This window comes from Pinus tabuliformis, chromosome 4_2 (genome assembly GCF_031772625.1).
Source record: "Pinus tabuliformis cultivar Carrire ecotype Pingquan chromosome 4_2, CPIR1, whole genome shotgun sequence".
NCBI classification, from domain to species: Eukaryota; Viridiplantae; Streptophyta; class Pinopsida; order Pinales; family Pinaceae; genus Pinus; species Pinus tabuliformis.
Window position 1 is genome coordinate 1,033,028,533 of NC_142304.1, and position 144,179 is coordinate 1,033,172,711.

The window sequence follows — 144,179 nt, forward strand, 5'->3', positions numbered from 1 at the left end:
CACAACTGCCATGACTCTTTCCAAGCTTATAACTACTTTATCCAATGTACAGTCACAACTTAAGATTGAAAAGTTATCATCCTTGTCTAAGGATAGCAAATTAAAATCTTTAGAAGATATCATTATCAAGATTGGATATGGTCCCCGGGACTGTAAAGAAATTGAAGAAATACTGCAAAAGAAGAATGTTGATATTACAGCCTCAAAGAAATAGTTGAAGCTACCTTCAACTGAGGATCCATAGACTAAAGAAATGGCAGAAAATGAACAGCACGGGGAGGAGATGTTAAAGCTCATTATTGAGAAAAACATACAGATCAAGAAAATGGAGGAGCATATAGAACAACTGCTCAATGAAAAAGAGATAGCACAGCTTGTTGTGACCTCAGTGACAACAATTCCAATGACAAGTGCATATTTAAGTTCATCTCCTACTGACATTGCCTCGCCTTCAGCAACAGGTGAAACAAGAAGGATATCACAGGAGCTACAAGCACAAAAACAACAAAATGAGAAATTAATCCAGAAGTTCCAAGCCCTGGAGTCACAAAAGGTAAAAAATGATACCTTGTATGTAGAAGAAATGCAGAAGTCACATAGGTTAGAGCTCAAGGTTAGATAGTTAGAAAGCAAGACTCTAATGGCAGACACTTTGGCCCAAGCCAAAGAAGATATCTGGTTAGATATTATCCACTGTATCACATAAGTATGACCATCCATACAAATCATTTTTGAGCAGCAAGAACTAATTGTTAAAAGGAGAGCAGAGATAGAGACCTAGAAGGCAGCATTAGGCACAAAACCCAAAAGAAGCATCAGGAATGATCAAGGTACTGAATTCTAAGACTAGGCAGTAGTTACAAGATATGAACATTCCAGAAAGGACAGCTACTATTTTGAAAATTAAAAAAGTCCTGGTGAAGAAGAATCTCTTAACTCAGCTAAAAACAAAGTGTGATGCTTTGAACACTACAGTCAGGAGGTTTCACTCTAAATTCAGTATATTACATAAGAAAGGTTTACCAGAGATAGTATCATCAAATGATCAGCTAGTAAAATTGGAGGATTACTGTGAAAGGCTTTATACCATTGCAGCAGACAACAGTAAATTTGCAGGGATAAAAAGGCAGATTACTGGCAAGGAGTTTATGGAAGCTTTAATCTTAGACCTCTCCATTAAATATGAAATTGGTCATCTTTTTCTCACCAAACCCAATTTTGAGAGATATACCAAAGTTGATGAGATACTTAGAAGGATGGTAAATCTCGAGATACCTAGTGAGAAAAGGTGGGATCAATTGTGTGAAACAATTGGTTAACTTTTCATTCAAACAAGAAGACAGCAACAGCAGATTTTGAAGGAATAGCCATCAACAACTTCCTATCTAATAGGGACACATCATGCAGTAGTTTTTCTTTTCCTATCTTCTTTCAAGCTATCTTGTAATCAGTTTAGGATATTTTGTTTAGAACTTGTATAAATAACTCTCTTCTATGAGTTATTAAAGGTGGTACCTTTCATGAGCAATTTTGTAAAAGCATTGATGTACAAGTTGTTTCTAGATCACTGATAATAAAGCAAAGGATTCTGAATTTGGTCTCATATAGTTTCGTTTTCTTTTGTAAGTTCTTCATGTGTTTCATTCATTATTCTTATTCTGCATATGTTTAGGTTTTACAGAGATATCAGGTGAGAATAAATGTGTTACAGTTATTCTTAAAATTCCTTTCTGAAGTTATTATCATAAAAGAGACTAAGATATTGGACTGTCTGTCTAAAAAGCTCCCTCTAAATCATAAAATTGGCGGCATCCTATGTAATCTTAAGCATAGTTTGTTCAAATTTGAAAATTGGACAAAGGTTTTCTTACTTATGATAATTTATCTTTATGTCTGAAATCTAAATTAATCATACCTCTTTACTATTCTTTCTAAACAACTTATAAATTCAAATCACTGTGTGAAGTCAAATAGCAGCCCTTTGATTGTCTATTAGTACAATCTAAAAGAGTTAATACATCATTCTTACAGTTTTTTCTATGTATTGGTCCTCCATAAAAACCAAAACCAAAACCCCTAAAGCAAATATCTTAGATGCTATGGCATGATCAATTGACCATTATCATCTCAAAGGAACAAGTTGAAGGGAGCAGCCTTATTTTCAAAGATTGATTTGGGATCATGATATCATCATTTGTGCATCAAAGAAGAATACATTTATAAGATTTCATTTTGCATGAGTTATGGACATTATGAGTTTGTGGTGATTCTTTTTGGTCTTACCAATTCTATTCTCTTTCATCTGTTTGATGAATAGTGTGTTGTGTCCTTACCTGGACAATTTTATGATAGTGTTTATTGATGATATATTGATATACTCCAAGAATGAGGAAGAGCATATAAAGCACCTAGAAACAATGTTGCGATTGTTGAGAGAGCATCAGTTCTATTCCAAGCTCAGCAAGTGCAGTTTCTTTCAGTCTCAGATTCATTACTTGGGACATGTTTCTTCCAAGTAGGGGATATCAGTGGACACGGAAAATATTAAAGCTATCATGGGGTGGCAAACTCCTAGGAATGTGGATAAGGTCAGAACATTCATGGACCTAGCAGGTTATTTCAGGTGGTTCATCAGGAACTTCTCATATTTTGGCTATCCTATTACATCCTTGAAGAGGAAAGGGAAGAAGTTTGAATGTATTGAGGAGTGTGCAACTACTTTTGAGTAGTTGAAGCATTTTCTTACAAATTATCTAGTCTTGAAGATTGTAGATCCTGATAATGAGTTCGTGTATGTACAAATGCTTGCAAGAAAGGACTTGGTGGATTCCTAATGCAAGAAGGGCAGGTGGTATCCTATGAGTCAAGGAAGTTGAATGAGAATGAGCAAAACTATGTGACTCATGATCTTGAGTTGGCAGCTATCATTCATGCATTGAATATGTGGAGACATTATCTCCTTGGCAGGAGGTTTGTTTTGATGAGTGATCATAGTTGGATGAGGTACTTGTTTGACCAACCCAATCTAAATTTCAGGCAAGCTAGATGGTTGGCTACCCTTAGTGAGTTTGACTTTGAGATCAGGTACATCAAGGGAAAGTATAACAGGGTTACGGATGCTCTCATTAGGAGAGTGTAGGTGAATCATATTTTAGTTGTGAGCTCTTATGGGACATATTTATAGGAGCAGATCTTGCATGCAAGGTAGCATGATGAGAGGTAATGGTAGTTGAAGCACGAGTCGCATCAATAGGGTGAAGGTGCTATAGATGAGGAGTATCACCTCATAGTAGATGGCTTGGGGAGATTCAGGAACAGGATTTATTTGCCAGATAACAGTGAGCTCAAGAATCTTATCTTAAGGGAGTTTCATGTCAATCCGTATTCGAGCCACCCAGGATGCCAAAAGACTTTGACAATTGATAATGATTTCTATCATTGGCTGAAATTGAAGAAATAAGTGGTTTAGTTTGTTGCTAGATGTTTGGACTGTCAACAATTGAAAGTTGAATGCGAGAATCTAGTTGGTTTATTGCAACCTATTATGATTCTAGAATGGAAATGGGAAGTAATTTCCATGGACTTCATTACAGGATTACCGAGGACATCGAAGAAGCACGATTCCATTATGATTTTGGTTGACAAGTTGAGAAAGGTAGCTCACTTCATTGTAGTGAAGTCTACAAATTTTTCTAGTGAGGTAGCTTAGATCTTCATCAGGGAGACAGTGTGATTTCATGGTGTTCCGAAGAAGATTATATCTGATAGAGATGCCAAGTTCACTTCCAATTTTTGGAAGGAGTGGTTTCTAAGCTTGGGGACAGAGCTAGCTTTCAGTACAAATTATCATCCAAAGACAGATGGACAGAAAGAGACAATTAATAGGATTCTTGAGGAGTATCCTGAGGAGTTAGATCAACAGTGGAAGTGGGAGGAGTATCGTCCACTAGTGGAGTTTGCATATAATAATGGGTATTAGGAATCCTTGAAGATGAGTCCATTTGAGGTTCTTTATGCGCGGAATTGTAACAATCCTATCAGCTAGAGTGATCTAGTGAATAGGGTGTTGATTGGACTAGATATGTTGGTTGAGATGAGAAGGATATGCAAGTTATCAAATAAATTTAAAGGAAACACAAGATAGACAGAGGAGTTATGTAAATCATCACAGAGCATTCAAGGAGTTTTTTATTGGGGAGCATGTGTACTTTCACATCAAGCCCAAGAGGATCTCCTTGAGGATTGGGTCATGTGTCAAGATAGCACCTTGGTATTGTGGGCCTTTTGAGATCCTTGAGAGGATTGGACCAGTAGCCTACATACTTGCACTACTGCCAACAGTGAAAGTCCATGATGTTTTCCATGTTTCATTTCTTAAGAGATATGTCTAGGATGTTGATCGTGTGATTGATTGGTCTGTATTGCAAGTGGAACCAAAGGGATAGATCCAGCCATAACCTCATGCCTTTTGCTACAGAAATAACTCATGCTTCGTAACTGAGAAATCGAGCAAGTTAACGTGTTTTGGAAGGACGTTGGGCTTGATGAAGCTACATGGGAGATGTCTAATCATATGTGAGCTTTGTATTCTTCTTGATTTGTTGGTTGAGAAAATGTATTTGGTATCTGTGTTTTGGTTCATATTTATATATGTATATGGGTACTGTAAATACTACAATGAGTTGTCTTATAAAGCTCCAGTAAGCAATATGTTGTAAATATTGCACCAAGTTGTGTTATAAAGCTCCAATAAGAAGAATGGTGTTCATGGTTTCAATAGTCTGGTATGGTGTAAATGTTGCATCAAGTTGTTTTATGAAGCTCCATGGGCAACATGTTTTACTAGTTATAAGCATCATTGAACACCGAGGACAGTGTTTCGCCAAGGGGGAGGGGTTTATAACAACCCCTAGTTTATTTTTCGTGTAAATAAAACAAGACCAAGTCCATGGTGTAGGTTTTAACCCCGTACAGAAATTAGCTACATACGAATTCTAACAACAGAAAATAAACAATGCGAGAGCATAACACATATACCCAGAGATTTTCCCCTGGATCCCAAAACCGGGACTACCAGCTTGATTTTTCATTATGTTCCTTTCAATGTTACAATACATATTTATACATGCCGAAGCATCCAATACCATGGACAAAAAACCATTGCGTCCAAAACCATGGACCGAAACGATTGCGTCCAAAACCATGTGTGAAAAACATGCACAAAACCATAAGTAGGTCTGCCCAACCTAATATAGGGTCCAAAAACAAAAAAATTGGGGCACTATCCGAGACCCCATAGAGTGGGGTTGCCTGCACCCCTCAAACCCCCTATGACTCCCCCTACTACGCAATCGGTGCAACGAAGGGGGGGCTCTAACCCCCTTCTAACCCCTCGGTTAACTACGTGGGCTAGTCGTGGAAAGAATATAACACAACCCAACATTATCACACTTGTTGTTTTCTTTCCATAGGGGGCCACAAGAGAGATTAGTCATTTATCCAGCCCTACAACACCCATTGTTTCTCTACACCAATAGAACTTCTCAGAGCTCATAGATTTTGTCAATGCATCTGCATTATTCTTCAAAGTGTCCACCTTTACCAGCAACACCTTTTTGTCTTCTATCATATCCCTCACAAAGTGATACTGAACACCAATGTGCTTTGTCTTTGAATGATATGCAGGGTTATTTTCCAAGAAAATTTCACTTTGGCTATCACAATCTATCCTTATAGCTCCTTGTACTAACCCCATACTTGAACACAATCTCTGCAACCAGACTACTTCCTTGCTTGCATGAGTGGTTGCCATGTATTCTGCCTCTGTAGTTGATAGTGCCACTACAGATTGTTTCTTACTCATCCAACTGACTGCACCTCGAAATAGGTTAAACACATACCCACTTGTAGATCTTCTCTGATCCAGATCTCCAGCCCAGTCTACATCAACAAAGCCACAAATATCCAACAGTCTATCCAATCCTGGTCTTCCTTGGTAGCACAAACCATAATCACTAGTGCCATGCAAATACCTAAAAACCCGCTTCATTGTTGTCTAGTGCTCCTTCCGTGGTTTTGACATAAACCTGCTCAATACTACCACTGCATGTGCAATGTCTGGTCTAGTACAGACCATCACATACATCAGGCTATCGACTGCACTTGCATATGAAACACGGGACATGTCCTCTTCCTTTTCTTGTGTCTTGGGACACTGTTCAGCAAATAACTTTACACCTACAGGAATAGGAACCTTCACCGATTTACTATCCTTCATATTAAACCTCTGCAATATTGTCTCGGCATACTTCCTCTGGTTTAACCAGATCTTCCTCTTTGCCCGGTCTCTCTTAATTTCCATGCCCAAAATATAGTTTGCAGCACCAAGATCTTCAATGTCGAATTTGGAGGACAATTGGGTCTTCAAATCCTGGATAATTTCTTTGTCATTTCCAACCAGCAACATATCATCCACATACAACACTAGATAAATAACACGGTCACCAATTAATTTAAAATACACACAGTGATCTGCTTTGCTTCTGGTGAAGCCAAGTCCCCGTATAAATGTATCAAATTTCTGATACCACATCCTTGGTGACTATTTTAACCCATACAGAGACTTCTTTAACTTGCATACCATTTATTTCTTACCCTTCACCGCAAAACCTTTAGGTTACTTCGTGTAGATCTCCTCTTCCAGATCCCCATGAAGAAATGATGTCTTCACATCCATCTGTTCTACCTCAAAATCAAAAGCAGTAGCAACAGATAAAAGTAATCTAATAGAGTTACCTTGGCAACAGGAGAAAAACTATCACCAAAATCAATTCCCGACACCTAGGAATAACCTTTTGCTACCAACCGAGCTTTGTATTTCTCCACCTTTCCTTCTACATTTGTCTTATTCTTGAACACCCATTTGCTGCCAATGGGTTTCCTTCCAACCGGCAACTCCACCAGATCCCAAGCCTCATTTTTGTGCAAAGATGCAAATTCATCAGCCATGGCCTCTTTCCAGAGTTTTCCATCCTCTGAATCTACTACTTCCTTCACAGTTCTAGGATCATCATCAGTAATTGATACAGAAAAATTTGAACAGAAAGCAGATATACTATACCTTTCTGGTTTCCTTCTTTCTCAAACTGATCTTCTCACACCTAGATTTTTTGCCTCTTCATCTTTTGATTCCTCCTATGCTGTAGAGTTTGATTCTTCCTCCTTTAGCTCAAACTCTATCTTCTTAGGTTCCTTTGTTTTAACTTCATGTTTAATAACATCTTTTACCTCTCTTAACACCACATCTCGGCTGTACACAACCTTCCTTGTTACTGGGTTCCAAAGCTTATAACCCTTTAAACCATCCTTATACCCAATAAAGATGCACTTTTCAAATTTACCATCCAACTTGGTTCGTTTCTCCTTTGGAACATGTACATATGAATCACATCCAGATACCCTCAGATGTGAAAGAGAGGATTTCTTACTAGTCCATACCTCTTGTGGAGTCTTATCGTCCAACGTTGATGAAGTTGATCTATTGACCAGGTAACATGCCACTGCCTCTACCCAGAATTCTTGTCCTTACCCGACACCATTAAGCATGCCTCTTACCCTTTCCTTCAACATCTTGTTCATTCTTTCTGCAACTCCATTTTGTTGAGGTGTATATGGAGTAGTCTCCTGCCATGCTATACCACACTTCTTACAGAATTCTTCAAACTCCTTACTGCAAAACTCTCTACCGTTATTTGTCCTCAACACCCTTATCTTCTTCTCTGTCTGGTTTTCCACCAGAGCCTTAAATTCTTTAAACCTGTCAAAGACTTCAGATTTCTTCTTAAGGAAATATATCAATGTATTCCTTGAGAAATCATCTATAAATGATACATAGTACACAGAATTACCCAGTGATGGAAACTTCACACGTCCAAACACATCACTGTGCACAAGCTCTAATATATGTTTCGCCCTCTTACCACTAGAGGGGAAACTCACCCGATTCTGCTTCCCATATAAACAATTTTCACATAAATCAAAATCCAGAGAGCTATTACTCATACCTTCTACCATACCTTTACCATGAAGTATTCGAAGGCCCTTCTCTCCAATATGTCCAAGCCTTTGATGCCACAGCATGGTCTTCTCTCCAGAGACCACTAGATTTTCTGCTTCACTTTCAGGAACCACGGAACTGTTGCACCCATCAACAACGGTGCTACCTTGTAGCTTGTACAGAGTTCCAATTCGAACTCCCCTCATCAATACCAGTGCCCCCCGAACCATCTTGTATCCTTCTCAAACACTGTTTTTAAACCTGCATCATCCAGCTTGCTTACAGAAATCAAATTTCTGACCAATGCAGGAATATGTAGAACACCTGGAAGTGTTTTAACCCTTCCACCTTGCAACTTCAACTTTACTTTTCTGCGACCAATTATTCTAGCCTTCCTATCATCCCCTAAGAATACATCACCACCATCGTATTTCTCATACTCGCAGAACCACTCTTTATGGGGAGAGAAGTGAAAGGATGCACCTGAGTCAATCAACCATGCCTCATGATCTACATGTGTACTTGAAGAAGCCAAGTACACATCCCCACCTTCATCTAAGGTGGTTTTCGCCTCTATAGAAGGAGCATCATTAGATCCCTTTCCTTTGTCAGGAGCTTTAGATTTACAATCCCTTTTGTAGTGCCCTTCCTTTCTGCATTTCCAGCACACCACTTTTATAGATTTTCCTAGAGATTTAGATCTCCCTCTAGATTTAGATCTCCCACTCGATGACTTATTTTTGTTTCTGTTCTGGGACTGTCCTCGTACAGACAAGGCATCACCATTCTGGCTCTCCATATTTTTCTGTCTCATCTCCTCCGTTAGCAAGGATGAGACTATTTCATCAAACTGCAAGGCAGTTGCATTGCTACCTATTGCAATAACTAGACTATCCCACGAATCTGGTAGAGAAAACAACAAACTAATGCACTTTCTTCATCTGAAATTTTGATATCAATAGAAAATAATTGACTTACCATAGTATTAAACGCATTCAGATGCTCTATCACCGAGTCTCCATCTTTCATCCTCATGTTATACAAGTTTTTCCATAGGAACAGAGTATTCACCAAAGACTTAGATTGGTATAAAGTCCCTAACTTGTCCCAAAGAGCCTTCATCGTAGCTTCCCCTGATACATTCAGAAATACTGAATCTGAGACACACAATCGTATTGTGCTCTTTGCCTTCCGATCCAACTTCTTCCATTCTTCATCAGCCACTCCCGTTGGTTTAGTACCCAGATCTACCGTGATCCACTAATCTTTATCCACCAACAAATCCTCCATCTTGAGTTTCCACAACCCAAAACTCTGACCATTAAATTTCTCAATCTCTATCTTTCCATTGCTCGCCATCTTCTTTCACCACCAGAATCGATCTCGCAGATCTCCCACTGAACAAGGTCTGCCACAGGCCCAAGCGAAACCCCTCAGCAACAAAGGCGTCCCCTTGAAGCCAAAACAGCTTTGATACCAAATGTAGGTTTTAACCCTGTACAAAAATTACCTGCATACGAATTCTAACAATAGAGAATAAACAATGCGAGAGCATAACACATAAAACACATATACACAGAAATTTTCCCCTGGATCCCAAAACTGGGACTACCAGCTTAATTTTTCATTATGTTCCTTTCAATGTTACAATACATATTTATACATGCCGAAGCATCCAATACCATGGACCGAAAACCATCGCGTCCAAAACAATGGACCAAAAACCATCGCGTCCAAAATCATGTGTGAAAATCATGCACAAAACCATAGGTAGGTCCACCCAACCTAATATAGGGTCCAAAAATAAAATTTTCTGGGGCGCTTCCCCGGACCCCATAGAGTGGGGTTACCTGCACCCCTCAAACCCCTTGTGACTCCCCCTGCTACGCAATCGGCGCAATGAAGTGGGGGCTCCGCCCCCCTTCTAACCCCCCGGTTAACTACGTGGGCTAGTCGTGGAAATAATATAACATAACCCAACACATGGGACACATATTTGAAGTTGAATGGTGGGTAAAAAATTATAATGGGAATCACTTGTGGTTTAATAATGGCTATGGAAATAGGAAAAGGAATTGGCAAAGCCAAAGAAGCAATAAATGGAGTTTAATTATGAAAATAAAGAAAAGTAGGAGAAAAGGTGAAGAGACGCAAATTTGCATGCAAGGGAAAATGAAGTAAAATGGAGACATCAATGATAAAAAGGCATCGAGGAAACAATTCATAGCTTTTGTCGGTTCAGTTTTGGTTTTCTCCTTTCACACTCTCATTCTCTCATACACTCTTGCGCACTTAGAGAATTCTTAGAGAACTATAGCATTCACTTGGATTTGGAGAAAGAAAGTAAAGGAAATCAAGGAAGCACAAGGAGGCAATTGGATCAATAGCTACAACAGGCTTACTTTTCATGTAACAGGTTGCATGTGTGATCTCCTTTTTGGTTTTTGGATGCATGGTATATTCATGTGGTACGTTAGTTATGTGTTAACATTATGGAGATTTTACTAGAGTGATAGTGGTTTCAACCTTGCCTTGCCATTTTTTGGATAGCCATGGTGTAGTGAATTCCCCATTTGGTTTTTCTTATTGGTTCTCATGTTTCCTATGGCTATGTGTTGGAACAAATTTTCTGGAGCCCTAAAACTTGGGTTCCCTAGAGGCTATGGGTTGAGTTACTAGTCCCTAGAACCTGTGGATTGGGACATGCACTTTGGAGCCCTAAAAAAACTCAAGTTCCCTGGAGGTTGTGGGTTGAGTTACTAGTTCTTGGAGCCCTAGACAGCTTGGGTAGAGACCAATCTAGTTGATGTTAGTGATTCTTGGACTACATAGGTGAAATCATTGTGGTTGAGGGTTGAGGTGGTTTGTCCTTTGGAAGCCATGGTTGGTTTATTTTGTTTTAACCCTTATGATCCCACATTCATGCTTGGAATATGGCATAGGGGTGATTGGCTAAAACATAGATTTAGTTCAGCCCAATCTATGGTTGGGTGGTACATGGAAGTCCCTGACTTGGTAGGAATTTTCATATGTTAATATGAGCTATTTTCCCATTTTGATCTATAAGCACTTGTATTGGTTATTATGGTGATCTTATGGCTGATTTTTCATAGTTTCTATTCTAGTTATATGTTGGTTATATGCATGGTTTTATGACATTCTCTAGCTATGACTCTTGTTCATGATTTGATAAGTTACTGGATGGTTGATGAATGCAAGGGCTAACAAGTGTTATTTTAGCTAGCTTGAGATGGTATTGAGCCTTCTTGGTGATTCTTAGATGAAATTCAGAAGTTTATGATCATATATGCATTCATGACCTATAGATTATATGTTTACTATCTATTCACTGAAATGTCTATCTTGCATTAGGCATGTGTATGTCAAGATATTTCTCCAGCTTTGATTGTTTAGCATTGTTATCATCATTGTCATGCTTTTGAAAAGTTACAGGAAGTTTTAGGATATAGTCTAGAAGCTAGCCTGAAAAAGTGACATAAATCTCATGACCGCATGCAATGAACTGAGGAAATTAGGTCATAATCGCATGGAGACGGACTTATTGGTTGATTTCAGCCTCATAACCACATGCACAGGATGTCAAGGGTGTGGTTTGGGTGTAAACCTAGTGAAAAATAGTTCCATCTTAGGGATTGATCACCTAGGATGGTTGGTAGGCTCCTGAGTGATTTGTAGTCTCTGAGGGATGTCAGTTTACTTCTAGTTTGTAGGCCCCACTTCCATAATTGCAACTTGGAGGTCGGGTCATATCATAGTGACACTCAACTCATCTTTACCTTGGAGAGCTTGTCAAACTGGGTAAATGTAGGAGGGTAGTTACACAGTCCTCAAAAATTTTTGGAGCAGCTTGTTGGAGATATTTTGAGTGGGCCTTGTAGACATTTTAGAGCATTCCTTGAAATATTTTGGATCAGCCTCTTGAAGATATCTTGGAGCAGCCTTGAATCCACTTTCGAGTTCTTGGAGACATATTGAAGCAGATTTTGGAACTATCTTGGTAAATTTTTATTCAATATTTTTGAAGTATTTGTAAAGGTTAAAGTATAATAGGATTGGTGTCCTCATATAGACAATGTTGGTGCCTTTATTTTCTTAAGAGGATTTGTGTCCTCATTCAAGGTTGGAGCCTTGTAGAATTGAAGTGTTTGTAAAGGTTGGAGCCAGAATTTCAAGATTGGTGTCCTCATCATTTGAAAAATATTTATGAGTTATTTTCATTTTCTTTCTTTTGTTCTAGCATAACTTGACCTTATAATTATAAAAATATTGACTAGCTAATAAACAATTGAAAGAAATATTGGTTCACCCCCCTCTCAGTATTTCCAACAGGAGGCACAAAATTGGTTTGAATATGTTGCTAAAGCAAGGCATGTGTCTTTACTAGTTGGTGTGGCAAGAGCAAAGTTTAAATGGGGTCATGCACATTCTTCTTATTTAGAGGATAATAATTTGATATCCCACTACAAGCAAGAAAAATGGATGAACCATGAATATATAGATCCCATCACACAGGAGATCAAATATCTGGAGGATTGAAGAGTATCCCTTGTGAAGGTTTCCTAGATGTACAAGGGAAGGTTGATGACATTCAATTGACATTGAATCTAATAATATTGTTAAGGAAATGTTAGTGTCTTCATCTAATATTGGTGAAGATGATGTTGTGCCAAGTTCATATTTGAGGGCCAATTTAGATCATGCACCTATCAAGAAAACAAAAGGCCTTAAACAACTTGTGAAATTTTCAAAATCTTCAGCTTTATAAAATATCCTTAGTAATAGGAATTTACCCAAGAGAAGAAAATGATAACAATGAGACAAGATTTCTTGATGAAATAGATCCAACTGTGAAATGGTGTAAAGTTTCTCAGATTTTGGAAAGCATTGTTGAAGAACCTAAGGATGAAAGAACGGGGACAACTATGGCCAATTTTTATTCTCGTAATTAAAAAAGGGTTGCAGTGACTATAGATGGTAAAGAATGTGCCCCCATGTTGTCTGATCAATCTAAAGGTAATGTGTTCCTATGTAGATAAAATTTTGAATCTCTTCTTTGTTTACTTGTGAATGATTTTCTATCCCTTGCATTGGATCCTTTTTATGGGATTGAAAGGTACCATCCATTAAAAGTATCATTTTTCTTCTTAAAGTTCAAATTTTTGGTTGATCAAAAAATTTTGACTTCATTGCCCTCTTTGGATGCATCTAAAAATGTTTAGTAATTACATGAGGTCAGAGATGATAAGGAAACTAAGAAAAAAAATGCTAAAAGGGAGTCTGAGCTCTTATTATCCCTGTCGGAGTCAAAGGATCCTAATGAGGATTCCTTAGCTAATGAAAATGGAAATTCATAACTAAATGAAGTTGATCCCCTAACAAATTCCAAGATGGAAAATTCTATACCTCGTGTCTTTAGAAATGGAAGAAGTAAATGAAGGTTATTGGCACTCTCGGGAGATGCATTAGTGGATATGATTGGGCATACTTGTATTGTTTATTTTGTAGTTGTGTGTTATTCAAGTTATTTCATCTGATAGTGAGTACCACTTTGAAAAGATGCAAATTTAGGTGTGACACTATAATGTACGAACCTGGGTTCTTATGACATTAAAACCAATTCTAAAAATGGATACATAGAAAAGTATAACAACTTACTTGATTCAAACACCCTTGGGAAGCAAAAACTTAGGGGGAGCACCCTTGTCTATTGATGTCAAAGGGGGAGAGAATGCAGATAGGGAAGCAGATTATAGTAAATATGGAGAGAATAAAGACCGAGAGAGTAGTTGTCAGAAGAAGTAGATATCAAAGTATATCCATCAATAACAAAGGGAATATTGTTGAAAATGGTTATTATTGATGTCAACAGTTGTCCAAATGAAAGAAGAAATTAAATAGTCAAATAGAATATTTTGATACCTTTCTAACAATATGTGGCACACCTTATAACTCCTCATATTTAAGGAGAATTTAATTTTTGAAGATATTCTTTTAATTATTTTGGCTTTGCACAAATCAACCCAACCAGTGGACAGGTTGGCCCCAGTACAATGTGCCCCCCCATATGTTTAGTATAAATAAGGTCAATTGTGTGGCTCATTTAGAAATCAACTTTTTTTTGTGATAAAATTGGTCTAAAGCATACCACAAATTTGAACTGAAGGAGAATGTTGATTTTTACACAAGATCCAAGCTAAGAAAGGAAAGGACCAAGTTGAGATAGATATGAGTTTGAGGAGCAACGACTAGAATAACTTAAAGGAAGGATGCCAAGTTTAGGAAGATTTATGTGTAAGGGTTTTTGGAATACTATTGGGAATGGTTCTCTATCCTTTTTAGGGAAATTTCTAGACCTATTTTTGGCTCAAGACCAAGCCCTGTTGAGGCCAAATTTCAGTCCTCATTAGAAGGTGAGTTGCAAACTTGAACTAGTTCCAAACCAAGCCCTGTTGAGGCTGAGTTTCAATCTTGGTTAGGAGGTGAGTTTTAAAACTACTCTAATTGAAGGTTGATCCCTATTGAGGCCGAGTTTCAAACATGGTTAGAGGCCAAGTTATAGACCAGTTCTATGTTATGGAGGTAGAGTTTTGTGTGCTAGTTCTAAGAGAGGATGAGTAAGTCTTGTGTGTTGAGGATGTCGAGCTAAGAAGCAACAAGAATACTCCTGGTTTTTTAAGAAATAGGTTATGTCATAGGTGGATATATTTATTTTGTGAAAGGTCCAACAAGTCTCAGAAAGTGTGACAAAGGGTGACCAAACCTAGTCCCTATATAAGGACAAATGAAAGAAAAAGGGAAGGAGTTGTATTGAAGCAAGGATAGACCCAAGAGTCACCCTACACTCTTATCAAGTTTGGTTGGAAGTTTTTGGCGGTCAATTTTAGTGAAGTCTATTCACAAATACCACGAGAGTGATGTTGTGAAAGTTGTTGAAATGTTTTATGGTATGCTATTAGAAGTAAGATATATCGGGACCTTATTTGCAAGGAAAATGTAGTTTTCCAAGTAGACTGCACTACAATGAAAATAGAAGAAGTAGATTGTGACCTCACAACACTGAAATTTTGTAAGTGATTTCCCAATGTGTGACTACAATAAGTTTATGGATAGTTGGAATGAGTGATCAATAAAGTGGAATATCAGTGTTGTGAAGCACTTATGAATAAATGTAAGGCTTGTTGTTGACATGTCTAAGGAACAAATTGACAAAGTAGGAACATTTTTGTAGTGCCTTGCAGGAGTAAGTTGGTGCTTACAAATTGTTGAGATGGTGCTCAATTGAGGGGATTAAAGTCTCTTGTAGGTTGGTGCCTACAAATTGTTGATATGGTGCTCAATTGAGGGGATTAGAGTCTCTTGTAGGTTGGTGCCTACAAAGTTGTTGCTTTGGTGCTCAAGTAGGGTACTAAAATCTCCTATAAGTTGGTTCCTACAAAATTTGTAAGTTGGCACTTACTTTGTACAAGGAAGTTTATAAAATATTTATGAAGAAAAATTGTATAAGTGTTTCTTATAGAGTGTGTGTTTCATGATGTATGTGCATCAAATGTTTTAAAAGCTAAAAATTCTTAATAGTAACAAACTATTGATTCACCCCCACCCCCACCTTTCCCGCTCAATATTTCCAACAAGTTGATCCTTCAATAAGATGATCCTTAAGGGATTTTATATTGACTAAAGTGTTAAACATTTTATTATTTGTGATTCAATTTTAATATTTTTGGATCATAAGTGGTATTGGAGAATTTTCTTGGGCAAAGTAGAAGATTTTATATTTATTCTATATTTTCTTGTGGTAGTTTTTTGTGTCAACTTATTTATCAAATGATATTCATACCCGTGACATTAGAAGCAGAATGATTATGTCATTATATAATTATGGTTATAATAGATATTTAGATAAGTATCAGAAAATTTATATACATTTCAAATCAGAGCCTCAAAACCCTTATGTGAAAATTATTGCAATGTGATTTTATCTCTATTTAGTAACTAGAGTGCAATAGGGCCATTATCATTAGTAGTAGTTATGCCATTTCTATATTGAAAACATATTAGAGATTCTAAGAAGTGGCACAAAAGTTTCACCTATTGCAAATTGGGACCTTAAAAACCTAATGAGAAATTCTTACAATTTGGTTATCTCTATATTTGTGAACCCAATGATAGTGTCACAATCATCATTAGAAGCAAATTGAGCATGTTATTTCCATATTTTGGTCATTATAAAGAATTTGATCAATATTAAGGAAGTTAATGTACTTTAAAATTTGTAACTATCATACGCACCATTTAATGCCTATATAGAGGACATTCTCATTATGGATGGTATCATTTATTTGGGTCCACATTATTTTGATGGGAATTCAAAGTACAATATTCAACCATGCATAGAGCTTAGGTGTCATATATTGGGATTTATCATGAAATCTAGAATACAAAACTTGAATTTATGGACAAGCTTCATGGACTAGTTCAACATGGAGACTAGCAGTTATACATGGGACCGTGATTCCTTGTTCTACTTAAGATTGTATTTGGCACCCATATGTCAAAACCTAGATTATGGTTGTACATCATCACTTCAAGAATTAAGGACAACTCTTCTCAAAGAGGGAGGAATGATGGGATCCTCCCTAGGGGTGTAATAGGAACCTATGGGTCGAGTACAATTAAGAAAATGATAAGTTTGGTAGCAATATAATGTAACGAGGACTAGGTCCATGATGTCTACTTATTAAATAATGTCACTTTTGTAGTTAGCATTGAATAAATTCAAATGTAATATAACTTCATTACGAAGATCAACTAGGTAGTTAGCATTTAGTTATGATTAGGGTTTTCTACCTACCTATAAAGAAGAATGGACTCCTTATGAATCATGTATTGGAATATATTATATCGGAACCTAGCTCGTTCGGAAGTTTCCCCTCAAAATGACAAGTGAACAAGAATTGGTTCTTGCATAAAATAATCAACGTATGGTGTTCCGGTAACTTAGGTTTTTAATATTGGAAGAAGCTTGCAAACAAGAAGTTCAAAATCTAAAAACCCATTTTTTTCTTAAATTGTTCAATTCTAGATTCACAACTAACCTTCTCCATTAAAAACGTTATCCATGGTTTTAATTAAAAATGGATTAATATCGCTAATTAATGTTGAGGAAAAATTTAGAAGCTTTTTAAGTTCTCTCGAAGACAAACCTACGTTGAGGTTCAAAAGGTTGAGAGAGACACATTTAACAAAGATTCTTGATGTTGATAAGTTGAATAAAGTGTTGAGCATTTTGATATATTATTTGTGATTTAATTTTAAAGTTATAACACCAAATGTAAGAACAACAAAATAATATAAACAACCACATCAACAAATACTGAAATTATTTTTATTATACATAAATTTAATTATTTATACATAGATGATAATTTGAATTTCATGTGTTGTTATTGCACAAAATTAAAGTAATTAATAATTTTAGCTCATTGTTGTTAATAATTTGCATTGTGGATAGTTTTAAAATTATGGTTATATTTATATGATATTTTATTCATGTATCGGATTTAATTAGTGTTATAAAATATATATTACTTTTAAAATATCTTAATTTTAAATTGATGGAATAGAAAACTTTTAAATTTAATAGGATCTTGTATTTCTCTTTGTATGGGGTTGTGTTTTTGAGTGAATAAAAATACATAATCTATATTATTAATATAATGGTGCTAAATTGCAAAAAATATTTTACATGTATTTTTGTTTAGCTTATCCAACTAACAACGAATTATAATCTAAACGTTCTTTGTATTAATAATCTCATTTAATATTTATTACTTTTAAAATATATTAACTATAAATGGATAAAAAAAAAATTAAACTCAAGTGGGCTTTTCGATTTTTATGGGGTTTGGGTTGTTTTTTTAAGTGAATAAAAACATATAATCTGAATCATTAAATATGATAGTGTGAAAACACAAAAGAGATTTTGCATTTCTATTTCAATCCTTCCAACAAGTAAAACTATCGATGATAATGTTGAATCAAAATATTATAATGTGAAAGTGGTTTGTATTAATAGCTTTGAGAGGGTTTTCAAAATGCTCAATTACTAACTTGTGAGATACCACACCAATTACTATTTGGAAGCTTAGCTTTTCTCATGTTGACTTTTGGTTGTAATAGAGCTAACCTTTTTACTTCGTAAAGCATAAATTTTGCATTTCTATTTCAGTCTATCCAACACGTAAAATTATCGATGATAATGTTGAATCAAAATATTATAATGTGAAAGTGGTTTGTTTAATGGCTTCTAGAGGGTTTTCAAGATTGCTAACTTGTGATATACCACATCAATTACTATTTGGAAGCTTAGCTTTTCTCATGTTGACTTTTGGTTGTAATAGAGCTAACTTATTTACTTCGTAAAGCACACATGATATGAAAAGTTGTATGAAAGACACTTTAAGACATCTTTATGTTCCCCTTGAAATTTATTATTTTTTAATTAGCTTAAATGTATAGCGTTGTTGTCATCTAAAAGTGTGTGTCATAAATCCCTTTATATTTTAAGATGTTCAGTAACAATTTTTAAAAAACTTGGTTGGAATCCCTTTATAATATAGGATGTAGGATGTTTGGTGATGGTGTTTAAAAATCACATAAATTTAAATCTTATTTATTAGTAATTATTATATATTATATAGAATGAGTTTAAGTGATCTCAATACCACCTTCAATGGTTGCATATGAGTTATGGTTTGTAATCATAAAGAGACATTTCACTATTAAGTAAAATGATTTCTCATTATACAAATTTTATATTTAAATCCACAAAATCTATAGTACATTCTAATAATGAGGGAGGAACATCTGATAAAGGTAAATGTGGTGGTGACACACCAATGCTCATGATACAAATTTTATATTCAAATCCACAAAATATACAATACATTCTAACAATGAGGGATGAACATTTATAAAATTAAATGTGGTGGTAACACACCAATCCCAACACATTTTAAAATTCATGGCCAACCAATATTACACCCAGCATCCTAACTTATAAGTGCATATCAAACTCAAGTTTAAATAAGTTTAGGGTTAGTATCATTCATCAATGCACTATCTACAATAGTGTCGCATGAATAAATCATCCCACAAATAGCTAATTATGAAATACACCATCTCTCTATATAATTGAATGTTCATTGTAAATAATCGTTTCATTTGATATTTTTTCCTCTCAAAATAATAATGTTTTTTACACTTACATGTCTATTTTGGAATAGGAATTTTAGAAATTTAATTTAGTTATCAATAATTATTAAATGGATGGTAGAGATTTAACATCCATGGATTATTTTAAAATATTCAATAGTAATATACACAAATCGAAGGTTGAGATTTATCTCCAAAGTAGTTATGCTCTTTTTTCCCTTTTAATTAAATTGATTAATTAAAAAGGGTCATATGAACATGTATCATATGAAGTGATTTATGGTCTATTAATGAGCCATGGTATTGGCCCATAGTATTGTAACAAAGTCCATTTACAAATTAAGAATCTCCATAGAAAAGTTGGGCTAAATCTCCATGGTTAAGAATCTTGTTCCATGTTTTTTATATGTATATATGTTTAACTTATATATTATTTTTTAATAATTAATAATAATTAAGCAGTTTTATTATTTTTTTTATTTTAGCAATGTGAGATCTATGATGAAGTAAGTGTTTTGATGCTTATTATGGATTGAAGTCTATGGGCATTTACTAGCCATTTAATTTATATGGCTTCCCTAATGACCCTAAAATCAATTTACCCTCCTCCATCCTTGGCAAAAGGTGAAACTCCCACAAGGGGTAGTATAGAGTTTTTTGTATGGACTGAGGCTAAATACTACTAGAAAGAACATGATTCAATTAAAGGTAGCCTTAACAATGACCCCAAGGGATGTTGGTTGTCTTACTTATACTATCTAGCTTGAAACCACCCTTGGTTCTTAGAGTAAAACCTAAAATTGTTTTTGATTGGATAAGAGTCCATCTTCCTTGGATGTAAGGAAATAAACTAAATACAACTAAAAAGAACATAATTCCATTAGAGGTAAATTGAGAGGGAACCCACAAGGGATGTTGGCTTTCTTGCTTGTACTATCTACGCTATAAATATCTTTTGGTCTTAAAGTAAGACCTAAAATTGTCTCTAATTGGATAAAAGTTAATCTTCCTTGAACATGAGGAAATAGGTTAACAAACCAATACCAAAAAGCATATTATAGGAGTAAAAATTTACCCCCTTACAAACCACCATAGAGTCATTGTAAGTAGTATGGTCTTCCCTATATAATGTTCAACCCACAATGATGGTAATAACCAACGATCACTATTCTCATTACCAATTAAAATTTTCCACCATAAATATATAAATAAATAACATTTTACCATCTTGAAAACATGTTCTCTTGAAAACATGCTTTGAAAAATAAAAAGATTGCACATGTAATTTATGATGAATTTCACTTGCATTTTATATCAAATTTGGTATTCATTTTTGGAAAACTAATTATTTTGTTTAGGTTAACCCAATGGATACACTAATCTTGTAAATGGGTGTGGACCTACCAACCCACCCTCAAAAAGAGGAAAAAGAGGATGTTAAGTTGACACTTCCTAAGATTCAAAATCAAAATATAAGATTCGAGAAGATAAGTTGACACTTCATTTACAGTGCCAATTTTAATTTTGGAGGGAGCCCTACAAGTACATAACAAACACAAGGAATCCATGGAAGTCTAGCAAAATTTCAAATTAAATGAAAACTAGGTGGCAAACTCTGAGGCTTCAAAGAATGCTATGACAAAAATAAAATCTGTTTGAGACAATCATGATTATGAAGCACTATTGCCATTTTAATAGGATGCATCTAAACTTTAGAAGGAAACTTCTTGGCATCTCGAGACATCACAAATTCTTAGCATCTCGAGACATCACAAAAACATTAAAAGATAACTTAAATGTTTTTAACTTTGATAGTGCGATCAACCCAGTCTCTGTCCACGAAATATTTGTACCAGACAAATCTACCCGAAGGGATTATTTCTTATAAGCTCAACCACAGAACTTGACCCTGAGAGTGTCCAGAGACCTTTAGAAAAAACATTTTAACAACAAAGACTTGATCAATTAAGTTAACCCTCAAAGATTACATTTTCTAAATTATCATATACAATTAAAGTAATTAATATTTCTAATTCAAAATTATGAATAATTTGTATCATAGATAATTTTAAAATGATAATTATATTTATATGATATTTTAATCATATTTAATTAACATTATATAATATATATTACTTTTAAAATTACAACTTAGCATTATATAATACTTTTAATATATTTTAATTTTAAATGGATGAAATAAAAAACTTTTAAACTCAAGTAGGATCTTAAATTTTTTTGGAGTTTTGGGTTGTGTTTTTTAGTGAATAAAAACATATATGATTAAATATGATGTGTGAAAACGCAAAAGAGATTTTCCATGTCTTTTTATTCGGACCATCCAACACATATAATTATTGATGATAAATCCAAATGATATAATGTATTGTTTGTATTAATGACTTGATACTATATATATATTACTTTTAAAATATATTAATCTTAAAGTGATAAAGTATAAAAAAAATTGAACTCAAGTAGAATCTTAAATTTATGTGGGTTTGGGTTGTTTTTTGGAATCATTAGGGTGGTATTAAAATATAAAAGAGATTTTGTATGTTTTTTTTGTTCAACTCAACTCAGAGATATCATTGTTTATGATAATGATGAATCTATATTTTATAACGTGAAAGTTGATTGTACTTACTAATGGCTTTTAAGGATTTTTAAGATGTTTTTGACATGCCACATCAATTATTATTTGAAGGTTGTTATGTTGGTTTTTGGTTGTAATAGAGTTAACTTCTTTAATTCGTAAAGTATACATGAAAAATACTTGTATGTTCTCCTTTGACATTTATTATTGGTTAACTAGCTTGAATGTAGAGTGTATCGTCATCTAAATGATTGTGACATGGATCTCTTTATAATCTAAAATACTTGGCAACAAAATTTAAAAATCACTTTTAGAATTAAACCTATTAATTAATTATTATTGTTTACAATACAAAATAAGTTCAAATAATCTTATTGTATACAATATAAAAGAAGTTCAAATAATCTCAGTACCTTCTTCAATGGTCGTATAAAAGTTATGATTTGTAATCATAAAGAAACCATAATTCACTATTAGAGTAAAATGATTGTTTATCATACACATTTTATGTTAGGAAGGACATTATATTTTAGTAATGAAGAACGAACATTTGATAATGGGTAAATGTTGAGGTGACATACACACTTCCAATCCCAACACATTTTAATATTTATGGCTAACCAATACCACACCTAGCATCCTAACCAATAGGTGCATATCAAGCTCGTGTTTAAAAGGTCTGGGGTTTTTGTCATCCATCAATGCACCTTCACCCAATGCACTATCTGCATTCACTCCAATCTTACATGAAGAGATCATCCCACAACCAGCGAATTATAAAATGCACCTTATTTCTCTCTATATAATAAAATGTTCATTGTACATATATTGTTTCATTAATATTTTTCCTCAAAAATAATAATAAATTTTTAACATTAATATCATTTAATCCTCCTTCCTCATAAAAAGGTAAAAATGCCATGAGGGGTAGTATATGGTGTTGTGTATGGGACTAAGGCTAAATACTACTAGAAAGAGAATGATTTTGTTAAAGGTAGCTTTAGCAATGACCACAAGGGATGTTGGCTTACTTATACTATCTAAGCTGAAACCAGCTTTTGGTCTTAGAGTAAGACGTTTGTCTTCCTTGGATGTAAGGAAATAAGTTAAATATGACTGAAAAGAACATGATTCCATTAGAGGTAACCTCAGAGATGACCACAAGGGATGTTGGTTTTCTTGCTTATACTATCTATGACAAACCACCTTTGGTCTTAGAGTAAGACCTAAATCTTTCTTGGATGTAAGGAAATAGGTTAACATCCCAATACCAAGAGGCATATCGAAGGAGTGAAAGTCTACCCCCTTACAAGCCATCACCAAGTCATTTCAAGTGATATAGTTTCCCCTAAATAATTTTCAACCCACATTGATGAATAGCAACCAACAATTACTATCCTCAAAGCAAATCAGGTTTTGCCATGATCAATTAAAAAATAAATAAAATAGATTTAAAGAAAAAACAAAACAAATAACATTTTACCCTCTGGAAACATGCTTTGCTGATATACCCTGCCACTTAATACATGCAAAGACAAATAAAAGGACTACCCAGGTAATTTATGATGAATTTCGTTGGCATTTATATCAAATTTATCATTCATCTTTTGGAAAACTAATTATTCTCTTTCAGTTAATCCAATGGATACACTAATATTGCAAATGGGTGTGGACCTACCAAACCACCGTCAGAAAGAGGATGTCTGAAGTTAAGTTTGAGCTCTGAGCTTTCCGACTGAAAATCAAAATGCAAGATTGAAGAAGATAAGCCGCACACTTCATTTACAGTGCCCATTTTAATTTTAATTTTAATTTTGGAGGAAGCCATACAAGTATATAACAAATACAGAAATCTGCAAACCACTATAAATACAGAGGTAATTCACGGAGGTTGAGTAAAATTTCAAATTAAATGAAAACAAGGCGGTAAACTATGTGAGGCTTATAAGAATGCTATGACAACAATAAAATTTGTTTGAGACAATCATGAATATGAAGCACTGTTACCATTTTAATAGGATGAATCTAAAGTTTAGAAGGAATCTTTTTGGCATCCCGAGACTTTGCAGAAATATTAGAAGACAGCCTAGATGCCATTAACTTTGATAGTGCGATCAATCCAGGCTCCGATGTTTTGGAAGAGTCTTGCTTCGGTAGATAATTGCGCGAACTCTCTGCCGCGATGAGCTTCACCTCCCAGACCTGTTTCACAACCATCAGTCCCATTAAATACAGACTAGATTTTAGTGTCCTAATATTAAAGCAAGGTTTCTGTCAAACTAAGCTACCTATACAAAGATCCAGGACAAAGAACAGAACAGTTTAACATTCAGCTACTTCTTAAGGATAAGCTGTGAGGTGCAAGACCATACAGCAAGAGCTTCTTAACCCCACATTTTGCTCCATATAGTGATCGCTAGTTTAGCAAAAGCACTTTTGGGAAAGCAATAGTCTCAGTCATATCTATAAATTTCGGAGCCTAAATTACATGTTCGTGTGTTCAAATCAAGCTTTTCATGTTTCTACATTTCCATTAGGCAGCATAGAAAAAGTCTGGGAAAGGTTCTCCTCTGCAAGAGAGAACTCGTGTGTTATCCAGAGTAATATTTTGGGAATACCAGCTTTCTTAGAGGAAGCTTCTGCTTTAGATATATTTGAGAGATGAAAATTCTTACAAGCATTCTTGCATTTCACATTATATCTGTAAAAGGAACATAGGGCCAGAATTTTCAGAAGCCTCCACCAAAGTACAATTCCTGTTTTCTGTGGATTACCACTTCTACATACAAATCCCATTTTTTGTCTAACCACTTCTACAGAGTAAGTTCACTTGTAGGACCAGTGAAGTAAACATGGAGAAGGATCAACAAAAAGCTGAGGCTTAAAACTTTCAGTGATTATTTTAGTTTATTATATATATATATATTTTACATACGATGATGAAGGATCAATGTGTTTATTTTTATTTTCTTTTTTCATCATTGACTTCGGTTTTTTCATTTTGGTTTATCCGCTTTACATGATAGTATACACAAACGTGACACATCTCATCCATACTAGGCTGCAGAGTGTGTTACCCCTCATATTGCATGCAGGTAACTCTTGTGATTTTCATCACAATATATGATTTGTCACATGATACCTGTTATCACTCCAGGAAACTCCCCTAAGTTGTAGCGCAGAGATGCCTGGTAACATATAATCTTCAATATTGTTCTCTGAACTATTGGAATAAATGAGGGTTTGGATCAAGTTAGATAACCATTTCAGCGCTATTTTCACTCAAGACATGCATGAACACTCTCACCAATACAAGGCTTTAGACCACTAATGCTCAATAATTTATAGATTCAGTAGATAGATGGAGAACACTCACTATACCAGCGGATTGCATACATAAACATAAATGAATGGCTAGCTACAGGCAGCGAAAAAAAACACTCACTGTACTGGCAGATGCATATATGACCGCACATGGATGGCTAGCTACAGGGAGCAAAGAAGCTTGCAAATCTAGTTTATCAAAGCAGAGATAAGATGACAGTTATCTAGCCTTAGACACAAAGAAAACATGAACACGCTGTTCAAGTGCAAGCATAGAACAGCAAAGAGAATGGACATTGAACATACAATGGCAAAAGAAACTTATATTGCTAGAATGAAGATGAGAAGCTTGAAGAAACAGAGGAGGAATAATCTCCAGAAGTTGAACCAGTGTTAGCCTCGCTAGCAAAAGGCCCAAAATTCGATCCATATATGCTCTTAAAGTTTCCAAAATTGCTTAAAATCATCCCATGGGATCCATATATGCTCTTGAAATCTTCAGCATTTGCTCAAAAATCATCCAAGGGTCAAAATCGGCGCAAAAGGAGAGCCCTTAAAAGAGCAGAAAAACACTATCGAAATGCTAAAACACCTTAAAACAGTCAAAAACCAACTATCGCAGGCTTGAGCATGGAAATGCACAGCAGCCGTTAGATCTGGGCGATCAACGGCCCAGATCTAACCGGCTAATCGCAATCGGCTAAGCAGAAGGGACAGTGTAAAGGTGGGCGCATGACTCCACCAATCAGCGATCGCTGATGATCAGATCGGCGGGGAGCATATGTTATGTTATATAAACGCCCGGGGAGCGAGCGACGCGCGATTGCTATTTATCGCATCGTTGATATCACATCAGCAATATACCACAGGTGGGGCCTATGCACATACATATGGCCGACCCGATGCGCCGGACCCGACGCGCCGGACCCGACGTCATTATAGTTGGGAATTCATAAATTTTGAGATCCATGCCGAAGCAATTTTCAACGTTTTTTATGTATTTTCGTTGTTTCAACGAAATACAAAGGGAAACAAGGGCAATGCGATAGCGATAGAACCCGGCCCGATCGGTTTCCTAAATAAAAATATATAATCTTTGAAGTCCGCGGAAGGCCCATTTTCAATGTTTTTTCGCAGTTTTGTGTGTTTTCGTTGTTTAAACGAAATACGAAGGGACCTTTCGCCAGTGCCGATTGCGATAAACCCTGAACACAAAAGGTTCCGGGAAGTGGAATATATGATATCTGAAGTCCGCCAAAGCCATTTTTTCATGCATTTTTCAGTATTTTCGCATATTTCATTATATAAGGGAAATACACAGGCCAGGCCAAATGCGACTTGCGATGGCGATGAGGGCGGACTTGATGGATAATTAAACCATATTTTGGGACTCTTGAAGTCCGAAATGAACAGTGATGGGCGGGATTTATCAGTGTTGCAGTGTTTGCTGTTTATAACAGAAACAGTCACTGTTTCTAATTTAAAGGGAAAAACGAAGGCCCGAAGACCCATTCCACCATGTAACAGAGCCCGGAAAGGGAAAGAGAAGGGCCACAGCACGCTGCAGCCCGAAATAGAAAGATCAGGGAGCACAAACAGCGCAACAGCCACACCAACAAACATCATGGAGCATCTCTGGCACAGGAGAACTCCCAGACAGCGCAACAAGCTACCAAAAATATCTGAAAGCGGTTACTCTGCTGTCAGAAGTAGAAAACTCCGATCCCATGCTTGCCTAGAGGGCATCAAATCAGTTAACAATGCAGATCAGACAGATTAAGACTCTGAGCCTCTTAGAGCTCAGGAGCATTGTAAACAGGCTATAAATAGTTGAGAGTAAGATGTAATAGGGGTTCAACTTCTGGAGATTATTCCTCCTCTGTTCCTTCAAGCTTCTCATCTTCATTCTAGCAATATAAGCTTCTTTTGCCATTATATGTTCAATCTATATTCTCTTTGTTGTTCTATGCTTGCACTTGAACAGTTTGTTCATGTTTTCTTTGTGTTTAAGGTCAAATCACTGTCATATTATTTCTACTTTGATAAACTAGATTTGCAAGCTTCTTTGTTGCCTGTAGCTAGCCATCCATGTGTGGTCACATATGCATCTGCCAGTACAGTCAGTATTTTCTTTTGCTGCCTGTAGCTAGCCAATCATTTATGTTTATGTATGCAATCTGCTGGTACAGTCAGTGTTCTCCATCTATCTACTGAATCTATAAATTATTGAGCATTAGTGGTTTAAAGCCTTGTATTGGAGAGAGTGTTCATGCATGTCTTCAGTGAGAATAGAGCTGAAATGGTTATCTAACTTGATCCAAACCCTCATTTATTCCAATAGTTTAGAGAACAATATTGAAGATTACATGTTACCAGGGATCTCCGAGCTACAACCTAGGAGAGTTTCCTGGAGTGATAATATAATTGGCGCCGCTGCCAGGGAGAGCAAACTGAAGCTCAGCTTCCCTGGGAAACGACATAGATCCAGCTTTGATGATAAACAAAGTCTGGGCACATTTTTTGTTGTAATCATCTATCTGGCGACTCTACTGGAGGCCGAACCTCTTGGCGACTCCACTTCATAGTTCTGGCTCAGTTTGTGAGGCATACTTGGAGAAATCCTCAGAAGCTACAAGTTGACCCAGTACCTGACCCTGAAAAAATCATCAAAGAGAGAAAGGTATGGCAGAAAGGAGCACCAGGTTCAGGTAAACCTAAACAATCTCCTATATCTCTTCCAGAATGGCCTGTAATAGAACAAATACATGTTGAGAGTATAGCATCTAATACTAGCAGTGAAGAAAAACTCTCAGAGATTCATAAAGCTCCTTATTCTTTAGGTTCTCCTTTCATTGTAAGCCCAAAGGAAACCTCACCTCCTATCCATCATACTCCTTTAGTCCTGTCAGTCACTCCTTAGCCCTCTATCATTCAAATTGCCAGTACTCTTTTAGCCACCACAGCTATGGTAGGTCCACAAGCACCTACCAAAATGGAAAGAATCATAGCTGCTAGGTATGGACCTCTAATACTGCTCACTCCTCTGAACGCCATGCCTACTGGAGAATATCAGAAATATAGGCCTAAGTTCACTGGGACTGAAGGTGTTACTACTGAAAAACATCTTGAGTCATTCTATAGCTATGCTGATAACCTGAACATTAGTGAAGATGATGTGTGGATGAGAGTCTTTGTCCAAAGCCTAGATGGAGAGGCTAGAAAATGGTTTAGAGAACTAACCCCAAGATCTATAGCAGATATTGAAGCTTTAGATGATGCATTCCTAAAGCATTGGGGGGATAAGAAGGATCTCCTCTACTACCACACTGAGTTTAGAAACTTAAAGAGGGAAAATGGTGAATTGTTGTCTGATTTTAATAAGAGGTTTAACCGTATGTACAACAAGATACTAGCTGAAGTAAAACCCACTACTACCTCTGCTAAACTCACTTATGCCAGTGCTTTTGATTCTGACTTCTGCCTACTATTGAGGGAGAGGCGATGTGCTACTTTGGCTGACATGCAGGATGCAGCCTTGGAAGTGGAATCAAACATCATGGCTGCAGAGAAGCTCAAGGGAAATGTTGATAGAAGAAGACAAAGGGGCAAGTCTTCATCATCCTCTGATCCTAAGATAGATAAAATGACCAAAATGATAGAGTCATTAGCCTCTAAAATCTCCAAATTAAAGGTTGAGCAACACCCGGGGAAAGGAAGAGTGCCTAATACCTTTACTCCTAAAAATCCAAGTCCAAATCCATATAGAAGAACTAATGAGCAGTTGCAGATTTTGCAAAAGAACAAAGATGCTAATGAAGACCAAAGGGTGAAAGCTCCTTTTCAAAATGCAGTCATGGAAGAAGAGCAGTTTGAAGAAGATGATGAGATCCATTATCTGGAAGACAAAGGCCATGCTTCCTTTTTGACCTCAGCTGCGTATGAAAAGTCATTATTCAATGACCAGATCAACCAAGACTAGGATGGTGAAGCTATTCTACAAGCTGTAGATCAGCAAAGATATAATTTGAGGTCAAAGATAAATAATGCCAAGGAAACTCTTGTTCAAAAAGCTGTTGTTCCTGCAGTACAGCAAGCTAATAGGCAAAAACAACTGGCAGTTGATCCCATCATCCTCAAAGCTCCAGCTCATGAGGTAAGAGGCCTTGACAAGTCTCATTCTCCTTTCAGTTTTGAATCAAAAATTCAAAAGCTAAGAATACCTATGCCTCTAATTGAACTAGTGAAGAATGAGTCCTTCAAAAAATCCATCATCGAGGCCCTTGAGCCTAAAGCCATCCAAGCCTCCACTGACTATGTAAATCTGCAAGATGACAAGCCAGCTGTTATTCTCAGCCCAATAATTGAAAATTGTAAAGACAACTCCCCATCATTCTATGTCTCTTTAACTATTCATGAAAAAATCCTTCACAACTGCCTCTTGGACACTAGAGCCAGCCATAATCTAATGCCCAAGGCAGTCATGGATGAGTTGGGTCTTGACATCACCAAGCCTTATCATGACCTATTCTCTTTTGACTCTAGAAAAGTGAAATGCCTAGGATTAATCAAGGACCTAGCCATCACTTTGTCTCAGCTGCCTATGAAAAGCATGATGATGGATATTGTGGTAGCAGATGTACCTCCCAAGTTTGGCATGTTACATTCCAGAGGTTGAATCAAGAGACTAGGTGTATCATTACAAAATGATGTATCCTATGCTATTGTCCCATTTTCGGAGGTGAGAGCAAGAGATTATACAGAGAGACGAAGTTGGCTTATATCATCAGCGATGAGAAGAACCCTATTAATCATCCCATCTATGCTATTGACACTGATTTTGGAGCTTGTATTCTTCATATTGAAGAATCCCAGTTGGCCTCCACACAGCTCAAGAAAACAGTTTGCCAAATCGCAGAGGAAGAAAACCCACAGATTTGGGATATGTTTTTTGGTGGTGCTTGCTCTAAAGAAGCTGCAGGGGCAGGTGTAGTCCTTATGTCCCCAACACAGGAATACATTCATTTATCTTTCAAATTAACCTTTCAGGTCACAAACAACATAGCAGAGTATGAAGCTTTGATTCTGGGCTTAAGCGCTACTAAAGAAATGGGTATCAAAGGCCTGAAAGTGTTTGGAGACGCAGACCTCATTATTCAACAGGTAAATAAAACTTTCCAAGCTAAGCATCCAAGGCTGAAAGCATACAGAGATGAGGTATGGAGGCTCAAGGATTCTTTTAATGATTTCAGCATTTCTTATATTCCAAGAATGAAGAACCAGCTTGCCGACTCCCTTGTTGTGTCTGCTAGCACATTTATTCCTCCTTTGCCTCCTAAATTGACATATGAAGTTCAAGTAAAATATAGACCATCTCTGCCAGACAATGTAAAATATTGGAGAGTTTTTGAAGACGATGAGGAAATTAACAGGCTTTTACAAGTCGTTGGGGAATTCGCTGAGACGCACATCGAGCAAGAAAATGAAACCATGGAAGAATGCGGCCAGTCCAAGCTAAAAAGCGAGATCGGCTGAGGAAGCATTGTCCAGTTGCCTAGCAATCACACATACCAAAAGGATTGGTGCCTCTAGAGAAGCTTTTTTATCATAACGACATGCCCTATAAGCCGGCCAAAACAGAGAATGAGTCTGCTGTCTATAAACATAATATAGGGAGCCCAGCCCACCCGAAATTCATCAATCTGTCCACTCACTTGTCATCTGCCCAGAATTCCGAGTATTGCACCCTCATAAAGCAATTCACTGATATTTTTGCCTGGGAATACAACGATCTTAAAACCTATGACACAGACATCATTCAGCATAAGATTCCACTGGAAAAGAACACCATCCCTTTCAAGCAGAAATTAAGACCTATCATCCCTCTCTTATTGCCTTTGATTAAGAAAGAGATCAAGAAGCTGTTGGATGCCAAAATTATAGTTCCCCTAAGGTATTCAAAATGGATAGCTAACCTTGTGGTGGTGAGAAAAAAAAATGGAGAAATCAAGCATTGTGTTGACTTCGGAAATCTGAACAAGTGCTCTAAAAAATATAACTATCCCCTGCCTAAGATGGAACACTCGCTGCAAAGAGTTTCAGGGGCTAGAGTCACATCTTTCTTAGATGGATTTTCAGGTTACAATCAGATTGTTGTACATCCTAAAGATCAGGAAAAGACCGCCTTCACTACTCCTTGGGGCACTTTCAAGTACTCCAAGATGCCTTTCAGACTGATGAATGCTGGCGCTACTTTTCAGAGGGCCATGGACATAGCTTTTGTGGGAGAGAAGGACAAGTTCATCCTTATTTATCTTGATGACATAACAGTCTTCTCCAGTAGCCGCAAAGACCACTTATAGCATTTGAAGGTCTTCCTAAAGTGCGGACAGTTTGGAATTTCTGTGAACCCAAAGAAGTCACAGTTTGCTCTAGAAGAAAGCAAACTCCTGGGACATATTGTTTCTGCTGAAGGTGTAAAAATCGATCCAACAAGGGTTCAAGCCATTCAAACATTGTCCATCCCAAGGTCAAAAAGGGGCATTCAATCCTTTCTGGGTAAGATAAACTTTGTAAGGAGATTCATTTCAAACTTTGCAGAGTTAGTAAAGCACATCACTTCCATGCTGAAGAAAGGATCAGAAATAAAATGGACAGATGCTTCAAGAAGCTCTTTTGAAGCCATCAAGCAAGCTATCATGGAAGCTCCCACTCTAATCAGCCCAGATTACACTAAGGAGTTTTGTATCTTCTCTTTTGCCTCTTATGATACACTTGCAGCAGTTCTGTTGCAGAAAAATGATGAAGGCATAGAGCACCCCGTGGCCTTTTTCAGCAAAACTTTAAGGGATGTTGAACTAAGGTATGACCTTATTGAAAAACAAGTTTATGCTCTCATAAAATCTTTAAAAACATTCATAATTTATATTCTGCATTCCAAAGTGGTTGCATATGTACCTTCAGCCTCAGTAAAAGATGTCTTAACTCAGCCAGATATTGATGGGAAGAGAGCTAAATGGATTGCAAAATTCATAGAATTTAACATAGAGGTGAAGCCCACTAAGCTTGTCAAAGGCCAGGGCTTGGCTAAACTTATGGCTGAAGAAAATTGCAGCTTGTTAGACATAAATTCCATGGGTCTAAATTCAGATGATGAGCAGACAAAGGGAGCAGCAGAAGAGCAAAAGCAAAATTAGTCTTTGGCTGAAAATCTAGCCACATGTGAATGGTATTACAGCATAGTTCATTTTTTGCAAAAGCTAGAAGTCCCTCCAAGGCTTAGCTCAAGTCAAGCTCGTGCCATTAAACTCAAATCAGCCAAATTCTACATTAATAAAAATCTGCTTTATTGGAAAGACCCATCAGGAATCCTCTTGAGGTGTCTAGATAAAGAACAATCTGTGGAGGTCATACACCAGTTCCATTCTAGCATCTATGGAGGGCATCATTATTGGAAAACCACAGCTCACAAAATCTTGAGGGCTGGATATTATTGGCCTACTCTGTTCTCTGATGTGTTTTCTTTTGTAAAAGCTTGTGACAAGTGTCAGAGGTTTGCAGGAAGACAGCAGCTAAAATCTCTGCCCTTGAAGCCAATACATGTCAATGGTCCCTTCTAGCAGTGGGGCTTGGACTTTATAGGTGAGATCAACCCACGTTCCAGTGGCCAACACAAATGGATTTTAATAGCCACTAATTATTTCACCAAGTGGATTGAGGCTATACCCACTAAGAATGCCAATCATCAAGTTGTCATAAAGTTCTTGAATGAGAATATTTTCACTAGATTTGGTTGCCCAACCAAACTAGTCACTGATAATGCAGCAGCTTTCAAGGCAAAAGAATTGATGGACATGACTGAATCCATGGGCATTCAAGTGGTGCATTCTATCTCATATTATCCTTAAGGCAATGGCCTGGCAAAATCATCTAACAAGAGTCTGGTAAGGGTAATCAAAAAACTGTTAGAGGACAACAAAAAGAGCTGAGATTCCAAGTTGAAGTTTGCACTATGGGTTGACAAAGTTACCATCAAAAAGTCCATAGGGAATTCTCCATTCAAACTAGTTTATGGCGCTGATGTTGTTTTCCCCATCCAGCTGATTCTCCCTGTGGCTAAGTTCTTGCAAGAAGAACAAGATGAAGAAAATGACATGGTAAGAAGAATGAATAACCTGGTTGAACTACAGTAGATCAGAGAGCAGTTGGTTGAGAAGTCAAAAGCTCATCAGAAGAAAATCAAAGAAACCTTTGACAGAAAGGCAAAAGTGGACAATTTCTAGGTTGGTGATTGGGTGCTTAAATGGGATGCATTTAAGGAAAAGAAAGGTAATCATGGCAAGTTTGACTCCTTATGGACAGGTCCTTTTGTCATCGCTCAAGTTCAGCAGAACAATACATTCATTTTGCATAGTCTGGAAGGAGGAGATACTTTTGGTAGCCCAGTAAATGGGCAGTTCTTGAAACTTTATTTCGTTTAAAGCTTTAAAGCCTTGTCATTGTAAATATGTTTTTCCAGTTTTTATTTCATTACAAAATAGACTCCATGCCCAATGGAACACTAGAAGGAAGATTTAATTTTTGTTTTACAGGAAAGGCATTAATTTGTGATCCTTGAAACCTCACAAGGAGGATTTCATCCCCAGAAGGAGCCAGTGTTAGCCTCGCTAGCAAAAGGCCCAAAATTTGATCCATATATGCTCTTAAAGTTTCCAAAATTGCTTAAAATCATCCCATGGGATCCCTATATGCTCTTGAAATCTTCAGCATTTTCTCAAAAATCATCCAAGGGTCAAAATTGGCGCAAAAGGAGAGCCCTTAAAAGGGCAGGAAAACACCTTAAAACAGTCAAAAACCAACTATCGCAGGCTTAAGCATGGAATGCACAGCAACCGTTAGATCTGGCCGATCAACGGCCCAGATATAACCGGCTAATCGCAATCGGCCAAGCAGAAGGGACAGTTTAAAGGTGGGTGCATGACTCCGCCGATCAGCGATCGCCGATGATCGAATCGGCGGAGAGCATCGGCGGAGAGCATATGTTATGTTATATAAAGGCCCGGGGAGCGAGCGACGCACGATTGCGATTTATCGCATCACTGATATCGCATCGGCAATATACCATGGGCGGGGCCTATGCACATACATATGGGCGACCCGATGAGCCGGACCCAACAGCATTATAGTTGGGAATTCATAAATTTTGAGATCCGCGCCCAAGCAATTTTCAACGTTTTTTGTGTATTTTCGTTGTTTCAACGAAATACAAAGGGAAACAAGGGCAATGCGATAGCGATGGAACCCAGACCCGATGGGTTTCCTGAATAAAAATATATAATCTTTGAAGTCCGTGGAAGGCCCATTTTCAATGTTTTTTCGCAGTTTTGTGTGTTTTCGTTGTTTAAACGAAATATGAAGGGACCTTTGGCTAGTGCCGATTGCGATGAAGCCCGGACCCGAAAGGGTCTGGGAAGTGGAATATATGATATCTGAAGTCCGCCAAAGCCATTTTTTCATGCATTTTTCAGTATTTTCGCATATTTCATTATATAAGGGAAATACACAGGCCAGGCCAAATGCGACTTGCGATGGCGACGAGGGCGGACCTGATGGATAATTAAACCATATTTTAGGACTTTTGAAGTCCGAAATGAACAGTGATGGGCGGGATTTATCAGTGTTGCAGCATTTGCTATTTATAATAGAAACAATCACTGTTTGCAATTTAAAGGGAAAAACGAATGCCCGAAGACCCATTCCACCATATAACAGAGCCCAGGAGACAATTTGCCGGGAAACAAAGCCCAAAAAGGGAAAGAGGAGGGCTACAGCATGCTGCAACCTGAAACAAAAAGATCAGGGAGCACAGACAGCGCAACAGCCACACCAACAAACATCATGGAGCATCTCGGCACAGGGGAACTCCCAGACATCGCAACAAGCTACCAAAAATATCTGAAAGCGGTTACTCTGTTGTCAGAAGCAGAAAACTTTGATCCCATGCTTGCCTAGAGGGCATCAAATCAGTTAACAATGCAAATCAGACAGATTAAGACTCCGAGCCTCTTAGAGCTCAGGAGCATTGTAAAGTTGTAAACAAGATATAAATAGCTGAGAGTAAGATGTAATAGGGGTTCAACTTCTGGAGATTATTCCTCCTCTGTTCCTTCAAGCTTCTCATCTTCATTCTAGCAATATAAGCTTCTTTTGCCATTATATGTTCAATGTCCATTCTCTTCGTTGTTCTATGCTTGCACTTGAATAGTTTGTTCATGTTTTCTTTGTGTCTAAAGTTAGATAACTGTCATCTTATCTCTGCTTTGATAAACTAGATTTGCAAGCTTCTTTGCTTCCTGTAGCTAGCCATCCATGTGTGGTCATATATGCATCTGCCAGTACAGTCAGTGTTTTCTTTTGTTGCCTGTAGCTAGCCATTCATTTATGTTTATGTATGCAATCTGTTGGTACAGTCAGTGTTCTCCATCTATCTACTGAATCTATAAATTATTGAGCGTTAGTGGTCTAAAGTCTTGAATTGGTGAGAGTGTTCATGCATGTCTTGAGTGAGAATAGAGCTGAAATGGTTATCTAGCTTGATCCAAACCCTCATTTATTCCAATAGTTCCAAGTTGCAACCTAGGAGAGTTTCCTGCAGTGATAACGGTACCCATGGAGCTTTTGATGAATTGGGGGTACACACCTTTCTTTGCTTGGAGAGTATGCTTGCATTGGTGTTTGGGTTGGAGGAGATTCACTTCTCCTGGATGGATGATCATGCTTGCTGGTTTATTGTGTAGTACTCCTCTCATATCGGCATGCCTTTGAGTGATAGATCACCCTCTTGGTATACTTTTGATGGTTATGCAGCATGCTACCTCATAATGGTGTTCCACTAGTATGCTTGTTCATTGTGACTAAAGAAGGCTACACTTTGGCTTATGAATGATGGTCCTAGCCCCCCAAGGGGTTGGATGATCTTGATATGAGATATTGGCATGCCACTATATTGTCTTTAGAGTATCTTGGCGATTTGGCATGGTGATGTTATATTATTGATGTCATTAGAAGGGTGTGTTTCACATGTTCCAATTTTCTTATGTTGTACTAGACTAGGTGGTGGGATGTGATTTATATGTTGTGTAGTGGTAATGACGCCTAGGATGTTTGTCCTAGAACTTTGGGGGGTTTATATTATCTGTGGATTATACCTTGGCATATGTACCCCTTTCATATGGTTCCAACCAATGTTTTAAAACTAAGAATCACCCCTGGAATCAATCAAGGGTCAACTTCAAATCAACTCGAACTCGGCTAAGAATAGAACAGATTTGAATTCTATACATTAGTTTACTAAAAAATACATAAAATATTAACATTTTAACGGAAAACAAAAAAATTGAAGACTCCAAACCATTAGGGACAAATTATGCAAAGTATACTTACGTATATACCATGTAGGAGTGAATATATCATGTTGATGTTATTAGCTCAGACCAGTGTTGCACAGATTGTGATAATATTGGAATTATCGCCGAAAACCATCTTGCCGATATTATTGCTGGTATTTATCGCGATAAATTGCCTGAATTGAAATTATCAAATTCAATTTATCACGATAATTTAGGTAATTATCGCCTTGCTATGCGAATTTCAACTTATTAACATTTTTTTTTTCTTTTGACCCCCTAATTTTTTTAAAATGAGTTAGGGGATTTTGCTGTGAGGCTACTCTGAATATTTCCATCAAGTAAACAAGGGGAAATCTATTGTTTTCATTTCCCATTATTCATCTCATGAGATACATAAACAAGTAGTTAATGGTAATATTAAATTCTTAAAGTAAAAGTGACATTTTCAATTGAAAATGTCACTTTTACTTAAATTTTTAATATTACCATTAATTGACTCAAGATGTTTTGAGAGTGGTTTTGACCTTATTGGATTTCATATGGAGAAAGTAGAATTTTAGATCCCACTCAAAATTCAGTAGACTTAACAGTTTTTAGGATTTTAGGATTGGCGGGATTGCAATGTTTCTATTACATTCTGTGATGTATGAGGGTATGGAACTAACATTTAATTAACATCACCAAGCCCTGTATGTACCTCGATGTTGGTGGCATTGACTGTTGAGCTCCTCCTTCATGACTGTAGTATTAATGTACACTTAACTCAATTATTCATGACCCTAGTAAAAATGTACACTTCACTCAAGCAAAATCATTGATTAGGATGTTAAGCTTTTTCTATCTTATTTTAATGCTCAAAGGGTGATCTTGATGAGGAGGATCCCAATATAGGCAATGGTTTTGATGTTATGTAGCTATTTGTTGTAGCATGATTTTCTTTGGATTTTAAAGACCATTTAGAGCCTCTCTATTGATCTTTTTTTATTCAAAGATGGCTTGCACTCAATGATATTTTGGTTATATGCACCCTTGCTATATACATGATAAATTTTGCATATTTGTGTATAATAATTTGGATTCATATAGATGCACATGAATTATATGTTTTTTTCAAAATTTGAATATTTTATATATTTTTTGGTCGACCAATCTTTTGGGCCAATTGAGGATGTTGTCACTATTTTCCATCAAGCAAACAAGGGGAAATTTGTTGTTTTCATTGCCATGATTCATCTCATGAGATACATTTATTGTTGCTTTGATATGATTTTGTATCATTCTATTAGATCTTATGACTCAGAACAAATATCATATTTCAATATCAAACTCTGATGTATCACTTGACATCTTATATATCGATTTTAATTTCATATTTATGTAACAATGTGTTTGTTTGATGTTGATGTTTTAGAAGTTAAAAATTTGAGAAAAAAATTATTATTTTTATATTTTTTAAAGTTTCCCGATAATTTCTGATATTTTCCACGATATTGTCGATAATTTAAATTTTGGACCCCAGGTGATAAATTGTCGATAATAATAAATGTAACATTAGCTTAGACAAGTGCTTCTGCATAAGCTCCATGTCTAGAATGCAAAAGACGTCAAATTGCCTCTTTAGGTGGTTGCTTGAGAAAAGTGATTCTTATGATTTTTTTCTTAAGTTAAGAAAACTAATTAATTTATTTATTAATTAGTGTTGACTATTGAGCCAAGTTTTTAAAGATAAATAATAAAATTATTTAAGTGACTTAGATCTAATCTTTATCGTTGATTTCAAGTAAGGCTTAGAGTTTAATCCTAGCCATTGATCTCTTGTGAGGTTAGAGTTAGGGATTTGGCTTAATGAAATTATAAAATAAGCCTAAAGGAGAGGTAAAAGACACATTGCAATTGATAGAGTGATTATCTCAAAGAGTGAGAGACTTAACAACTAAAGAAAAGGGAAAGGTATGTTGGGCATTGGATAATCCAACGCTCCCCGTGTGTTTCACAACATGTGCTTAACCGCCTCTCAATGATCCATTAACTCTGGCAATGCATCTGTTTACTAACACTTGTGGGTTTTGGTGTAATGGAAATCGTGTTTCCAACAAGTGGTATCAGAGCCAAAGGTTTCGAGTTCAAAACACACTCGAGTCACGTTGGGGGGGAGACTGTTGGGCATTGGATAATCCAGCGCTCCCCATGTGTTTCGCGACATGTGCTTAACCGCCTCTCAATGATCCATTAACTATGGGGATGCGTTTGCTTACTAACACCTGCGGGTTTTGGTGTAATGGCAATCGTGTTTCCAACAAAGTATGCAGCAAGGAATTTTCGGGAGTGAGATTTATGAAATCCAAGTTTGTGGAGAGAGAAGCCGAGACTTGGGAGAGAGAAGCTGAATTTTTGGAGCAAGCCAAAATTGTGGAGAGAGGCCAAGTTTCTAGCTATATTTGCATAGAGGAAGGGAGGCAGAGTTTCCTAGTGCATAGGGGCCATACAAGAGGAGGCTGATTTTTACAGGTGGAGTCAAGATTTTTCCAGGGCCAAGTATTTTCTAGGGAGGCTGAATTTTCCAGTGGGCCAAAATCTAGGTTCAAAGTGCGTTGTATTTTTTGTGTATTCTCTCTGGATCAATGTCATATCCCGAAATTAAAAATTTTGTCAAGGAAATTCACAATTTTGCAATTTTGGCAATTAATATAATATTAGATAAATAAAACTTAGGAGAAATAAGTTGTGGAGGTATTAAATAAATTTTGGAGAAAAGGCAAAGGTTGGACTTAGGAAAAGAAGAAAATTGAAGTGAAGATAAGTTGTGGTGGTCACCAAAAAGGGAAATTGAATTCCCTAGAAGAAAATCGAACCACATGAAGAAGGGAAAACAAGGGAGTCGAATTAGTGGAGCCCACAAGAAAGGTTGAGCAGCAATTATAAAAGGAAGGCTAGAGCTTTATTTTGATCATTCTATTTTGGCATTTCATTTCTGATCTTGGAGGGTTTGCTTGAGCTACTGAGCCAAGTCAACCAATGCTGCTTAGCACAAGGATTTCCAAGCGGAAAATCCCAACTCTCTTTCGGTGAACCAAGAGTGTCACCCTAGGAGAGAAATTTGGAGCTTATTGGAGATTTTTATTCTTGAATTTTGTGAGCCATTTCATATCTGCAACAGATGGTGCAAATTTTTCCAGGAGGACGCAGTAGCAGAAATAGAGTTGCTTGGAGGTGGAAATTGCCAGAATTTCGCTTGGAGGAGGACGCAGTAGCAAAAATAGAGTTGCTTGGAGGTGGAAATTGCCAGAATTTCGCTTGGAGGAGGACGAATTTCCTTGAGGAGTTTCGGAGCTGGAAGTGATTGCATTTGTGAGGGCCGAAATCTTCTCTGTAGGGCTTGCAAAGGGGTTTTACTGGGTCATTTTACTGAAGCAGTTGTTAGTAGCCTTTGTACCAGGAAATAGATGGAATCTCACTCTACTATTTCAGCGATATTTTCTCAGAGGTTTCTCAGTTATTTTGGCGAAGGATTTTGGGTGGAGCAGCTGTAGATTTTCTAGTGGGATGCAGCACTAGGCAGTGGGTGAATTCACATAATTTTGGGTAATTCCGGGAAGTTGGAATTAGCCCAAAAGCTTTATGGGTTTTGTTGGTCCGAGGTTGGGAAGCATAGTACTAATTTTTCAGAATTTTTGGAGCAGATTTGAGGCCCCAAATATCAGTTCGCCTCCAGCATCAGCAAAAAAAGTTATGGGCAGTGTACAGCCATTGAGCCTATTTCAGCGTGGAGTTTCCTTCATTCTCACTTGGGTTTTGCATGCTTGCTTAGCGAGCCCAGGTGCACTCATTCCACTATATTTTGTCTTCAAATTATCATTGGATATTTGATAAAATGGCTCAGCTCTATTGTTTCTGCTCAACAGTGTTTTAAACTTGTTGTTCTTGTGGAGATTTCAGAGAGCATGCATATTTGTTTTGTTGTAGCTAGTTCATATTTTAATATTTCACTATATTTATCTAGTTAGAATATAACAATGGTATCAGAGCATGTCCTTGGCCAGTTGTGGGCTCGAGAGCATATCATGACAGGGTCGTTTGATGGAGTTGTTTATCGTCTTAGAGGCAACAACAGAGGTAGAGGAAGGGGTCGTGGTAGAGAGGACAAGCCTGAGCATTTTTCTGATATAGAGTTTGAGAACGCCAGAGACTACATGGGGGACAATGGTGAAGAGCAGCCTAGGCAGGGTGGGTGTGACCCACTACTGGAGGAGTTGGCAAGATCAAACCAGCAAATGATGGAGATGATGAGGCAAATGATGGCTCTACAATTGCAAAATATGTCGAGAGGACCTCAAGGTGGTGGAGGAGGAAACAATGAAGGATAAGGAGGTTCTAGGAAAGGAGAAGTATACATCCACGCACAAAACACATGTATGGTTAGACTCCTAGGCCTACTATGCCTCACTTCACAAAGGAACCAGAGCAAGATAGAGGGACTGATGCATTCACTGAGTTGATCAAATCATTTACAAATGGCGTTGATGAGTATGAAGCGTTGGATCCTAGAGTCAGGAGGATACTTACTTTTGCAGACTATTGCCATCTGAAGGAGAAGTATTGGCCCAGAGTAGGGACTTCTACCAGAGGAGGACAGCAGAATCAGAACTGGGATAATCAGAAGCTAGCAGGGAAGGTGACATTGCCCAATTTTGATGGGTCAGCTAAGAGTTCTGCGAGATCATGGGTTCAGAAACTAGACACTTACCTTAATCTGAATCCCATGCGGGAGGCAAATGCCATCAGATTTGCTACATTGCATTTGGAGGGTGATGCACAGGAGTGGTGGTATCATGGATTAGTTACTCTTGGGCATGCGTCCATCACATCCTATAGTGAGTTCACTTGCAGGCTGGTGGAGAGATTTGATAGGAAGGATCCGGAGTTGCACTTCAGGGAGTTGGCTAACCTGAAGTAGATAGGCAGCGCAAAGGCTTACATAGCAGAGTTTCAAAGACTAGCGGTGATGGTCTCAGATATTTTGGAGGCGAGATTGATCATGTTGTTTATTGAGGGTTTGGTCAAGCCACTGCGAGGTTGGGTGCGAGCTTATAGACCAGCATCATTGCAAGATGCCATTAGCCGAGCACGGGACATGCTAGACGTTGTTTCAAAGACAAGGGCTCTAGCACCTACTAGACCTTTTTTCCCTCAGAAGGGAAAAGACACCAGACCTCCTCAGAAGGAGTGGACCGAGAGAGGGAAGTTGGACGATGAGACCAAGAGGGAACTCCGGAGGAGGAAATTATGCTTTACTTATCAGGAGCCATGGGCACCAGGGCATCGGTGTACCAAGGGAAAGGCCCACTACATAGAGGTATTTTCAGACAATGAGCCAGAGGAGGAGGATGCAAATCAGGAGGTAGAGACAGGTGAGGGTGGACCTCAGAGCTCGAGAGGAGGTGGCCCACCACCCCCACCTAGTGGAGGAGCTTTCTCGCCTACTGGAGGAGTTATTGCTTCACTTCGGGGAGTTTCGAAATATTTGAGATTACGGACTTGGGGCACTGTACATGGACAGCGAGCGTCAGTATTGGTGGACAGTGGGGCAACCCACAATTTTATTGATGCGCAATTAGTGGAGAGGAGAGGCATACAGACAAAGACTTTTGAGGGATTTTCAGTTTTGGTTCCCAGTGTAGGATTATGCAGTGTACGAGGTATGTTCCCAGCACGACGTTGACCATGGGGAACTACTCGATGACAGATTACTTCTTCATGGTGGACATTTCAGACACCAATTTAGTGTTGGGAGTGTAGTGGCTGTATTATTTGGGACGTGCTACTACAGATTGGAAGAAGTTGGAGATGGAGTTCATTGGCTTGGACGGGAAGCTGGTAGTGTTGAGAGGCATGCATTCATACCCACCTCAGAGAGTATCAGTGCACAGGATGGAGGTTGACTTGAGGCATGGTGACATAGAGTGGGCTGTAGAGTTGAGGAACTCAAAGACAGGGGGTCGAAGCAGCAAAAACATCTAGACATATTGGCTCCCTTGGAGAGGCATGAGGCAGTATTTGGGGAGATTCCACCAGGCAAGCCAACTGATAGAGGGTTAGAGCACACCATTGAGCTAGAGGAGGGGGTACACGTAGTCATCACCACTCCCTACAAACATCCCAAGGCATATTGGGATGAGAGGATGAGATTGAGAGAGCTATACAGGAGTTGTTGAGGGTGGGACATACCAGGCCTAGCTCGAGTCCTTTTGCTTGTTCTATAGTGTTGGTGAAGAAGAAGGATGGGACCCTTCGCATGTGCATAGACTACAGGGCCCTCAACAAGAAGACATTGAAGAACAGGTATCCCATTTCGTGCATTGATGAGTTGATGGATGAGCTTAGAGGAGCCAAGTACTTCTCTAAGATAGACTTGCACTCAGGGTACCACCAGATCCGGGTGAGGGAGCAGGACATCCCCAAGACCACCTTCTATTGCCACTATGGACACTTTGAGTTCTTGGTGATGCCCTTTGGGCTAACCAACACACCAGCCAAGTTTCAGTCTTGAATGAACCATGTGCTCCGCAAGCAGTAGCGATGACATGTCTTGGTATTCCTTGATGACATCTTGATATATAGCAGGACTTGGGAGGAGCACCTCCAACACTTGGAGAAGGTCCTGCGCATACTAGAGGAGCAACAACTGTATGTGAAAATCTTCAAGTGTGAGTTCGGATTGACAAAAATGTTATACCTTGGGCATGTGATTAGGGAGGATGGAGTACAAGTGCATCAGGAGAAAGATTAGGGCCATCCTGGATTGGCCTACGCCCAGGAATGTGACAGAGTTGATGGGATTCGTGGGAATTTGTACTTATTATAGGAGATTTGTGAAAGTGTTTTCCAAGCTAGCAACACCCCACACGGATGTGACGAAGGGACTTTTGAGTGGACTGATGGGGCGCAGGAAGCTTTTATATGCCTCAAGAGGGTGATGAGTAGTTGTCTTGTTTTGGCCCTTCCATATTTTTCACGCCCATTTGTCTTGGAGTGCGATGCATCAAGGGAGGGCATTGGAGCAGTTTTGTCGCAAGGAGGTCACCCCATAACATTTGAGAGCTAGAAACTTCAACCACATGAGAGGTTGTATCCCATATATGATAAAGAGATGCTAGCAGTCATGCATGCGTTGGCTAAGTTTCGGCAATACTTAGTGGGGAACAAGTTCAAGGTTAAGACTGATCACAACAGTCTTCGATTTTTCTTGGAGCAACAGAACTTGCAGGAGAGACAATAGAAATGGGTCAGTAAGATCCAAGCATATGATTTTGAGATTGAGTATGTCAAGGGCAAGCAAAACATAGTAGTTGACACATTATCACGGAGGCCCGCAACACTCTCTTTGATGGATATCACGCAAGATTGGAAGGCACAACTTTTGGTGGAGTACTCCAAGGATTGGCAAGCATGTGAGATCTTGGATGGTACTCATGGGGATGGCAGGTACCGGGTGATGGATGATGTCATTTATTACAAAGACAAGATTTATTTGGTGCCAGGTTCATAGTTGAGGGAGAAGATCCTACACGCAGCTCATGACTCACCTTTGGCAGGGCATCAAGGGTTCTATAAGACATACAGGGCCATTAGGGAGCGTTTCACTTGGCGGAGTCTCAAGGAGGATATTCTAAAGCATGTCAGAGGAACAAGGGAGAGCATACGCATCCGGCTAGATTACTACAACCTCTTCCTAGTCCTGAGAAGAAGTGGGAGGGCATATCAATGGACTTTATTACAGGGTTGTTGGCGGTACAGGGAAGAGGTTGCATCTATGTGGTTGTGACAAGCTAATGAAGTTTGCACACTTTTTCGCCATTCCATCTCGATACTCAGCCTCACAACTGGCCGAGTTGTTTTTCCGGGAGGTATTTAGGCTGCATGGGCTGCCTAAGACGATTGTTAGTGACATGGATGCCAGATTTATGGGAGGATTTTGGCAGGAGTTGTATCGCCTAGTGGGCACGGAGCTTACATCCAATACCAGCTACCACCCTCGGATAGATGGATAGACAGAGATAGCGAATAAGTGGTTGGAGGGATATTTGTGCAACTATGTGACTGGGCAGCAAAGAGCATGGGTGAAGTAGTTGCACCTTGGGGAGTATTGCTACAACACCACATATCATATGTCCATAGGTATGACACCCTTTCGTACTTTACATGGGGTTATGATGCACTAACCTTTGCTAATATGGTTGCTGGAGATAACAGGGCTCCGGGGACCAAAGATTGGATATAGGAAAGCCAAGATATCCTTAGAGCGCTCAAGGATAACCTGCAAATGTCACAGAACCAACAGAAGTTATATGCAAACAAGGGCAAAGTAGAACAAAAGTGGGAGATTTGGTTTTCCTGAGATTGCAGCCATACAAGCAGTCCACACTGAAGCAAAAGGGAGCTGAAAAGCTCCAGCCTCACTTCTATGGGCCATATAGGGTGATCTGACGAGTTGGAGAGGTAGCTTATGAATTGGAGCTTCCATCAAGAAGCAGGGTGCATAATGTGTTTCATGTCTCTTACTTGAAAAAGGCTTTGTGACAACGAGTGTCAGCTGCCACAAAATTACCACCATTGTATGATGAGGGGCACTTGATCTTGACACTAGAGGTTATTCTACAAGAGAGGGAGAGAAAGCTAAGAAGCAAGACTATTAGAGAATTCCTTGTCAGGTGGAAGGATTTTCCTGAAGAGGATGCCACATGGGAGGGAGAACAAATTCTGCAGCATCCAGCATTACAGTTGCTTGAGGAAAAAGCAACAATTGGGAGGGGAGGACTGTCATATCCCCAATTAAAAATTTTATCAAGGAAATTCACAATTTTGCAATTTTTCGAGTAATATAATACTAGATAAACAAAATTTAGGAGAAATAAGTTTCGGAGGTATTAAATAATTTTTGGAGAAAAGGAAAAGGTTGGACTTAGGAAAAGAAGAAAAAAATTAAAGTGAAGATAAGTTGTGGTGGTCACCAAAAAGGGAAATAGAACTCCCTAGGAGAAAATCGAACCACATGAAGAAGGGAAAAACAAGGGGGTCGAATTAGTTGTAATGTTCCTTCTCAATAAATTTTGCTAAGGGAAGAACTACAATTTTGAAATTTTGATGCCAACACAATTTTTGGACACAACTTAGGAAAAGTGGGTCAAACATTTGAGTTGGTGGAATGTGGGGACCATCCCCACATGAAATAAGCACCCCTTGAAGGAAAAAGTCGATTTGGCTAAGTAAGGTCAAAATATTTGATGGAGGGGCCCACAAAAGGCAGGAAGGCAACAAATATAAATAGGATGAGGAGGGCAGTGATTGGGACCTTTTGATAACTTGACATTTACCATTGTTGCTCTAGTTGTTCAGTTGAGTCACAAGTGTTGTTTAGCACTAGAGTTTTCCAAGGAGAAAACTCACCTCTTTCTTTTGTGGACCTTGAGAGCCACCCTAGGGAGGTATTTCTAAATTCAGTGGAGACGGAAATTGTGGGAGACCTGCCATTTTCCTCAACCAGTTCGTACTCCAGGGAGGACACAAGAGCAAAGTCATACCACTCAATAGAGCGAGTTCCAAGGAGTATTTTGGCTGGAAAATTTTGGAGGAATTTCACTAGGGGTGGACCAACACTTGTGGGATTTTTTAGAACTGGAGGTTGTTGCTTTGGAGAGGGTTGAATTTGTCATCTTTGGGCCTGCGCAAGGGGTCACTGGACAAAAATTCGTGGAGCTAGGATCTGCCCTCTTGTGCTGGATTTTGGGGAAGAAACTCTCCCTCTCTTCCGGAGGTCATTTTTGGAGCATTTCTACAGCGGATTGAGGAGAGATAAGGGCCATCTACAGCAGTGGGGATTTTGGGGGACATAGTTCCTGGCAAGGAGGGTGTAGCACAAAAATTGGGTAATTTTGGGAGGTCGGAATTAGCCCAATTCCTTTATGGGTTTTGCCGAACTAGCCTCAAGGAGCACACACCTAATTTTCCAAAAATTTTGGAGGTGTTTTGTGTTGGAAATTCAGAAAGGGAGTAAAGGTTTTCTCGATCTTGATAATTACTTGTGATGTTTCTTATTATTACGATTCTTTATATCTTCTTTCTTTAGTTCATCAAGCAATTACCAAAAGCAACAACACATAAAACAATGGACACAAGATGTAGGCACATGTCAGGGAAAAACCCCCCTCGAGGGGAAAACCCAGTCAAAGTAATTCTTCCTTTCAATAGTATTCTTTGAGACTCTTCACCCTAGACCAAGACCAAACCTTCCCTCCACACCAAGTCAGCGTCCAAAAGATTGACCTCTTCCCAGCAACTTCGACTATGCAGCAGCTAATAGCACTCCAACTTGGAAGATTTCGATCTCCCAATCCATAGCACGAAAAAAAGAGAGACCACCACCAAAATTTCAATTTTCCTTGACTACTTAGACTCCCACAAACTCACATTCACTTCGGCTTCCCGGCAACAAACTTTCCCAGCTACCTACTTCACACTTCTGCCCAATAGAGAGAATTCAAACTTGATGAGAAGTGATGATCCAAATGAATTCGATGTCCTTCCTTTTATAGGCTTCTTGTGGGGTCGCATAGGGTCTTTGGCTGACTTGATCTTCCCTTAGGCCGACATGGTGTGGAGGTTACATAATTCATATTTGACTCAATACTTAACCTTTTTACATGATTCAAAATTCAAAAGCCCAAGAAGGGTCTCTTTAAATGTATAATAATTCTGTAGACTCAAAATAAATACTAGAAATCCTCAATGGGGACTTTGACCTAAAACATGGTGACCCAAGCATGAAACCCATGCTTTAATAAATCACAATAATAATAATAAAATTTATTTTCTTTATTCGTTTGACAAGTATATTACATAATGACTCAATTACATTATTGAAGACCGAACATAGTTACTTTTTCCAATACTCCCTCTTAACTAGGGAGGTATTCATAATGTACCTATACAATGGAAGATCTCAAACTATATGAACCATGAAGAACTTTAGGCACCGCAATACCATGGACTAGATTCCTGACCAGGGCAATCTATCCAAGTGGGACTAAGGTGGACTCAAGCTTTCAACCCCTCTAGGTACCATCAGGCTTACTTGCTAACCACCAACCCAAACATACAAGTGTCTATCCAAAACAAAGCTCAATAAACAACACCACCTTTTCAATTCCGGGATTCTAGGCATCAACACAAAGTGTCGTTTTGATGTCTCCCCAGGAAATGCTTCACTCACAAAGCCTCAACACCCCTTGATCCAGCAGATCAAGAATGACCAATCTCTCCCAACCAAACTGATTGGTAACCATCATGCTATCAAAATCTTTCGAGAGATTCACTTGCACAAACACAACCCCAATCAATAATATATTTTCACATGTACATAATCAAATACAAACCTCCAGGGTTTTCCAAGGAACAGATGTTGCTTCTCAACTTTCCATAGTAGGACTATTAACCGAATCTTTGACAGAAGATTCCTCAATTATACATTTTTCTTCCTACTTCATATGCAGCAACATAATCTTCAATCGGATCCTGCTTTCTTTCTTTCAGTAGCACTTCAAAAATGCATTCTCCAATTTCCCTTACCTGTTCATGGCCTTCACTCAAACTTACAGTTGTTAGTCCTAGTCTAGTGCAGGACACATGAAGCAAAAAACCATATATGTCACTCCCTCTCAACCAGGAAGCACCTCTTTATCCGGACTCCCTCTTAATTTTAGTGAGATCTCTTCTATTCATGCTTCTTCTGGGAGATCAACATCTTCTTTTCGACATCAGAGAATCACATCAACGAGCATCTTCACCAAGTTGAGGATTGTGTACCTGTACAACTTGAATAGCAAATACAACATAGAAGCATGATGTTAGCCATATTAGAATCATAGAAGCATTTCAATTTTATTCATATCAGATACCCAGACTTAATTTCAAACAAGAGACATATACTCTTCAACATCTTGCTAGGGACTTTGTTATATACCCTAGACTATTTCATAACAACATTCATTCCATCTAGGGTTTCAATATGTCTTCCGAAGGTATGCATACCTTACTACAACATATAGCAAACCCAAAATATACGAATATAGATTTACAAAGTATCTAACAACTTTTCAAAATACACATATTAGACTTCTCACTACAAATTCATATAAATCCTAGATTTCATACAAACAAATTAACCAAAGTCAATCAAGCATGGTCATTAACTTAACCAACTTCCACTAGGGTTAGTTCTAACCCCTAGATTTCAATCAAACAGTGACTAACATGACTAGCTACCACTAGGGTTAGTTGCAAACCCTAGATTTCTGAATCATCAAACTAAACGATCTCTTCACAAGTCTCAAATTATCACATAGTCAATGTTCATCCGAGATTTCTACTTCAACTAAGGTTCAACTCTTAAACCCTAGAATTCCACAATCTCAACAATCATTAAATACATAGATCTTAGATTGTTACATTTCACACTAGACAATGTCACTACTAGGATTTAACTGCAAAACCCTAGAAATTCATTTTCAACAATCATCTAATAGATTTCACATACTAGACAATTTAACTTCACTAGGGTTTAGTTATAACACCCTAGATTTCCAGATATCATCATCCTAGAATCTGAGATAAGGACTTCATTAAATCCTAAGACTCATGACCATCAATGACTAGGTCAACACACAAATCTAGGAATTCATACCCTTGCATAAGCATATCATATGTCCAATAACATAAATGCATCTGACCTAGACCGAGCTAGGGATTCAACCAAAAAGGACATATCTATATATGCCTAGAGTTCATTATCATGCAAAGACATTTCATATCAAATAAGAGTTAGACACACAATCATTTTGATTACACTAGGGTTTGATCAGACAAACACACATACCAAGTAAATCAATTCTTCTTGAGGATTAGGTCAATCCTCTTCTTCCTGGATCTGAAGTTAGATGCTCCTTCAAGTTTGTTCTCACCCTTGATCGAGTTAGACATCTTCCTTGAATATAATAGACTCCTTCCCTAAGATAGTGCCTATGAATGGATCTGCCATTTTCTTCCTTCTTCACCAAAGCTCCAAACCCATATTGGAAAATCAAAAAGGCAGTAAAGATTTTCTCGATCTTGATAATTACTTGTGATGTTTCTTATTATTACGATTCTTTATATCTTCTTTCTTTAGTTCATCAAGCAATTACCAAAAGCAGCAACACATAAAACAATGGACACAAGATGTAAGCACATGTCAGGGCAAAACCCCATCGAGGGGAAAACCCAGTCAAAGCAATTCTTCCTTTCAATAGTATTCTTTGAGACTCTTCAACCTAGACCAAGACCAAACCTTCCCTCCACACCAAGTCAGCCTCCAGAAGATTGACCTCTTCCCAGCAACTTGCAGCAGCTAACAGCTTCCAGCAGCAGTCCAACTTGGAAGACTTTGATCTCCCAATCCAGAGCACGAAACAAAGAGAGACCACCACCAAAATTTCGATTTTCCTTGACTCCTTAGACTCCCCCAAACTCGCATTCACTTCGGCTTCCCGGCAACAAACTTTCCTAGCTACCTACTTCACACTTTTGCCCAGCAACAAGATTTTCGCACTTCTACCTAGTAGAGAGAATTTAAACTTGATGAGAAGTGATGATCCAAATGAATTCGATGTCCTTCCTTTTATAGGCTTCTTGTGGGGTCGAATAGGGTCTTAGGCCGACATGGTGTGGAGGTTACATAATTCATATTTGACTCAATACTTAACCTTTTTACATGATTCAAAAACCCAAGAAGGGTCTCTTTAAATGTACAATAATTCTATAAACTCATAATAAATCCTAGAAATCCTCAATGGGAACTTTAACCTAAAACATGGTGACCCAAGCATGAAACCCATGCTTTAATAAGTCACAATAATAATAATAATAATAATAATTTTCTTTATTTTTTTAACAAGTACATTACATAATGACTCAAGTACATTATTGAAGATCAAACATAGTTACTTTTTCCAACATTTTGACCCCTCAAACTCCGATTTGCCTACAATAGCAGAGCAGATAATTTTTGGGCGCAGTGTATAGCCTGTTGAGCAATTTGCGTGGAAATTTTCAACTATCTTCACCTAGGTATTTGCTTACTTTCATAGCAAGCCTAGGTGCACACTTTCCACCACCTATTGTAACCGAATTCCAATACATTATCAATAAAATGGCTCAGAATTCTTGTTGCTGCATTGTGGGTTTTTAATTTGTGCATGCTTGTCATTTTCCAGAATTTTGTACTTGTTCATATGTTGTAGCTAGTGCATGTCTTTGGTATTCTACTGAATATTTCCATTAGGAATATTATAGTGGTATCAAAGCATGTTCTTGGCCAGTGTAGGGAACAAGAGCAGGTGATGCCACCCAGATATCAAAGGGTTGTCTTCCAAAGGGGTCATGGTAGAGGAAGAGGAAGGGGTCGAGGTAGAGAGGGAGCACTGGACCCATTTTCTGATATGGAGGTGGAAAACATCAGGGGACACATGGATAACCAAGAGGACAACGAGTAGCCCAGGCAGGGAGGTCAGAACCAGACTTTAGAGGAGTTGTTGAGAACAAACCAACAAATGCTAAGGCAGGGTCAGCTGATGATGGACATGATGCAGTAGGTAATGGGTCTACAAGTTAATGGGATACGGAGGCAAAACCCCAGGGGGATGGAGGTTCCAGAGCAGGGGGAGGAAGCCATACATATCAACCCATTCACACTCCTATGTGTGACCAAACAAGCTACCCTACTATGCCCCATTTTGTGGATGAGCCAGAACCGGAGAGAGAACTTGACCTAGTTGCAGATTTGGTTAACTCAGTTGCATAGGGCATTGATGAGTATGAGGGGTTAGACCCCAGGATCAGGATAGTGATGTCCTTTGGGGAATACATCCACCTCAAAGAAAGACGCACTACTGGAGCCAGAACGCACTATAGAGGGGGACAGTCGAACCAGGAGGTGCAGAAGATAGCGGGGAAGGTCACACTCCCTAACTTTGATGGGTCGGCCAAGAGTTCGGCTAGGGCATTGGTTTAGAAGCTAGACACCTACTTCCGCCTAAACCCCATGCAGGAGATTGATGCCATCCAGTTTGCTATGCTACATCTAGAGGGGGATGAGCGATTGTACTCTATTAATGACAAAGAGATGCTAGTTGTGATGCATGCACTGGCCAAGTTCAGGCAGTACTTGGTGGGAAACTGGTTCAAGGTGAAGACCGACCACAACAGTCTTCGATTTTCCCCAGAGCAACAGACATTACAGGAGAAGCAACAGGTTAACGGCCCAAGACCCAGAGGCATCTGGCAGGAGTGATACCCTGCTCCCTTACGGAACACCAGCGGGTTATTTCAGGTGGCGTGGTTTTCCTTGATAACAGTGATGTGTCAACTGACATTTGCGGATAGCAGCCAAAGATGGCTGTCCTCACTGTTGGTTTGACAAACTGAGTTTGATAGGTTTTTCCACCTTTTGAAAAAAAAAAAAAAACAAAAGTGGGTGAGTAAAATCTAGGCATACGACTTTGAGATTGAGTACGTCAAAGGAAAGCAAAACATGGTAGTTGATGCACTTTCACGAAGGCCCGCAACACTATCTCTAATGGACGTCACCCAAGATTGGAAGGCTAAACTCTTGGTTGAGTATTCCAAAGATAAGCAAGCTTGTGAGATATTGGACGGCACATGTGAGGATGACAAGCTCAGGGTGATGGATGACGTGATATACTACAAGGATAGGATCTACCTGGTGTCAAGATCTCAGCTCAGAGAGAAGATTATGAAGGCAGCTCATGACTCCCCTCTAGCAGGGCACCCTAGATTCCTCAAGACATACCATGCCATCAAGGAGCGCTTTTCATGGCAGGGTCTCAAGGGAGATGTATTGAGGCACGTGCAGGAGTGCGTAGTGTGTCAGAGGAATTAGGGGGAGCTATCACACCCAGGAGGGCTACTTTAGCCGCTCCCTATCCCAGAGAGGAAATGGGAGAGTGTGTCCATGGACTTTATCATAAGGCTTCTAGTTGCACAGGGACAGGATTGCATTTACGTTGTGGTGGACAGATTGACCAAGTTTGCTCATTTCTTTTCCATCCATTCGAGGTCTTTTACCTCTCAGGTAGCAGAGTTTTTCTTTAGAGAGGTATTCCAGCTACATGGTCTTCCCAAGACCATAGTCAGTGATCAAGACAACAGATTTATGGGGGCTTTGTGGCAGGAGTTGTTCAGATTGGTAGGGACAGAGCTTACTCCCAGCACTAGTTACCACCCTCAAACGGACTGGCAGACCAAGATTGTGAACAAGTGGCTAGAGGGGTACTTGCGTAACTATGTGACTGGGCAGCAAAGAGCATGGGTGAAGTGGCTTCACCTAGGAGAATTATGCTACAACACTACCTACCATATGTCGATTGGTATGTCTCCTTTCCAAGCTCTTTATGGATATAATGCACTTTCTTTCTTTGACATGATTTTTGGACATAGCAGGGCCCCAAGGGCAAAGGACTGGGTTCAAGAGAGCCAAGACATCCTCATAGCTCTAAAGGACAATTTACAGGTGGCACAGAACCAACAGAAAATGTATGCTGACAGGCGCAAGGTGGAGAGGCAGTTTGAGGTGGGGGACATGATCTACTTACGTCTCCAATGATCTGATAATCACCCTATGAGTGACCCCAGTTGAAGATTTATTAAACAAAAGGTATTACAGACCCATGTGCTGGTGTGTGTGTTCTGTGTTATTGAAGCAACGGATCGATCAAATTGCCAATACACAGAAAATAAATGGAAAGACAGCAAAGAAATATAGTAAGCAATGCAAAGACACAAGCAGTTTTTAATAAGGAGTTCACCCTATTCTCCAGGGCTACGTCTCCGGTCCAGCTTCAGTGGTGGCCTTATTTTATTGTGTCTTACAGCAGAGAAATTACAATACAGGGACTCAATATGAGTTCTCTTGAAGCAGATTTTGCTTGGCAGGGTGGTTCTTGGATTCCCCAAGCCACTCAGAATACACTGACTCTTGTTCTTCCTACCAACTCTGTGACCCTTGGTCTACAGTGGAAAGAGCCAACTATGATGCTCAATCCGGACAGATTCCTCTATGGGAAGGCTTGATTCTTCAAGCTCTCTGGTGCTCGATGCTGCCTGTGGTCAACTCTGCCCTCTGTCTCCTCTGCTTGGCTTCACTGCTCTCTGTGCTCAGTCCTCCTCTCAGGGTTCACTGTTCACTATCTCTCTTGGTCGCTTGGACTCTTCGCTCTCTCTGAATCCCCTTCAACTGTCTTTGTTCATGGCTTTAACCATTCGATCTCCATGCCTGTTCGGTTCCTCTCCTGCCTGCGTCGATTCTCCTTCCGCCTGTGTGCTTGGAGTTCCCTATTCGACGTCAGCATGAACGCCCAGGAAGTAGCCACGTGTCCTCATTGGAACAGCGCCAGCCTGTTCATCGATTCATTTCTTTGGTTATGTGTGTTCTGTGTTACTGAAGCAACGGATCGATCAGATTGCCAATACACAGAAAATAAATGGAAAGACAGTAGAGAAATACAATAAGCAATGCAAAGACACAAGCAATTTTTAATAAGGAGTTCACCCTATTCTCCAGGGCTATGTCTCTGGTCCAGCTTCAGTGGTGGCCTTATTTTATTGTGTCTTACAGCAGAGAAATTACAATATAGGGACTCAATATGAGTTCTCCTGAAGCAGATTTTGCTTGGCAGGGTGGTTCTTGGATTCCCCAAGCCACTCGGAGTACACAGACTCTTGTTCTTCCTACCAGCTCTGTGACCCTTGGTCTACAGTGGAAAGAGCCAACTATGATGCTCAATCCGGACAGATTCCTCTATGGGAAGGCTTGATTCTTCAAGCTCTCTGGTGCTCGATGCTGCCTGTGGTCAGCTCGGCCCTCTGTCTCCTCTGCTTGGCTTTACTGCTCTCTGTGCTCAGTCCTCCTCTCAGGGTTCACTGTTCACTGTCTCTCTTGGTTGCTTGGACTCTTTGCTCTCTCTGAATCCCCTTCAACTGTCTCTGTTCATGGCTGTAGTTATTCGATCTCCATGCTTGTTCGGTTCCTCTCCTGCCTGCGTCGATTCTCCTTCCGCCTGTGTGCTTGGAGTTCCCTGTTCGACGTCAGCATGAATGCTCAAGAAGTAGCCACGTGTCCTCATTGGAACAGCACCAGCCTGTTCGTCGATTCATTTCTTCAGTTATGTCATGGATACGTTCTTTCTCCACCGTGGCGGTCAACGGATTCCAAATCCCCTTAAATCGCGGCTTAATTCCCGGTCGATTCCGCTTCTGTCTATCGAGCGCAATCTCAACCGTCCAATCTAGGCTCCTCCAGATCCAACGTCATATGCACGTCGAGCGCGGTTGACTTGCTCGACCGATAACGCGCGATCACAACGGTTTCTCTCACACCTCCGCTGCCACGCGTCGATTGCTGAGTGTGATCGCTCTGATTTCTCCAAAACCTCTTATTGTTCAAGGGCGCCCCGATCAAACCGCCAGTTTCCAGGTCGTGGGTCCCACCTTCGTACGTTGGCACTTTTTGTTTCTCCGCCCACGGTCCTCTGGCTCCCAACGTGACCAAGTGCTTAAGGCTCTACCATTTCAGCCTTGTTCGCGCCTCGAAAATCAGCTCCTTTTCCCGTTCCGGGGCTATTTCGACCTCCTTCGCAGTCTCCATGGGCCTCGGTCAGCGCGCTTTGACCGATGTCCTCGTCGTTCCACGCCGGCTGCCATGGCCACTGGTTCAGGGTGTTTTCGATTGCTGTTTTGGATTTCATTCAAGATTTGTTCGACTTGATTTAGTCACGGTTCTTTGACAGTCGTTTATGGATCTGATTCAGATCACGGCCTCCCTACTGAAAAGCTTTTGGACCACCAAAAGTGGGTTTTCTTCAAGCATCGACTAAGTGAGGAAACTGCTGTCTCACTTGTCCAATCTCAATCCACTTCGAACTGCTCGGCTTCGAACCTTTAAGCCCAATCTTGAGGTATTCCACTTGTCCACTGCGCGTCGTCCTTACCTTCCTGTCCAGCACTGTATCTTCCTGCAACTCATTAAGATATTCAGGTAGCAGGTCATCAACAAAAGGCAATTGACTCTGCTCTTCAGGGTCCTCAATCATTGAAGGTTCAAACAACCTCAAGCAATCTGTGTTCACGACTAAGTAGATGTGCATGTAAGCTGGTAGATCAAGGCGAAAAGCATTTTCACCAATCTTCTCAAGTATCCTGAAGGGTCCATACCTGATAGGTTTTAGCTTCTTACCTTCACCTTGCATCCTGTCCTTGCTGATATACAGCCAGACTTGGTCTCCAACTTGAAAACTATGCTCCATCCGATGCTTATCATGCCTAGCCTTGTACTTGGCCTGGCTCTTTTCCAGCTGTTCCTGTACTGCCTAGTGGATCTCCTGGATCTGTTCAATGAACCTAGTTGCTCTGTCCACATCATTGTGTCTATCAACCATGGTATCTTTACCAAAGACAAAATCCAAGGGAGACCTTGGTATGAAACCAAAGCAAGTCTCAAAAGGAGATCTCTGGGTAGAAGAGTGTTTGGCTCTATTGTAAGCATGTTGCACATAACACAAGTGTTCATCCCAAAGCTTAGGGTGTTTGTTGCAATATCCTCTCAGTAACTGGATCACTGTCTTGTTAACTACTTCTGTCTGGCCATCTGTTTGTGGATGAAAAGCTGTGCTTTTCTTTAATTTGGTGTCCATTAGTTCCCACAAACTGGACCAAAACTTTCCCACAAATCGGGTGTCTCGATCAGATATAATGGAAGTGGGTAATCCAAAATGAACCCATACATGTTCAAAGAATAATTTTGCAGTTTGTTCCGCTGTAATATGTTTACTACAGGGTATCAAATACACATTTCGCTGAACCTATCCACAACAACATATAGATAATCATGACCTTTTCGAGATTTAGGCAGTCCTCCAACAAAATCCATGGAAATGCTTTCCCAAGGGTGAGAAAGAACTGGCAATGGGGTGTACAAGCCTAGTTTTTTGTTGTTGGGATTGCTTTTAGCACACATAGCACATCCCTTTACATATCTAGAAACTGTCTCACTCATTCTTGGCCAATAGCAGAACCTTTGCAGCTGTGCAACTGTTTTACTTACCCCAAAGTGACCTGATATCAGAGAAGTGTGTGCCTCCCTAATTATCTTTGCTCTCTCAGTTTGTGGAATGCAGAGTTTCCCACAATGATATAAGAGTCGGTCTTTTACATGATAGTCCAATTCTTCTACTCTTTTGCCTTGACTCAAAGTTGCGTATACATCTTTAAAGTCCATATCCTGAGCATATTGTTCTATGTAGCTTTCATGCAACACAAAATTATGCTTAAGTATGATAGATGCATTTAAAATGGGTCTAGATAACATGTCTGCAACCTTGTTATGTGTGCCCTTTTTATATCTGATGACTAAATGAAACTGTTGTAGAAAATCCATCCATCTGTAATGTCTTGATTGTTGCAACTTAGTTTGGGAGTGTAGATATTGATGTGGCTGATGGTCAGTATGTATCACTGTTTCTTTGCCCATTAAGTAATGTTTCCACTTTTTCACACTCTGAACTAATGCATACAATTCCTTATCATATGTAGGATAGTTGACTACTGCAGGATTAAAAGTTTCAGAATGATAACATATGGGTTTACCGTGTTGTGTCAGCACTGCTCCCATGGCATAGTCACTAGCATCAGTTTGGATCTCAAATGGTCTTTGTAGATCTGGCAGTGCTAGTACAGGTGCTGTACTAATTTTTTCTTTCAAGGCGTCGAAGGCTTTCTACTGTTTGCCTCTCCACTGAAACACCTTGTTCAATCCTATCAAAGCATGTAAGGGAGCTGCAATAGAGGAAAAATTTGAAATGAACTTCCTCCAATACTGTGTTGCTCCTAAGAAGCTTCTCACTTCCGTAGCTGACTTGGGTTTAGGCCAGTTTACAATGACTGCCACTTTAGAGGGATCTATTTTCAATTCACCTCCCCCTACTATATGACCCAAATAATTTAGAGAGGTTTTGCCAAATTCCTATGTTGCAGGAAACGTGGGGGGGAGGTCCGTTTCCGATCGGAAACTGGGACGAAACGTGGAAACGCGTTTGGTACGGCCGTGAAATGCGTTTCCAGCCGTACTGCCACGTTTCCCGAAACGCGTTTCACGGCCGTACAGCCCACGTTTCCCAGCTAACTTGTATTTTAAAAAAAAAAAAAAAAATTGTTTTTTAATTTTTTTTAGGTTATCTAGTGAGTTCTAGAAGCCTGTCTAAACTTATAAAAGAGAAGTTTGTCTCATTCTCTCATCACACTATTCAGCAAGTCGTTTCTCTTGGAGACTGGCAGTTGTTTAAGCTAGGGTGTTTTGAGCAGTGAGCAAAGTAGATTTCAGCAGCAGGAGAAAGAGATTTCAGCAGCAAGAGAAAGAGATTTCAGCAGCAGATTTGGCTCAGCTACAGCCATATTTCTCCTCTTTTCTGGCATTTTGGGGTAGTTTCAGCCACAGAAAATTAATTTGGGTAAGCCACATTCATTTTGTTAGTTTTTTCTTACTATTTCTTCAATTTTTCTAGGGTTTATGCAGCCAGAAATATGAAAAACGTTTTTTATTTATAGATTTGTTTTTTAAATTTATTTTTGCAGCAGATTTGGCTCAGCTACAGCCATATTTCTCCTCTTTTCTGGCATTTTAGGGTAGTTTCAGCCACAGAAAATTAATTTGGGTAAGCCACATTCATTTTGTTAGTTTTTTCTTACTATTTCTTCAATTTTTCTAGGGTTTATGCAGCCAGAAATATGAAAAACGTTTTTTATTTATAGATTTGTTTTTTAAATTTATTTTTGCAGCAATGGCTTCTAGCCAAAGTGCAGCTGCAAGTTCAAGCCCTAGGGCCAACCCAAGGGCTGAATATTATCCTCTTTGGAGGCATGTGACGAAGCTTCAAAGATGTGGAGGTGGTGGCTCATGGGAATGGCGATGCAATCTTTGCAATAATACGTACAAGGGCTCCTACCCAAGAGTGAAGGCACATCTATTGCATGGAGGAGGACAGGGGGTTTCAGGTTGCACAAAAACAGCAGATCCATTGGCAAGGAGGGCATATCAAAGAGAGCAAGATGAGGCGGATGGTACTAAGAGAAGGCATGATGACCTTACTCAAGCTCCATCTAACATTGAGCCAAGGATTGTAGCTGAAGCAAGAAAGAGGAGAGCTGGTCACACTCAACAACATGAACAACTAGCACCCAAAAATACCAGAGGCCCAGGGGCATCCCCTTCAGTTCAGGATAGCAGAATTGCTAGATTGGTGAATGTGCAAGCAAGAGAAGAAACTGATTCCAGAGTGGCTAGGTGCATTTATGCATGTGGTATCCCATTCAATGTTGTTCGCTCTCCTTACTGGCAAGATATGATAAGGGCAGTTAACAAAGCTCCTCAAGGGTACAAGGGGCCCAACTATGAGAAAGTCAGAACCCAACTTCTCAAAAAGGAGAAGGACCTTGTGGAGGAAATTTTAGATCCAATTCGTTCTTCCTGAAGTAGCTCTGGGGTTACCATAGTCTCAGATGGTTGGACAGATATAAGGCGCAGACCGTTGATAAATATCATTGCCACTTCCCCCAAAGGAGCAATGTTTATCAAGGCAGAAGACTGCTCAGGAGAGGTGAAAGATGCACAGTTCATTGCAGATGTTATTATAAAAGCTATTGAACAAATAGGGCCTAACAAGGTGGTGCAAGTTATCACGGATAATGCACCAGTTTGCAAAGCTGCAGGTTTAATTATTGAGGGGAGATATGACCACATCTTTTGGACACCATCCATTGTCCATAATCTGAATCTGATCTTAGAGGAGATCAACAACAAAGTTTCCTAGATAAAGGAACTCACAGGGGAAGCAAGGGAGATTATCAAATTCATCACCAACCACCACCAGTCTCAAGCCATATTTTGAGAGTATTCCAAATTGGAGTTGTTAAAAGTTGCTGAGACAAGATATGCCTCAAACTTCGTGATGTTGCGCCGCCTTGTTGAGGTTAAGCATGCATTAGTTTCTATGGTGGTGAGTCAACTTTGGATTGAGTAGAGACAAGCAGATTCAGAGCGGGGATCTATGGTGCGTAGATTGTGCCTTGATGAGAATTGGTGGAGCAAGGTAGATTTCTTGCTAAAGTTCACAACCCCTGCATTTGAGTTTCTCCGAAGTGCCGACAACTTTCTTGGGAGAGGTATATGATGGCATGGATTCCATGGTTGAGAAAACTATGGAAATCATTTCGAAAGAGTCTCCACAACTTTTGTTTGTTGATGATCATTTTGCTGGTTTGATCAAGAAAATCATTGTTGATAGGTGGAACAATTTCAATACTCCATTGCACACTTTAGCACATGCTTTGAACCCCAAATTTTATGATGAGGAGCTTATTGCTCAAAGCAATGGGAAGAGGAAGGCACCCCATAAGGATAGAGAGATGGCTAATGGGTGAAAAAAGCCCTTATGAGAATGTTTCCTTCTCATCTACATAGGGAGGTAAAGGAGGAATTTGTCAGTTTTGTTGCAGGAATAGATGATTATGCAGATATATCAGCTTTGGAGGAGAGAAGCACCATGAATCCAATTAGGTGGTGGATTTGTCATGCAGCAAATGGTGTACATTTGCAAAACCTTGCCATTCGTATTCTTTCACAAGTGGCAAGCTCTTCATCAGCAGAAAGGAATTGGAGCACTTATGGTTTTATTCATTATGTGAAGCACAATAGGTTGGGCTCACAGAAAGCAGAGGATCTTGTTTATGTGCACTCCAACCTTCGCCTTGCATCTCGTAGGGGTCCAGAATACAACAGTGGTTCTTCTAAAGAATGGGATGTGGATGCAGAAAATCCTGATTTGGAGCTCTCTCTTGCTGCCCTGAATATTGAGGCCGAGTCTAGAAGTGGAATTGGTGCATCATCTTCTTCAGCACCACCATCTAATGTTGAGCATTGTGCTGCTTCTATTTTTGATGAGGATTGTTATGATGAGGATTAGTCTTTTGTCTCTATAGTTCTTGCAGCCTTATAGTCTTTATTGTACTTGCAGCCTCATATACTAATATAAATAAAGGCTAATTTTGAGATTTTGCCCTTGGATATATAATAAAGGTTGCTTTTGGATTTTCCTATATTTTTATTTTCTTTATGTCATCATTCATGACTCATGAGTAAATGTGATGTAAATTTAATCTTAATGTTTAAATGTAATAAATTATAATGTATCATTAATGCTTTATGATTGCACATATATAATAATTTTTAAATATTTTTAATATATATATATATATATATATATTCGCGTTTCCCCGTTTCCTAAATTTGGGGAGGTCGCGTTTCGTATCGCTTCCTGTTTCGGAAACTCGTTTCCGTTTCCCCGTTTCGTGCAACTTAGCCAAATTCACATTTGGAGAGTTTAACATAAAGTTTTTCTCTTTTCAAAACATCTAATGTCTGCTTAACATGCTTTAAATGTTCTTTCCACGTTTTACTATAAATCAGAATGTCATCCAGATACACAATAACAAAATCATCAAGAAAAGGTCTGAGTACATCATTCATTAATCTCATGAAAGTAGTAGGGGCATTGGTCAAGCCAAAAGGCATAACCAGCCATTCATACAATCCCTACTTTGTTTTGAAAGAAGTCTTCCATGCATCTTGCTCTGCAACTCTGACCTGATGGTATCCACTGTGCAAATCCAGCTTGGTGAAATAAACAGCTTCCTTCAATTGATCTAAAGATCATCTATGCGAGGAAGGGGATAACGATTTTTTATTGTTATCTTATTCAGTGCTCGATAATCAATGCACATTCTCCACGAGCCATCTTTTTTTCTCATCAAAACGATTGGTGACCCACATGGTGATGTGCTAGGCCTGATGAACCCTTTCTCGAGCAACTCATGCACCTGCTTCTTGATTTCAGCATTCTCTAAAGCAGATAACCTATACATCCCAATGTTAGGCAAAGGAACATCTTGCTGCAAAATAAAACCATGTACTATTCCCTTTTTGAGTGGCAGACCTTGAGGTTCTTGAAACAAGACATCACACTCTGAAACAATCCTTTCTATATCAGCTTGCTGACCAGAATTACAACCCTCAAATACATTGGTTTTATCAGTTTTCTTTTCCTTTACAACCATTAGTAAGAACTGTTTGCATGAATTTATCATTCTTTTCATCTATCCTGAGTTTATGAGAGTATAATTATTCTTGAGCGTATGAGCTCTTACAAAGTATTCGATTCCATCTTTAACAAGTAGATACTTGTTCTCGGCTCTATAGAAAATAGCCTTTCTATCATATAAGTAAGGACTTCCTAAAACAATTCCACATATATCCAAAGGAATTACATCTAATTCAACCCCATCTACAAATGCTAACCCAAAAGAAAACTTGAGTTTGCACTGTCTAGTCACTTGTAGTTGTGCTTTATCATTCAACCATCCTAATGGGTATGGCTTCTTATGAGGTGTAGTTGATAATCCCAATTTCTTTACAATTGCTTCAGAAATTAGATTTACTTGTGAGCCACTATCAAACAAAGTATCAATCTTTTGATTTTTGGAAACAGCTCGAATATGGAAAAGCTCATGCATTTTTCTCTCATGTTCTTCATCAATAACAGATTGAGCAGAATTACTAGTAAATGCTTCAAAATTCTTACCTTTTATACCTATGGCTGCAATGATTGTTTCATCTGCCGAGTCTGACCCCAAATCTTTCTGAATAGCTGCAGCAGTCTTCTTCTTCTTTCCCTCGAACTTCTTAGGTCTCAGCTCTGGATGCAGAATCCAACAGTGCTCATCATCATGCCCCTCCTTTTTACAGTGAGTGCATGAAGCTTTGCCTTTCTGTGCAATGTTAGCCTTCCTTGCTTTCCACTTCTGCTTTCTTTTCTCCTTGCTCTTGCTTACAGTGGGTTGGGATGGTCCCCAATTTCTGAATTTCCATTCTTTCCTCTAGTTTCTAGATGAGTAGCTTGTACAGATACCTCATCTATACTAGTGGGATTAAACATGAAGATGGTTGCCTCATGTAGCTGTGTAGACCACCAATGTACTTCAAAAGAGTTTCTAGTGAGTCTAATGAAATACCCAACATCAATGCTCTCTTTCTGAACTCTTGAGTATACCCTTGTACACTTTGCCCTTTCAACTACCGAAGAGTTTGCCAACTCATCATGGCTTGTTGCATGTAGGCCAATGGATAGAACTGCTTTTTGATTGCAGTAACAAATTCACTCCAGACAGAGATGGTCTTACCGTGCTTCCTCATATCAACTTGGGTTCTGCCTTCCCACCAAACCAAGACAGTGCCCCCTAGGCGTAGGCTTGCCAGCTGAATCTTGCTCTTGTCTGAGTCTATATTTTGCACTCTGCAATACACATCAATTTGTCTAATCCAATTGTCCAACTTTTTAGCATTTAGCTCTCCATCATATATAGGCAAATCAAATTTAACATCTAACTTAATCAAAGATGCTTTCTTATTATGCACAGGGCTACTAGGAGGTGTAGGGAAGCTTTTTTCTTTCCCCTTTCCTTTGAAGTGGTCATGGGAATGAGATTCATTTTCTTCTTTATCTTGCTTAGAGCTTGATGAATCTTCACCCCTATGCTTTCTAAAGTCCCTATACATTTCTTCTACCATAGACTTTATAGCTAGGAAACTTTCTATGAATTGAGGGTTTGGCCCTATAGAACCTTCTTCTGACATTGTCTTCCAAGAATAGACTCTCCCAATTTCAGGATTAGTTTCCACCAACTCTCCTTCTCCTAATTTGAGCTTTGATCTAGTGAGCATTCACAGCTAAACCAACACAAGCTTGTCTAACCTTACAGCCTAGAGCTCTGATACCACTTGATCTGATAATCACCCTATGAGTGACCCCAGTTGAAGATTTATTAAACAAAAGGTATTACAGACCCATGTGCTGGTGTGTGTGTTCTGTGTTGTTGAAGCAACGGATCGATCAAATTGCCAATACACAGAAAATAAATGGAAAGACAGCAAAGAAATATAGTAAGCAATGCAAAGACACAAGCAGTTTTTAATAAGGAGTTCACCCTATTCTCCAGGGCTACGTCTCCGGTCCAGCTTCAGTGGTGGCCTTATTTTATTGTGTCTTACAGCAGAGAAATTACAATACAGGGACTCAATATGAGTTCTCTTGAAGCAGATTTTGCTTGGCAGGGTGGTTCTTGGATTCCCCAAGCCACTCAGAATACATTGACTCTTGTTCTTCCTACCAACTCTGTGACCCTTGGTCTACAGTGGAAAGAGCCAACTATGATGCTCAATCCGGACAGATTCCTCTATGGGAAGGCTTGATTCTTCAAGCTCTCTGGTGCTCGATGCTGCCTGTGGTCAACTCTGCCCTCTGTCTCCTCTGCTTGGCTTCACTGCTCTCTGTGCTCAGTCCTCCTCTCAGGGTTCACTGTTCACTATCTCTCTTGGTCGCTTGGACTCTTCGCTCTCTCTGAATCCCCTTCAACTGTCTTTGTTCATGGCTTTAACCATTCGATCTCCATGCCTGTTCGGTTCCTCTCCTGCCTGCGTCGATTCCCCTTCCGCCTGTGTGCTTGGAGTTCCCTATTCGACGTCAGCATGAACGCTCAGGAAGTAGCCACGTGTCCTCATTAGAACAGCGCCAGCCTGTTCATCGATTCATTTCTTTGGTTATGTCGTGGATAAGTTCTTTCTCCAACGTGGCGGTCAACGAATTCCAAATCCCCTTAAATCGCAGCTTAATTCCCGGTCGATTCTGCTTCTGTCTATCAAGCACAATCTCAGTTGTCCGATCTGGGCTCCTCTAGATCCAATGTCATACGCACGTCGAGCGCGGTTGACTTGCTCAACCGATAACGCGCGATCACGGCAGTTTTTCTCTCACCTCCGCTGCCACGCGTCGATCGCTGAGTGTGATCGCTCCGCTTTCTCCAAAACCTCTTACCGTTCAAGGGCGCCACGATCAAACCGCCAGTTTCTAGGTCGTGGGTCCCACCTTCGTACGTTGGCGCTTTTCATTTCTCCACCCACGGTCCTCTGGCTCCCAACGTGACCGAGTGCTTAAAGCTCTACCATTTCAACCCTGTTCGCCCAACGATGCGCGAACACCTCGAAAATCAACTCCTTGTCCCGTTCTGGGGCTCCCAGGGGCTATTTCGACCTCCTACGCAGTCTCCATGGGCCTCGGTCAGCGCGCTTTGACCGAGGTCCTCGTCGTTCCACGCTGGCTGCCATGGCCACTGGTTCAGGGTATTTTCGATTGTTGTTTTGGATTTCATTCAAGATTTGTTCGACTTGATTTAGTCCTGGTTCTTTGACAGTCGTTTATGAATCCGATTCGGATCATCCAACCTTACCGACAGTCGTCACTAAAGCAGAAGGGGACCGAGAAGCTCAAGCCCCGTTTATATGGGCCTTACAGGGTGGTCAGAAGAGTTGGGGACGTAGCATACGAGCTAGAGCTACCCCTAGAGAGTTGTATCTATTGATTTGGGGTAGCATCGGATGTTCTCTAGGCCTCAAATTTTGCAGGGAGGCTTGGGCACATGCATTCCAAAGAACCCAGAAATTGTTTTGGGAAATTCCACCCAGAGGCGATTTTATTAAAATAATTATATTTTTAATGGAGTTCCTAAGTCTAAACTTAGGAAAATTAAATATTAATGGGTATTAATCTAATTGTGGGTGTAACTTCTAGAAAAAGACGAATATCAAGTCAAAACGATTTGAGCCTTTGATTAGGAGTTAATCTAAGTCTTTGGTTGTCCAACAGGAAGATATAAGAAGGGGCTTGCGGGTCATTTGAAAAATACACGAACAGAGATCAAGAAATTGATTTTCTAAAGTGAGAAGTTCTCAGGAGGAAAATTCGATTGAGGAGATTTCTTGTAGTTGAGGGGCAAGGATATCATCCGGAGAGAGTTATTTTCTCAGTCAAAGGATCATCAGCAGAGAGAGACAGAGAGTAATCTAGCAATGGCAGTGCTAAGCCAAAGGGGCTGATGCAGAGGCAATGCAGAAGCCAGTGAGGAGTCTGAAATTTGCAGAGGGAATTCGAGTTTTAGAAGCCGGGAGCCGGGGTGTGAGACCGAGAGGCAGAAATCGAATCTCCTGGGCAACAAATCGACCAGCCAAAGGAGTGATGCAGTCCCCAGAGAGCTTGATGTTGGGCTGACGCAGACACTGCACAGAGCAGCCAGTAAAGTGGGGGCAATCAGTCTGGGGCTGGATCAGCCAGGATTTCCAGTGATATTGTGAGGTAACCTCACAATTCTTTCTGTCAGTATTTCTCTCTGTAACTAAATAACCCTGTGAGGTATTCAGAGATGTATTCAGAATTTGCTACTACTTAATAATAATAAACCCTCAGAGCTGCTACACCGGTTTTCCCGCATTGGGTTTTTCTAGGAACATTTGTCCAAAAATAACGGTGTCCTATGTGTTTGTATTTCCTTGCTCAATTTCTATGTTTCATAATCATATTTAATTTGGTGTAGGCTGCTTCAGTAATTTGCTTCAATTTTTCAAGAAGAAATATGAACTAAGTTTGTAATGTAATTTACAATCTAGATGAAGTAGATTCAGCTGGTTGCAGTAGGATTCCTGAGATTGTTAGATCTAGGAATTTTCACATGGTATCAAAGCGTTTGATGTGAAACAAGAAGAGCAGATCTAACACTGAAGCAAGGGGCAACTTGCTGCAGCAAGCAGCAGTTCAAATCCCCTGAGGGATTGCGCAGTTCTAGCCAGGAGGGCTATATTTTCGAGGTTGTCTCTCTCTCAATGAGTCAACAGAGAGGTAAGACTGTCGGATCGAGAATTTGCCAAGGCAGAGGGAGCCACGCAAAGCTAGAGGGACACAGTTTTCTGCAAGCTGAATGCTGGGTAGAAAAGTCGTCAGAAGAAGGAAGCAGATCGCATAGAGATGGAATACTTCCTCAATGGTTTCTTGCTGAGGAAATCAGTAATTCTCATTCGCTGGGTAGCAGAGGAGCAACAAACCTACCAGCTCCATCAGGGAGTACATAAGCCAACCTAGAAGCTACGCAGTAGGGAGAAAGAGGGAGTTGTTCGACAGTTTTCGGATGAGATGGAAACCAGTGGCTTGAGGGATTGGGATAGGTTGGACGAAGCATCCAACTATGTCATCTTGAAGGCTAGAATGTCTTTCCGTCTAGATGAGCATGCCCTCAAGACGTATGTCGACAGTGTGGTGGCTAATTCTGCGGATGCAAATCCGCTGAAAAAGTACAAGGCTGAGATGGCAAAGGCCAAGAGGATGATCCTGGATGGAGTCAAGGATCATGTAGTGTGTCACGTTGCTAGCAGAGCAACTGCTAAGGAGATGTGGGATGCCTTGCCCACGTTATATCAAAGATCTTCCAAGCAGCGAAAGTTGTACTTGGAGCAAAAGCTAAGATTTGCTCAGATGCAGAAGGGAGAGCGTGTGGATCCATTTCTCACAAAGCTGAAGGAAACCCGTGATGAGTTGTCTGCTTCGAGGCATACACCTCAGGATTCAGAGTTAGTTACAGTGTGTAGTATACCTAGGGGGGATAGTATGGGGTACAGAGGGAGGTACCCAAGGGAATAATGTAATAATGGGATGGGCCATAGTAATAAATAAAGTGGTTAACCCGTATCATGTAAGGGACCACAAGTAGTTAGCCTCTATATAGGCCTCATAGATACAATACCATGGGTCATTACCATGGTTCCATCAATACCATCTATAATGACCCATGGTATTGTATGTATGAGGCCTATATAGAGGCTAACTACTTGTGGTCCCTTACATGATACAGGTTAACCACTTTATTTATTACTATGGCCCATCCCATTATTACATTATTCCATTGGGTACCTCTCTTTGTACACCATACTATCCCCCCTAGGTATACTACAGACTGGCCCTCAATTTTGTCTCAGATGAGTGGCAAGTCTTTGTCCAGAGTATTCTAAGCAGAGCAGCATTGCCGAATTGGGATGAGATGTGGGAAGCTCTAAAACAAGAGGAGTTGAGGAGAGACTTAGTCAAGGTCAACCTTGACGGAAGCAGCAGCAACAGCGGGTCGAAGCCCAAGGAGGAGGAAGATAATGCAACCCTTGCATTGAAGTGAAAACAGGAACCGTGGAAACGTAAGAAGGACGTCTCAAAGATCAAGTGTTTCAGGTGTGGTGAGATGGGTCACTACGCTACTCAGTGTCCTCTCAAGAAGGACAAGGACAAGAAACACGATCTGAAGGTTGCGCCCGCGAAGATCAAAGAGGAGGAGTTCACCATGACAGTCGAGATACCTCCAGGAGGGAGGTGGGTTGATTTAGCGCTGTAGTTCAAAAGAGATACAGATGGGCAGGATCCTTGAGGAGTCCACCTCTCGGATCAGTACCTTGCTATGGGAGCCCAGTTTTGCAGTAGCAAGATGGACTAGTGTCATATGGTGCCTAGGAGTGTCGGGGAGACAGTTGCAATGGCTAGGAGCGCCAGAGTTTGAACAGCACAGAGTAGAGGTCAACTGCAGCGCAATAGATTCAGAGGGTCAGCATAGAGACTAACAGTAGTCAGTTCCAGCATTCACGTGGTATCGTACTGAACAAAGTTAGTTCAGTAATTTTGGATGTTTTTCAGTTGCTTCTCTCAGTAACTGAGTTGCAGTACAGATGCAGTGTTAGCAGTGGCAGTGCTAGCAACATAGCAAATGCAACATTTGAGAGGGAGTTGTAGTACAGATGTAGCATTGGCAGTGGCAGTGTCAAAGGCAGCAGTACAGTTGCAGCAGCAGCGCAGTAGTTGGTGGACAGCATGTCAGACATCAGCAGCGCAGAGGATGATGCTTCAGAGTCAGAGCAGTATGCAGCAGCAGTATATTGCTAGAGCACATTCCTCGCTAAGAGGGAGTGTTGATTTGGGGTAGCATCGGATGTGCTCTAGGCCTCAAATTTTGCAGGGAGGCTTGGGCACATGCATTCCAAAGAACCCAGAAACCGTTTTGGGAAATTCCACCCAGAGATGATTTTATTAAAATAATTAATATTTTTAATGGAGTTCCTAAGTCTAAACTTAGGAAAATTAAAATATTAATGGGTATTAATCTAATTGTGGGTGTAACTTCTAGAAAAAGACGGAGATCAAGTCAAAACGATCTGAGCCTTTGATTAGGAGTTAATCTAGGTCATTGGTTGCCCAACAGGAAGATGTAAGAAGGGGTTTGAGGATCAATTTGAAAATACACAAAGAGGGATCAAGAAATCGATTTTCTGAAGTGAGAAGTTCTCAAGAGGAAAATTCGATTGAGGAAATTTCTTGCAGTTGAGGGGCAGGGATAGCATCCGGAGAGAGAGTGATTTTCTCAACTGGAGAATCATCAGCAGAGAGAGGCAGAGAGTAATCCAGCAGTGGCAGCGCTGAGCCAGAGGGGCTGACGCAGAGCCACGCAGAGGCAGCGAAGAAGCCAGTGAGGAGTCTACAATTTGCAGAGGGAATTCAAGTTTCAGAAACCGGGAGCCAGTGTGTGAGACCAGGAGGCAGAAATCCAATCCCCTGGGCAGCAAATCTACTAGCCAGAGGAGTGACGCAATCCCCAGAGAGCTTGACTCTGGGCTGACACAGATACTACGCAGAGGCAGCCAGAAAAGCGGGGGGAATCAGTCTGGGCTGGATCGGCCAGGATTTCCAGTGATAGCGTGAGGTAACCTCACAAATCTTTTTGTCAGTGTTTCTCTCAGTAACTGAATAACCATGTGAGCTATTCAGAGATGTATTTAGAATTTGCTACTGCTTAATAATAATAAACCCTCAGAGTTGTTGCACCGGGTTTCCTACATTGGGTTTTTCCGGGGACATTTGTCCAAAAATAACGGTGTCCTATGTGTTTGTATTTCCTTGCTTAGTTTCTACGTTTCAGAATCATATTTAATTTGGTGTAGGCTGCTTCAGTAATTTGCTTCAATATTTCAAGAAGAAATCTGAAATAAGTTTGTAATGTAATTCACAATCTAGATGAAGTATATTCAGCTGGTTGCAGTAAGATTACTGAGATTGTTAAATCTAGGAATTTTCACAGTAACAATGTGTTCCACGTCTCATGCCTGAAAAAGGCTTTTGGACAGAAAGTTATAGCAACCACTGAATTGCCTCCTTTAGATGATGAGGGGCACTTGGTATTAACACAAGAGGCCATCTTGGAGACACAAGAGAGGAAGTTGAGAAGTAGGGTCATCCAGGAGTACTTGGTCAGATGGAAGGACTTACTTGTTGAGGATGCCACGTGGGAGAGTGAACAGATCTTGCAGCATCCCGCATTGTGGTTGCTTGAGGACAAGCTACATTAGGGAGGGAAGAACTGTAATGTTCCTTCTCAATAAATTTTGCTAAGGGAAGAACTACAATTTTGCAATTTTGAAGCCAACACAATTTTTGGACACCAACTTAGGAAAAGTGGGTCAAACAGTTGAGTTGGCGGAATGTGGAGGCCATCACCACATGAAATACACACCCCTTGAAGGAAAAAGTCGATTTGGCTAAGTGAGGTCAAAATATTTGATGGAGGGGCCCACAAAGGGATGGAAGGTAGCAAATATAAATAGGAGGACGACGACACCTATTGGGACCTTTTGATAATGTTACATTTACCATTGTTGCTCTAGTTGTTCAGCGGAGTCACAAGTGTTTTTTAGCACCAGCGTTTTCCAAGGAGAAAACTCACCCCTTTCTTTGGTGGACCTTGAGTGCCACTTGTTGACCACTCCCTATCAAATACCCTATAGCAGTACACATTTTTGCAAAGGAATTCTATCATGTTCGAACAGTCAGATATCCAGGATTCATCAGCATCATTCATCAGTTTATCAGAGTTTTAAACCCAAATTCTACAAGTTTATTGTAAATGATGCTAGTATGACCATTTAAATATGTAACAACAACTAGGTAAGCCTTTGATTTTGGCAAAAGATTTCATCCTATGAAGTTTTATAACCTCACCGAATTATGTGTGTTTCTAAACACAGATAATCGACAGAGTTTTTCTTCCAGCTTAAACCCCAAAGCTAGAGTGGAATTCATTGGCAAGGTCTTAGGTAAGTTCTAGTGTTATACGAGTCTTTTGTAAAAGAGTGTTTGGGAATAATTTAAGCACATTTGGCTAAATTATTTTATTATAGACCACTTGGTCTATACTAGATCATATTGTGTCGTAGAATTGGGTAAATTATTAAGGGTCTATGTCTAAAAGTGTTTTCCCCTTTCAAGGGTTGAATTCATTCTTAATGTAAAAATAGTTTGGTGCATAGTCCCTCATATTTAGACACCATAGCTGAAATATTTAAGGGTGGAAAATTTTATTAATACCCTTTAATGTCAATTAATTAATTTTTTTGACCAAAATAAATTAAAATCCTAAGCCAAAAAATTAATTAATTTTGAGTCAAAGAATAATTATTTTTATTTTTGGTTTTCTAGCAAAAAAGAGTTAAATAATTAGTCAGAAATTGATCAGATAATGTAACAGCCCTGGTGAAAATTTCATGTAATAAAAGTTAATAAAGGAAAATAATAACCACGGTTAATGGGACACTTATTCCAAGCTGAATGTTAGGCAAGACATCCTAGTGTGGGTGTTCATTGGTTTATTAATGGCTATGGAAATTGGCAAAGGCATTGGAAAGGCAAAATGGCATTTTTGGCACATTTATTTATGAAAATAATGGAAATTAGGAGAAAATGGAGGTGAAAGGTCACAGGTTGCATGTGAGGAGGAAATTGAAAGAAAATAATGGAAAACGAAGAAAATAGAGGCCTAATTGATAAAAAGGCTTCTGAGGATCAGTTTGTAATATTTTGTCAGTTCAATTTTGGAGCTCTCTCATTATTCTCTCTCTCTCTCACTCTTGAACACATAGAGTTTTCTTTGAGCACTCTTCGAAGGTGTGGCATAACTTGGAGTTTTGGAGCAAGAAGGCGAAGGATGTTGATTGCTAGTAGCATCGGATGTGCTCTAAGTCTCAAAATTTGCAGGGACACTTAGACACATGCATTCTCTAATACCCAGAAATCGTTTTGGGAAATTCCACCTAGAGACAGTTTTATTAAAATATTAATTATTTTTAATGGGACCCTAAGTCTAAACTTAGGAAATTAAAATAATTAATGGGTATTAATCTAAATTGTGGGTGTAACTTCTAGAAGAAGACGATGATCAATCCAAAATGATCTAAGCCATTGATTAGAAGTTAATCTGGGTCGTTGGTTGTCCAACAAAAATATATAAAAGGCTTGAGGGGCACTTGGAGAACACACAGAGGAGTTCAAAAGATCGGATTTCTGAAGCAGAGCAATTGCCAGAGAGAAATTCGAAGTGAGCCTTTGTAGTGAGGGGCATGGATAGTTCCGGTTGGAGATTTCTCCTTATCTGAGAATACTCAGCAGAGGAGGCAGAGAGAGATCCCGGAGAGGTAGCGCAGAGCCAGAAGAGGCTGATGCAGGGCCACGCAGAGGCAACGCAGAAGCCTTGAGGGAGTTTGAAATTTGCTGGAGGTTTCGATTTCTGCAGCTGGAAGCCGAGGTGTGAGACCGGGAGAGCAGAAGTCAGAATATCAGAGGCAAATCGATCCATCGGGAGGAGTGATGCAATCCCTAGACAATGTGACGTTGGGCTGACGCAGACACTGCATAGAGGCAGCCAGGGGTTGTTCATTCAAGGGCTGGATCAGCTAGGACTTCCAGTGATAGTGTGAGGTAATCTCACAAATCTTTCTGTCAGTGATATTCTCTGTAACTAGATTGTCGAGAAGGCATCCAGAGGTTGTATTCAGAAATTACTATTGCATAATAATAAAACCCTTAGAGTCGCTGCACCGGTTTTCCCGCATTGGTTTTTTCCGGGGACATTTGTCCAAAAATAACTGTGTAGATGTGTTGTATCTCTTTCCTATTTAGTTTCTTGTTTCCGCTTATAATTTAAATGGTGTAGACTGTAGTGTATTAGTTTCGATATTTACTGTAGGAAACAATAAGTAACTTGATTCAAAAATTAACAAGTAGGAGAAACTTAATTAGTTGCTACAGTAGAAATTTGGGCATCCAAATTTTCACATGGTATCAGAGTTGTAGGTGAAACAAGAGAACAGTGCTGAAAGAGCCCAGCATTGAAGGAGGAAGGCAGTTTGAAATTCCTGCAGAGGCAACAATTCGAATCCACTGAGGGTTTGCGCAGTCAAGCCAGGAGGGCAAGATTTTCGTGGTAAATCTCTCTCTGAGTGAGTCGACAGAGAGGTATGATTTCCAGATCAAGATTTGTCAGCGGCAGAGGGAGCAGCACAGCAGAAGCTTCAGCGAAGAGGGGTTTTTGGTGGGACGCAGTTTCTGCAGGCAATTGTTGGGCAGAAAGACATCAGAGGGAAGAGAGAAACACGGTTGAGGGAATTCTTCCTCAGAGGACTTCCAACCAAGGAGTCTAAATTTTCACTTGCTGACCAACAGCAAAGAGGGGAAGATATACAAGCTCCAGCAGGGAGTGCGTAGGTTAGTCTAGTGCTGCACAGAGGAGAGAGGACGTTATTCGACCCTTTCGTTTGGCAAGCATGGCAGCCAATGGACTGAGAGATCAGGATAGGTTGGATGGGGCATCCAACTATGTGATCTGGAAGGCAAGGATGTCATGCCTTCTGGATGAACATTTTCTCAAAGTCAACATCAACAGCGTGATAGCTTAGTTGGGGATCCAGATCTGCTCAAGAAGTATAAGGGAGAAATGGCGAAGACAAAAAGAATGATCCTTGACGAAGTGAAGGATCATATAGTCTGTCACATCGCTCACAGAAACACTGCCAAGGAGATGTGGGATGCATTGTCGATGCTATATCAAGAATCTTCCGAGCAGCGGAAGATGTACTTGGAGCAGAAGATGAGATCCACACAGATGCAGAAGGGGGAAAGCATTGATCTGTTCCTCACGAATCTTTAGAAGACCCGAGATGAGCTAGCAGCTGTGGGGTCAACACCTCAAGGTTCCGAGATGGTAAGACTGGCCCTAAATTCAGTATCTAAGGAGTGGCAAGTCTTTGTCCAAAGCATCCTGGGCAAGGCAACTTTGCCAAACTGGGATGAAATGTGGGCAACTCTTAAGCAAGAGGAGCTGAGGAGAGACTTGGTCAAGTGTAAACTTGACGAAAGCAGCAGCAGTGGGTCGAAGCCCAAGGAGGAGGAAGAGAATGCAGCCCTCGCATCCAAGGGGCAGCAGGAGCAACGGAAGAAGAAGAAAGATGTTTCGAAGATCAAATGCTTCAGGTGTGGTGAATTTGGTCACTACACAACACAGTGTCCTCTCAGGAAGAAGGACAAAGATGAGAAGCATGATCCGAAGGTTGCAGTCGCGAAGATCGAGGAGGAGGAGTTTTCCATGACAGCCCAAGCATCTCCAGGAGGGAGGTGGGGTGATTTAGAGCTGTAGTTCGAAAGGACTGCAGATGGGCAGGATCCTTGAGGAGTCCACCTCTCGGATCAATTCCTTGCTACGGGAGCCCAGATCAGAAGTAGCAGGATGGACCAGTGTCAGTTGGTGCAGAGGAGTGTCAGAGTGATAGTTGCAGTGGCTAGGAGCGCTAGAGACTAAGCAACGCATATCAGACTTGACAATAGTGCAGTTGGCACAAAGCAGAGGTTAGCAACAACGCAGAAGCTTCAGAGGGTTAGCGTAGAGACTAGCAACAGTCAGAACTCGAGCAACGAGATGCATCATATTGAACACCAGTTCAGTAATTTGGGATGCCTTTCCGTTGTTGATGCAGTAGCAGCAGCAATTGGATAAAGTTGCAGTGCAGATGCAATAATTGGCAATGGCAGTGCCAGTGCTAGCAGCAGCACAGATGCAGAATTGAGAGGGAGTTGCAATATGGATGCAATGTTGACAGTGTTAGGGTCAGCAACAGTACAGATGCAACATTTGCACAGTAGTTGGTGGGCAGAGATGTCAGACATCAGCAACGCAGAAGGAGATGTTATAGAACAGAGTGATGCTTCAGCAGGTTGCATTGCTAGAGCACATTCCTCGCTAAGAGGGAGTGTTGATTTCTAGTAGCATCGGATGTGCTCTAAGTCTCAAAATTTGCAAGGAGGCTTAGACACATGCATTCTCCAATACCCAAAATCGTTTTGGGAAATTCCACCTGGAGACAGTTTTATTAAAATAATTAATTATTTTTAATGGGACCCTAAGTCTAAACTTAGGAAATTAAAATAATTAATGGATATTAATCTAAACTGTGGGTGTAACTTCTAGAAGAAGACGAGGATCAAGCCAAAATGATCTAAGCCATTGATTAGAAGTTAATCTGGGTCGTTGGTTGTCCAACAGAAATATATAAGAAGAGGCTTGAGGGGCACTTGGAGAACACATAGAGGAGAGTTTAGAAGATTGAATTTCTGAAGCAGAGCAGCTGTCGAAAAGAAATTCGAAATGAGTTTTTGCAATGAGGGGCAGGGATAGTTTCGTTGGAGATTTCTCCTAATCTGGGAATACTCAACAGAGGAGGCCGAGAGAGATCTGGGAGAGGCACCACAGAGCCAGAAGAGGCTGACACAAGGCCAAGCAGAGGCAGCGCAGAAGCCTTGAGGGAGTCTGAAATTTGCTGGAGGGTTCAATTTCTGCAGCTGGAAGTTGGGGTGTGAGACCGGGAGAGCAGAAGTCAGAATCTGAGAGGCAAATCGATCAGTTGGGAGGAGTGACGCAGTCCCTAGACAGTGTGACACTGGGCTAACGCAGACACTGCGCAGAGGCAGCCAGGGGATCATACAAGGGCTAGATCAGCTAGGACTTCTAGTGATAGTGTGAGGTAATCTCACAAGTCTCTCTGTCAGTGATATTCTCTGCAATTGGATTGCCCGGAAGGCATCCAGAGGTTGTATTCAGAAATTGCTACTGCATAATAATAAAACCCTCAGAGTTGTTGCACTAGTTTTCCCACATTGGGTTTTTCCAGGGACATTTGTCCAAAAATAACTGTGTAGATGTGTTGTATCTCTTTCATGTTCAATTTCTTGTTTCCGCTTATAATTTAAATGGTGTAGACTGCAGTGTATTAGTTTCGATATTTACTGTAGGAAACAGTAAGTAACTTGATTCAGAAATTAACAAGTAGGAGAAACTTAATCAATTGTTGCAGTAGAAATTCGGGCATCCAAATTTTCACAAAGGAAGAGCAGGAAAGCGCAAGAGGACATCGGAATCAGTAGCTACAGCGGATTTTGCTTGCAAATACCAAGTTGCATGTATGTTTTCCTCACTAGTTTTGGCATGCATGGCATATGCATGTAGTTTATTGGTCATGATCTGTCACTGGCATGGAGGATTGCCTAGATTGACAGTGGATTTGCCTAGCCTTGCCATTTCCTAGATAGCCATGGTGATTGTGGATTTATTTCCTTGTTTTGTTTTGGTTGGTTCTCATGTTTCATTTGGCTTGGGTTGAGTTGCTAGTTCCTAGAAGCCTAGTTGGACAAACGCTCTGGAAGCCCTATAACCGCTTGGGTTGAGTTACTAGTCCTCGAAGCCTTGGTTGGACAAATGCTTCGGAAGCCTTAGGTGGGAGGAGTTACTAGTCCTGAAAGCCCTGGTTGGACAAACGCTTTGGAAGCCCGAAATAAGTTGTGGGTTGAGTTACTAATCCTAGAAGCCTTGGTTGGAACAAACACTTTGGAGCCCTGGAAGGCTTGGGTAGAGACCAATCTGATGATGGTTTTGTGATGTCCGACCGTGAGGTGGAATCACTGTTTGATGGGTTGAGGTGGATGGCCTCTGGAAGCCCTGAATGGTTTTGGATTGATGTGTTCTATGAGATCCCACATTCATGCTTGGAATATGGCACAACGGTGAATGGCTGAAGAGAGATTTGGCTCAACCATTCTTTGGTCGGGTGGAATGTGGTAGTCCCATCCCGGGTTTGGATTTTTCATCATCAATATGAGGTTATTTCTCCTTGTATTTCTATGAGTCTTAAACTGGTTTACAAGTGGATCATATGTCTGTGATTTCCTTGGTATTTCTGTTGCTATTATGCTGGTTATGTATATGTTTTATGACAGTAACTATGTATGGCTCTCATCATGTTTTTACTTGTAAATGAATGAACAATGTATTTATGACCTAATGGATGAAACTGCAGCTAATGTGTTGAGGCATCAATGTCTCTTAGCGATTCTCAAATGAATATGAGACCCCTATGCTTAGAACTGTTGTTTACACCTGTAGATTACATATTTGTGATATGTTTGACGAAATGCCTGTCATGGCTAGTAGGGGTCCAGTCAAGGGCTTGTTCAAGTATTTGCATTTGCATCATTGTTTCATTTTTATCTTTCTGTTCTGAAGGTGTCAATAAATTCTAGGCAGTGACCTGGGCTTTGGGCCTGAAAAAGTGGCTCAAATCCCAAGGACACTGGCACAACACTGAGCAAAATAGTCCCTAGACGCTTGCATGCCTTGTCATGAGAGCATCCAGAGCCTCCTAGATGCTGTCAGGCCCATAGCATGGGAGCATCCAAAGGTCAAGACGTGTAAAACCTCAGTGGGACCCAAGGTTTGGTTACCAGAAGTATTGCTATGCTTCTCAGGGGTCTTATAGCTTATGTGGAAGGTCTGTATAATGTGTTTCCATCGATTCCATTTCCTTAAGGTCGCCTAGGAGGTTGAATCCAATCATAATAGCCTCTCGTCACATGTTTACCCAGGTTGGTCGGTTACTTGGGTAGATGTGGGAGGAGGGTGTTAAAGAGTGGTACCAGAACATGGTTCACCCCTCAGACTAGATGGGTTGTGTGTTGGTCATGCATTCATGTCGGTTGCATATGTGTTTCTTGTGTTGTAGGGCCATGCGCTTGTTGCATTTGTATGGTATGGGTCATAGTTGTAGTGATGTCGTCATGGGAAGTTGATGGTGTTGTTGTGGAGTGTGTCGTCATGAGTGTGTGGTTGATTACGCACGTTAATGTTCACATGTGGTCAAGTGTACAGTGATGTAGTGGTTGTTGTCATGCATGAGGTCGTGGTATGTGTTGTTGATAAGGTCATGCATTAATGACTGGACCCTAGCTAGAATGATGGTTACATGGTTATATGCTTATGCGTTATGTTTCTATATGCTGTCATGAGTATGTTATACATGTATCATGTTGATTTGTTGATCTTGCAGATGAGGTATCCTCCCCGAACTATACTAAGGTACGTTGGTTTATTGTGATTTGGTTTAGCTGACATGATATACCTTACAGGAAGAATATCAAAATGGCTAGCAAGATGGTAGACTACAAATACTCTCCCTATGGATCAAATGAGCAGCATGGTGTTGGGAATTCTTTTGATTTGGCAGATACACTGAGAAGCTTAAAGGAGGAAATAAGGAGTTGTAAGGCAAACAATGACCGAATCATACAAGCACAAGAGAATGTTATGTTTCTGTATGCTGTCATGAGTATGTTATACATGTATAACTCTGATTTGTTGATCTTGTAGATGAGGTATCCTCCCCGAATTATACTAAGGTACATTGGTTTATTGTGATTTGCTTTAGCTGACATGATATACCTTGCAAGAAGAATATCAAAATGGCTAGCAAGATGGTAGACTACAAATACTCTCCCCATGGATCAAATGAGTAGCATGGTGTTGGGAATTCTTCCAATTTGGCAGATACATTAAGAAGCTTAAAGGAGGAAATAAAGAGTTGTAAGACAGACAATGACCAAATCATACAAGCACAAGAGAAACTAGCAGAGGTAAATGCAGCAATACTTCAGAGTTTGTCAGAATTGCAGTGACAGGGACCACTTCAGATCAGCCATGAGCAGGAGGACAAAACTAATGGGGCATATGGCAGTAGGTCGCATGGTGGTCACAGGTCAGATAGAGATGACACAGTCAGAGATGGCATATTGTTGGACACTCCGGATAGGAGAGGTGATAGACACAGGTAACATTCTAGTTTTGGTTCTGACAGGCATGATGATCGACATTGTTATCATCCTTACAGGAGGAGCGACAGGGGGTATTTTCCAGATGAGTTTAAGAAAGCAAAGCCACCTACATTTGATGGAGAGATGAAGAAATCGCAGGATGCAAAGGCATGGTTGCTTGGCATAAGGAAGTTCTTTAGGTTGCATGATTACTCAGACAACATGAAAACCAGAATAGCTACATTCAGTCTCAGAGGTAAAGCAGACATTTGGTGGGAAGATGTGAAGAATGTTAGAGGTATACATGAGGAGAACTTGACTTGGAATGAGTTTGAGCAGTTATTCAAGAAGAAGTACCTATCAGAGAGATACTTTGATGACAAGGCAAAGGAATTCTATGAGCTAAAGATGGGATCTATGACAGATGAGGAGTACACTAGCAAGTTCTTGGAGCTACTGAGGTATGTGCCTTACCTCAAGGAGGAGAAGGCCAAGATTCAGAGATTCACTAGTGGGTTACCGATGGCATTCAAAGACAAAATTGAGTTCGATGAGCCTAGATCATTGGAGGAGGCCATCCGAAAGCTAAAGCATTGCTATGAACAATCGAAGCGCAGGTCCGAGACTAAGCCAGACTGGAAAGGTAATGCAAAGAACAAAGGAAAATGGGACAAGAAGCGAGTAAGACCTCAAGATTCAGGTAATAAGGAGAACGTAGCGCCACCTAAGAAGTTCAATGCATTTAACAAAGGATAGGGACATCGATTGGAGGAGAAGAACAAGGATGCAGGTTGGAAGCCTATAGAGTGTTGGACTTGTGGCAAAGATCATCGCAGGAGAGATTGTCCGCAGAATCAGGGTGGTAGGCCTCAGATATATAGTGCACAAGAGGCGCAGACTGTTGGGGATGTTGGTCAGAGCATTCCTCGTATTTATGCAACATTGGATAACAAACAGGCAGACCATCAGGCATCTATCATTGAGATGGATGGTAAGCTTTGTGATCAATTTATTTCTATTTTGATTGACCTTGGATCTAATTATAGCTATGTTAGTCCTAACTTGGTGGATAAGTGTGGTTTGAGTAAGGAATTGCATGCAGAATCTTGGTTAGTGCAGTTGGCTACAGGTACAAAGAAGCGAGTTCATCATTGGGTAAGAGCTTGTGCATTTGATTTGAATGGTATGCCTACCACAGCACATTTGAATGTATTACCGTTAAGATCATACAAAATGTTTTTGGGCATGGATTGGTTGTACCTTCATAGAACCAAGGTGGATTGTTATGACAAGGCCATTGACTGTTTTGATGACAATGGGGAACCAAGAGTCTTATAGAGAAAGAAGAAAGTCTCATCAATTAGGATGGTGACAGCTATGTAGGCAAAGCGTAGTCGCAAGAAAGGGTGTGTGTTATTCCCAGTGCATAGTTCTAGTGACAAAGGTAAGGAGGTTGAGGATGCAGATGGGCATTATGAGTTTGTTGTAGTTCCATTCGGTTTGACTAATGCTCCAACTACATTTATGTGCTTGATGAATAGTGTGTTGCATCCGTATTTGGATAAGTTTGTTATTGTGTTCATTGATGACATATTGGTATATTCTAAAAATGAGGAAGAGTATGTCGAGCATTTAGCAACAATGTTGAGGTTCTTGAGAGAGCATCAGTTGTATGCTAAGCTCAACAAGTGTAGTTTCTTCCAGACTGAGGTACATTACTTGGGACATGTTGTCTCTAAGGAGGGCATTGCAGTAGATCCAAAAAAGATAAGGGCCATCATGGAGTGGGTAGCTCCTAGAAATGTAGATGAGGTGAGATCTTTCATGGGGTTGGCAGGCTATTACAGGAGGTTCATCAGGAACTTCTCATAGATTTCTTATCCTATCACATCATTGCAGAGAAAAGGTAAGAAGTTTGAATGGACAGAGGAGTGTGAGGCTAGTTTTGAGCAACTCAAGCAGTTGTTGACACATGCACCAGTGTTAAAGATTGTAGATCTGGACAAAGAGTTTGTAGTATGCACAAATGCTTGCAAGAAAGGACTTGGTGGAGTCCTTATGCAGGATGGACAGGTGGTATGCTATGAGTCACGAAAACTGAATGAGCACGAGCAGAACTACCCCACACATGATCTTGAGTTGGCAGCAATCATACATGCATTGAAGATGTGGAGGCACTACCTTCTAGGCAGGAGGTTTGTGTTGATGAGTGATCACAGTGGGTTGCGGTATCTATTTGACCAACCGAACTTGAATGGTAGGCAGGCTCGGTGGTTGGCCATGATCAGTGAGTTCGATTTTGAGATTAGGTATATCAAAGGTAAAGAGAATAGGGTGGCATATGCTCTTAGCAGGCGGATACAGGTAAATCACTTAGCAGCTATGAGCTCCTATGGGACAGACTTACAAGATAGGATCTTGTAGGCAGGTCAGCAGGATGTCAGGTATATGGAGATTATGCACAGGTTGCAGCAGAGTACATGTATAGGTACATGTGGTGGTACATGTACAGGTACAGGTACAGGTACAGGTGGTGGTACAAGTACAAGTATAGGTGCAGGTGCATAAGATGTAGACTATTGCCTTACAATAGATGGATTGATTAGATTCAGAGACAGGATATATGTGCCAGATAGTGGTGAGCTCAAGAAGGTGATCTTGAGGGAGTTTCGCACTCAGGACACCCAAGCTATCAGAAAACATTGACCGCAGTGAAGAAATTTTATTATTGATCGAATTTGAAGAAGGATGTAGCAAATTTTGTGGCTAGGTGTTTCGATTGTTAGCGTGTGAAGGCAGAGTGTAAGAATCCAAGTGGGCTGCGACAGCCAATTGCGATTCCATAATGGAAATGGGAGGTCATTTCCATGGACTTCATCACGAGTTTGTCGAGGACAGTGAGACAGCATGATTCCATCATGGTTATTGTGGATAGGTTGACAAAGGTTGCGCACTTCATTCCAGTGAAGTCTACATTCTCAGCTAGCGCTGTAGAACAGATATTCATCAGAGATGTGATCAAATTGCATGAAGTTCCAAAGAAGATTATGTCGGATAAGGATGCAAAGTTCACTTCCATGTTTTGGAAGGAGTTGTTTACAGGTTTGGGCAGAGAGTTGGCCTTCAGTACAGTTTATCATTTGCAGACCGATGGATAGACAGAGAGGGTCAACAGGATATTGGAGGACATGTTGAGGATGTATGTGATGCATCAACAGTGAAAGTGGGAAGAATATCTTCCACTGGTAGAGTTCGTTTACAACAATGGGTATCATGAATCTTTGAAGATGAGTTTGTTTGAAGCATTGTATGGGCGGAGTTGCAATACTCCCATCAGTTGGAGTGATCCAATTAACAAAGTGTTGATTGGACCAGACATGTTGGCGGACATGGAACAGGAAATGCAGGTTATAAAGAAGAATCTAAAGGCAGCACAAGATAGGCAGAAGATCTATGCAGATCGGAACAGGTTGTTCAAAGAGTTCCAGGTTGGGGAACAGGTGTACTTGCGCATCAAATCAAAGAAGAGCTCCTTGCGGATTGGATCATGTGCCAAGCTGGCACCACGGTTTTGTGGACCCTTCAATATTATTGAGAGGATTGGGCCAATAGCCTATCGACTTGCACTGCCTTCGACAGTGAAAGTTTGTGATGTTTTCCATGTGTCATTGCTTAAGAAGTATGTTAAAGACGTTGATCATGTGATTGACTAGTCTGTATTGCAAGTGGAACCAAATGGAAAATTCCAGCTGGAGCCTCAGTGTATATTGCACAAAAAGGTACTCATGCTCCAAAACCGAGCAATTGAGCAAGTTAAGGTGCAATGGAAACACTTTGGGCCTGATGAAGCTACATGGGAGATGGCGGATCAGATGCGGGCTATGTATCCTTCATTGTTTGTCGGTTGAGGAAAAGCAGTTTTGGTATGGTGTTTTGGTATATGTCTTGTATATGTTTTGATGATGTTTGGTATATGTACATATGTATATGGATGTAAATATTGCCATGAGCTATGTTATAAAGCTCCAATAAGCGGTATGGGTGTCATGTCATTATGATGTTATGTTTGTTATGTTTTCATGTTGGTTTGCTTCTCAGCAGGTTGATCATTGTAAATATTGCAACGAGCTAAGTTATAAAGCTCCATCGGCAGTATGTTTTGCTTATAGCAATCTTGTGGTTATAGGTGTTGTTGAACACCGAGGACGGTGTTTCCCCAAGGGGGAGGGTTCTGTAACAGCCCTGGTGAAAATTCCATGTAATAAAAGTTAATAAAGGCAAAATAATAACCACGATTGATGGGACACTTATTCCAAGCTTAATGTTGGGCAAGACATCCTAGTGTGGGTGTTCATTGGTTTATTAATGGCCAAGGAAATTGGCAAATGCAATGGCTAAGGATTTGGAAAGGCAAAATGGCATTTTTGGCACATTTATTTATGAAAATAATGGAAATTAGGAGAAAAGGAAGGTGAAAAGTCACAGGTTGCATGTGAGGAGGAAATTGAAGGAAAATAATGGAAAATGAAGAAAATAGAGGCCTAATTGATAAAAAGGCTTCTAAAGATCAGTTTGTAACATTTTGCCAGTTCAGTTTTGGAACTCTCTCATTATTCTCTCTCTCTTACACTCTTGGACACTTAGAGTTTTCTTGGAGCACTCTTGGAGGGTGTGGCATACTTGGAGTTTTGGAGCAAGAAGGCAAAGGAAAAGCAGGAAAGTGCAAGAGGACATCGAGATCAACAGCTACAACGGGTTTTGCTTGCAAATATCAAGTTACATGTATGTTTTCCTCACTAGTTTTGGCATGCATGGCATATGCATATGGTTTATTGGTCATGATTTGTCACTAGCACGAAGGATTATCTGGATTAACAGTGGATTTGCCTAGCCTTGCCATTTCTTGGATAGCCATGGTGATTGTGGATTTATTTCCTTGTTTTGTTTTGGTTGGTTCTCATGTTTCCTTTAGCTTGGGTTGAGTTACTAGTTCCTAGAAGCCCTGGTTGGACAAATGCTCTGGAAGCCCTGTAATAGCTTGGGTTGAGTTACTAGTCCTGGAAGCCTTGGTTGGACAAACACTCTGGAAGCGCTAGGTGGGAGGAGTTACTAGTCCTAGAAGCCCTAATTAGACAAACGCTCTGGAAGCCTGGAATAAGCTCTGGGTTGAGTTACTAGTCCTGGAAGCCTGGAATAAGCTGTGGGTTGAGTTACTAGTCCTGGAAGCCTTGGTTGGAACAAACACTCTGGAGCCCTGGAAGGCTTGGGTAGAGACCAATCTGATGATGGTTTTGTGATGTCCGACCGTGAGGTGGAATCATTGTTTGATGGGTTGAGGTGGATGGCCTCTGGAAGCCCTGGATGGTTTTGGATTTATGTGTTCTATGAGATCCCACATTCATGCTTGGAATATGGCACAGGGGTGAATGGCTGAAGAGAGATTTGGCTCAACCATTCTACGGTCGGGTGGAACGTGGTAGTCCCATCCCGGGTTTGGATTTTGCATCATCAATATGAGGTTATTTCTCCTTGTATTTCTATGAGTATTATATTGGTTTATATGTGGATCATATGGTTGTGATTTCCTTGGTATTTTTGTTGCTATTATGCTAGTTATGTATATGTTTTATGGTAGTAGCTACGTATGGCTCTCATCATGTTTTGGCTCAGCCATTCTACGATCGAGTGGAATGTGGTAGTTCCATCCCGGGTTTGGATTTTGCATCATCAATATGAGGTTATTTCTCCTTGTATTTCTATGAGTATTATACTGGTTTATATGTGGATCATATGGTTGTGGTTTCCTTGGTATTTTTGTTGCTATTATGCTAGTTATGTATATGTTTTATGACAATAGCTATGTATGGCTCTCATCATGTTTTTACTTGTAAATGAATGAACAATGTATCTATGACCTAATGGATGAAACTACAGCTAATGTGTTGAGGCATCAATGTCTCTTAGCGATTCTCAAATGAGTATGAGACCCCTATGCTTAGAACTATTGTTTACACCTGTAGATTACATATTTGTGATATGTTTGACGAAATGTCTGTCATGGCTAGTAGGGGTCCAGTCAAGGGCTTGTTCAAGTATTTGCATTTGCATCATTGTTTCATTGTTATCTTTCTATTTTGAAGGTGTCAATAAATTCTGGGCAGTGACCTGGGTCTGGGCCTGGAAAAGTGGCTCAAATCTCGGGGACGCTGGCACAGCACTAAACAAAATAGTCCCTGGACGCTGGCATGCCTTGTCATGAGAGCGTCCAAAGCCTCCTGGATGCTATCAGGCCCATAGCATGGGAGCGTCCAGAGGTCAAGTGGTCTAAAATCTCAGTGGGACCCAGGGGTTGGTTACCAAAAGTGTTGGGATGGTTCTCAAGAGTCCTGTAGCTGATGTGGAAGGTATGTATGATGTGTTTATGTCGATTCCTTTCCCTTAAGGTCACCTAGGAAGTTGAATCCAATCATAGTAGCCTCTCGTCACATATTTACCCCAGGTGGCCGGTTACTTGGGTAAGATGTGGGAGGAAAGTGTTACAGAAAATATAAATGAGAGAAAAATAAATGCTCTCCAAGTGAAAAATATTAAAAAAATTAATATGCACTTTCCAAGAAGGAAATCTCCACAAATCAAGCAAGCAAAAATTCAAGAAAATATTTTTGGTCTACTTCCCAGAAAAATTTGATTTTTTAATGAAAATCAAATTTATGGTCCAAGTTGTTTAAGTGAATGGGGATTTTTCGAGGAGAAAAGGTCAGAAAATTTATTTTTTGGACCAAGAAAAAAGGGATCATCAAGGAATTCGAATTTTTTCTCAAGCAATCAATGGTGGAGATTATTTTGACATAGATCAAGCATTTAATCAACCAAAATCAAGTCAAATTTGTGTACCTTCATGGATCTAGCCGTTTTTCACTTGGAAGAGTCTCTAGAGCTCTCATTTTTCTATATAAGAAAACATATGCTCCTCATTGTAACACATTTGATCTTTGGATAGTGTATTGGTTCTAAAAGCTCTGTAATTTCTCTACTTGTGCAATAAAAGCAAAGACTTTGGGGTTATATTACGGTGTCTTCTCAGTATATTATGGTAATGTGTATCATCATGTGCTTATAATTTCTACTTGCTGTTAAATGTTTGTTGAATTCATTAGCTATCTAGATTTATAGTTGTTTGTTTGCATTTATATTTCGATTTGAGCGTTGTTGATTAGTTAGACTTGATGAGTTCTTGTTTGAATCTCTAGGGCTTTCTATCACTGTGTGAATTATTCCTTTTGAGTTTTAACAAAATCTGTTGAAGTTGTTTCGGTAGAAATATTTTTCTAAGCAGATCTCGACGACTTGAGGAAATTTATGCTTGAATCAACCAAGTAATCAAGCTGAGCATTTGGTAAGTTCATGGTTGAACTACCCATTTACTTAGCAAGTAATGATTGAGAACTCGTGGTGGATATCCTGAGGTCTTGATCATCTGGAAATTTCAAAGGGGAGTCTTCTTTGCCACTTATTTTAAAAGAAAAAATCCTATTTTCTAAAAAAAATTCTAAAATTTACTGTGCTATAATTGATTTATTTGCTATTTAAGAATTTATGGAAATTGTGAATAATTCTTTTAACTTTATTGAACAGACTTAGTAATTTTGTAAATATTTTAACAACTACACATTTTGCAAATTGTCCATAGTGCATTAGAAAATTTATTTGATCTTGTGGGACCCTTACCCCCACATATGAGGGTTTCTTGACCATATAATAAATTTTTTTAACCTTTTTTATTTTTTTTGGTGGCTCAAATGAATAATCGTTTATTTTATGAAATAGGGGCCACGAAATATTTGTAAAAATTTAAGCTACAGGATTTATAAAAGATAAATTCGTGGAGAGGCCACAAATAAATTCGACGGCATCAAATTTCTAAAGGTATCTCCATCTTCGCATCTTTGTAAGTGTATGTTTTTCGCTAAACCCCGAATTATTTTGCCGAGATAAAGATCAGCCGCTGCTTTTCTTGTCCATCTCTGGCTTAGTCGTGGTCCACTTTTACTCTTCGAGGACATTTAAAGAATTATTTTTGGAAGTCTGTCTACCTTTTTCTGATAAGGGCGTAGGCAGTTTGAAGTTGAGAGCCCTTTGAAGCTCATCTCTGCTCCTATAACGCAAATCTTTGACACAATTTTTGAGCAAGCCAGATTTTACATGATTTTGCAGAGGGTTTGTCGTTCATTTTGGCAAGAAAATTCGTGGTCTAACCTTGTGTCTCTGTTCCGGGCTGATAAAGAAGAGTGAAGGGTTCGAAAATTCTTGTATTTGCGGGCTTCGAAACCCTCAAAATCGAATTTTCCGTAGAGGTTTTTTTTTAAATTAATTTTTACATTTTTTTAGAGGATTTTCGATTGGGGTTTGGCACTTTTTCTGCTCAAATATTTTTATTTTTTTTTCGCTGCAAGGGTTTGTAGGGTCCTTTCTAAATTTGTTTTGCAGTGAGATATGAGATGTTTTGAGGAGAATCAGTCCATTTTTAGAGCCTTGATCTATTTGCAAAAATTTCGTGATTATTTAATGATCGATCCATTTTTAGAGCAGTGAAGGTTTTCTCTCCACATTTTTGAGAGTGGCAAGCTCTTTAAAGTCTTTTCCTTGCTCATAAAATTTTTATTGATCAACTTTTTGTTGTTTTGCAGAAATAACGTACTCCTTTTGAAGGTTTTTGCAAGGAATTTATTTTTGAAAGCCCGACTATAAATCGAACTTTTTTAAGAGCTTTTCTCACTCAAGACCGAGAGCAACTTGAAGTCCTTGAGTTGGTGTGAAAATTGTTTTTTCTTTAACCACATGGTCAATCGATAACTGCCAGTCCTAATCTACGGGAAACCCAAGTGTTGGTGTGAAAATTGTTACCACTCAAACGAGCCGGGGACCTAAAGGGGTTCCTAAAAGGGCAACTGTTAGGTTAAGGGCAACGGTGAAGGCTTAACCCACTGTCACCACAACTAAGTCTCCTTGCTCTTTATGGATTTTCACCGATGGGAGGAGTCTCAGTAGTGTAGGGATCACTTGTAAAGTATGTCAATGGATAGGGGAGAAGTGACCCTTAAAACCCTTTCCCAAGGATAGAGTGAAGAATGGAACTTGCTTTCTCTTTAAGCAAGGGACTTGGTCCACTAGGTGTAAGAGGTGAGGATTGGAGGGTTAAGGGAGAAAGGATAAGCTTATAAACAAGGTTCTCAATCCCTATAATCCTTGGGAAACTTGGATTCTCAAATGGTCCTTGACAAATAATATTTATTGAGAAGTGGGACCACACAGGGCCAAGTGGACCCAGCCCAGGTTGGAGGATGGAATGCAATAACCAATGATGTTTCTATCCTGAACAAGGTGAGGGGAAAGGACCAAACAAGAATATTTACTTCAAAAAGTTGAATTGATCCTATTGAGGTCTAGCCTTGGGGATGCCTAGGTAAAATTCTATGCTAGAGCTAGGGCTTGGGATTCTCAGAGATTCCACCGTTAGAATTGCCTCAAATTTGGAGGAGAGGGAGTGTACATACCAACGCAATAACCTGTAGGAGATCAAAGTTTTTCCTTGTGTCAATTCCCGGGAAATTGATGCCCTAGGTGACCTAATGGGGCTAGACTTGGGGAAAAAGGGGAAAATGGTAAAAAGAGGGTTAAAATGATCACCCCTTCAAGGGACCAATGCCTAATTCACTTGGGGATATGGAGTCAAGGATGGTGATGAGTAAGAACTTGGTTTCTTGATCAAGGAGGCCTAGAAAGTCAACGTCATCCGATGTTGAGAGAAAAAAGAAAAGTGACCTTCAAACGTTTATACTTCAAAGCAAACGATGCAAGCTTATCGAGACAAATAATCTCTAGGACATTTCAATAATATAACATTGGCCCATACATTAAATTAGCTAAAACATGCTCAGTTCCACATTTTGATTATGCAGCAACTAGCCCTAATTTTAGCAGTATGCAACGACAAGAATAATAACATCAAAATTCACTTACAATGTTATAGAGTATATCCAACCAACATTTCGTTCACAAGACAAAGCTCCTAGACAAGTTAAATAGCCCAAATACATACGTCAAAATTCATCCATCTCCAAAAAATATCTTCCAAGAAAAAATGCGAAAGTTCTCTATGATTAAAGAGATCCCAAATCAAGTGATGATCCAAATGAACGTAACTAACATGAATATATAGCCTCCTAAGGAGTTCGAATTAGCCTATGGGCCTACATTAGCCCCTAATGATAAATAATGTGCAAATAAAAGCCCTATTGGTGACAAGCCCACCAAACTAGCTCACAAGTGTAAAACTAAGCTTCACAAGGGCCCAAATAACAATATGTACATGTCATAAGGCCCTCCAAAGGCTCAATAATATCCTAAAGTGCCATATTGAGGAATAAATCCCTCAGAATATGATGGACAAGGGGGTGGTCCCTTGTCTCCAAGTAGTAGACCTATGGTGCTCCCAGTGGCTCTGAGGGCACATAAATGACCTCATGGGTCTCCATATGAATCGGAGATGCCTATAGATCCTCTGCAAGGACCCAAGTGGTGGAATGAACGCTGCCATGACATCGTACAAGTCCTGGGACACCTGTCAAGAGTGTGGGGCTCTTGTGGGAGCCTGCTGGGCATAATGTACCAAGCATATCACCATCATCTCAAAAGTGGATCGCTAGTAGTCTTTGAGCATCCATGAAGATCCGTAGAGTGTTGTCTGCTGCTATGGAGGCCCATGGCTCTCTATGCACACCCTACATGTGCCAATGTAGACCTCTGGGGGTTAGGATCCCATATAGGAAAAACCAAACCCATATGGAAACCACCTGCAATGATGCATAAGATCCAATGCGTCCCCTAGGCTTCCAGTACAACCAGTCATTAAAATGATCGGGTAAAAGAGCTTACAAATCATGGATAACAAAGTGGGCACTTCATAATGGCATGCCCTTCCGTAGTGGGCTTCCAAGCTCCAAAGGGGGTTAGCCAAGTATCTTATTAGGTGGTTTCAGCCCTTAAAGGCGATAGTATGTCCAAGGTACATCCCTCTAATGGGGGTGGCAAGTGACAAATAAGTGAGATGGAATAGGGAATGAGAGAGGCATCCTTGGGCCACATAATGGGGCATAGGGGTAGCTAGATAAGAGAAAGCCCAAACCTGGGTAGGTAATGTGTAGGAGGGAGCAATCGTGGTACATGAGGTACCCCGACCTTTATTTTTCCACCTTTCTTTATATATATTTTTCCTTTTATGAATTTTCTTTAATTAACTGCTCGGGGCTCAAAAGACAAGAGCATTATGTGTAAGATAAAGCAGTGATTACCCCCTTTAGGTAGGGTGGTTCATTGCCCTCCATGGGTTGGGACAATCATGGGTTCCTGAACGATAAAGGAGGCTCATCTAGGGCATATGGAACCAAGGTGATAGCCATGGATTGGGGTAGAGCTCACGTAATGGCTTTGGCCCACGTGCTAATTATTTTTGTCTTGGCCATCTTTTGCATTTTGTGGTACAATTTCCTGTTAAATGTGGCCAATTATGCTTTTTTCTTTTTCTTTTAGCTGCTTCAACCTCTGGGGCATCATTCTAGGCCTAACCCAAGGTGGGAGCAAGGGGATAGGGAGGTTGGCCCTATGTGGGCCTAGAATGGAAATGTGGACCCTGGTGTGAGAAATGATGAATGGGGGTATAGTGAGTGGAAAGGGAGTAATATATGTGGATAAAGGAGCGGGACCACGCACCCAAAATCAGGTTTTCCCAAGTAGTGCCACCCTAGAACCAAATAGTCAATAAAGGAGATCCCACGGGACTAAGTTCCAAGGGTAACATCCAAAAGAGATCTAGGGGACAAGAGCACAAACTAAGCCCACGTTTTCCACCAAATCCTCCCATCAATCCATACCCAAAAGTATCCATGATAAGTAAACCCAATACTCAATTACCAAATGACAGGACATACCTTTAGATTCGGGAGGCCCACCTTCAAACATACAATCAATACAGGTGGGTGAGGGACCACATGGGTGACTCAGGTGGCAGAGAAATGGCACAACGAGCTAGTAGGAGGTTGCAAGGGGTTGCTGGCTACTGGTTGAGGTTCATCATAGAGAAAAAATTCTCCTAGGGATATCACCCACGAAGTGGTGGGTAACAAAAACCACATAAAGAAAAAACGGTTTATGCCACATGTCTCTTGCCTTGTGTCGGGTCTGTTACTACTCAAAGTAGCAGGGGTCCTAGGAGGGGAGGATCCTAAAGGGACAACTACTAGGTCAAGGGCAACAATGGAGCAATAGCCCATTGTCACCTCCGTTAAAGCTCCCTACTCTGTACGGACCTTCACCAATGGGAGGTGACCCGCTATGAAGGGATTCACTAGATGAATAAATCAATGGAGGGGTAAAGAGTGATTCCTAGGGCCTATTCACAAGAGAGACCCAATTTTGTGGCTTGCTTGCTTGAGAAGCACGGTGTAAAGTTCTCTAAGAAGGACCAAGGGGATTTCAAGAGCTAGGGATTGCAAATAGGACTTGTGAAGGAGGGACCTAGTCCAAGAGATCCTTGTGAAAATTTGGATTCCAAGTGGCCCAAGTGAAATTATCCCAAGCATTGGAATCTCCTTGACTCCATTTCTCCCAAAGGATTAGGCACTGGTCCTCCATAGGTGATCACCAAAAACATATTCTTTATCGCCTTTCTCTCCTTCGAGGCCCAGTGTCCATAGGGGACCTAGAGCATCACATTTCTCACAAGTTACCCATCAGAAAATTTCGATCTCCTAGCCTCTCCTACGCTAGGAGATATCCTTTAATCCCTTTCTCCCCCTCAATTAAGCCAAGCACACCCTTGGTTGATCAATTCCACCCCTTTTACCTAATTTTGGGTCCACTTGGTCATGTGTGGTCCCACAACCTTCTAAAGGTAATTTCACAAAGGCCACTTGGAATCCATGTTTTCACAAAGATCTCTTGGACTAGGTCCCTCCTTCATGAGTCCTATTTGCAAACCCTGGCCCTTGAAATCCCCTTGGCCCTCCTTAGAGAGCTTTACACCTTGCTTCTCAAGCAAGCAAGCCACAAAATTGAGTCTCTTATGAATAGGCCCTTAGGAATCACTCTTTACCCCTTCATTGACTTATTCTTCTAGTGATTCCCTTCATACCGGGTCTCCTCCCATCGGTGAAAGTTTGTAAAGAGTAGGGAGCTTTAGCTGAGGTGACAATGGGCTATTGCTCCATTGTTGCCCTTGACCTAGTAGTTCCCTTTAGGATCCCTTCCTCGGACCCCTACTAGTTTGGGCGGTAACAGGGCCTTTGAACATTAGGACACCCCTAACTTTTGTGTTGGAAATACATGGTACACATGTCCTAATTAGAGCACATGTCTTGTGCATGTCCCATTTTCAGGTCATGCATGTCCTAACATTGGCCAATGGCTATTGTCCCATGCATTGACATCAATCAATTATTTTCAAAGTATAAATACTTGGATCTTAATGCACCAGTCCTATAGCTGATCACTATTGATGGCAGTGATCCTTTTGAAGGGTCATCTGTCGTGCTAGTGGACGCGATGCTTGGAGGGGTGGAGAAGGCATAGAGTCAATGTTAGTGGTGGTGACACTAATAATTTTGATTAAGAGATCTAGGAGTACAAGCTATGAGATTCATCTACTTATTTTGTATTTTCCAGTGGCATTCCCATCTATAATCGTATCTACGTAATATGTTATGACGACATTGTATGAGATAAGTACAAATAATGGTTCTATGTGTACAATCTATGGTGTAGTGTTGTCTGATTAATGCATTTGACATGTTCAAAAAATAACATCTTTCTGTCTATATTCTATTTCTATAATTTTAATATTTTTTAATATTTATATATATAGAGTTGCATGTCCCCTTGTCTCTGAGTAAGATGACTTAGATACAAAGGTTTCAATTGAAGATCAAAAAGGAAACGTGTGAGATAAATACACAAATGCACACACCAACCCTACCACCCACCCAACCTCTTGGAAAGTGTAGGTGTGCATTTGTATATACCACTTCTCAATTTTAGATTAAAAAGGAAATGTGTGAGATAAATACACAATTGCACACCATTCTTGGGGCTGAAGTTGTGCATTTGTTTGTACACCCGCCCTCTAGGGGTGAAGGTGTGCATTTATGAATTTGTATACACACAAATGCATACCTTCACCCACTGGATGGATGAAGGTATACATTTGTCTATACACAAATTCATAAATGCACACCTTCACCCCCTAGAGGGTGTTGATTTTTGGTAGCATCGGATGTGCTCTAAGTCTCAAATTTTGCAGGGAGGCTTAAACATATGTATTCCACAATACCCAGAAATCGTTTTGGGAAATTCCACTCGAAGACAGTTTTATTATAATAATTAATTATTTTTAATGGGTCCCTAAGTCTAAACTTAGGAAATTAAGATAATTAATGGGTATTAATCTAAACTGTGGGTGTAACTTCTAAAAGAAGACGAAGATCGAGTCCAAATGATCAGAACCATTGATTAGAATCTAATCTGGGTCGTTGGTTCTCAACTGGAAGATTACAAAAAGGACATCGAGGGGCATTTGGAAAAAACATCAGAGATAGATACTCAGTTACCCGAGCAAGATCGATTTTCTCACTTGTTGAAGTTTGACAAGAGAAAATCGATTCAGAGGGAGAATTGCAGGTGAGAAGGAAAGAGGACATCAGCATCAGTCTAGAGGTCAGGAGCAGAAGACGCAGAGCAAAGGGAGGACAGCACAGACATTGTGACGTAGAGGAGGGACAGCGCAGACACAGTGTGACGTTGGGATTGCGCAGTTCTCACGCAGGGGCTGACGCAGTGAGACGCAAAGGGGGTAGCAGGTCCTCTCCTGGATCATAAACTTGTCGAGAAATGTATGTAAAATTTCTCATAGAGAATCATCTTATATTCTGTTGGTTGTATCTTGTACATGAGATTTTTGCTGAAGAATAATAAAGAAACCCTCATCTGTTGCATCGATTTTCCCACATTAGGTTTTTTCAGGGACAATTTTCCAAAAATAACTGTGTCATCGTGGTTATACTTGTGCTAGTATTTTGCTTTGCATTCACTTTCCGCAATATTTTAATTGTGAAGGTTGCAATAGAATTTATTTCGATATTTGTTGTAAAAACACTGTGAATAGCTTATTTCTGAGTTAATAAGTAGAAGAAATAATATTAATCATTGCAGTTGGATTTCTATTTAGAAATTTTCACATGGTATCAGAACAAGGTTAAGCAGGAGTGCCGACGAAAGAGCCAACGTTAAAGAGGAGGGAGTTTGAAATCACTGCATGGGCAGAAAATCGAACCCCCAGAAGAATTGCGCAATCCAGCCTAAGAGGGAAAAATTCTCATGAGAAAATCTCTCTCTGAGAGAGTCGACAGAGAGGAAGATTTCCAAATTGAAGTTTGCCAGTGACAAAGGTAGCAGCGCAGAAACTTCAGTGCAGAGCAGTCTTCAGGAGAAGACGCAGTTTTTCATGTAGCAGTTGCTAGGACAGGATAGCGTCAGAGATCGTTAGAAAAATAGCACAAAGATGGAAACTCAAGATGTCTTCGAATTATCTTCCAGATTAGAAGAAGAATTTGCATGCTTAGCAAGTTCAGCGTCCGCAGATGTTTGGTACATTGATAGCAGGGCTTCAACCCATATGACTGGAGTACGAGAATATTTCTCGAGCTATCAAGAAGAACAAATAGACTTCCATATTACTATGGGAAACAAAACAAAGTGTACTCCAATAGGGAGAGGCACCATAGCATTTCAAACAAAAGCAGGAACCAGCATCGGAGCCACCAATGTTCTACATGTGCTCGAGTTAGGAATGAATCTGATTTCAGTGTCTCAGTGACAGGACAAGGGATACGATGTATACTTCATTAGAATGAAAGTATACGTCAATCATCCAAGCTGGAAAAAGAAGAGACAAATTGGATCTCGAAACAACAGACTTTATAGGTTGCAGCTCGAGTCTCCAATGGCACTGATAGGCAACAATCATAATGGTGAAAAGGAACTGAATGAATTGTGGCACAGGCGAATGGGACACTTACACCATGGAGCACTGAGGATACTCTAGAGAGACTATTACAGGAGTTCTGGTATTTAGTACTGAACATGATGATTTATGTAAAGTATGCGTACTAGGGAAGTATGCTAAAGCCACTTTTTCCAGAAGCAACAATAGAGAAGAATGTGTATTGGAATTGATACACTTAGATATCTGTGGTTCAATGTCCACAAGAGCTCTTAGTGGTGGCGAGTACTTTGTCACCTTTATTGATGATCACTCTAGAAAAACCTGGATCTATTTCTTAAAGACCAAGGATGAGGTCTTTGATTGATTCAGAGAGTTTAAGGCTCTTGTTGAAAACATGACAGGGAAAAAGATAAAGGTATTGCGTTCAGATAATGGTGGAGAATATACGGACAAAGACTTCACAGATTTCTGCGCAAATGAGGGCATCAAAAGAGAATGGACAGCTCCATATAATCCGAAGCAGAATGGAGTAGCAGAGCGAAAAAATAGAACTATTGTTGGGGTAGCAAAAGCTATGTTGTATGATCAAGACTTGCCTAGATTCTTATGGGCAGAGGCTTGCAACACAGCGGTATATATCTAGAATAGAATTCCTCACATAGCGTTGGGGAAGAGAATGCCTAAAGGTGTCTTCACAGGGAAGAAGCCGGAAGTAAGTCATTTCCGGATATTTGGAAGCATGGCATATTGTCACATTCCAGATGAAAAGCGCAGTAAACTGGATCAGACTGCAGAAAAGGGGTACCTTGTAAGATATAGCGAGACCTCAAAGGCATACAGAATCTACATTCCTAGTAGTAGGAAAATTGTAGTGAGACGGGATGCGAAGTTCATGGAGGATAGAGCTTTCAGAAAATCTTGAGAGATGCCAGCAGAAGGTCAGTCAATAGATGTTCCATTAGTCTAGCAGCAGTAGGGATAGCAAGGAGGACAAGCAAGGGGATAGACACCTGGATCGAGTGCAGTGACCAGTACCAATATTTCCTCAAAATAAGGAAATCCAGATAATTCTCAGCAGATGGAACGGCGGGACCAGAAGGAAAAGGTGATTGAGCCTCCCACCACCAGTGGTAGAACCAGTAGGGAAGTACGGCAGACACTAAGGAACATAGAAGAGTTTGTTGGAGCTCCTAGAACCGAGAAGAAGCAGTGTTGACATCCTGACAGATACCAGGCCTTGGTAGCATAGGTTGAAGAACCCTCTAGCTTTCAGGAAGTCGTTCAACACCAAGTTTGGGTGGATGCCATGTTAGAAAAGTATAGTTCTATCATGACGAATGATGTTTGGGAAGTAGTACCTAGACTAGAGGATAGATCAGTTGTAGGATCAAGGTGGATCTACAAGATCAAGTATGTTGCAGATGGCAATATAGAGAAGTACAAGGCTAGGTTCGTGGCAAAGGGGTACACACAAAAAGAAGGAATAGACTATGAAGAGACCTTTGCCCTAGTAGCCTGATATACCTCTATCAGATCTATTATATCCCTAGCAGCTCAAATGGGATGGGAGATTCACCAGATGGATGTCAAGACAACATTCTTGAACAGGGTGATAGAAGAAGAGGTGTATATAGAACGGCCCGAAGGTTTTGAAACTCATGAAAAGAGAACTCATGTATGCAGATTAAAGAAAGCCCTGTATGGGCTCAAGCAGGCACCCAAAGCATGGTATGGTCGGATTGATAGTTACTTGCAGCAGTTGGGATTCGTCAAGAGTGATGTTGATCCCAATCTCTACTATTTAATGGTAGAGAATGAGCCACTTATTCTAGTATTATATGTGGATGACTTGTTTTTAACAGGGTCTTTTGGGCTCGTACAGGACTGCAAGAAGAATCTTGAAGCAAAATTCGACATGAAAGATATGGGGTTGATACATTATTTTCTAGGGTTGGAAGTTTGGTAGAAGAATGGGGAGATCTTCCTTGGGCAAGGAAGATATGCTATAGAAATTCTGAAGAGATTCAGAGTGCAGGATTGTCGACCCATGGCTACTCACGTGATCACCAACTGGAAGAAAATAAATGCATCAGGAGACAAGGAGGTGGACCCTACCTTGTACAAACAGCTCATTGGGTCGCTTATGTATCTGGTCAACACTAAGCCAGACATTTGCTTCGTTGTCAACACCCTTAGTCAGTTCATGGTGGAATCGAAAATGGTGCAATGGGCAGCAGCTGGGCACATCCTTAGGTATGTGCGTGGAATAGTCGAATATGGGTTGAAATACTCCGAGGGGATGACGTCAGATTGAATGGATTCACAGATGCAGATTGGGCAAGTAGTTTAGTAGACCGAAAAAGTGCCTCTGGGTACTGCTTCAGTGTTGGATTAGGAATGATCTCTTGGTGCAGCAGGAAACAGAAGTTGGTAGCTCTGAGCTCAGCAGAAGCTAAATATATTGTAGCTAGCACAGCTACATGCGAAGCTATATGGCTTAGAAAACTACTAGTGAGTTTGTTCAAAAAAAGGATGGAAGCAACCAAGGTTTACTACAATAATTAGGGTTGTATCAAACTCTCTGAGAATCCAGTATTTCATGATCGGTCGAAATACATTGATATCAGATGTCACTTTATCAGAGACTGTGTTCAGCGTGGGGCAGTACAAATGTAGTATGTCCCCACATGTGATCAAGTACCAGACGTACTCACACAGCGCTAGGAAGAGCTAAGTTCATTCAGTTCAGAGAGCAGATGGGTATGGTAGAGAATCCGTTTCAGTAGCAGAAACAGGTAATTTCTCAGTTACAGTGGCAGGGAATGAGAGGGAGTTGTAGTACAGATGCAGTGTTGGCAGTGGCAGGGTCAGCAGCAGTACAAATGCAACATTTGCACAGTAGTTGGTGGGTAGTGATGTCAGACATCAGCAACGCAAAGGGAGATGTTACAGAACAAGGTGATGCTTCAACAAGTCGCATTGCTAGAGCACATTCCTCGCTAAGAGGGAGTGTTGATTTCTGGTAGCATCAGATGTGCTCTAAGTCTCAAATTTTGCAGGGAGGCTTAGACATATGTATTCCACAATACCCAAAAATCGTTTTGGGAAATTCCACCCGGAGACAGTTTTATTAAAATAATTAATTATTTTTAATGGGTCCCTAAGTCTAAACTTAGGAAATTAAAATAATTAATGGGTATTAATCTAAACTGTGGGTGTAAGTTCTAAAAGAAGACGAAGATCGAGTCCAATTGATCTAAGCCATTGATTAGAATCTGATCTGGGCTGTTGGTTTTCAACTGGAAGATTATAAGAAGGACATCGAGGGGCATTTGGAAAATACACCAGAGGCAGATACTCAGTTACCCGAGTAAGATCGATTTTCTCACTAGTCGAAGTTCGGCAAGAGAAAATCGAATCAGAGGGAGAGTTGCAAAAGGGAGGATATCAGCATCAGTCTAGAGGTCAGGATCAAAAGACGCAGAGGAGAGGGAGGACAACGCAGAGGTTGTGACACAGAGCAGAGGGAGGACAACACAGAGGTTGTGACGTAGAGCAGGGACAACGCAAAGATAGTGTGACGTTGGGATTGTGCAGTTCTCACGCAAGGGCTAACGCAACGAGACGCAAAGGGGGTAGCAGGTCCTCTCCTGGATCAGAAACTCATCGAGAAGTGTCTGTAAAATTTCTCACAGAGAATCCTCTTCTATTCTGCTAGTTGTATCTTGTACATGAGACTTTTGTTGAAGAATAATAAAAAAACGCTCATCTGCCGCACCGGTTTTCCCACATTGGGTTTTTTCGGGGATAATTGTCCAAAAATAACTATGTCATCGTGGTTATACTTGTGCTAGTATTTTTCTTTGCATTTACTTTCCACGGTATTTTAATTGTGAAGGTTGCAGTGGAATTTATTTCGATATTTGTTGTAGAAACACTGTGAATAACTTATTTCTGAGTTAGTAAGTAAAAAAAAATATTAATCACTGCAGTTGGATTTCTATTTAAAAATTTTCACTGAGGGTAGGTGTACAAACAAATGCACAACTTCAGCCCCCAGAATGGTGTGCAATTGTGTGTTTACTCTCACATGTCACAATTGCACAAATGTACTTTCACCCTCATAGGTTGAAGGTGTGCATTTGTATAAGGTCTGGACTTGTGTAAAAGCAGAAGTTAAGTATCAAATTTTGGAAGTGAGAAAAGAAAAAACATAAAGAAAGAACCAAAACTGAAAGGTTAGGAAAACTCAGCAATGAAAATAATGTTTCTCATCCAGTACATGGTATACAGATTCGGCAATTGTTTTTATAGAGTATGTTGATGTGCATGAGAGGGGAACTGAGAATCTAATTTCACATGCACTTTTAACCAGCATACCGGGGGTGAAGGTGTGCAACTACTCACCCTATGGGGGTGAAGGAGTGAAGTTGTATGTATACTCACCCTATGTGTGTGAAGGTATGAATTTGCATGTATACTCACCCTATGTGGGTGAAGGTGTGCAAATGTGTACAAGGACAAATTGGGCATGGAATTTTGAAAGTGAGAAAAGACAAGATATAAAGAACAAACAAAACTGAAAGAGCTATGAAAACTTAGAATTAAAAGCAATGCAAATAATGTTTCTGATAAAGTGCATGGCCAATAGATTTGGCTGTTGTTTTCATGGAATGTATTGATGTGGGGGGAACCAAGTAAGGATATAATTTGATACGCACTTGTAACCTGTGCCCAATATGAATGGGAATTGCTTTTACTTCAATTTCCATACCAATAGGTGCTGGCTGAAAATGACTGGTGCTAACTTCCACTCCTGCAACTTGCTGGAACCCTGACGCTATGAAAGCACCAAGACTTCCAAGACTTTCAGCGAGAAATGCTGATATACCTCCATGTAGCACTCCATATGCCTAGGAAAAACACAACAGACAAGGTCAAAGAGCATTATGATTTACTGATGTCCCATGAACGTTATGATCTAAAAACCAAAAATAAGGTATAGGCAATATAGGTATCTTTGCTGGAAACAAGTATGGGATCTTTCTTAGATTCATAGTAAATAAAACATATAATGCATGGGAAGTCATTGGCAATATTGAGAAAACACATCAGTGGGTGGCAAGAAAACGTGTCTTAGCTTCTTTCATAGGAGTCATGAAAGAACAACACTGTTTTGTGTTTTGATACAGTTCAACAAATAATGGTAGCATAAAAAGAAATGAGAAAACCTCATGCTAGCTGATTCAATCAATAGACTTATCAGTTCTTTAAGATGAACCATTACAAACTAGTTTAGAAATTAGAATATTGATTATAGGCATGGATCAAAATGTAACTATAGTCTAGCAAAAGGTTTGACATATTTGGTTTTAGAAACTATTTTCTAAGTCTCAGTGTAACGAAACTCTTCCAAGTCTAAGTTAACTCCAAGTAATTCAAACGCAAGCCAGATTGACTCTGCAAATCTGACTTTCACAGTTGGATATCTATAAAGAGGACAGAAAATTATCGTATCTGTCAACTGTGTAGAACTCATTGCCTTTTGTATTAATGAAAATTTGTATTCATTCTTTTTTTTTAAACAGAACAGTTGATATTTGTATTGAAAATAAGCTGCAGCTAAGCTGGACAGCATAGCAATACAAAAGGAGAGCTGTCTCTTGACAAAAGCCAGTGTTGCTAACAAACAGTATGTGTCACGTACAGAAAATTTTGAAGTTCAAACCATCCTTTGCAGATGATCCCAAAAAGTTCCTACTAGGGTATATTCTATAAAAACACCTAATATTACTACTGTTCTGCATAACATAACAAACTAATGAAAAACATGCTTAGTGAGAACTTCATCTTGACCAATATTGTTGGGTTTAGAATCTAGATTCCTGGTTGCCCAAGTCCATGTTTTCAATTATTTGGTGGATGGTTTGCTCCTCCTGGAAATCATCAAGGGCAGAATTCACTAACAAATTGAAATTTGAAGCTGCTGAGTGGGAAACTTTACTGAGGTTACAGACTATAGTCCTTGTTATCCACCAAAAGTGGGTAACCCCTAGGAGAAAATTTGTCTCCCCATTGGTCAGCCAGCCAGCCAGCAGCCCTATGATGATCCAAAAATAGTTTTACTTCAAATCTCTCCACCTATGTTCCAGTCAATGCTCTCTCCCATCTAGCATACTTCTTGAAGGAAGGTGGGTCATCTATTAGAAGGTACACTAACCATTTATGTAATCATGTGCTTTCATTTAATGTTTGGGGCATACTAATATGGATCACAAACCAAACTAAATGATCGACTGCTCTTGATTGTACCCTTCTTCCCATACTTCACCTTGGAGATTTTCCCTTGGCCCTAGTCCAATGTGACCTGCCCTATGGCCCTTTTCTTCCACTATTATAGGGGGCACTAATAGGAGGCATTGATCGATCTAGCATGCCCAAAGTAATCCATACTTACCATCTTCCATGTTCCCCATATATCCACTTCCATTCTTTGGGTTGATTGTCAATTGTCATTGGGACCGCCACCCTATATCCTCATCTCTGAGTTAGGGCATGGAAAATTTGCCCTTAGAGATTGATGTAGTTAAAAGAAAAAATAAAAGCATATGAAGGCACAAATGAAAGAAAATGAAAAATGCAAAAGATAGTTGGGACATTGAATAAACACATGGGAAAAACCCTAGCATGAGCTATACCCCCCTCATTAGTCATCACTCGGTTCTTAAGCATTTCATGCTCTATTTAAATAAAGGAACTTGTGAATGTGCCAAACCTGATGAGCGATAAACTGCTACATCGTTAAGGGGTGTTGGAAAAGCATAAAGCAAGTTGGATCACCTAAGCTATGCAGGAAAGAAAGACAAATCATTAAAGTAAAAAGCACACCAAATGGGTGGAAAAAGCAAGTTGAGGAAGGGGTATCTCATGCCTAGATGATTGCTCACTCTTATCATCATTATACTCAAGATGTTGGACCTCCTTCAGTTGGTACCATGGCTATGGCCATCTTCCTTGAAGTCTTTCTCATCCCCTAACCACAGTTATCACATGCATCTGTGGATTGATGGGCTTACACATGAAATGTCCTTCCCTTTAGGGGCTAGAAGCACCTAATAGGGCGAATTGTATAATCATTGTTAGTTTTTGTAGCATCAGATGTGTTCTAGCCTTGAAATTTTGTGGAGAGGCTAGAATACATGAGATCTCCAAAACCCAGAAATCGTTTCAGGAAATTTCGCCTAGAAATGACTTAATTAGATTATTAACCAGTTTTTAAATATTTCCTGAGTCTAAACTTAGGGAATATGGTTAATTAATCAGTATTAATTAAGTCAATGCGAGAATCATCTAAAAACACACATGGATCAATCCAAAGATAATCTTAGCCATTGATTAAGTTTTAATCTTGGTCGTTGGTGCTCCAACAGAGGATTATGAGAGGAGGTCGATGTGGTGATGGAGAAATACACTTGAGAGGTTCGATTGCATGAGCAGATCGATTTCTAGAGTAGCAGCAGTCAGTTGTCAAAAAAAGACCCAGAGATCAAAGCAGCGAAAGGGGCAGAGACAGTGAAGTTGGAGGAAGATTTCCAGATCCGATGAGTGCATTTGCAGAGAGGCAGGAGAGCCACAGTGAGGCTAACGTTGGGGCAGTGCAGAAGCCTCTAGAGGCAGTTTCAATTCTACTAGGGAAAGACGAGTTTCAGTGCCAGAAGTTGGACAGAGGTTCCGAAGGCCAAGAGAGACATTTTCCCAAACAACAGCAGACTAGACGGCTTGAGGAGAGGTTGATTCAGACTGAGTGCAGAAGGGATTGCGCTAGGGTGACGCAGTAGCTATGCAGAGGCAGTTTGGACGGCTCACTTGGAGCTGTGGTCAAAGCTCGGATTTGCCTGTGGGGTGAGGAAAATTCCTTACTAGATTTTTGCCAGTATTTTCTCTGCAAGATTGCCAGTATTCGGCATCCAAATTGTACTCAGATTATTTCACTATTGCTTAATAATAAAACCCTCAACTGTTGCACCGGTTTTCCCAAGTTGGGTTTTTCCGAGGACTTTTGTCCAAAAATAACTATGTTATTTTTATGTGTGTGTGCTAGCATTTCTTCCAGCGTTTATTCTTCCGCAGTTTTATTTGTGTAGATTGCAGTGTGATTTATTCAGTATTTTCCATAGCAAACAGCAAATAAATTGTTAAATTAAATCAACAATTAGGAGAATAATTTCCATTTGATGCAATAGGATTCCGGTTTTAAGGAATTTTCACAATCATCTCTAACATAAGTGTGGTAACTTGCTTACGAATCATCAACTAGAAAGACAGACATTTGAAGGAAAGGTTTGTGTGAAGTATCTTTGTGCCCCTAACATTGAATATGGTCCACTATGATGCTTTAGTGGTTTTTGTCCCTAATGATGTTGATATTACCTGATCGTGAGGGTGTGTTTCAAGTGATTCATCCCACATGCAACAGAGTTCCCTAGAGGGATGGCTTGACACCTCTCTAGCACAGTAAAGAGGACGTCTAGCCCAGCTTTGAGATCACATATGACATTGCAACCACAACGTTTCCCTTCATGAGATATGCGTTAGGTTTTGAGGAGCCTCCACATGGTTGTATACCCCTTGCCACGCCTTCAAATGCTGAAACATTGAGCCAAGAATCCAATACATTGGCTTGATTGATGATGTTCCCATATGCACTGAAACATCCCCAGGCTGGCCTAGAACTTGCTTGATGGGTGTTGCCCTGTTCAAGAACCCAAATGATGAAAAAGACCACTTCAGATAGTTTGGGAGGGTAGCACACCCTATTTTGATACCAATGCTTCATCCTTGGGCTGCCACGTCACCCATGCATGCCCTAGGAGGATGATGTGATCCTTCTTAATGATGACGTCTTAGTGGAGAAGATGTTACTTGGAGATGTACCCATGCCTTTTGATGATGACGTCTTAGTGGAGAAGATGTTACTTGGAGATGAACCCATGCCTTTTGATGATGTCACTTGGAGTGAAGAGCACTCTTGGACCTACTATTTCACTTGCTTGATGGGGATGCTCATTTTTAGAGGATGATGCCATGTTGGAGAGTCTTTTACCGCTCAAACTAGCATGGGGCATAAAAAAGGATTCCTAAAGGGACAACCACTAGATCAAAGGGAAACGATGGAGGCTTAGCCCACTGTCACCTCAGCTAAGACTGCCTATTCTTTACGGACTTTCACCAATGGGAGGAGACCTGGTATATAGAAAGTCACTTATGAAGGATGAATCAACCAATGGATGTGAAGTGACCTCAATGATCCTTTTCCTAGAAGCGGATTAAAAACAGAGCTTACTTGCTTGCTAAGCAAGGTACAAAGATTTCTAGGATAAGGAGGTGAGGATTTGAGGGTTAGGTTAGAGGAATATGACTTCTCGAATGGTTCTTCAATATTTGACTTTTCAAACGTGTGGGACCACACGAGACCAAGTGGACCAAGCCTAGGTTAAGGAGAGTGAATCTAACAACCAATGATGATCCCAATCTAGAGAAGGGGAAAGGATCAAAATAAGAATTTCCACTTAAAGGTGTCAAACTGATCCTATGAGGCACTAGCCTAGGGAACACCAAGGCAAAGTTTCATCTCAGAGCTAGGGCTTGGGTTATCTCACAACTCCACCGTCGGAATGGCTTTAAATTTGCAGGCGTTGAGGACACACCAGCGCAGTAGAGGTTGGGAGATCAAAATTTTTCTTTGGTTATTTTGTCGGGAAAATCATGCCCTAGGTGACCCAACTTGGCTAGACCTAGTAAAGAGAGGGAAAGGTGAAGAAAAGGATTCTTTGAGTGATCACCTATTGGAGGACCAATGCCTTAATCCCTTGGGGAGAATGGAGTCAAGGAGAATAATGAGAAAGGAACTTGTATTTTGGTCAAGGAGGCCTTAAGGACTACTTCGCTAAGCCTTTAGGGCAAGAGGAAGAGACCTCAAAGCTTTTATATTTCGCTTGGCAAAAGAGATGGCTTGTCAAGATAAATTCACCAGTGGAATTACCCCTAGGAGATTCCATTCACATACATGGCCCAAACATTGAGAGATGCTATATAGAAACAATAATTCCACAAATTTGCAACTATGCAATGCAACAATTGACCCTATTATAGCAAAAATCCCATCCAATGCATGTGACAAAAGTAAAACAAGAATAGCATTAAAAGTGTGTACTTACATGTAATAGAACATATCCAACCATCAACAATTTGACAATAAAGAAGCTCCAAGATAAAATACTCCAATCCAAACATTAAAATTCATTCATGCTCCAATTCTTTATCCCAAAAAACGTGCAAAATTCTCTAAAAAGAAGAGTGATCCAATCCAAAGTGATGATGAGAAAATGAACTCATCTCACTTGTGTTTATACACTAACTAGGAGTTCGAATTAGTCTCTAAGGCCTACATAAACCCCAAATATAAAATAATGTGCTAATAACCTAACTTTTGGTGATAGACCCACCAAACTAGCTCATAAATGAAATCATAAGCCTCTTAAGAGGTCAAATGATAAACATAACACATTGTAGGGCCCTCCAAGAGGCTTGATGAGACCCATGGGTGCCATAATGAAGAATAGGACCATCAAAAGTGATGGACAAGGGGGTGGCCCCTTGTTCTCCAAACAATAAACCTGTGGTCCTCCCAGTGGATGTGGGGGTATAATAATAACCTCACGGGTCTCCAAATGAGTCGAAAATGCCTGTAGACCATCTGTAAGGGCTCTAATGATGGTGTGGGTGATGCCATATCATCCTACAAGTCCTGGGTCAGCTGCCAAGTGCATGGTACATTTGTGGGGTTGACTGGGCAAAGGTGAACCAAGTGCATCTTCCTCGTCCAATAAATGGATCTCGAACCAATCTCTAAACATCTCTGGGGTTCCATGGAGTGTAGTTTACTATTGTGGAGGCCCATGGCTCTCAACACACACCCTACGTGTGCCAATGTAGCTCTCTGGAGGGTTAGGACTCCATATCGGGAGACCAAACCCAAGATGGACACCACCTGCATTCCTGCATAAGATCCAATGCGTCCCCTAGCCTTCCAATACAACAAGTCATCAAAGAAATAGAGTAAAAGAGCTTACAAACCATGGACCACAGGTGGGGACTTCATAATGGCCTGCCTTTCCATAATGGGCTTTAGCATGTGCTAATGTCTGAAAACTTCAAATGGGGTTAACCAAGTATCCTATTAGGTAGTTTCTACTTCTAAAGGGGATAATATGTCCAAAGTACATCCTTTAAAAGGTGGTGGTATGTGATAAAGATGTGAATGGAATAGGGATGAGAAGGGGCAGCCCTAGGCCACATGCTGGTGTACAAGGGTGGCTAATAAAAGAGAAGCACACACTTGGGTATATAATGGATAGGAGGGAGAAATCGTGGTACATGGGGTGCCCCAACCTTGATTTTTCCACCCTTTTTTATATGCCTTTTCATGATTTTTCTTTAGTTAACTGCTCAGGGCTCAAGGGGTGAGAGCATAATGCGTGAGATGTAGTAGTGGATACCCCCTTGTAAGGTAGGGCGATTCATTTCCCACCAAGGGTTGGGACAATCATGGGCTCCTATATGATGAAGGAGGCTCATAGAACCTGTAGGAACTAGGGTGATGGCCATGATGATGGGGTAGAGCTCATGTATTGGCTTTTGCCCATGTGCTAAATGTGTTTGTCCTGGCCATCTTTGCATTTTGTGGTACATTTTCCTGTTGAATGTGGCCAATTATGCTTTTACTTTTCTTTTTAGCTGCATCAACCTCCGAGGCATCATTCCAGGCCTGACCCAAGGTGTGGGCAAAGGGAAGGGGAGAGCTAGCCCTATGTGGACCCAGTGGAGGAATGTGGACCCAGGTGGGAGAAATGATGAATGGGGTAATAATGAATGGAAAGGGAAAATATATACGGATGAGGGAGCGGGACCACGCAACCAAAATCATGTTTTCCCGTGAAATACCATCCCTAAAGCCAAATAGTTAGTAAAAGAGATCCCACGGGACTAGAATCTAAGATTAATACCCAAAAGGGGTCAAGGGGACAAGAGCACAGACCTAACCCATTCTTTCCGCCGAATCCCCCATTAATCCATGCCCATAAGTGTCCATCATAAGCAAACTACAATACTCAATTACCAAATGATGGGGCATACCTTTAAGTTTGGGAGGCCCACCTTCAACATACAATCATGGCAGATGGGTGAGCGACCACATGGCTGGCTTAGGTGGCAGAGAAGTGGCACAATGAGCTAATTGGAGCCTGCAAGGGGCTGCTCGCTGTCGGTTGAGGACCATCTTGGAGAAAAAAATTCTCCTAGGGATATCATCCACAAAATGGTGGGTAACATCTGGCTCCAACTGCAACATGATCTCTCGAAGAAGTGGGCAGAGCTGCTTGAACGTGAAGTCACGAAAACTCCAACAATCTCTTGGTTACTATAAACCTATTACCTACACATATAATGGATGAAAAACACAGGGCAACATGCTTTCGCAGCATCTCATGATCGCACATGCTTAACGTTAGGCCGTAAAATCAACAGAAAGATAAAATATGCAAATTTTAAATCTACCATGAGAAATATCATATGATGTTAGTTCTCAGGCAAAAGGAACATGCAATGCATCCTACCCTAACATGCATGTGATAATGCTAATGCTAAGTGTAATCATAAAGCCAGTGCAACCAACATATCATCATATCAATATACATATGCATGCCAGTATGACTACTCATGTAGCAAATCCTGAAGAGGATGTGGATACATTTGTATGGAGGATGAAGTGGGTGGGAGGTGGGAAAATATGATCTCCATTCAAGGTAAAAGGAACCCTAGGAGAAGGAGAATAAGCCAATTTAGAAGTGCAGGTTTTTCCCTCTAAGTACGCAATGGTGGAATGAAAGATCACTTTCAACAACTCCCTATCACAATCATTGTTTATAATATCATGCTTTGTAGATGCCACAAGGTTGTGATGAGAGGGGAACGAAGGACGAGGGAAAGAAGGGGTGCAATAAATAGGTCGCTCAAGGTGATGGTCACATAGGAGAGGGGAGGCCATGGAGCGATCAAAACCCTGAGGGTGTGTCCAAGGAGGTAAAGTATAATCAATGAGGGGCTCTTCCTTGACACTATACTCGGAAGGGGGAAAGGGCTCACGGTTACTTGAGATCATATGACAAGGGGTGAGGGAATCACTTGATGAAGACTCAAGATGATGAACAATAGAAAAGGGCAAAGGGGAAGGTGAAGTCTTAATGGGACCCTTTTCCTGAAAATCCAACTCTAGAGGCTCATGCAATTTGAATATACTCCCAGAGTCATAAGGAATGAAGGTATCAGCAAGGGCCTTATCAATCCTATCATTGTTGGTATCAAAGATAGGGTCTTCCCAAAAAGGAGAATCAATTATCTCCAATTGCTCCTTTTCATGCAAGGGAAAGTGATAATTCTCCTTCCCAAAGGTATCGATGGATATGTCCTCATAAATAATGCTCGGGAGAAAGGGAGGACCACTCTCAACCTCATCCTCCTTGTCAGTGTCATAAATGGGAGCACAGTCAAATTGAGGGCCAACAACTTCCCATTTCTCTTTTTCAATATGGAAATAATCTCCAATGTCATCTTCTAAGGGGCTAATGGGATCACCTTCCTCAAGGTTCTCAAAAGGAGAATCATCGGGAGTACTATCCTTGAGAAAGGTAAGGTTAGTCTCAACTTCACTTTCCATAGACCCATTCTTCCCAACACATGTGTCCTCAAAATCATCCTTTTCATCATGTCGATTGAAGGAGGACTCGTCTTCCTGCTCATTACTTAGATTCTCAATGTCTTGATGATGCTCGATGAAGACTTCCTCTTGGATGCTTAATGCAGGGTATACTTGAAAATGTCTAAGAAAGCCATCAACGAACTCTTCAATGGATGAGATGCTCCTAGGTTCATGATCATGCAGCCATAAGTTATGACCACCGAGAGATCCCATGAACAATAACATAAGGACATCTTGGTGAACAACCTTCTCTCTTGAAGCATGTGCATTAAATCTTTCTACATGGTCAATTGCAGAGAGTGGATCACCATCAAATACGGGCACCCCACATACCATTCTTCCAGCGACATGATTAGGATGCCCAGGGATGCTAGCAATGTCCAAAGCAGGAAATTTATCAAAGAAAGACAACCTATTTGAGATATACATGAAAAATATGTAGGAGTCGCCAAGGTGAATTTAAAGATGCCTAGAAAATGCTTGCTTCACCCTACAAGCATTGACCTTAAAGTTCAATGAAGAACTAGGGCTTCGTTCTTCTAATGGAGTCGCCAATAATGTTATGTCAATATGTCGTATGGGGAACAAAACACACGTTTTGTGTCCCTGACAACGACGCCAAAATGTTACCGCTCAAAATAGCAGGGGGCATAAAATGGATTCCTAAAGGGACAACTGCTAGATCAAAGGGCTACGATGGAGGCTTAGCCCACTGTCACCTCAACTAGGACTCCCTACTCTTTACGGAATTTCACCGATGGGAGGAGACCCAGTATATAGAAAGTCACTTGTGAAGGATGAATCAACTAATGGATGTGAAGTGACCTTAATGATCTTTTTCTTAGAAGGGGGTTAGGAATAGAGCTTACTTGCTTGTTAAGCAAGGTACATAGATTTCTAAGATACGGAGGTGAGGATTTGAGAGTTAGGTTATAGGAATATGCCTTGTAAAGGAGTTTCCCAATTCTAAAATCCTTATTAGGCTTGACTTCTCGAATGATTCTTCAAGATTTGACTTTTCAAATGTGTGGGACCACATGGGACAAAGTGGACCCAACCTAGGCTAAGGAGAGAGAATCTAGCAACCAATGATGATCTCAACCTAGAAAAGGAAGGGGAAAGGATCAAAACAAGAATTTGCACTTAAAGGTGTCAAATTAATCCTATGAGGCACTAGCCTAGGGAACACCAAGGCAAAGTTTGATCTCGAAGCTAGGGCTTGGGTTATCTCACAACTCCATAGTCAAAATGGCTTCAAAATTAGAGAAGGCCTTGAGGACACACCAGCGCAGTAGAGGCCAGGAGATCGAACTTTTTCATGGATTATTTTGTCGGGAAAATGATGCCCTACATGACCCAACTTGGCTAGACCTAGTAGAGAGAGGGAAGGTGAAGAAAAGGTATTCTTTGAGTGATCACCTATTGGAGGACCAATGCCTTAATCCCTTGGGGAGAATGGAGTCAAGGAGAATAATGAGAAAGGAACTTGTATTTCAATCAAGGAGGCCTTAAGGACTACTTCGCTAAGCCTTTAGGGCAAGAGGAAGAGACCTCAAAGCTTTTATAGTTCGCTTGGCAAAAGAGATGGCTTGTCAAGATAAATTCACCAGTGGAGTTATCCCTACGAGATTTCATTTACATACATGTCCCAAACATTGAGAGATGCTATATAGAAACAATAATTCCACAAATTTGCAATTATGCAATGCAGCAATTAGCCCTATTATAGCGAAAATCCCATTCAATGCATGTGACAAAAGTAAAACAAGAATAGCAATAAAAGTGTATACTTATATGTAATAGAACATATCCAACCATCAACAATTTGACAATAAAGAAGTTCCAAAATAAAACACTCCAATCCAAACATCAAAATTCATCGATGCTCCAATTCTTTATCCCAGAAAACAAGTGTGAAATTCTCTAAAGAGAAGAGTGATCCAATCCAAAGTGATTATGAGAAAATGAACTCATGTCACTTGTATTTATACACTAATTAGGAGTCCGAATTAGTCTCTGAGGCCTACATAAGCCCCAAAAATAAAATAATGTGCTAATAACCTAACTTTTGGTGACAAGCCCACCAAACTAGCTCATAAATAAAATAATAAGCCTCTTAAGAGGTCAAATGATAAACAATACATGTCGTAGGGCCCTCCAAGAGGCCTGATGAGGTCCATAGGTGCCATAATGAAGAATAGGACCCTCAAAAGTGATGGACAAGGGGGTGGCCCCTTGTTCTCCAAACAATAAACCTGTGGTGCTCCCAGTGGGTGTGGGGGCACAATAATAACCTCATGGGTCTCCAAATGAGTCGAAGATCACTGTAGACCATCTATAAGGGCTCTGATGATGGTGTGGGTGATGCCATATCATCCTACAAGTCTTGGGTCAACTGCCAAATGCATGGTACATATGTGGGGTTGGTTGGGTAAAGGTGAACCAGGTGCATCTTCCTCGTCCAATAGATGGATCTCGAGCCAATCTCTAAACATCTCTGGGGATCCATGGAGTGTTGTTTACTACTGTGGAGGCCCATGGCTCTCAACACACACCCTAGATGTGCCAATGTAGCCCTCTTAAGGGTTAGGACCCCGTATACGGAAACCAAACCCAAGATGGAGACTACTTGCAATCCTGCATAAGATCCAATGCATCTCCTAGCCTTCCAGTACAACAAGTCATCAAGAAATAGAGTAAAAGAGCTTACAAACCATGGACCATAGGCAGGGACTTTATAATGGCCTGCCCTTCCATAATAGGCTTTGGCATGTGCTAATGTCTCCAAACACCAAATGGGGTTAACCAAGTATCCTATTAGGTGGTTTCTACTTCTAAAGGGTATAATATGTCCAAGATACATCCTTTAAAAGATGGTGGTGTGTGATAAAGAGGTGAATGGAGTAGGGGATGAAAAGGGGCAGCTCTAGGCCACATGCTAGGGTACAAGGGTAGCTAATAAAAGAAAAGCCCACACTTGGGTATATAATGTATAGGAGGGAGCAATCGTGGTACATGAGGTGCCCCGGCCATGATTTTTTCACCCTTCTTTATATGCATTTTCATGATTTTTCTTTAATTAACTACTTGGGGCTCAAGGGGTGAGAGCATGATGTGTGAGATGTAGCAGTGGATACCCCCTTTTAAGGTAGGGCGGTTCATTGCCCACCAGGGGTTAGGACAATCATGGGTTCCTCTATGATGAAGGAGGCTCATAGAACCTGTAAGAACTAGGGTGATGGCCATGATAATGGGGTAAAGCTAATGTATTGGCTTTTGCCCACATTGTTAGGATATTCCGACACATAGGAAATAGTTAAGCATAACTTGGTCTAGTGTAGAGTTAGATAAAGTGTGTTTCTTTACTATGTACTTTTGTAACTTACAATCCGACGGTCACGATATGTTCTAAACATGAAGTGATCCGACAGTTCATTCTCTCCCAAGTATTACGAACACTTGATCCGTGGCTTAACAACCAATTGGTCCATGATCTCTATTTAAAGAGCATGGAGGGTCATTTGTAGGGTAACCGTTCATGAGAGAAGCTTATGTAAATTTTCATTCTTTTATTAATAAATTGTCTGAAGTAGCCGCGTTGACTCAGGCCTTGGACTGTTTCCCTCTTTGAGGATTTTAACCACGTCAAGAATACCAGTGTAATGATCTGTGATCTGTTTGTGAGTGGTGTCCTTTGGTGTTCTGTCTGAGGAACTTACCCTATAAATTCCTACATGGTATCAGAGCTATTTAAAGGCCGCATCCGTTGGTGATCCAAATCTGAAGCTGATACAACTGCATCCGACTGTCGTTTCCTAGATCTACTGTTTCTGACTGCTTTCGGACTGAGAGGACTGCTCTATTGTGTTAGGAGCATCTATTCCAGTGAGGAACCCCTTTTGTTTCACGCGAAAAAGTTTCTGGTAGCCCTAGCTACGTCATTTTAAAGATCTGGAGGTATCCAGTCTTTATTTGCAGTTCTAACTATTCATCTATCTGTTTATATCGGTTTATTTAGCTCTCTATTTTTTTTACCGGATTTATACCTTTCATTTCTGTGTATGCTCTTGCCCCGCGATTCTGTGTGATCTGGGAAAATCATAAACAAAAAAGAAGGATTTTTCTCATGCGTATGCTCTTTTCCGCCGCGCCTTAGTGTGATCTCGAAAAATCAGAAACATTGAAGAAAATATTTAGTTTCCGGCTAAAGATAACTTCAAGTCGTAAGGTTTGTTTTTTTGTATGTCCGTGTTGGGTTTTGTGGTTTTTGTTTTGTAAGCAAAAAAGAGCTTTTTCAAGTAAGCAAGCACCCCAAAGCTTACAAAAAAAAAAAAAAAACAACAACAACAACAACTTCCTCTTTTCCAAAAATTACTAACCTTTTAAACTAGCTCACTTGGTCCAAAGTTACTTTATGAGAATAGAGGTCTTGAATTCAAGTCTTTCTTTTTGTTGAGTTACTTTTTCAAAAAGCACATGTAACTTATGTTTTAAAGTTATTTTATGTAAAAGTGTTCTCAGCCATTATAAAAAGTGAGTCACCTATAGTTCTAAAGTCTCTTTATCTTTTATTTAAATTACAATTTAGTGGGTAGCTCATAAAGTACCATTGTAAAAGTGACTTTCACTTATTTATAAAAGTGAGTCACATAAAAAAAAAATTTAAAGTGAGCTAATTAGATTAAGTTTGGAAAGGGAGGGGATTTTTTTTTTAAATATAACATTATCATTCATTTCCGCACATTCACGCATTTCGTCGGCATCTTCAACAACTTTTCTTCAAAAAGCCATAACTTCTTCATCCGGAAGCCGTTTTCAGAGCCGTTTTTTTTAATCAGCGTAATTTTTTGAGATCTTTCAATTGGAACACTATGTACCTCAAAAGATCACTCAAAATCTGGCAGCTTCAATATCAGAGTTACCACCATGTTCTTCTTCAGCTCATCAAATGCTTTTTGACACTTCTGAGTCCATCTCCACGACTTGTCCTTCAACAAGTCAGTCACTGGTGTGGTAATCTTGGAATAGCCCTCTAAAATCTCCTAGTGTAGTTCGACATCCCCAAGAAAAGTCTCACATCATGAACATTCTTGGGGTCCTCCCAATTTTCAATAGCACAAACCTTCTTGGGGTCCATCTAGATACATCCCTATCCAATTCAATGTCCTGGAAATGGTATCTCGATCTAAGTGAACATACACTTTGACTTCTTCAAGAACAGTTGATGCTTATGCAACACCTCAAATACTAATGTCGAGTGCTTCTTATGTTCCTCCATATTATCGCTATATACCACAATGTCATCAAAGTACACCACTACAAACGAATCCTGAAACAGACAAAGTACATCATTCATCAAAGAGCAAAATGTGGCAAGGGCATTACATAGCGCAAATGGCATCACCAAAAAATCAAAGCTCCCATAGTTGGCTTATGCTCACACCCTCTACAATGCATACCTGATAATAACACTGTCTCAAGTCAAGATTCGAAAACACCGTGGCCTTCGCCAACTTATTGAAGTAATCTATTGCAAGTGGTAGCGGACATATGTTCTCAATATTCTACTTGTTCAAAGCCCTATAAGTGAGACACATCCTCAACTCATCAGTATCCTTCTTCTTCTAAAAGAGCCCCAGACCACCAAAATGAGTCCTCGAAGGTCATACGAATACTGCCTCAACTAAATCATGTAGTTGTCACTTCAATTCCTCCAACTCTAATCTAGACAATCTATAAGGAGCTCGTGTCGATGGTTGTTTTCCCAACTCAAGCTCAATAAGATTGTCAACTGCTCCCTAGGGTGGGAGTACCTTCGGTAACTCATCCGGCATCCGATTTGCATACGCATCTAGTACATCGAAAATCTCAGGTGGAATAGGCGTCCCCATTCCCTCATCATCCCCATCTCCCTAATGACCCTTGCATACATCTCTACATCAAATCTCTGTGCTACCCTCTTGATACTCTGTGTTGAAACTAACTGCACCTTCACATCTTTTCTCCTCAAGAAAGTATGCAAAGACCACACCTATTTATCTCCAACAACAAGTATCTCATCCATCAAAGGTGTCATCATAACCCTGTATCCTCGAAGAAATTCCTGCCCCAATATCACATCAAAGTCATCCATTGCCATCACTATAAAATCAAGAACTTCGCTCCAATCTTCTATCTGAACTGGTACTTCCATAGCCAATCCTTCAACTCCTCTAGCCTTGGAATTCACTTCTTTCACTTCTGCTTCACTAGAAGATACTTGCATACCAAGTTCCTTCACTAGACTTGCCTTCATGAAGTTATGCGTAGCCCCTTGCCTTCATGAAGTTATGCGTAGCCCCTGAGTCCACAAGTGCTTAGATAATCCTCTGTCGGACTGCCAAATCCACAAAACGTAACCTATGCAACTGACCATCCTATATCCCCACAACACCAATTCTCATATGAAAGTCAAAAACCTCCATCTTGCTGCAAGCTCTGATATCTACTCTAATGCCACCTATCACACCCCATAGTGTACACAAGTTGTTAAGGCGCATTGAGTCCTCTGGAAATGTGGCACCGACAAAGGTTTCTCACAATTGTTGTGACCAACTTACAACCACTACTTCCGGACTACACCTCTAGCACTTATACTTCTTAACATGTGATATTATTATGTTAACAGAATCAACATTCAATATTCTGCCTAAAATAAACATCCTCATCCACATTCAGCATTCAACATAAATGTCGCAATAAGACAAGAGACAATATATGTGTGCAGAATTTTCCTTCATAATATAATTCTGAAACATACAACATTTCAGCCCACAGCCTAATCAATATTCTGCCTAAAATAAACATCCTCATCCACATTCAGCATTCAACATAAATGTCGCAATAAGACGAGACAATATGTGTGCAGAATTTTCCTTCATAATATAATTCTGAAACATACAACATTTCAGCCCACAGCCTAATCAATATTCTGCCTAAAATAAACATCCTCATCCACATTCAGCATTCAACATAAATGTCGCAATAAGACAAGAGACAATATATGTGTGCAGAATTTTCCTTCATAATATAATTCTGAAACATACAACATTTCAGCCCACAGCCTAATCTCAATTTACATCAAATAACCAAGCCCTTGGTTCACCCAGCCAAATCCCACAAAAAGCAAAAACAACCACAAACACTAGTGTCCATTCTCGAGCCTTCATTCGCACAGCCCGGTTGTTCCTTGGTTGTTTGGCTCAGTTTGTTTATTTCAAGACAGTACTCGCGCGACTTAGCAGACTTCGGTTGCTTGGCTCACCTCTACCGTGTGGTACAGCGAGCCCTCTCCAACATTCAATTCATCTCTAGACCCTGCGGTTCTGCTCCACAACTTATCTCCATCTTCGTGCCGAGTTCCTTGCTCTTCTCCACTCGTTCGCTGTTTAATAATTATACATATGACAACATCGTGCCAATCGGGTGGGCGTACGATTCAACGGGCTGATCTTCATTTTGTCCCATCGTGCATGAAACCCCAATTTTGAGGGCGGTCGACTCGTTTCGGCTGGGCGCACTCGTTCCGCTTGGGCGCCTTGTTCGGGTGGGCGCACTAATGTCGGGCACCCTAGGGCCACTTCGGCGCGTCATGCCAACTCGGGCGCCAGTACTCAGGTACGCTCTTGGGTCGACTTGGGCACCTCTCTTGCCACCACTCGGGCACTCTCACCATTATGTCATCTCGGCAAGGAGGGACCGGCGCTTTGGGCAGTCGGTTGAGATGTGCAGGATGCCTAGGGTTGTTACACAAGCCCATTGGGGTGTAGAGTACCTAATGTCTTTGTGTGCAATAATCCGGAGCATTTAAGTGGTAATAATTCCTAGTTTGAGTTGTAATAGTTGGAGTTAAGTTTGAGGAGGGATCAAATTTCTTGAGGTGTACCGTGTTTATCATTTAATTTAATTTTATGTATCTCTAAAATGTGTTTTTTATGTATCTCTAAAATGTGTTTTTGGAAAAATTTAACATAAAAGAAAATAAATTTAATCCCATATATTCCGGATTTAAATTGGTTTAACATGACAACATCTATGAACAACATTTACATAATCAATCATAATTACCTGATTATTTATTTAAAAATAATCTTCTCTGTAAAATAGGAATACTTTGAAATGTTCCCTCTCATGTCAATCATGACAGTTTTTTTTATAGGATGTTTGTAATATGTAGTTTTTGCTGGATAGACCAATGGGAGATGATACGTTATGAATGGATCAGTGTTTCGACATATGAAGAATGTTCTCTGTAATCTCCTTTAATTATGAAGATAAAGCACAGTTTTTCCCAACATAAAAAGCATCCCCTGAATGAAAATTCGAGCTATAATAGAAAGATGTCAAAGCTCTGAATTTGTTAATGATCAAGCTCATGATGCATATCAGAGAAGGGCAAGTGAAAACGCAAACAAAACCAATTAAAAATAGTGTTGGATATAAATTCTTACCTGAGCAGACCTTTCAGAGACCACAAACCGACCTTCAATTGATGTGGCTGACACCCTTTCCATTTCAAAACCTATGAAATCCAATACTGGATTCAATCGATGGTCAAAAGGATATTTGCCGTCGCCTTTCTTCCAGTCCAAACTGTTATTACTGATTGCCATCTATTCCCTCTGAATTGCGGAAAGTCTTAAGCTATGAGGTCAATGCAGGCATTGTTCACTGCGGTGTTGAATTTACGGGAGCAAACTCTACTGAAAAGGCAAGACTGGTGATAAATCGGGATAAAGTCAAAGCATCGTTTTACGTGTGCAGATTCCTAATTAAATAAATGGTATTTTCGGAGCCATGGTAGGGCCTCTGTTCTGGTTGTTCATTTATTGTTCGGCATGGAGCTCCTTGACATGTATAGGTAGACGAATTATGCCACATGGATATGTTGGATATATAGTTAGAGCTAACGAATCTGTCATAGGATATTAAATGCTGGCTTAGCTGCATACTAGATAATTTGATAACACATCACCATTATTTTTTATTTCGCGGTGATTAGATAAATAAAAAATAATGGCGGTGTGTTATCCGGGATTATCGAGTATGCAGCTAAGCAGCCATTTAATGCCCTATGGCAGGTTAGTTAGCTCTTGGCTATGTAGCATAGCCATAATAGTTTAGATAATTTGATAAATTTTGGCGGGGAATTTTGTAAATCTAGGTTATAGTTGTTAAATTTCAAGATTTTGGATGTTCGAGAAATTTTTAATATTTTGATGGTGTTAATATTGCCACTTCAAAAACATGATTTAAAGCTAAATTTACTAAAATTCTTTTATCTAAATTCCCAACCATTCCTTGGCTTACATTAAAGCCAGATTTACTGAAATTCTTTTACCTAAATTCCATAGAATTCCTGGGCCTACATAGACTTGTCTAGTAGCATACTTGTCCCATAGCATATTACTGCCATTCCGGATTTTCTAAATTTTCATTTTTTAGTTCTCCTTTTTTGTTTGGATTTTTCCGCTGATTTTATAAATTTATGTTATTTTATTTCCAGAAAATTAAACTATTAAAATTATATGTAAAATTTTAAAATATAAAAGTGTAAATTAGTATAGTTTTTTATTAAAATTTATATATTATTTTATTGGAAAAAAATTAAATTATTAAAATATATAAATATATAAATGTTAATTTTAAAAATACAAAATATATACATGGTTAATTTTAAAATATATTTATAAATTAGTGTAGTATTTTTTTATTAAAATTTATATATTATTATATTGCAGTGCATTTAATTTTGCTTTGACTTAATATTAGTTTGTGTTTAACTAAAAAAAATGTCATTTATTCATAGTTTAATATTGGCAATCAATTTTTGTTATTTTTTATTATTTAAATTTATTTATTTGTAAGGTGATAGGTTGAAGTCTTATTATCTACTCTTTAATAACTTCTATTTCTATTAGTTACTATTTTTTGTCTTTTATTTTATTTCCTTTTTATTTAATTTTTTGATTTTTATTTTATTTTTCTTTTTTCTATTATTTCCATTTTTATGAATTATAATTGTTTACTCTATTTTCAATTTAAGATGGGTTATTATTATATTAAAAACATATTTCAATAAATTAATTATAAAAAATTATATATATTAATAAAAAATAAAAATAAAAACACACACGATATATATTAAAATGTATATATGTTAATAGCTTTTCTCATTTTAATTTTTGATATGTAGAATAGTTTTGTTTATATTTATATAGTTTTATGAAAAGTGTTTATTTACAGTTTTGAATATATAATTTAATTAATGAGATAATTATTTCCTATTGTATTGGTAAAAGTATTATTAAAGTATTATAGTGGGAAAAAATACATTGATTTGGTCATGACGTAAAACTTATGATAAAAGAGAAATGAGAAGATGAAAAATTATTATTTAGATGGAAAACAAATCACATTGGGTGTAGTTTCTATATGAACAAATAGTTAAAAGACAATTCTTACATAGTATGAATTAACTAGTTCAAAAATAATTGAAAAGCAATTCTCACTTAGCATGACTTAACTCGTTCAAAAATAGAGTTTCTTAGTTATAAATGGAGCTAGTATCCCTAATAAAGTTGACTAAGAATATGATGAGCCAAAAATAAATAACAATTGAATAAAGAACTCACACATGAAACCCTAATTCCATAAGTACAAATAGATCATGACAATAGAACTAAAACTCAAGAGATAAGGTTTCCAATATTAAAGGGATAAATGGATAATGTTAGATAAAAGGAAGTGCCCATTTATGTGGGAAAGGGATAAAGATAAAGTGTTGAACTAAAACTCAATAGAACTAAAATTTAAGAGATAAGGTTTCCAAGATTAAAAGAATAAGTAGATAATGTTAAATAAAAGGAAGTGTCCATTATAACAACTTTTAATAAAAAATAATTATCATTAATAATTATCATATATATAATATTTAATGTGTTTAGTATATATATCTTAAAAAAGAAATTATCAAACTTAAAATTATAACTTTTATTATCTCTTAAAAAAATTAGTTAAATCAATTGAAATAATCCACATATTAATATGATATGAGAATATTATCTTATTCTTTATAAAAATAAATAATAAAAATAATGGTACGGATTAATAAAATTAAATACTTATTACTAAAAAATATATATATATTATTATTATTATGAAATGAATTATTATTGAAAAATATATTATTTTTATATTAAAATGTTATAATAATTTACTTTCCTTATTGATATAGATATTTATAATTTTGTGTGTTTTATTTTGTATTTAACTCAGTTTTGATAATGAGGAATGTTATCATTTATATTCTACTTAGTTGTGATAATGAGGAATGTTGTAGTTTATATTCTATTCAAAGGAAAACTTATAACCACTTTCATAAGAAAACATAAGGATGCTCCTTGTTACATCAAAATCTAGCAGCTTAATGGAAGTCTCAATCGATGGCCTACATAGGGCGCAACACACAAGAATGTCATCATTGTCACCTTAGTAAGTAGTCCACTTTCTTTAGTGAAGGACAAAATCCAACATAAGGGAGACTTCCCCGATACAACTTAGGGATCAAAAAAGCATATTGACCTTAAGCTAAGTGCTTCCTAATTACCCTATAATATAAATCCAAAAAAATAAAGGCATAGCAAATTAGGGTTTGGTTTGAGATGGATGGATAAATAAATACCATAATTGGGTTCAAGGGAGTTATGTGTCAATCTAAAGAATATGGTTGGTGTAAAGAGTCTCGAATAGGTTTCCAAACACACCAAAGCAAGAAAATATCCAACACTGCTACAAATTAGGGTTTTAAATGAGCGAATTGCATTGCAACAAAACAATAGTTTATAATAGCAACAAATTTAGCCATGAAAATATTGATTAAATTATGATAAATGAATATTCATTGTGGGAGGCCCACAGGGCTTTGGATTGACAGTGAATGGGTGCGTTGTTAAGGCACTCCTTGCGATAGGTCACCGGTTCAAATCCCCCGTGGGTACTTAGGTTAGTCTTAACTAGAAAAAAAAAAAATATTCATTGTGGGAGTAAACAAAGGACAAAGTTACAACAAATATTGATGGTTAATAATCCATATAACAACAAATAAAACATTGATCTATGCCTTAGAAAAATGGTTGAAAACGCATGAAAAACTTCAATTTTTATTCTTTAATGCACTTTTAAACAATGTTTGGAAGTCATTAAATGTTGAGTTGTAAGATTTTGCTATAATTTAACATAAAATAAAAAATGATTTTATATATTTTAAAAAAATTCTACAAGTGAGATAAACCAGTGTCTTCTCAATCTAAGGCATATGGAGTCTAGAATACAAATAATTCTAGGGTTTCTTTTGAGTACTTCTAAGTCCAAATAAGCTATGGAAAATAAGCTAACTTACCATAGGGTTTGATTTTCCAATTCTCAATTTCTGAGTGATTAAGAGAAAGAGAAGTATTTTTTGTGTTCCTCAAATAATTAGAGGAAGGGTTTAGCTCAACAGGGGAAAATGAAACAAATCCCAAATAAACTAACTTAACAAAAAAAACATTACTCTCATCAAACATAATACAAAGATAAAACAGATAAACTAACTCACTTCACCATGGAACATCCAATAGCTGCCGTAAGTATTCATGAAAATGTATCACAGCACATCACAAATCCATCCAAGAGAAAGGCGCTCAACTATAACTCCATCGTGCACGAGAAAGAAGATTCACTAATCAAGAGAAGTTATTGCCCAAGTGTGATAATGAATCCAAGAGAGAAGTCGACTTCCATATTTATACTAGGCTGAATAAGTCGATTTAGCTTTAATTTATTCTAAGAGACCCTAAAGATAAGTTATACCTGATACAAGTTGGATGGGTCATCAAACAAACTCATAGAGATAGACAAAATAATGCAACAACATAAAAATAAGCCTTAATTAACCCACTTGTATGAGTGAAAACACCTCCAAGGGTGATGTCATCTCTCAAAAGTTTTGTCCCTCCATGAAAAGGTGCAAGGGATAACCCAAGGGGTTTTTCTCATCTTGAATTCATATTCCCTCGTGCGAATGGTGCCTAATCACCAAAGAAAACCCTCTCAAGCATAATGTTGTCCTCAAGAAATCCCACATCATCATTAAATGCCTCATAAGGGTGATTCCATTATGTCAGTGCATGACATCACTATAGTAGAAGGTGTAAAATCCCCTCCAAAGATGTCCTAAGTCACCATCATCATTAGTCATCATCAATCATCATCAAGAGAAGAGTAATATACATCAAGAAGGTACAATGCCATCCTGGGGGATTCTTATCATCTCCTTGATACACCTAATCTCTAGGCAATGTGCAAGCCTAGATCACCAACATATAAGGTCACGAGGTTGAGGGATGCTCTCATCAATTGTGCTAATTCAACATCAAGGTCAATGTCCCTAAAAAGGTGCGAAGTTTCCTCTGTGAAAATGTTGTACATCATCATCAAAGTGGATGAACACCAACTATGAAGAGTTGTAGAAGAATCATCTCATCGCTCAAGGGATCCTGGCTACAACTGAAAGAATCATTTAACACATACTTAAGGAATCAAGTGAGAACAACATCACGAGTATGAAAATCATAAGAACATCAAGGTGTACCATATTCAATGTCAAAGCCATCAAAGTACTTCACACAGGTATCATCTTCAAATGTCTTATTACTTTATGATTGTATATTGGTTCCCATACTTAGGTATGGGAGAGTTATAACATGGCTTTATTAGGTGTTTCCAACGCTATGGGGAGGAATAATTACTAGGCCAGCCATTTCAAATGATAGGTGCATGTAATAGATGTCATGGCTTGGGGTTTACTTGATGAGAGGTGTCATAGTCTTATATTAGGTTATGTAAAAACCATTTTCCATGAATACCTTTTTAGAGGAAGCACTTAACTGCTTGAATTACCTGTCGTTGCTTTTGTTTTTCCAAGCCCCTTTATTTGACTTTTGCTTCCTTTGATATGGATTTTTTAACAAGATTCATTAATATAACAAATAATAATGGTGATATAATCCCCCTTTAGTGATGGACAATTTATTGCTTCATCAAGGTCGAGATGTTCATTAAAATTTCTATTTATTTTGATGAGTCTGATATAATGGTTACTCTGAGGAATGAGTATCTATATAAGAGGGGGTAGAGCTAAAGCTCTAATTGACTTTTGATTGCTTTAGATCCCTTGTCATTTATTTACATTTTAACATTTGGCTCATGTTTTTTTAGCTACATCAACCTCAACTATTTCCAACCCCTTTTTTCTCATAGGACAAGACCAACAAGGAAACAATATGCACGACTAACAACAACCAATCAAAATATCAGAAAACAAAATGAAGGGAATGATGACAAGTGTTAAGTATGAATAACATGGGATGCTACCATCGTCAAAGGTGCATATCTCCACCCCTCTTAGATAATGAAAGAAAGACCCTAAGAAAGGTAACATTGGACCAAGGAAAATAATAACCACCAAGGTGAAATAAGGGAACAAGTACATAGCTAACAATAGGCTATACTCTACTTTCTACTCATGATCCATACTATAATGCCTTAAACATTAAATCAGAGTACTTGAATGCAGAAATGGTTAATTTACCTCACGATATATGACCCACCTTCATCAGATGAATATGTTGGACCAATGAATATATTGACTAGAGAATGGGTGATAGTCATCCTAAGGTTGGACTTCTATGAATCATAATAGGGATGTTGGCTAGCAAGTTGCACCATGGGAGAAAAAATTTCTCCTAGGGTCACTCATGCATATGGATGGGTAACACTACCAAGTGGTCATGGCCACTTGGTAGTATCCTTTTAATTCTTGTGAGATGATCCAGATTGGATCATTGTATTGTTTTTCTGTTATGTAAAATTAAGTAATATCTGTAATGATTAGTTAAATTAAGCAAAAGGGCATGATCACTCGAGGCAATATAAAGCCATGGGCCTCCCACAATTGTACCATCATCTTATTCATTAATAAGATATATACATCAATTTCTGTTAAACGTTGAGTATTTATACTCCATCTGGTATCAAAGCGAGTTCGCTACTTCGGACCCTGTTGTTGTTCAATCCGCTGCTATTGTTTCCTTCCGTTGTCACTATCCTTATCTTCAAACTGTCGCTTGTTATGTCGTCTGACCAGCACCATTCCAACGCCAACGTCGCCTTATCCGTTATTCATTGTATGCGTCAGATTACCGCATTTATCATCGCATTCATTTGATATCGATTCAGTCCACATCATCTGCAAGTTTGTTCCAACGGGCCAACATCGCATGTCTCTCTTCCAACACACTAATCAAAAGTCGGGTCAATCCACAAGACGTAGTCTCTTATTCGATCATTTGGTTCGTATATAGTTATAGTTCGAGTGGTCGTTTAGTTCGAGTGGGCACCTATTCACGTCACAATTTAATTATATGATCACTTTGTGTGTGTGTGTGTGATAGTTAATTAAATATAATTAATTCATAAATAATAATAATAAAAATTAGGATCAAGTTAAAAAAAAAGGGTTAAAGTTGGATAAATATACACCACCGCATACCCATTCGATGTTGTCATTTATGACAATGGATGACTTTAGTAAAAAGTTGATAGATCTTGAGGCGAAGGTAACCAGGCATGGCGAAAAAATTGAAGCGCTCAAAGACACAACAAAGGGAATGGAGAGTCAGCTTGAGTAGAACAAGAATGAATTTAAAAAGGATCAAGCAGACCTTTCAGTTAAGGTGGATCAAGCGATGACGATGTTGGCCTGTATTTGTGACAATATGAAGCTTACACCTAATCAAATACCCCAGAATAATGAGGCTACTCAACATCTCAATTCTCCAGATTCATCAAAATCGTCAGACTCATATGAGAAACCTGAGTCTCCAAAGACATCTTTCATGCTTAATCAAGGAAATAGTAACACGAACGTTAAAAATAGGCAGCTCTAGAATCCATAAACCAATATGACGTTTTCAAATCAAAACCCTTTCTTCGCCCCGTCAATAGCTACATATCAATGAAGAGAAAAACTTGAGTTGTCCAAATCTGACAGTAACGAAAAATGAAACATTGTTTTGTTCAATAAAGCAGAAGAATATTTCAAGATTTACGGTATTGACAATGATGACGAAAAGATCAAGCATCTTTCCATGAAATTGGAAGGCGAGGCATATAATTGGTATATGTGGTGGAAAAAGAAGACACTTGCTTTCAGTTGGAGGAAATTCAAAATTGTGTTCTTTAAATGGTTCCAAGGTGTCAAGGAAGAAGAGTTATTCTCAGCACTCACCAGATTGCAACAAAAAGGAGTTGTGGATGAATATACTCAAGAATGGGAAACTTTGGCCACACGAGTACCTGGATTATCAGAAACTTGTATGATTCAGTCATACATCACAGGACTTAAACCCTATATCCAGGCTGAGCTTGAGCTTCATGACATCACTTCTATAGAGGTAGCCAGACATAAGGCAAAAGTTGCTGAAAAGAAGCACGAAAAAATGCAATGGTAGTTGACGGTAAGAAAATTGAAAAGTAGGGAAATGCCATAAAGTCAAATTGTAGATTCAAGACTTTAATTTAAATCCTCATTCTACATTGTACCATTAGGTAAAGTGGATGTGGTCTTAGGTATCCAATGGCTACAAACTCTCGGTACTTACTCTACCAACCATCAAAAGAAATTTATAAAATTTAAATGGGAAGGGAAGAAATACAAATTACACGGGTTCCAGCCACCTGAGAACCAAATTGTATCATCATCCTAGATGATTAAAATGATTTGGAAAGGAGCGCCAGCCTATGTAGTACATTGTCATCAATTAGAAATGTTAACTTCAAATCTAGTCAACAAAGAAGCACCAAAAGTCCAAAAGCTAATTCAAAAGCATGAAAAAGTATTCCAAGACCTTCCGATGAAGATGCCTCCTAAAAGAGAAATTGAGCATACAATAGAAGTCAACGAAGGATCAAATTCCATCAACATCAAGCTGTATCGATATCCACATCATCAAAAAACTAAAATTGGGAGACTAGTCCAATATCTTTTAAAGTGTGGCATCATCACAAAAGGTAAAAGTCTGTATGTTGCTCCAATTGTATTAGTTCGAAAGAAAGATGAATCGTTCAGATTATGCGTTGATTATCAAGGACTAAACAAAATAACAATTAAAAACAAGTTTCCAATTCCTTTTATCGATGAAATGTTGGATGACCTACATGGCACTAACTACTTCTCAAAATTGGACTTAAGGTCAGGATATTACCAAATCAGAATAAGGTTGGAAGACGTAGCAAAAACTGCATTCTAAACACATGAAGGTCATTACGAGTTTAAAGTAATGCCTTTTGGTTTAACCAATGCATCGACAACATTCCAAGCTACCATGAACGAGCTATTTTGTCCATATCTAAGGAAGTTTGTGTTAGTATTTTTTGATGACATTCTAATTTACAGTAAAACATGGAAGGAGCACCTACAACATTTGGAACAAGTTCTTACTGTATTAGAAAAACATCAGTTCTATGCCAAGAAGTCCAAATGCACTTTTGGGAAGGAAGAAGTAGAATATCTCAGACATATAATATCCAAAGAAGGAGTAAAAGTAGATCCTAATAAGATCAAGGCTATAAGGGAATGGCCCAAACCAGTTAATATCTCCAAGCTAAGAGGATTCTTAGGATTGATCGGGTATTATCGAATATTTATTAAAAACTATGCCCATATAATTGTACCCCTATCGAACCTTCTAAAGAAGAACTCATTTCGATGGAATGATGAAGCAGAAAAATGTTTTAAAAACTCGAAGTAAGTTATGTCTAATTCCCCTGTATTGGCAATGCCAGACTTCTCAAAACCATTTGTAATTGAATGTGATGCCTTATGTTTTGGCATAGGAGCAATACTAATGCAGGATGGTCACCCAATTATGTTTGAAAGCAAGAAGCTCAATAAGAAAGAACGTCTCAAGTCTACATACAATAAGGAAATGCTTGCTATTATGCACGCATTAGCCAAATGGAGACAATATCTCTTGGGAAGTAAGTTCTTAATATGAACAGATCATAATAGTCTTCAACATCTCCTCCAGCAGAAAATGTTATCTACAGAACAACAAAAATGGATAGAAAAAATCGCTACCTTTGACATGGATATATTACATAAGAAAGGGAAAGATAATGTAGTAGTTGATGCTTTGTCAAGGAAAGATGAAGAACCATCATTACTTGCAGTTTCAGTGGTTGTGCTCAAATGGCTTAATGAGATTCAAAGTGAATATGCAAAAAACCCAGAAACAAGTGCTATAATCAATAATCTTCCTTAGAATTCAAAATTTGAATGGAAGAACGATATTGTATGGTATAAGGGAAGAATTTATCTGAATGAAAATTCCAAATTTAAAGCCAAGGTTCTCAAAGAATCGCATGATTCACTATCAGCCAGACATGTAGGATTCTTTAAAACCTACTATAACGCACGCCAACTATTCTTTTGGAAAGGAATGAGTAATGAAATTCAAAAATATGTAGCTACATGCGATAAATGCCAAAGAAATAAAAATGAAAATATTATGACACCGGACTACTTCATCCCTTAAACATATTGAATCAGAAATGGGAGGAAATATCAATGGACTTTATTAAAGGTTTACCTGTGTCTGATGGTAAGGATAAAATTCTTGTAGTAGTCGACAGACTCACCAAGTATGCTCACTTTATTGCAATGAGGAAATCAGACTTGGCAAAACAAATTGCTGAGATATTTTGCAAAAATGTTTATAAATTCCATGGATTTCCTAAGGTCATTATGAGCAATAGAGATGCCAAATTTAAGGGTAATTTTTGGAAGGAATTTTTCAAACATATAGGAACTTACCTCAACATGAGTTCAGCTTACCATCCTCAAACGGATGGCCAAACAAAGGTTGTGAATAAATGTTTAGAAGCCTACTTACATTGCTACACCACAGACAAACAAAATAAGTGGGTTCAATGGTTACATCTCGTTGAATGGTGGTATAATTCCACTTACCACAGGTTAGCAAAAATGACTCCATTTCAAGTTATGTATGGTTACGAACCTTCGAAATGGAAGGAATTCGCTATCATCAATACGAAGCTTCCAGCTGTTAAAAACTAGTTAGAGGAAACCCAAAAAGTCTTCCAAACTCTAAAAGAAAATATAAATAATGCAAGGAATCGTATGAAGCAGCAAGCTAACTGAAACAGAACTAAGAGAGAATTTGAAGTTGGAGAACAGGTCTTTGTTAAAATCCAGCCTTATAAGCAGCTGTCCTTAAAATAGAAGGGACAAAACAAATTGGCACCAAAGTTTTATGGATCATACCAAGTCAACAAAAAGATCAGCCAAGTAGCATAAAATTTAAGACTTCCTGATAAAATTCATGTTCACAACGTTTTCCATGTATCTATGTATATAAGGCAATTTATTATAGAAGCAAGTGACGTGAAGAAACAATTGCAGTAGCTACTGGAACAGTGTGTCATTCGACTGAGTACATCACCATGTGGTCACCCATCATCATTGGACCAAACAAGGATGGGACTTGGCGTATGTGTATTGATTACAGGGCGTTGAACAAAATTACGCTCAAGAATAGGTACCCCCTACCCAAGATAGATGATCTACTGGATCAGATGCAACAAGAAAAGTACTTCAAAAAGCTAGACTTTGAGTCTAGATATCACCAAGTTCGAGTTAAGGAAGAAGATATATGGAAGATTGTTTTCAAAACTAGACAAGGTTTGTATGATTGGTTAGTCATGCCATTCAACCGATGAAATGCACCAACTACATTTATGCGGTTAATGAATGATATATTGCATCCTTTTATAGATTCATTTGTTATTGTCTATTTGGATGATATATTGGTATACAACACTACCTAGGAGGAGCACATATCACATTTGACACAGGTGCTAGAGACATTAAAGAAGCACCAATTGCTAGCAAATCTCAGGAAGTGTGAGTTTGCACAACAATTTTTGGTGCATCTAGGGTATGTGATAGGTGGAGGAGAGTTGAAGATAGATTCTTCCAAGATGGAGGCTATCATGAATGGTCAATGCCTACTAATGTTTCTAAGGTTAGGAGTTTCATTGGGACAACATAGTACCTGAGGAAATTCATATCCTCGTTTTTAGCAGTAGCAGCGCCACTCCACACCATAACAATAAGTGGCAAGAGTTTCCAGTGGGGAAAGGGTCAGAAAATGAAATTTGAGGAGTTAAAGAAGAATATTAGTCAAGCACCAATTTTGGCATTACCGAATTTGCAGCAACACTTCAAAGTGGAGATAAATGTGAGTGGGTATGCTATGGAGCTATCATAATGTAAGGAGGAAGGCTTGTATGCTACCATTCCAAAGTATTTCATGGGGCAGTTCTTAACTACCCTACCTACGACAAGGAGCTCTATTCCCTAGTGCAAGATGTGAACAAGTGGAAGCACAATCTAATAAGAAAGGAGATAGTAATCCACACATATTACCAACCACTACAGTACCCACATGCCTATAGTAAGCTACAAAAAATTAGGCATTACAAGTGGATGGGGTTTCTACAATAGTTTCATTTAGTTATCAAGTACAAGAAAGGAAGCGCAAACAAGTTGGTCGACATTCTTTCAAGGCCACCCATATCAAATATCACAGCTTTGGGAACTTTGATGCACATGGATCCATTCACTAATGGTCCATATAGTGAGTCATATTTAGAGGATGAGGACTTCAAGGAGGTGTTTCAATAGTTGCAGAGTCAAATTCATGTGCACTATGACAATAACATCATTAACTACCATCTCTAGGATGGGTTACTCTATAGGTTGGATCAACTATGTGTTCCTAAAGGTGAGTGATTGCATTTGATTAGAGAGGCTCGCACCTTGAAGGTTGCAGCGCACTTTGGTGTAGGGAAGACAATGGCCAACCTACAAAGGTATGTCTATTGGTCCAAGATGTAAGAATGGGTAGGTAGGTTCATAAGAGGATGCATGCTTTGTTGTACCAACAAGCCTAACAACATGAAACCAGTTCTATATCATCCCTTACATGTACCCACTCGTCCTTGGGAAAGCATTTGCATGGACTTTGTGGGAGGTTTACCAATAACTAAGAAGGGACATGATTACTTGTTTGTGGTAGTTGACAGGTTCAGGAAGATGTGTGTTTTGATGCCTTGTAAAAAGACCATCAGTTGGCAAAAAGCAATGAACATGTTCTTTAGACATGTTTGGGTGCACTTTGGGATACTAAGGAGCATCGTTTAAAACAAAAACATGAGATTTCTTAGTGCATTTTCGATTACATTATGAGAGAAGATGGACACGACGTTGAAGAGGTCTACAACATTCCGTCATTAGACACATGGAAAAACAAAAGTAATCGACAAGACTTTGGTGCAGCTTTTGAGAGGTTATAATCATAAGCATTTGGAGACCTTGGATGAAATCTGGTATATATACAACACTCTTATAACAAAACAATACACACTTCTACTAGTAAGTCCCCATTTGAAACTTGTTTTAGATATTTTTCGCCTTCACCTTTGAACATTGCATATTAGTAGCAAGGAGTGAGGGACGATCTTACAAGGGATGCCTTGAGGGTTGAAAAGTTTGTTGCGAAGATCAAGTAGATCCATATACAAGTACATGAGACACTACATATTTTGCAAGAAAAATACAAGGCCAAGCATGATCAACACATAACAAAGAAGTCCCTCAAGGTGGGAGATAAAGTATGGTTACAGTTAAACAAGGAGAGGATGCAGGGTCCTGGTAAGAAAATCAAAGCTTTGCGATATGGCCCCTTTGAGATACTAGAAAAGGTGGGTGATAATGCCTATAGACTCAATCCACCCCCATCCATGTACATTTACTCAACTATGAATGTGGAGAATCTGAAGCTCTATGAGCCTTCCATGCTAGATCAGGAAGGGGAATAAATCCTACCTTTTGTCAAGGATTTGGCACCATATCTCAGGCAAAATTAATATAAGATACAATTTTGTAGAAAAGGTCCAAAACTACAAGATAGGGGCATCATGACCTTTGCAAAATTGGGTTGAAAGGATAACTTCCAAACAAAGCTAAATGGTACACCCGAGAGAAGGTGGAGGAAAAATTTCTTCACCTCATTCAGTAGAAGATTTTGGGGACCAAAAGCCTCCCAAAATGGGGAGGTGTGATCCGAATTGAATTATTATATTGTTTGTCATCCATTTCAATTCTTTTAGAATAGAAAAAGTGGAGGAACCATCTCACTGGACCATTTTTACCAACGGGACCCAGTTTGACAAATTGAGGTATGAAACATTCTAGGGGAATTTTGAGGCATCAAACGATATTTTTTAGGGGTAAATTTTTTGTTTCTTTAGCGCATCACTTTTTCTTCATATTCTACACATAGATACCTTTCCAATGAAGCATGAATCACCTCAATCAGAGTTCGTATGAAAAAAGTATGCCACTCAAAAGGTGACCTTTCTGTTTTCACCACCATAATTCGAGAGGATGCCACGTCAGCCACCATTATTCATGGAAAATGGGCTAGCCATGTGTTTATGATGAAGAAGACTCTAGAAGATGTTGGTCACTTTAATTGTTTATTAATTAAACAGTCGAGTGCCACATAAATTGTCAACCCGGGAAATTCCGATTATTTCAAAGGTGACTACGTACTGTGTGTACTCGATTTTAATAGCATTAAAAGCTATAGTATAAACAATTCATACTCTGTTAAACCCTTACTCTGTGTTACAGCAGTTATAGTCTATTGCAGGAATGGAATAAGAACAGATAATTAATTAAAGAGAATAAATCTGCAAAAGGAAGCGATGGCTATCTTGTAACAAAGGATCAGGACCCTATCCCCAGAGTATGAACATTTAGCACCTGCCTCTGTTATCCGGTTCGCCAATACACTCTGTAAATCCTAGTCACCGGTGAGGCACTCATATATAACATCAATCAATTAAAAGAAAAACAGAGTCTTAGCAAAAGTAAAATATCATCAGAAGCAATACTTGTGAATAAGGTATGAACAGAAATCGTACACAAGACACAACAGAAAGAAGATGGGTGAATCTTGTGATGAAGGTGGGCCCTGTCCTTCTCACAAGATTCCCCAGGACACGGAAACTAAGACGAAATACTCAGAGCAGAACTTTATTCATCTGTCAATATACCATATTACAAGAAAGATTCAATCTCGTCCGTCCACTACAATTCCTGTGTTACAGCTTGTTCATCCTCTCTATCCCCCCTGTAAAGTAGATGTCTCCTCTTTATAGAGGAGACATCTATTACAAAAGATTTTCATTATACATTCTAGTTCAACCCTTTGTACAAAAATAGGGAAATCAGTTCCCGTTAACAGAATGCTGTTACAGTAATGTGGATCATGAACGTTATGACCAATGTAACCGTTTATTCAATAATCGATCGGATTCCTTTGCTGTTGCAGATCTGATACGCAAATCTCAACTGTCTCCTCGAGGTTCGCATGATGTCCTTGTTGTTTCAGCTTCGAGGTTCGTGCTGTTTCTGCTGTTTCAGCAACTGCAAAATATGGTCCTGCCAGCTTTGAGCAGTTTCAACAATCGTTCAACAACTTAGTCAACTTCAAGGATCAATTATAAAGATAGCATGATTATGTGTTGAATAATTAAACATATAGCAATGAGAAGAGTTATTGTATACCTTTGGAATGATTAAGTCAAAACACTAGCAAAGGCTTTCAACTATGGGTTGAAGAGGGTAATATTATGACAAAATATAAGGTCAAAAATAGACAATATGGGGTCCTAACAGAAGACTCTATATTGTAACTTTGGTTAAGAGTTGAGATAGTCAAATCTAACAACTAGTAGGTTATTGGGTTGTGTTATAACCGAGCCAATAGGAGGAAAAGGGGTTTCATTCTTTCGAGTGCCTTTGTTCCATATATGAGCAAAAATAGCAAAGAGAGAGAGGATATAGAGAACACAAAGAAGATTTGTGCATTGTAGTAGCCTACGAGCCATAGGCCATACTTCTTTATACTCGCAACCATTTTCTATTGAGAGAAAAAGAGCAGAGTGACCTCACCTTCCATTTGGGTTTTCTCCCAAAAGGGTTTCCCAAGTCATCTCGTGTCAAACCATGGTTTGTGAGTTCTTATTTCAATGTTCTATATTTTCTATATAATTTTAATTTGCATGCATACACGATTAACAATAATCTAAAAATCCATAAATCTAAAGAGAAATAAAACCTTAATAATGTAGATTTTGATTTTTTAAACATAGTTTTATCAAATTTGTTGTGACAAACTATCCACATAAGAGAGGTTAAGACTTTCTTATTAGGAGAATTCGAATGATAACAAAGACAAACATCACCATTATTTTAAGAAAAAACACACCATTTAAAAATAATCCATTAATAATTAGTAAAAATAAAAAATCTCACTTTTGCTAATTACTTCTAGATTTTTGGTCATTAACACACTTTTTATATGTAAAAAACACACTTAAAAAATCAATTTATTTATTTATTTTTAAATATTTTAATTTTTAACCATAATAATACATTATTTAAATCTTATATATAACTTTAAAATATCTAAACCCCACACACATATATATATATAAATTAGCAAATAAGGCAGTCTACATGGGGTTGACTCTATCTGTTACTATTATAATTATTTGGTGCACCACGCTTACCTCTAATCTCTAAAGTGAACACCGGTTAATTCAGAAATCAAATAAAAAATCCTATAATATTTGACCTAACGTATTTATATGGTCGGCTAAAGAACTTTTTTCAAAAACTAAACCATCCATTAATATAAATATAAATATATAAATATATATCATCTTTAATAAATAAATAATACTAAAAAATAGAAGTGGGTAGGGAGTAGGCTACGCCTTTTGAGAAATTAAAAATGAAGTGGATTTGACATTTCTTCATGTATAATAATTTTTTTATATAAAAGTATATATATTTTAAATAATTTATTAATAAAAAAATATAATTATATTTTTTTAACTATTATTACATTTTAAAATCAATTATAAATAACAATCACAAATAATTAAATATATTAGTATTAATTTTTTATTCTAACTATATTCAATAAATACTCAAATTGCAAGAGTTATATACGAAAGTCATATATAATAGTGAGGAATATCCGGTTTTTAATTCTTGATATAAGTTTAGAAAATTGGTATCATTTTTTTCATTAAATTTCAAAGTTGACTTTTAATCAGATACCAGTGCCAATTAATTGTATATGTATTATATATTTTATAAATATACATGATAAATATTGTGATCAGAAACTATTTATGCGTTTCCAAGTTTTATTAATTTTATTGCTATAAGTGGACTTTCATGTTTTTTATAAGAAGGGCGGGACTTGTATGTTGTTTCTCTGGTGAATTTTTTTCTACAAGACCAAAGTCTAGTTCGAGAGTTTTTTAATCACATGACTTAGTGCACAAGATAGTCAATACATTTTCCATGATGAATGCAGGGGCTAATGCTAAGGTTGGGCTTGTGCTGGTGCTGGGAATGAGCACGAGGGTAAGAATTGTCTTCCCTCAATACTTGAGAAAGGGCCTAGGGAAGTACTTTACCTAGGGCATTTTTTGTAATTATCAGATGATGTATCCAGCGCATGACTCTTTATCTGGTATGGTGAATTCTTACAAATTAAACACCCTTGGCCACAACCCTATTGTGAGGATTAATTTGCCCCTCACTATAGCCAAGAGTACAACAAAGGATTAATTGTGGTCCCTCTCAACAACCAAGAGTACAATAGAGGATTAATTTGCTCCTCACAGCAGCGAAGAGTATAACAGCGCCCCAACTAGGCTTTGTCTCTCGGTCGATTGGTGTTGATGGACGAGGAGTTAATGTTGGTCACATTTTTCATTGCAAGAAGAACATGATATGCTTTATTTTCTTTCTTTTTGAATTAACTGATATATATATATATATATATATATGTATATATATGAAATGCAACACAAATTACAGATACCCTTCCATATGTTCTAGCTCAGTTCATTCCTTTATAGTTTGTTCTCAGTGGTGTATTTTTGCTCTTTATAATAAGGATTTCATGCATATATTCATTTAATAGTCTAGAAGCATACGCCAAGTCACCATAAAGTTTATCTAGTTCTTCAATGTCTTTTCCTTAGTGTTTTGACCCAACTTATTGCAGGCCTTGTTTTTCACTAGCCCTAACCCTAGGACAAAAAAAAAGCTAACTGTTCATGAGAGAGTCAAAACAAGCTTGAAACTCATTTGATATCTAATATAGTGGAAATTGTTTTCCCTTCTCATATGGTTTTTCAAGGATTTGCTTCTATTCAGCATGTATATGTGTAAAATTCATAGCTTAGACCTAATTCCATGTATAGTTTAAGAGGTGTACATTCAGTCGCAAATTCTACTTATTGGTTTCCTCCAAATGGCCTATCTTGGTCTTGGGTGACATATATATAATCCTTTGGATTTTCCCTACAGAAACAATAATTAGAAGAAGGCATAAGAAACAATAATTAGCAGGAGGCATAAGAATGCATATATTTAATAGTCAATTTGTTGAGCATCAATATGAGATAAACGATACTCAAATTATTTAGTATGTTAATTAAATTTAGTTGAAGTCTAGTCGAAACTATATTGTTGTCTCACATGATTTGGTTGTAAATTTAGTTGAAACTATATTGAAAGTTAAAATTCAACTATGTGATGAGAATTTTGTCTCAGAAAATTTGGTCATAAATCTAAAACAATATTGAAATTTAAAATTCCAACCATGTGATGGGAATTCAATTTTAAAGTATCGTTGATTTTTAAAATAATTTGACTTATTAAAAAAAGCTCACCAAAAATGAGACGATGTGAATGCCCCTCAACTGTAGTGTTCCTAAGCAACCCCAAAAACCCTCTGCAATTGTTATTTTTCCCTGCATTTTTTCCTGCTCCGCTCTCTCCTTCAAAAAATGTGATCACGAGTGACTGAGAGGACTCAAGAACAACAAACCGAAGTGAGCAAGGAATCCACGAACTCAAACAAAGTATCATAGCAGAGGCAGTTTGCAAGGGTTTCGTACTTTTCACATTGTAGAATCAACCATTTTTTACATCTAATTATATTTTGCATTGTGTGGACTCAAAATTATGTGATAAATTATCATTTTTTTTCTTCCAAAAAAATGGTATGTTTTGAGTTTTCCCAAGATGAGTCAAACTCTCGGGTCTCTTGCCTCATTGATTATTTCTCCAAACCAATTCTGGTAACATTGGTCAACTGTACAAAGCATAAAGTCCAGGCCCAAGCCCAGAATACCATTGTTGCATTCTGCCATGATTATTACTGGGGAAGCCTTTGAGCTTCCTAAAATAGATAGTCATAGAGAAGATCCACATGATGTTCTTGCAGGGAAACAACCAATAGGCCTCAGACTACCCCATTCCTCGTATCAGTTTCCAAGATTGAATTCAAGCAACTATGCATGCAGTTTCAAGATCTCTGGAGCTACCCACAAACTTAGAGAGGCAATATGCGAGAGCCCCTTCAAGATCTCAGTCAAAATGTTGTCTTGACACTCTCTTCTTTTTTGGGTGAGGTCTAAGGGTTCTCCTTTGTTCTAACGACTTCTTCATAGTTTTGTTTATCCATCAGGAAAATTATTAGAGTGCTTTGTCCAAGGGACCATGGTTCTGGGGAAAAGCGGGGCTTTTCACGACCCCTTGGTTCCCAGATTTTGATCCCTCTACAACAATAATCACAAAGCTTCCCATTTGGGTTATGCTTCCAAACTTGTCAACTCATCTATGACACCATTTAGTGTTGAGAGCATCGAGAACACCCTCGATCGCCTTCTCACCACATATCCTATGCGAGGCCAATGTGGATTATATACTTACAAGATGATATGTGTATAACTCGACATCAACAAAGGCTTGCCTTAAAAAATCAACCTGAAAGTAGGTGATTTCCATTGGATCCAACTCTTGGACTACAAGAACACTGCTTTTCATTGTTACCTTTGTCATCAAACAAGACATCTACAAAATTCCTATGCTCAAAATCTAGTAAAGCGGAAGACTGAATCTAAGGCTTGGAATCCATGTAGTCCGTCCCCTCTAGAGGAAGAGGACTTCTCTTCTTTAGAACAAGAGGATATTGAGTCAAATGATGACATAGATCTTCAAAATCCTCGTGAGGAGTGTGAGGAGAATCAAGTTCCAACAAACTGAAAATAAATATACAATAATACTGCTTCATTTGGAGCATTAAAGCGAGTCCACAAATTAGCCTCCTCATAATATGATAAGGACGCATCAACAGCTTGTCAGAACAATCTTTAGCTAGCCTTGGTTACTCCTCTGCTAAATGGGGGGTGAAGGTAGCCAAGAGGAAAGGAAACAAATGTAGATCTCAAAACCTGCCCCAAGTTGGGTGTTACTCTTGTTTTCTCTTGCTTCGTGAGTTGAGAAATCTGATGTCATTGTATACTCTTTTTTATTAATGAAAATCCTTTGCACGAGTTTATATAATAAAAAAAACATTGGTCAACTGTGAAAATAACATAACGGACCAACAATAACATCAACCACACACATCCAACAAATATTGTACCGATATTTGCTTAAAAAATATAATCACCGTTCGTAAATTTATAAGTATAAATAAAATTTTAATTGCAAAAAAAAATAATGACACACAAATAATGAAGCATTCAAATAAGAAATATTTATGTGGTAAAACTTTGATAGTGTGTTAAGGAAATATTTATGGGGCAAGATATTGGAATTATATTGATTAAGAAATAAGATTACAATCAAGCTTACAACCATATTCTATTTCTCGAGCTATATAGATATATTTAACTTGACACAGTTACATATGTTACATGTCACCCCTTATACAAACTATCAAATATTTACTTGAAGTTGAAGTTAATTAATAAAAATAAATAATATCAGAGAGACAAAAACTTTAGCGGAAAATGCTTTTAAGGTTGAACATATTGTATATTAGAAAATAATGATACAATATAAATACATCAAGCTATGTCTCAAGATAGTTAGTCTATTTTGGACATGCAATCTCTTGGTTGAGTGAATATCTCAACCACACACCAATCTAGGAGGCTAATTAGTTGGAGAGAATATCTCAACCAACTAGACCTCAACAAACTCCCAAGTATTAGGAACATAGTCATTCTATAATTTGAGGAGCACATCAAACACAAGTAGGAATTATATTTTCAAGTTTCATAATTTTATTATTTTGTGAATATTTTGGACTTATTAATTGTTTTATGTGAGTATGAGCCTAACATCCCCCCCCCCACAAATCATAATTCCAAAGTAAGAACCTGGTACCATCTCCAAGCCTTCATGTTGAAACTGCTACGCTGATCCTCAATGAAAAAATTGCCTAAAAAACTGCCAAAACTAGATACAGAAAACTCCAATATGAAGAGAGCACACCAAGAGAAGTGAATCAACTAAAAGTCTGATACAAATTTGAAAATGATTGACAACTCAATCAAATGCCAAGATGAAATGCAAAAGGATCCATCTATCCTTTGCTTGGTCCAACGACCATCTAAGTGAACAAAAGAAATTTCCACAAATGCTCTCAATCAACATCCCAATTGCCTGTCGACTGAAAATTTTTGATTCCCCCTAGAAATTTTGTGTTGTTTTCGAAACTTTCAGTCTGACAACCATCATCATCAGTTCAATTTCAATTTCATTATCAAATTGCCCCTTTGTTCGCTAAAAGGAGAGACCATAACTATCTACATTTGTTTTGAACCGCGCCCCGCCCCCCCCCCCCCCCCCCCCCCCCCGCCCCTTTAGATGTAGGACAGTTTCACTGTTGGACTCCCCCTTTCAAACATATGAGAGTACCATCTTCATTTGACTGTTGGCTGCAATATGTGAGATTGAATTTTGTGATAAAACATATACAATCGTTTTACTGTAGATAACCACTCCCAATGATCAATCCATGCATAATTAGTCTTCAATCTAGTTGGTTGGTTTCATTTGCAACATCTCTCTTATGAATGATTCTTCTTGCCACAATGGTGACAAGGATGGAGATAAAAACAATGATCTGCCATATGACCTGTTCTTTGAAAATGTTGACATTTTGGCTTTTCTTCAACTTTTTCATTGATTTATGATGTGGCTTGATCAAGAAATCCTCCATTGATGAACTTGATTGGTTTTTAATAATTAGGAATATGCAAATTATTGTTATCATTTTCATATCCTAAACCACATCGATTTGTGTTGCATTGGATTTCCTCCCATTGTTTAATGATTGGATTGGAACAAGAAGGTTGAACTTGATCATGTACAACTTCAACACTTGAAGTTGTATCGTTGAGTGGCTTGGAATCATCTTCATCATTTGAATTTATATGTTTTATGTTGATCTATGTAGCTTAGGAGGTACTCCAAGCCCTAGGGTTCAAGGTTTGGAGGGAAAAGTGCCACAAGGGTCACTTGTGGGCTTGGAACCCAAGTATGGGGTTTTGCACCAAATCATGTTTTGGGTATTTCTAGGAGCACATTTTTACATTTGATGGCATGAGATGATAAAGGGCGGAAAGGAGAATCCAGCACTTCAAGAATCGTCGAATTCTGAGTTGTAGAAGTGGATATATGAATTTTTGAATATAATTTTGGGGTTGACACCATAAGTGTCAAGGTTAGCTTAAGGTTATGTTAGGCTCATGAAAAATGGACAACCTTAAAATTTTACATTTTGGAGACACTCTCTTTGGTATAAATAGAGGGTGAGTATATGGCTTATTCCTGATTCGTTGTGCAACACAAAAACAAGGAGAAAAGAGCTCATAGAGGGAGGATAATTTTATGTTTTATCCGCAGCAAGTGAAGGTCAATAATAGCGAGGAAAGAGGACTGTCTTTGGGTCATTTCAGGAGGGTTGAGGTATTGTTAGGAGGATTGAGGGACTTTGCAAGAGGGCCGAGCCAGGGAAGATTGTTTTTAGGGAAGGAAAAGGGTGGGCGGACCCTAGACAAACATTCCTCAAGCCTGGAGGAGCCAACTGTAGCATGCCGCAATCAATTGAAAGTAGGTCGAGGGTAGGGTTGATGGCTTGGACAACCCAGACTTGGAGCAGTCCTCCTCATCCTCTCAGGAAAAAGGAAACCACATACTTTGGTGCAATTCTAGGTAGAGAAACAAGGTTGGAAAAGGGACTGATTTGTGCCTTAACCAGGCCTAGTTGCAACATATGTAGTAGACCTCAAAAAAATGAGTTGGCGGTGCATCTTGTAGGTGTTGGATCCAATATTTTTGGATTAGTTTCAGATCAGAGTTGTTGCAACATGTTGGTGTCATGTGGAGGACCTTCCGTGGTGGTGAAGAGTCCATCCTAGGAGCATAAACTACAATGTAGTATTGGGCATCATTGGTCTGGTGGAGGGAAGCGTGTTGATAGCCCAAAGTAGCCCTAGACTAGCTATCTTGAAGTGACAAAGAGTTGTTGAAGGTTGGGTGAAGTTTTGGCACCGAAGTGTATTACCTTGATGGACAAAGGTGACTACTAGCTTGGCAAACTGGAGCTCGAGAATTAGCCAACCTAGAGAGCAAATTGGATCAGCCTGTGTTGTGACTCACAGTAGTGTTAGGTGGCATCCCTCCTGGAGTCTCGATGTGTTGTCCTTTGAAGTACTAAGGAGCAGCTAGTGAGCAGTATAGAAGCGAAGGACCCATAGGACAAGATACGACATCGAAGTTTCAGCAAAGATTGTCGTTCTATCTTGTATACCATAGAATGTTTTATTATTCATATTTGGTTTAATATAACGAAGATTGGGTTGTACATTATTGTACAATTTTGTTAAAAATTGTGTATACTTGTGCATATTTGATTTACTATTTTATATTTTCCGCTGTGCAAAGTAGTTCTTTTTGAGATTCTTGGTTTGGTAGCATCAGAGATTTTAAGATTCTAACCTAGACCCAAGATCGTGGAAAATAAACATGGTATCAGAGCGTGTCTGAGCTACCTTGGAAGTCATTGAATTAGAGTTGTGCACATCGAAGTACAATGCGAGAGGGAGTTGGTCAAATTGTAAGTGAAGGGCTCACTACAATGTCGAAGTTGCAGGCAGGTCTTCGGTATGAGGACATGTTGGAGGGGTTGCCCAAATATACTCCTTGGAAGGAAAGGATAAATTTGGTCTCGTAGGTCAAAAAGGTCCAGGAGTTCATTGAGAAAGAGATTAAGAAGCCAACCGACTGTAAGGAGTTGGAAATATTTGAAGATTTGGATGCGAGGGCGAGATTGATCATCCTAGATGGTGTGAAGGATGCCATAATACCTCATTTGTTCAGGAAGAACAATGCACATGAGATGTGGATGGCTCTTCAAAATTTGTTCCAGAATAAGAACGAGAATCGGGTATTGGTATTGGAGGATAAGTTGGAGTCCATCAAGATGATAAAGAGTGAAACCGTGACCTCGTATCTGAAGAGATTGTCTCAGGTCAAAGATGAGCTTGTTGTCGTCGATGTGACTATCTCAGATGGAGATATGGTAAGGATTGCCTTGAAAGGGTTCACCGAGGAATGAAAGGCCTTCATCAAAGGAATCGTTGCCAGAGAAAAGCTGCCAGAATGGGATAGGATGTGGGATGAATTCATTCTGGAAGAGTTGTGAGACGAGGATCTTCATCAAAAGAAGTCTTTCGACGATGATGTGCCACTTGCAGTAGGAATGAAGGGTAAGCAAAAGAAGGACTCGATTAAAGTTAAGTGTTTCAACTGTGGTGAGATGAAGAAGAAGGGAGATGATGAGAAGAGTAAAGGAAAGTAGGTTGCCGATGTTGCCACTTCAACTAAGATAGATGATCTCACCGGTAGATTGGAAGAGGAGGACTTTGTTATGATTTTTGATTTCTCATAGGGTACTACCAATGAGGATGGATGGTACATGGACATTGGTGTGACGAAGCATATGACAGGGTCACAAGAGGTTTTTGAGACTCTAACTGAATGGGACTCGAAGTTGCGCATGGTTTTGGGCAACAAGAGTTAGTTGGGGATCCGAGGATCAGGTGTTTATCCATTCAGGATGGAGACAAGACGTGTGATGTGGGTCCAGGATGTATTGTTTATACCAGTACTCAGATATAGCGTGATTTCTATCTCCATGATCGAGAGGAAGGGGTTTGAGGTCTTGTTCCAGGATGGGAAGGAAAGACTCGGTCCCAAAAGCTCTAAGTCTGATGGTATTATACTCGGAGTTAGAGAGCATGGTCTCTATAGGTTGATGGGCAAGCCTGTGGATCATGGAAGGAAGCAAGTGGAGCAGGTGTCGGTTCCATAGAAGCAGGAGCAGGTGCAGGTGTAGGCTTTAGAGGAGCAGGTACAGGTTTCTGAGAAGAAGGTACACCTTCCCAAGAAGAAGGTCCAAGTTCCAGAGACTCGGAGGGAGTTGAATTTGAGAGGGAGCTTGCAGATTTAGAGGGAGACTCTAAAATCCAAGAAGAGCATATTGTTAGTGGGGAGAAATGGTGCTCCTACAACTGCCATGAAGAAACCATGGAGATAATGGAAGATGTTACATGATAAGAAGAAGAAGCAGGGTGCTTTCAACGGTGACAACGACACCTCCGAGAAGAGCATAGTTCACCGTACAGGGATTGTTGCGATTGTGAACATGATCCAGGTGGATATTGGTGGCCACCTGCCAAGTCCACCTGGACCCCCACCATTGTCCTTCTCAGCATTTTCAGTTTCCTTAATTGTAGCACAACTTACTATTTTTAGCAGTGTTTCGGGTCCTGAACTTCCGGAGCCGTTTTGAGGCCCTAAACAACGTTTTTTGGGGAATCCGGGGGCAACATGGGTCCATGGAATGGATTGATGTTGCCCGTTCCAACAATGGTAGTGCTCGGATAGATCTTTCTAACGAACTATTGTATGCGTCAAACGGAGATCATATGCCAAAGTTACGACCCCGGGAAGTTGATGTACCAATTTACCCCAAACGGGGCCCACAGTTTGGCGTTTCATCTCCTAGGGTTAGGTTTTGGAATGTTAAGGGTTTTCCATTGTTTCTCAACAATAAATAGGCCTTCGAACCTCATTGTAACACAGTTCAGAGGCATGTAGCCATCACATCTCTTCTCAGAGATAAGCTACCATCGCCCTAGCTGGTTTATTTCCATTTCTGGTTGTAAGCATATTTCAATATTTTCCATTAATGAAATGAAGTATTATTTCCGCTGCATCCTTGTGTATATGGTTATCTCTGTAATTTGTTGCGTTACTGTTTAAATCCGGATCAGTGGTATCAGAGCGGTCTGCTTTTTCTCTGTTTTTCTTTGCATGTCCCCAACAAGGTCGGGATATAAGGAGTTAGGGCTTGAACTGGTTGAACCTTTGCAAGACCAGCCTCGCAAATCCCGATGGCCTCCCATGGCGGACGAGAGGAAAGACGAGGGGGTGGGAGATCCCATCAAAATCTTGCTCGAAGAAGCCCTCGAGCGACAACGGAACGCGATGATGGACAGCTTTGCCCAGATCCTTCAGCGGCTACCCAGAAGCGACGCATCGGCTTCCAGCAGCTACTCTGGAAATGCCACACCCTTTAAGGTACAAGTTAATTTTGAAATCCCCATATTCGAGGGTCAAATAGACGCAGATGCCGTAGATAAATGGTTAAATCTGCTAGAGGGTTATTTTTCTGTTCATGATTTTTCGAGTCGGGAAAAGATTGTTTTTTCTCTTCTCAAAGCAGCCCCCCACGTCAAGGACTGGTGGGAAACCTACTGCGAGCAGAAGGATGAAAGTACTGGCTCACTATTTTCAGCCGTACCCACCTGGGATTCGTTTCGGGATGCCGTCAAGGAGCAGTACTACCCTGTTGGAAGCTATGAGGATGAATACATAAAGTGGACCACGCTGCGGCAGGGAAGGGACCAAGACATGCCAGAGTTCACCAATCTTTTCCATACCCTTCGCACAAAGTTGGGTATCAAGGATTCGGAGCAACATTTGATACTCAAATAGCGTGGCTGCCTGCACAAGTACATCCAGGAAGAAATACAATTCCTAAACATCCCCTCGCTCGGCGCAGCATACCGATATGCCGTCAAGGTCGAGCAGAAGTTGAAACAAAAGAAGCGAGATTTTGGATCTGCGAATCCAAAGCAGGGGAAAGGTGCCCCGAAACCACAGAACAAAGGACAAAGCCAAGGCGGGACAGCCCAAGACAACCAGCCGAAGCTGCAAGCAAAGAACAGCGCCGCGAAGCCGAGAAAGGACACTGGAAAATGGTGCGAGTTCCATAAGAGCTCCACTCACAACACAAGTGAGTGTTGGGCCAAGCAGTCACTGGTGGCTGAGCTAAAGGTGTCAGAATCAGATGCATGTTCCGACTCTGAGTCAGAACCTGATAAATGGTATGAAAAAGGGAAGCAGATCATTGATGCGGATCC

The 144,179-nt window shown here is 39.4% G+C and overlaps 1 protein-coding gene across 1 annotated transcript; it reads right to left on the reverse strand.

Annotated features, from left to right (window-relative positions):
* Nucleotides 1-23,778: 23,778 nt before the first annotated feature.
* Nucleotides 23,779-117,386, reverse strand: LOC149173142 (1,4-dihydroxy-2-naphthoyl-CoA thioesterase 1-like). Its single transcript, XM_089424509.1, has 3 exons — nucleotides 117,056-117,386; nucleotides 99,472-99,663; nucleotides 23,779-24,089 (listed from the first exon to the last, which is right to left on the reverse strand). The coding sequence occupies exons 1-3, from the start codon at nucleotides 117,215-117,217 to the stop codon at nucleotides 23,913-23,915; spliced, it is 531 nt and encodes a 176-aa protein (XP_089280635.1). The 5' UTR covers nucleotides 117,218-117,386; the 3' UTR covers nucleotides 23,779-23,912.
* Nucleotides 117,387-144,179: the final 26,793 nt, after the last annotated feature.

Coding starts and splice junctions, on each gene's coding strand:
- LOC149173142 (XM_089424509.1), bottom strand. CDS start 117,217: ATGGCAATCAGTAATAACAGTTTGGACTGGAAGAAAGGCGACGGCAAA. Junction 99,664..117,055: donor TCTCTGAAAGGTCTGCTCAG/GTAAGAATTTAT, acceptor TGTTTTTCCTAG/GCATATGGAGTGCTACATGG. Junction 24,090..99,471: donor ATATTGGGCACAGGTTACAA/GTGCGTATCAAA, acceptor GTTGTGAAACAG/GTCTGGGAGGTGAAGCTCAT.